This window comes from Bos indicus x Bos taurus, chromosome 1 (genome assembly GCF_003369695.1).
Source record: "Bos indicus x Bos taurus breed Angus x Brahman F1 hybrid chromosome 1, Bos_hybrid_MaternalHap_v2.0, whole genome shotgun sequence".
In the NCBI taxonomy this organism is placed as follows: domain Eukaryota; kingdom Metazoa; phylum Chordata; class Mammalia; order Artiodactyla; family Bovidae; genus Bos; species Bos indicus x Bos taurus.
This window is the reverse complement of record NC_040076.1, coordinates 22,592,787-22,736,965: the sequence shown is the minus strand read 5'-3', so window position 1 is coordinate 22,736,965 and position 144,179 is coordinate 22,592,787. Positions and strand designations below refer to the sequence as shown.

Sequence of the window (144,179 nt, the reverse complement as noted above, 5' to 3'; positions counted from 1 at the left end):
CACTGTTTCCATTGTTTCCCCCATCTATTTGCCATGAAGTGGTGAGTCTGGACAGACATAGAGAACAGACTTATAGACAGTGGAGGAAGGAGAGGGTGGGATGAATGAAGAGAGTAGCATGGAAACATACATTAGCATATGTAAAATAGTGGTAATTTTCTCTGTGACACAGGAACTGAAACAGGTGTTCTGTGACAACCTAGAGGGGTGGGATAGGGTGGGATGTGGGAGAAGTTCAAGAGGGAGGGGATATAGGTATGCTTACAGCTGATTCATGTTGATATATGACAGACACCAATGCAATATTGTAAAGCAATTATCAATTAAAATTTAAAATACAAAAAAAATTCAAAATACAATTAAAAATTTTAAAAACCAATTTAAAAAATCAAGATGAATGAAGCACCTCATTCAGTTTTATAGGTGACTCACAACAAAGTTTGTTCAAGTGAACAGCAGTCCAGTGAGAATCTCAAATGCACTGGTCTCTGAGGCCAATTCAAACAACAGATATATAGAACCCATGCCTGTATATTCTGTCTACCCTATGATTCTCATTCTTATCAAAAACACTTATAGACAGCACAATACAAAACAATAACACAAAAGACAAGGATAAATGGACACAATGACTATCTCTGGAAAAGTGAAGGTGTTAGGTACACAGTCATGTTCAAATCTTTGTCTAGAGGAACTAAAAAGCCTCTTGATGAAAGTGAAAGAGGAGAGTGAAAAAGTTGGCTTAAAGCTCAACATTCAGAAAACAAAGATCATGGCATTTTGTCCCATCAGTTCATGGGAAATAGAAGGGGAAACAGTGGAAACAGTGTCAGACTTTATTTTGGGGGGCTCCAAAATTACTACAGCCATGGTGCAGCAGGTTTCATGGTGACTGCAGCCATGAAATGAAAAAGATGCTTACTCCTTGGAAGGAAAGTTATGACCAACCTAGATAGCATACTGAGAAGCAGAGACATTACTTTGCCAACAAAGGTTCATCTAGTCAAGGCTATGGTTTTTCCTGTGGTCATGTATGGATGTGAGAGTTGGACTGTGAAGAAAGCTGAGCACCGAAGAATTGATGTTTTTAAACTGTGGTGTTGGAGAAGACTCTTGAGAGTCCCTTGGACTTCAAGGAGATCCAACCAGTCCACTCTAAAGGAGATTAGTCCTGGGTGTTCTTTGGAAGGAATGATGCTAAAGCTGAAACTCCAGTACTTTGGCCACCTCATGAGAAGAGTTGACTCATTGGAAAAGACTCTGATGCTGGGAGGGATTGGGGGCAAGAGGAGAAGGGGATGACAGAGGATGAGATGGCTGGATGGCATCACTGACTCGATGGACGTGAGTCTGAGTGAATTCCAGGAGTTGATGATGGACAGGGAGGCCTGGTGTGCTGCGATTCATGGGGTTGCAAAGAGTCGGACACGACTGAGCGACTGAACTGAACTGAACTGAGGCTCTTTTTAGTGATGGATTTTCCAGGCAAGAGTACTGGAGTGGGTCACCATTCCCTTCTGCAGAGAATCTTCCTGAATAAGGGTTCAAACCTGGGTCTCCTACATTGCAGGTAGATTCTTTACCATCTGATCCACCAGGAAAATCTGTTACCTCTGGGAAGGACTAATTTAAACCAAGAATCACAATACCTAGAGAACTAGTTCTAACCCAAAATTTTTTCTTGTATATCTAAACTATGAGTGTTTCCATTTTTAAAAAGGGAAATTTCTTATCACCCTCATTTAATTGAACATGTGGCAGAGACCCAAGACTCAGACTGGTAAGAAAGTTGACTTTTTCTGGCATTGTTGCAGGTTTCAAAATCACTGCACCCTCCAGAGTGAGTGGGGAGCCCTGAATACCCCATCCTCATTATCAAAACTCTTGGGAGGAAAACTTTTCCTCAATCAACTTGTATCCAAGTGGCTGGAGACCTGTGAACTAATTAACAACATGCAGATCAACAAGATGTATTAGAGTTCTCTGGAGAAGCAGAAGCAACAAAATTGGTTGACTAATTAATAGATTGATTGTCAGGAATTTTCTCACATGATACGGAGACTGACAAGATCTGCAGTAAGCAAGCTGGAAACCCAGGGGATCCAGGGATGCAGTTCCAGTCCATCTCTGAATGCCTGAGAATCAGGAGAGTCAGGGGTATGTTTCCAGTCTGAAGGACATTCAAAACCCAGTGTCCCAACTTGAAAGCAACCACGCAGGAAAGTTTCCACTTCTCCAGGGGGAAGTCAACCTTCTGTTCCACTCAGGACTGTGGTCCTCAGATTGCTTGAGGATAACCAACATTAGGGAAAGCAGTCTGCTTTACTGAGGAGTCATCGATTTAAGTATCAGACTAATCCAGAAATACCCAGAAGAATGTTTGACAAGATGTCTGGGCACTCTGCAGTCCAGTCGAGTTGACATAAAATTAACCATCACATAGGAGAATAATCCACATGCATGTGAGAAGGAAGGGCTCCCCAGATTGCTAAAGACCATGGTTTCGAGATGTGCTTAACAAAAGGAGGAGCAGTTGGAGCTTCAGTGGGAAGTATAGAAGGTTCTATCAGGTTTGTTTACACAACTGTCCATCCAGGTGCTAGGGATGGTGCTCTTCTGGGATGGTTGCTGGTTGTTCAGTCACTAATTGTGTCTGAATCTTTGCAACCCCATGAACGGCAGCATGCCAGGTTTCCCTGTCCTTCACCATCTCCTGGAGTTTGTTCAGACTCATGTCCTTTGAGTCAGTGATGCCAACCAACCATCTCATCCTCCGTCACTTTTCTCCCGCCCTCAGTTTTTCCCAGTCTTTTCCAACGTGATAGAAAGTTCCCCTAAAGGACAGTTTAAGGCAGCTGAACTCTCACATCCCAGGACTAAGAATCAGTCTCCTCCTGGACAGAAAACTCCATCCAGGGGGTTATTACAGCTCTTAAATCAGTAAAGGAAGTTGAGGTAAGGTTTCTTTCCAAGGCTGCTGTTCATTCAGATGTTTTTTTTTGTTTGTTTGTTTGTTTTTTTGGAATTCTCAAATTAAACTTTATTAGTAATAAAATTTTAATATATTTTAAAATAAAAAATATGTTCATATATCAATAAACAGCATATGCATATGCATAATTTCATTAATTCTTCACAGTAACCTTATGAAGTAATACTATCACCTTGTAGAAATAAAATTGGGAGTACTGTATGCTTAATTTCTCTAAAGTTAGAGTTCAAATGTTTAAATAAGTGGCAATCCCAAAGTTTTAAGCCAAAAATGTTTGACTAAAGCCACATGTTTTCATACAATCAGTCATGTGACTTCTTTTTTTTTTGATTTTATTTTATTTTTTTAAACTTTACATAATTGTATTAGTTTTGCCAAATATCAAAATGAATCCACCACAGGTATACATGTGTTCCCCATCCTGAACCCTCGCCCCTCCTCCCTCCCCATACCATCCCTCTGGGTCGTCCCAGTGCACTAGCCCCAAGCATCCAGTATCGTGCATCGAACCTGGAAACGAGATGCCAGTCATTCAGATGTTTTTAAAGTAATCCTTTTATCATTCTGGTGGGTGATTGGTCCCTTCAATAGAAAATTCACTTGTCTGTTTATATTCAGGTAAGGAACCTGATGCTAAAATTTGAAAAAAAAATTAGTCTTTATTAAGTGGTAAAATTCAGTAACACTTCAATTCTGTTTATTATGAGCTAAGGCATATTGAGTTCAACTAACATAAGCCTCTCTATGAATGGCCAGGCATTTTTTTTTAATTGAGTGTCTCTGCAACACCTGGTCATTTTTATTTAATCAGAGATTCTTAAGTGAGTGATTATATTGCTTTAAAATTCACATAAAATTGCCTAAACTTAAAACATCATCCCTCAGTAGTAGCACAGCTCAGGCCCCAAAGCCAGATTTTGGATGGCAGATCAGATCAGCCATCAACCCAACTTGCCCTAACTCAAGAATATGAGCACAAAAATAGAATCTGATTAAAATAAACATCATACTCAAAAAACAAGAAGATAAGAAGCTCCAAATGTCAACCTGTGGGTTGTATGTGAAAATTGGAGAGAGGCAGTTACAAGTCATTACTTTGATGAAAATCTCACGTCTATCTTTATCACAAATTGGTACCACCCCCACATTCTGCCCACAGATTATCCAGCTGCCCATAAGGCAGCTTCTTTCCTCCCTGTCCCCCATCAAAGAAGGACTGAGATAATCATTCTGATCCACTGTACCCCAGAAGTACTTGGGAACTTCATGAAAGAATTGTGCAGTTTACCATAATGTACTTTTCTGAAGAACACTGAAGATGAATTCACTGAACTGCTTCAAAGAATTAAATCTTCTGGCAATAGCAGAAGAAAATATTAATCAGATGTCCTTTGTTTACTGTAGAAGATGTCCTTACTTGATTTGGAGAGTAGGAATGAATGAATGGATGGACAAATTGGTGAAGAAATAAGGGACTGAAGCTTTAAGAGGCTAATAACCCAAATAACTATTACTTATTCAGGCAGCTGCATGCCACACATTTGTCATGAGAAACACACCCTATAAATGAGGAAACTGAAGTTTAATTGCCCAAAACTACACATCTTTCAGCAGAGAAAACCTCGGTTAAAAGTGTCCTGAGACCTGTTTCAGTGCTCTAAATATACTACCACACTGTTGATACTAAAGATTTGCTTGCAGGATCTGTAATAAATGGATGGTGCTTTTATGGAAATTTGTTAACAGCTAGCATAATTACCTCGCGTCCTTGGTGTCTCAGCTGGTAAGGATCCGCCTGCAATTCAGGAGACCTCGGCTATATCCCTGGGTTGGGAAGATCCCCTGGAGAAGGGAATGGCTACCCACTACAGTATTCTGGCCTGGATAACTCCGTGGATTGCAGAGAGTTGGACACGACTGAGAGACTTTCACTCACTCGGGGTTGATTTCATCGTCACTTTTCCTAGACATAAACCTGTGCCTTATGGTCAGTATGACTAAAAATGAGGTTCTGGGTAAAGACTGTGCCTAAACTTAGTACAAATTTCAAATTTATTAAGGTTACTTTGGGTAAACTCAGTTCAGTTCAGTTCAGTCGCTCAGTCATGTCCAGCTCCTTGCAACCCCAGGGACTGTAGCATGCCAGGCGTCCCTGTCCATCACCAACTCCTGGAGTTTGCTAAAACCCGTGTCCATTGAGTCACTGATGCCATCCAACCATCTCATCCTCTGTTGTCCCCTTCTCCTCCCGCCTTCAATCTTTCCTAGCATCACAGTCTTTTCAAATGAGTCACTTCTTCACAACAGTTGACCAAAAAATTGGAGTTTGAGCTTCAGAATGAGTCCTTCCAATGAATATTCAGGACTGATCTCCTTTAGAATTGACTGGTTGGATATCTCCTTGCAGTCCAAGGAACTCTCAACAGTCTTCTCCAACATCACAGTTCTAAAACATCAATTCTTTGGCGCTCAGCTTTCTTTACAGTCCAACTCTCACAACCATACATGACTATTGGAAAAACCATAGCTTGACTAGATGGACCTTTGTTGGCAAAGTAATGTCTGCTTTTTAATATGCTGTCTAGGATAGTCATAACTTTTCTTCCAAGGAACAAGTGTCTTTTAATGTCATGGCTGCAGTTACCATCTGCAGTGATTTTGGAGCCCCAGAAAATAAAGTTTCTCATTGTTTCCATTGTTTCCCCATCTATTTTCCAGGAAGTGATGGGACCAGAAGCCATGATCTTAGATTTCTGAATGTTGAGTTTTAAGCCAGCTTTCTCTCCTCTTTCACTTTCATCAAGAGGCTCTTTAGTTCTTCTTGGCTTTCTGTCCTAAGGGTGGTGTCATCTGCATATCTAAGGTTATTGATATTTCTCCCAGAAATCTTGATTCCAGCTTGTGTTTCATCCAGCCCAGCATTTCTCATGATGTACTCTGAAAAAAAGTTAAATAAGCAGGGTGACAATATACAGCCTTAACGTACGACTTTCCCTATTTGGAACCAGTCTTTTGTTCCATGTCCAGTTCTAACTGTTGCTTCCTGACCTGCATACAGATTTCTCAGGAGACAGGTCAGGTGGTCTGGTATTCCCATCTCTTGAAGAATTTTCCACATTTTTGTTGTGATCAACACAGTCAAAGGCTTTGGCACAGTCAATAAAGCAGACGTAGATGTTTTTCTGGAACCCTCTTGCTTTTTTGATGATCCAATGGATGTTGACAATTTAATCTTTGGTTCCTCTGCCTTTTCTAAAACCAGCTTGGACATCTGGAAGTTCACGGTTCACATAATGTTGAAGCCAGGCTTTGAGAATTTTGAGCATTACTTTATTAGCTTGTTAAATGAGTACAATTGTGTAGTAGTTTGAGCATTCTTTGGCATTGCCTTTCTTAGGGATTGGGATGAAAACTGACCTTTTCCAGTTCTGTGGCCATTGTTGAGTTTTCCAAATTTGCTGGCATATTGAGAGCAGCACTTTCATAGCATCATCTTTTAGGATTTGAAATAGCTCAACTGGAATTTCATCAGCTCCACTAGCTTTGTTCATAGTGATGTTTCCTAAGGCCCACTTGACTTCACTTTCTGGGATGTCTGGCTCTAGGTGAGTGATCACACCATCGTGATTATCTGGGTCATGAAGATCTTTTTTGAATAGTTCTTCTGTGTATTCGTGCCACCTCTTCTTAATATCTTCTGCTTCTATTAGTTCCATACCATTTCTGTCATTTATTGAACCCGTATTTGCATGAAATGTTCCCTTGGTATCTCTAATTTTCTTGAAAAGATCTCTAGTCTTTCCCATTCTATTGTTTTCCTCTATTTCTTTGCACTGATCACTGAGGAAGGCTTTCTTATCTCTCCTTGCTGTTCTTTGGAACTCTGCATTCAAATGGGTAAAGCTTTCCTTTTCTCCTTTGAATTTTTCTTTCTTCCTTTCACAGCTATTTGTCAGGACTCCTCAGTCAACCATTTTGCCTTTTTGCATTTCTTCTTCTTGGCGATGGTCTTGCTCCCTGTCTCCTGTACAATGTCATGAACCTCTGTCCATAGTTTTTCAGGCACTCTGTCAGATTGAATCCCTTGAGTCTATTTCTCACTTCCATTGTTTAATTGTAAGGGATTTGATTTAGGTCATGTCTGAATGGTCTACTGGTTTTCCCGACTTTCTTCAATTTAAGTATGAATTTGGCTATAAGGAGTTCATGATCTGACCATAGACATCTCCCGGTCTTGTTTTTGCTGACTGTATTGAGCTTCCCCGTCTTTGACTGCAAAGAATATAATCAATCTGATTTCGGTGTTTGCCACCTGGTGATGTCCATGTGTAGAGTCTTCTCTTGTGTTTTTGGAAGAGGGTGTTTGCTATGACCAGTGCATTCTCTTGGCAAAACTCCATTAGCCATTGCCCCGCTTCATTCTGCACTCCAAGGCCAAATTTGCCTGTTATTCCAGGTATTTATTGACTTCCTACTTTTGCATTTCAGTCGCCTATAAAGAAAAGGACAACTTTTTTGGGCATTAGTTCTAGAAGATCTTGTAGATCTTCATAGAACCATTCGACTTCAGCTTCTTAAGCATTACTGGTCAAGCATAGACTTGGATTACCATGATATTGACTGGTTTGGCTTGGAAATGAACAGAGATCATTCTGTTGTTTTTAAGGTTGCAGCCAAGTACTGCATTTCAGACTCTTTTGTTGACTATGATGGCTACTCCATTTCTTCTAAGGGATTCTTGCCCACAGTAGTAGATATAATGGTCATCTGAGTTAAATTCACCCATTCCAGTCCATTTTAGTTGGCTGATTCCTAAAATGTTGACGTTCACTCTTGCCATCTCCTGTTGGACCATTTCCAACTTGCCTTGATTCATAGACCTAACATTCCAGTTTCCTATACAATATTGCTGTTTACAGCACTGGACTTTGCTTCTATAACCAGTCACATCCACAGCTGGGTATTGTTTTTGCTTTGGCTCCATCCCTTCATTCTTTCTGGAGTTATTTCTCCACTGATCTCCAGTAGCATATTGGGCGCCTAGACAGCATCTTTCAGTGTCCTATATTTTTTCCTTTTCATGCTTTCCTGGGTTTCTCAAGGCCAGAATACTAGTTTGCCTTTCGCTTCTCCACTGGACCATGTTTTGTCAGAATTCTCCACCATGACCCATCTATTTTGGGTGGCCCTGCATGGCATGGCTCATAGTTTCATTGGGTTAGACAAGGCTGTGGTTCATGTGATCACACTGGCATGACCCCATCTTGTCCTAATTACTTCCCAAATGTCCCATGTCCTAATACCGTGACACTGGGGATAAGGTTTCAACATATGAACTCGAAGGGAACCAAGCCTTCATCCATAACAATATAAGATAGCTAGATAGCTCATTTCCCAACAATCTTAGCCTCATAGATATTTAATTTCTTTTAAGATTGCCAATCACTAATGTAATAAGCCAAGGTATGTGATTTTGTTGTTTTTGTTGTTCAGTGGCTAAGTTGTGTCCTACTCTTTGTGACCCCATGGACTGCAGCATGCCAGGGAAAAGAAGGTGAGTATTTTACTTTAATTATTCATCATTTCCTGCTCTATGTAAGTTAAGTTCTTTGTCCATTTTTTTCCTTGGGGACTCACAATTTTTTAATCATTTTTAAGTCCTTATACGAAAGGAATACAAACCATTGCATACACAGTTGCTGCAAATGTACTTTCCCTACTTGTCAAGTTTTGCTTGGGGATCTTTGAAATGAAAAACTTGCAGTTTGTACTCAAGACTGTCATCTTCTCCTTTGTGGTGCCTCTTTTGGGTGGCATTCTTCAGAAGGCCTTTTCATCATTAAACTATATGAATTTTTCCAGCTTTCCCTTTGGCATGTTATTTCATATTAAGCATTCAAATATATAATCAATATAGAACTAATATTATTGCATGGTGTAAGTTAAAGATCTAACCTTATTTATTCTTCAAATGGTTAATTAAAATGATTTCTCTGTTATATAATAAATTCTTACTTATTTGTGTTTTCATGCTTTTTATTACACTCCACTGAAGTATCTGGCTTTACAAAAATACTGCATTGTTTTAATATACAACAAAGAACATAAGAATATATGATGCTATTTCTTGCATCTCCGTAAAACATTTAAATCAGCACAATTTTATTTCAGTTAAATTGGTTTTTCTGCTTATTTTATTTTATTGATGTAAATAGTTTAAATTCAAGAACTACTTACCAATAATTAAATAAAGAACCTGGCAAAAAAAATCACCTTGAAGGGCTAATTTTGCTTAGGATACGTTTTACTTCTTTTCTAATGTGTCAAAATATCTAGAATTTTTGAAGTTCTGGCAATTTATTTCAAAAATATATATATGAGAACCCTGTCCTCTTGTGTCAGTGTAATTTACATTCTATCAATCATTCCAGTTTTAAGTAGTCCTTAATCAGGGTGTAAAGGATAAAATAAAATCAAAGTTTTTGAACATTTATATGAATGTGTCATTAGAAATAAATAGTAAGGGAAAGTGAACACTCTACTATTGCTCTCTTTTTTCTTTTGACTCTTGTCTTATTTGTTCAATTGGTAGCTCTTGTAACATGAAAGTTATTTTCCTTCAAATTATTTTCTAGTTATAAAAATGTGTTGACTTTTTTTCCAGTGATCTTTGCACATAACACCTTAAAAGGACTAAACATCCCCTATTGCCTGCATATATCTATGTTATATCTATTTTAGACAAGTATTTCCTTATGGAAGTTCACGGTTCATGTATTGCTGAAGCCTGGACTGGAAGAAGCACAAGCTGGAATCTAGATTGCCGGGAGAAATATCAATAACCTCAGATATGCAGATGACACCACCCTTACGGCAGAAAGTGAAGAGGAACTAAAAAGCCTCTTGATGAAAGTGAAAGTGGAGAGTGAAAAAGTTGGCTTAAAGCTCAACATTCAGAAAACGAAGATCATGGCATCCTGTTCCATCACTTCATGGGAAACAGATGAAGAAACAGTGGAAACAGTGTCAGACTTTATTTTTTGGGGCTCCAAAATCACTATAGATGTTGACTGCAGCCATGACATTAAAAGACGCTTACTCCTTGGAACGAAAGTTATGACCAACCTAGATAGCATATTGAAAAGCAGAGACATTACTTTGCCAACAAAGGTCCGTCTAGTCAAGGATATGGTTTTTCCTGTGGTCATGTATGGATATGAGAGTTGGACTGTGAAGAAAGCTGAGCACCGAAGAATTGATGCTTTTGAACTGTGGTGTTGGAGAAGACTCTTGAGAGTCCCTTGGACTGCAAGGAGATGCAACCAGTCCATTCTGAAGGAGATCAGCCCTGGGGTTTCTTTGGAAGGAATGATGCTAAAGCTGAAACTCCAGTACTTTGGCCACCTCATGCGAAGAGTTGACTCATTGGAAAAGACTCTGATGCTGGGAGGGATTAGGGGCAGGAGGAGAAGGGGACGACAGAGGATGAGATGGCTGGATGGCATCACTGACTCGATGGACTTGAGTCTGAGTGAACTCTGGGAGTTGGTGATGGACAGGGAGGCCTGGTGTGCTGCGATTCATGTGGTCTCAAAGATTCAGACATGACTGAGTGACTGAACTGAACTGAACTTCCTTATGGAGAGACTTTCAGTGGTATGGCCCTTTAGCATCCAGAAACCAGGAAGAGTCTAATCTGGAATTCATGTAACCTGACCTCCAGTTTAAGAGCAGGAAGCACTGGTGTTATTGGAAATAATCAGGATGGTTAGAGCTATTATAGGTGGGCATGCAAACATTAACTGTCTTAAATGAACATGTACATGAATGTTATGGAATTCAGAAGTGGAGGAGATGCTGACAGAGTTATCTATTCTTTCTGGGCAGTTAGTTACATGGACACCAGAAACATCAACAGCAGCTTCAGCTGGGAAACCTACGGAGGACGTTTTCTCCAGCTGAAACAAATGTGAAAGCAGGAAGATTTTGTGGGTCTAAGCAGGTCTACAGCTGAAAGGTGAAAACAACAGGGCTAAAAATACCTTCCCACAGGTGGAGCCCACGTTAACTGACAAAGCTCTGCTTTAACCAGCAGTGAAGAGTCAGGAAGTGAAAACGAAGAGGATTTTCCAGATTTCAAAGAAAAGCTTCCAAATTTGTGAACATCCACACTTTTCTAAGACATTAACAATGTTTTGATTGCCACTTCAGAAGAAAAAAAAGTATATCTTTGTGGATTTTTCCCAGAAATATGGTAAATACTTGTATCAAAATAATCCTCCTACAGGAATGAGTTGAACTTTACAATTTATGTATCTATACCATGAGCATTGACTATCTGGTATTAAATGGATAGCACTAGTATTCGGTCAGAGCTGAAACCAGAATATCTTATCCATCATTGCATCCACCGAACACTGTACTCATTTAAAACTAAGTCTCTTGCAACAGACTTTGGCAATGCTAAATACCGAGTTCCAGAATAATAGCCCTGATGGCTAGGAAATGGCTTTTTTTTTTCTAAATTTGCTGAGGGTTGGGATATTTATAAGTTTCCTATTAACTCTTGAACTCTTTAAAAGTTGAGGTACCTCAGACTCTTGAGAAAATGGACTCACCTCAAAGGACTTATTTCCATTTTCAGTGAATTTGCAGAGTAGCAATTTAGCTGAACTGGAACTACATTTCCCAGAATTCTTATCTCTGTAATTTCAGGTCAGAGTAGGCATAGTGAAAATCATATTTGGAAGGAAACATGGAAGCAGCAACAGCTAGCCTTTGCAGGTGCATGAAGGACGTCAGAAGCTGTTGCAGTTCACTGCCACATGGTGACTGATCTGCAGGCTCCTGTACAGGGCAACGTTCAAGCCCACCGCCCTTCCTTATCCCTGGAATCTTCTTGTTCAGTTTTTGTGAGTCCTGGGGCAGGCATGTGCATAGTTCTGTGTGAAGGAATCAGCTGCTTCTGCAGTCACCCACATCATCCTCATTGGAGATTCTGAGAAACAGACATGGTTCCAGTTTGTCCTTGATCACCCACTTTTCTTTTCTCTGCTTCTCACCATAATGGCCTGTAGCAACTTCAGGCTGGCTACTGGATGCAGAGATAACACTCTTCCAAGAGTTGTGCACCAGGTTCCACGACTGTGCAAGGTTTAATGCTTAACATAAAGCCCCATCCCTTATCACTCATAGTACTTCTTCCTGGGCTGCATCCTACAAAATTTGGTGCCTGGAATCAAGGTGCTGTCATAACAAAAACCTAAATCAGTTGACATTGGTTTGAGTACAGCATGGCAGGAAGAAGATAGAAGGCAGAGACTGGAAGGGTCTGATTAAAGTTGATGAAATCACAGAAGACAGTGAAAATTTGAAAAACAGTGAGAAAATTGTTATTGGAAAGTTTGGTAACATAGCTCTTAGTCATAACGTAGAAAATAAATAAGGTATTTAATGAACTTGTTGAATAAATTTATAGACAGAATGTGGAAAATTCCTACAGGCTTCTTCCTATGATTAAATGCAAAATGCAAAAAAAAAAAAAAAAAAGGTAGGAAATGAAAGAGAAACAAAAGAAAGAATTGTACCATTTTCACTTAGCCTTTAAAAATTTAGAGAAAATACAAAGGATCCAGGGATTGTTGGGCTTGAAAACTGTTTTTCTTACCTAATCACTCTCCAAAAATTCTCGAAGAAAGAAATAGCCTTAACAAATATAAAATCCGACGCACCTAAAAGAAACTCACAGTAAAGATTGTAAATGTGTGGCTGGTATATATCCCCTTGTTGAGACCTCAACAAATGTAAGACTTTGACTCCTAAGGCTCTAAAGGATCCTATAGATGCTTCCCCGTAGCATCATTACTCTTAGCCCTAGGTAGAAAGGGCCTATCTGGTTAAAAAAGAAAGAAAGGAAGAAAGACAGAAAAAGATAAAAGGAAAGTTGTGACCTATCCTGCTCAAACTCTTCCAGAAAATTGCAGAGGAAGGTAAACTTCCAAACTCATTCTATGAGGCCACCATCACCCTAATAGCAAAACCTGACAAAGATCCCACAAAAAAAGAAAACTACAGGCCAATATCACTGATGAACATAGATGCAAAAATCCTTAACAAAATTCTAGCAATCAGAATCCAACAACACATTAAAAAGATCATACACCATGACCAAGTGGGTTTTATCCCAGGGATGCAAGGATTCTTCAATATCCGCAAATCAATCAATGTAATACACCACATTAACAAATTGAAAAATAAAAACCATATGATTACCTCAATAGATGCAGAGAAAGCCTTTGACAAAATTCAACACCCATTTATGATAAAAACTCTCCAGAAAGCAGGAATAGAAGGAACATACCTCAACATAATAAAAGCTATATATGACAAACCCACAGCAAACATTATCCTCAATGGTGAAAAATTGAAAGCATTTCCTCTAAAGTCAGGAACAAGACAAGGGTGCCCACTTTCACCATTACTATTCAACATAGTTTTGGAAGTTTTGGCCACAGCAATCAGAGCAGAAAAAGAAATAAAAGGAATCCAAATTGGAAAAGAAGAAGTAAAACTCTCACTATTTGCAGATGACATGATCCTCTACATAGAAAACCCTAAAGACTCCACTAGAAAATTACTAGAACTAATCAATGACTATAGTAAAGTTGCAGGATATAAAATCAACACGCAGAAATCCCTTGCATTCCTATACACTAATAATGAGAAAACAGAAAGAGAAATTAAGGAAACAATTCCATTCACCATTACAATGGAAAGAATAAAATACTTAGGAATATATCTACCTAAAGAGACTAAAGACCTATATATAGAAAACTATAAAACACTGGTGAAAGAAATCAAAGAGGACACTAATAGATGGAGAAATATACCATGTTTATGGATTGGAAGAATCAATATAGTGAAAATGAGTATACTACCCAAAGCAATTTATAGATTCAATGCAATCCCTATCAAGCTACCAACAGTATTCTTCACAGAGCTAGAACAAATAATTTCACAATTTGTATGGAAAGACAAAAAACCTCGAATAGCCAAAGTGATCTTGAGAAAGAAGAATGGAACTGGAGGAATCAACCTACCTGACTTCAGGCTCTACTACAAAGCCACAGTTATCAAGACAGTATGGTACTGGCACAAAGACAGAAATATTGATCAATGGAACAAAATAGAAAGCCCAGAGATAAATCCACGCACATACGGACACCTTATCTTTGACAAAGGAGGCAAGAATATACAATGGATTAAAGACAATCTCTTTAACAAGTGGTGCTGGGAAATCTGGTCAACCACTTGTAAAAGAATGAAACTAGAACACTTACTAACACCATACACAAAAATAAACTCAAAATGGATTAAAGATCTCAACGTAAGACCAGAAACTATAAAACTCCTAGAGGAGAACATAGGCAAAACACTCTCCAACATACATCACAGCAGGATCCTCTATGACCCATCTCCCAGAATATTGGAAATAAAAGCAAAAATAAACAAATGGGACCTAATTAACCTTAAAAGCTTCTGCACAACAAAGGAAACTATTAGCAAGGTGAAAAGGCAGCCTTCAGAATGGGAGAAAATAATAGCAAATGAAGCAACTGACAAACAACTAATCTCAAAAATATATAAGCAACTCCTATAGCTCAACTCCAGAAAAATAAATAACCCAATCAAAAAATGGGCCAAAGAACTAAATAGACATTTCTCCAAAGAAGACATACAGATGGCTAACAAACATATGAAAAGATGCTCAACATCACTCATTATCAGAGAAATGCAAATCAAAACCACTATGAGGTACCATTTCATGCCAGTCAGAATGGCTGCGATCCAAAAGTCTACAAGCAATAAATTCTGGAGAGGGTGTGGAGAAAAGGGAACCCTCTTACACTGTTGGTGGGAATGCAAACTAGTACAGCCACTATGGAGAACAGTGTGGAGAATCCTTAAAAAACTGGAAATAGTACTGCCTTATGATCCAGCAATCCCACTGCTGGGCATACACACTGAGGAAACCAGAAGGGAAAGAGACACGTGTACCCCAATGTTCATCGCAGCACTGTTTATAATAGCCAGGACATGGAAGCAACCTAGATGTCCATCAGCAGATGAATGGATAAGAAAGCTGTGGTACATATACACAATGGTGTATTACTCAGCCATTAAAAAGAAAACATTTGAATTAGTTCTAATGAGGTGGATGAAACTGGATCCTATTATACAGAGTGAAGTAAGCCAGAAGGAAAACCACCAATACAGTATACTAATGCATATATATGGAATTTAGAAAGATGGTAACAATAACCCTGTGTACGAGACAGCAAAAGAGACACTGATGTATAGAACAGTCTTATGGACTCTGTGGGAGAGGGAGAGGGTGGGAAGATTTGGGAGAATGGCATTGAAACATGTAAAATATCATGTATGAAACGAGATGCCAGTCCAGGTTCGATGCACGATATTGGATGCTTGGGGCTAGTGCACTGGGACGACCCAGAGGGATGGTATGGGGAGGCAGGAGGGAGGAGGGTTCAGGATGGGGACACATGTATACCTGTGGTGGATTCATTTTGATATTTGGCAAGACTAATACAATTATGTAAAGTTTAAAAATAAAATTAAAAAAAAAAGAAAAGAGAAAAAAAAGATAAAAGGAAAGTTGTGAATGGTTTATGCTAATGGAATGGATTTTAAAAGTACAAAATACAAAGAAGTCTTTGGACCGCTCTAACCCACTGTGGGCAGGAAGCAGGCTATTGAGGTCACCTTGTTGTAAAAAAAAAAAAAAAAAAATCCATCAGTAAATATAAAGAAGGATCTAAAAAGCAGAACCAAGAGCTAGAAAGCAATGCCAAGAGTAGAGGGGAATCATTCCAAGGGAATAAAATTATCCCCAATCCCTGATTTCAATGGGCTTCCCCAGTATCTCAGACGATAAAGAATCTGCCTGCAATGCAAAAGACCTGGGTTCGATCCCTGGGTCCGATCCCTGGGTCGGGAAGATCCCCTGGAGAAGGGAATGGCAACCCACTCCAGTATTCTTGCCTGGAGAATCCCAGAGAAACCGATGGACAGAGAAGCCTGGCGGACTACAGTCCATGGGCTCATAAAGAGTCAGACACGACTGAGCAACTAACACTTTCATACTTTCTAGATTTTAAGAAACACTCTGCCTCTAATTCCCTCCTTATTCAAACTGGATTTTCTACCACTCTTATTTTGTCTCAGCACTGTGTGGTAGTGGAAAAACTTGTGTCTTTAGTTCATAGCTTATCAGATAGAAATCAAGCCCCAGAAGTGAAGGCGCCTCATTCACACCTGGTACCTGGCCTGAGTGTGGTGCTGTGGTGCGAGGAAAACGCAGGAGTCGTGGGAGGGGCTGAATGTATCTTCTGGGAAGTCAGAGGACAGGCAAACTATAACACAGTAAAAATGACATAAATTCCTTGGCAGTCCTCTCATGGACTTATGGAGTGTCTGTGCCCGTTTCCCACCCCCAGCCCTGCTGTTTGAATCTGAGGGCCCTTTGACTGCTTTGAAAATAGGATGTGACGAAAATGATGAGGTGCCAGATTCTGCGGCCAAGTCTTCAGTCAGTCAGTTAGTTCAGTCGCTCAGTTGTGTCCAACTCTTTGCGACCCCATGAATCGCAGCACACCAGGCCTCCCTGTCCATCACCAACTCCCGAGGTCACTCAGACTCACGTCCATCGAGTCAGTGATGCCATCCAGCCATCTCATCCTCTTTCGTCCCCTTCTCCTCCTGCCCCTAATCCCTCCCAGCATCAGAGTCTTTTCCAATGAGTCAACTCTTCGCATGAGGTGGCCAAAGTACTGGAGTTTCAGCTTTAACATCATTCCTTCCGAAGAAACCCCAGGGCTGATCTCCTTCAGAATGGACTGGTTGGATCTCCTTGCAGTCCAAGGGACTCTCGAGTCTTCTCCAACACCAAAGTTTAAAAGCATCAATTCTTAAGAGACTAATATTTCTATTTCCTGAATCTTAAATACTCACCTTTAGAGTCTTGAGTCTCCATGTAAGAAGTTCAGCTGGTGGAAACATGTGGGGAAGTCATGAGACTACGTGGAGAGGGAGAAGAAAACAGTTGAACCTAACTTTCCAGCAGTCTCTGCTGAGGCAAATGAATCCCTTTTGTATTTCTCAGTCAGCCCATCAGCCGAATGTCCCCAAATGACCCCAATCAATACCACATGGAACAGAAGAATTTACAGCTGAACCCTGTTTGGATTTCTGACCCACAGAATCATAAAATATAATAAAACATTTTATTTTTAGCCACTTAATTTGGGGGCAATGTATTACACTACCATGGATAACAGGAAAGACATTTCAGTGTGAGACATCTCGTATGCAACTGCTGGGATATAGAAAAAAAATTCCCATCATTTTAAAATGGAAACAAAGAAGTGCTGCTCTTTCACTTTTTCTTAGCTGTGAGTTGGCCTCAAGGTGTATTAACTCTCTGTTTCTCATATCATAGATGATATCATCACAATCCTCAGTAAATTTTGAATGTTGGACTTCAATAATTGGAGACCATTTGAATCTGTTATGCTGCTACATATTTCCCCCACAAGCTTTATTAATAAAAATTGCTATGTTTTGACCTCCATCTGCCAGTCCTTTATTTTCACATGTCTTTGGAATTCAGGCAGAGATGTAGGGGGATATCTTCTCATTCCTCTTTGAGGTATTTCTGCCAAACCCAACTTTCAGAATTTTAATGCAATCAGATTGGTTTTATTTTCTTTTAAATACCAGTGAGATGAAAAAGAAAGAACTTCATTTTTTGTGCTGTTCCATTAACCAATGCAAATAACTTTCCATATGCTCACTGAACAATTTAAATGCATTTCTGCAAGTCAATCTGCCTTTTAATCTTTTTGCAATATATCTCTTAACTGGAAAGTTTAGGTCTACTGGAAAGTTTATATCTACTCTCCCTCCTTATGGTTAGAGATGAGTAAAATTATAGAGATTTAATCCTGAGAGTTACTCTATAAAATTTTTTACTGCTCATTTAATTTTAACCATAAAAAATCCCATTTAATCATATGCTATATCCATAAACAGATATGTTTAAAACCTGGTCTTAAAAAGTATTGGGAAATAACTTGCATTAAAACTATCCTAAGAATTTGCATATTCTGCTTATTTTTGGCTTTTAGTTTCCTTTCTGAGCTGGCCAACTATGTAGCTATCTCTTGGACTTCCTTTGTCACATCTGAACTCTGGCTACCACAAAGCCACATAACCTAGAAAACTTCAAACCCACTTTAACTTCAGGTCAAGTAGATTACAAAAGTGCTATTTATCTAACTAAATACCTTTCGTTTCTTTACATTTCATTCAAGGAGACAAAATGGTCTCTTCTTATTTTCTTTCCAAATCCACCCTGTTTCGTCACAGTGATTCTCATGCAGATCCACCCTTGTCATTCTCAGGCTTCCTAACTCCAAACATTAAAGTGTTAATTTAGCCTTCCTCCACAATATTTTCTAAAACATTGTAGTTCATTCACTAAGTCGTGTCCAACTCTCTGGGACCTCGTGGACTGCAGCACACCAGGCTTCCCTGACCTTCACTACTTCCCGGAGTTTGCTCAGATTCATATCCACTGAGTTGGTGATACCATCCAACCATCTCAACATTAGTTGAGAGTGGCTATCTCTGCTCAGAGGAGTTATGGTGAATATTGAGAGATGCAAGAGACTTATTTTTTTCTTTATACCTCTATATTGTTTGAGTTTTAAAATAAGAACCAACATTTAAGGTCAGTTATGAAACTGAAATCTTAGTTTTAAAAATAGTAAATAATATTAACTGTTGTTGTTGTTCAGTCATTAAGTCATGTCTGACTCTCTGTGTCCCCAGGGACTGTAGCCCTCTAGGCCCCCTTGTCCATGTGGTTTTTCAGGCAAGAATACTGGAGTGGGTTGCCATTTCTTTCTTCACAGGATCTTCTTGGGCCAGGAATTGAACCCAGGTCTCCTGCATTGGCAGGCAAATTGTTTCCCACTGAGGGACCAGGGAAGCCCAAATAATGTTAACTATTGGAGAAGGAAATGGCACCCACTCCAGTGTTCTTGCCTGGAGAATCCCAGGGACAGGGGAGCCTGGTGGGCTGCCGTCTATGGGGTCGCACAGAGTCGGACATGACTGAAGCGACTTAGCAGCAGTTGCAGCAGCAGTGATTCACAAAAGAAGAAAAGCAAATTGCCAATGAGTACGTGAAAAAAATATTCCAAAGGTAAATGCTGAGACTAGTATGAATATCATGTCATAGCATCATGAGAATTTCCGGGCTGGATGAAGCACAAGCTGGAATCCAGATTGCCGGAAGAAATATCAATAACCTCAGATATGCAGACGACACCACCCTATGGCAGAAAGCAAAGAAAAACGAGCCTCCTGTTGAAAGTGAAAGAGGAGAGTGAAAAAGTTGCTTTAAAGCTTAACATTCAGAAAACTAAGATCGTGGCATCTGGTCCCATTACTTCATGGCAAATAGATGGGAAACAGTTGCAACAGTGAGAGACTTTATTTTGGGGGCCTCCAAAATCACTGCAGATGGTGACTGCAGCCATGAAATTAAAAGGCACTTTCTTCTTGGAAGAAAAGTTGTGACCAAATTAGATGGCATATTAAAAAGCAGAGACATTACTAGCCAAAAAAGGTCCATCTGGTCAAAGCTATGGTTTTTCCAGTAGTCATATATGGATGTGAGAGTTGGACTATAAAAAAAACTGACCACAGAAGAATTGATGCTTTTGGAGAAGACTCTTGAGAGTTCCTTGAACTGCAAGGAGATCCAACCAGTCCATCCTAAAGGCAATCAGTCCTGAATATTCATTGGAAGGACTGATGTTAAAACTGAAATTCCAATACTTTGGCCACCTGATGTGAAGAGCTGACTCATCTGAAAAGACCCTGATGCTGGGGAAGATTGAAGGTGGGAGGAGAAGGAGACAACACAGGATGAGATGGTTGGGTGGCAGCAACAACTCAATGGACATGCGTTTGAGTAAACTCTAGGAGTTGGTGATGGACAGGGAGGCCTGGCGTGCTGCAGTCCATGGGGTTGCAAAGAGTCAGACATGACTGAGTGACTGAACTGAACTGAACTGAGTATGAATATTCTTTTATTCTTGTAAGCAACTTGGTTATTCAGCCTTGATACTTGTGGGATTTTTCTCTTTACCATTCTGTTTTTTTTTTTTTTTTAATTTGAATGTATATTCAAGGTGTTAATTTCTTTTCATTCACAGGATATTTAAAGGTGTGAATTTATTATCATAGACTTTACCTGGAATGCTGTACTCTCCTTCCAGTTTGGCATTTTTCCTTTAAGGAATACATAAAGTCTTTATTTTCCTCACCCATTTCCTTTTTATCATATCTATTCACCTTCATCAGAGAAGGCAATGGCAACCCGCTCCAGTATTCTTGCCTGGAAAATCCCATGGACGGAGGAGCCTGGTAGGCTGCAGTCCATGGGGTCGCTAAGAGTGACTTCACTTTCACTTTTCACTTTCATGCATTGGAGAAGGAAATGGCAACCCACTCCAGTGTTCTTGTCTGGAGAATCCCAGGGACGGGGGAGCCTGGTGGGCTGCCGTCTGTGGGGTCGCACAGAGTCGGACACGACTGAAGCGACATAGTAGTAGTAGTATTCACCCAACCTGCTCTTTCTTTGTGGTCTTCTGCAATTCGTAATTAACATGGAAACACCTTGTGTCCTGAGGAGAATTAACATACTCATCATTATATTTCTTTAAATAACTTTTGAAGTCTTCTCGTTCCCTGAAATTTCACAGACTTCTTTGCTGTTGCTTTATCATGTATTTTAATCTATCATACATTTTAATTTCCCTCTTTAAAAATTGTGTGTGTGTGCGCTCAGTCTTGTCTGACTCTTTGTGACCCCATGGACTGTAGCCCGCCAAGCTCCTCTGTCCATGAGATTTCCCAAGCAAGAATACTGGAGTGGGTTGCCATTTCCTACTCCAGGGGATCAAACCCAGGTCTCCCACATTGCAGGCAGATTCTTTACCATTTGAACCACCAGGGAAGCTCATTTCTAAATAAGGAGAACTCTCCCCAGACACAGTGATTACTACATTACAAGGACCAAGGAATAGATTTGTGTTGATTGTGAGCCAACCTGGATGCAAGTCCTAATCTTTCATGGGGATTTAAGCCAGAACAATGTTTCAGAAGCATTTACTGAATTCATATGCTCTTTCATTAATTAAAATGTTTTAATCTATGTGGGTCCTGTAAGAATGAGATGTGCCCTTTCTATATTCACCACCTGGGTTTTTAATGTTTGAAATGAATGCTGTACATGGACTTGTAGAATGTTCTCTGTGTACCATGACTGGACGGCTTCCTGACCCCATCTTTCTTTCTAATGATTTATTTGTGCATATTACATCTTGCTTAAGATAGTAAGCTGCCACTATCTGTCTCAATTATATGTGGGCCCTGGTCCTATCCCACTAATATTACAAAAGTTTTGGGGTTTCTAATTAGATGTAGAAAATTTGAGTTGGGTTGTAGATGTTAACATCACAAAGTAGCATCTAAGAAGTAGAAGCATGGCTGTCAATTTTTCTATTTTATTAAAGTGTTCAGGTTCTGAAACTGGAAGAAAATGGCAGAGGATGGAGACAGAATGGCTTATTTCTCATCACTGAATGTATTGACTTCTCCCCTCTATCATCCTGGCGTTTTGTAGAACATGTTTCCTGATGCCCTTAAGTTTACCACCATGGCTGTTGAGAGTTTTTATTTTCTTCTGTGTCTAGAATCGTTTATGTGAGTCAAGTCAGATGCTGAGCGAAGCAAATTCATTACAGCCATTTTCTCAAAAGACAAGAGATCATTAACTAGAAGTTTTCTTTTTTTTTAATTCATGAGATATAAAAAGGAAACCAAAGCAAAGTCGGGAAAACACTGTATAAAATATTGATTTTGTTTCCAAATTATCCAGAAAGAAAATTTCTGGATAGTTTCTGTTGTTTATCTTCTACTAAGAAAAGCTTTTAAATCCATGCTAGGGGCACTATTAACTTAAACAGGAAGAGTAAATATCATTTAAAAAATCACATTAGTCCTGATTACTTCTCTAAAAGGCAGTCATATCATGAAACCAAGTTTATCTGTTCTTTCATCATAATTTCTGAAGGAGTAATTAGTACCTTTAAATCAAGTGGACTGTGCATTGATTCTTCTTAGTGCTCATCTGAAGATATCATTGTTTACTAGTCTTAATACTCAAGCCGAAGTGCAATGAAAAATAGTTTCATTGCTGGAAAATACTTATTTAAATGACATACTGTTATTTTAGAACATTTTCCTCGATTACCATATTCTAGTTGTCCTAAGTTCTCTAAAGAGAAGATCATTTTTTTCCAGAAATTGGATACCTGAAATGCATACCCAATCCAGATCAAATATAGAAACATGCACCAACAAAACTTTGTACAATTTCTATTCTCAGTTTATTCATGCACGAAGTGGTGAATGATGATCTTTTCCACTTGTTAAGGATAAAGCAACCAAGAATGTCCTAGATACCTGATACGTGTTTAATATACATTATTTTTCCTCTGGACCACAAAAATTCTAAAATGCCACACTCAATTTAAGAATTCAGCTTGTAACCATGAGAAGGTGCATGGAAATGGACTAATGTTTTCTCAGTCCTTAAAAGCAAAAGCAAACTTCTATTGTGCAACAATGAGAAAACACTCAACACAGCAGCACAGTTTCGTAACTTTCTTATTTTTAAGTTTGTTTTTTTTAATGGACCATTTTGAAAGTCTTTATTGAATTTGCTACAATATTGCTTCTATTTTATGTTTTGGGTTTTGGACATGAGTCACGTGGGATCTTAGCTCCCCAACCAGAGATCGAATGCACAGCCCCTGCATTGGAGGGGGAAGTCTTAGCAACAAGATCACTAGGGAAGTTCCTAGTAGTTTTGAATATTAATTCAAAGATATACTATAACTGGGACTTCCCCAGTGGTTCATGCCTTTCCCTGGAGGAGGGCATGGCAAACCACTCCAGTATTCTTGCCTGGAGAATCCCATGGATAGAGGAGCCTGGAGGGCTACAGTCCATGTGGTTGCAGAGAGTTGGACAGGATTGTAGTGACTGAGCACTCATGCATACTATAACTGGGCTTCCCTGGTGGCTCAGAAGGTAAAGAATCTGCCTGCAATGCAGGAAACCTGGGTTCGATCCCTGGGTCGAGAAGATCCGCTGGAGAAGGGAGTGGTAACCCACTACAGTATGCTTGCCTGAGAAATCCCATGGACAGTAAAGCCTGGCAGGCTAGAGTCTATGGGATCACAAAGAGTTGGACATGACTGAGGGACTAACACTTAACTATAACAATGTTCAGTTTTCCATATTTCTCTGTCTGTGCTTTTCCACTGAGACAGGTCATTGATTACAGTTTCCAAATTCAAGTATCTGTGCAAGGATAAATTTCAGTATTTTTCATCATAAAAGACATGATCAGGAGAAATGTATCTCATTTCCTTAAATTGTTTGCCCATTATCTAACTAGCATATTCAGATTGTTGCAATGTGACACAGCAAGAATAGTAAAGTAAAATTCTTTTTAGCATAATCTAAAGCAACCATCTGGATATCCCAGAGTGCCACGATGATATAGGAACATGCCTAGATCATTCAAGCATTTAAGAGTCCCACTAACTTTATTCTCTAATTTTCTCTATGAAAGGAAAACATTAATGTTTTGATTCATCAACCTCTTTACTACCATGGATATAACATCATCTAAAATCACTCACAAAATTTATTTTTTTGAATGAGAAATAGAAAAGAGAAAAATCACAATTTACACAATTTAAGACTTGTAATATAATCATATAGCTTCCTAAAAAGATAGATAACAGCCATGAATATAGAATCATTGTACAGAATCACAGATTTTCACAGCAGATGTCAAAGGAAGGTTAAGAAAATCATATCAGTCCTAGGAATAAGGGCAAACTAAAAACTACTTTCAGAGAATAGGATTCCTCATCTTGTGTTCTCACCATTGCCACATCCTTGGGGTTCTGTAAATAAACCTAAAGACAGAGTTTGACTATTAATCCCACTAATCCTGTGTGGAGGATTTTTTTTTTTTTAAGCCTGAATTATCAAATCCAGTAAAGCACAGCAAGTAGTCAACTAAACATTAGGCAAAATCAAAGTTCACTCCAAGAGCCTCAACCTAAGAAGTTTTTAAACATTAAGCTTTTAGCAAAAGACCCAGAGTCAAGCGCACTCAATATACCTTGTATGCGTGCTCAGTTGCTCAGCCATGTCTGACTCTTTCGACTTTATGGACTGTAGCCCACCAGGCTCCTCTGTCCATGGGATTCTCCGGGAAAGAATACTGGGGTGGGTTGCCAATGCCCTCTTCCAGGAGATCTTCCCAACCAGGAATCGAACCTGCATCTCTTATGTTTCCTGCATTGGCAGACATGCTCTTTACCATTAGCACCACCTAGAAAGACCCAATAGTGAAAATGTTAGTCACTCAGCTGTGTCTGACTCTTTGTGACCCCATGGACTGTAGCCCATCAGGCTCCTCTGTCCATGGAATTCTCCAGGCAAAAATACTGGAGGGGGTAGCCATTCCCTTTTTCAGAGTATCTTCCTGTCCCAAAGATCCAATCCAGGTCTCCTGCATTGCAGGCAGATTCTTTATTGTCTGAGCCATCAGGGAAGTCCCAGTAAACCTTAGGACTGATCAGTAACTCTCCTTGACCATTTGCTCTTCTCTCACTATTCCCTTTGTCAAAAATATCTCATCCATGCTCTCTGTGACTCAAACCTGAGTTCATATCCCATCTCTGAGCTCATGTCTGAAAACTGATCTCTTGTTCACAAGTGCCTACAATGTGCCTTAACTGCAGATACATGACATAACTCATTGACAACCAGACTGAGAAAAGTTGATGTTATAGCTCTGCTCCAAGAAATAAGGAGTCCTCTCCACCTTCTCTCTCAGACAGGAAGCCCTCCTGAGTTGTATCGGAAGACAGTGAACAATGTGACAAGGGATGGCTTTCTTTGAAAAGATACTTTTAATCACACAAGTGTCTATATAGATATTTGACTGAAAAAAAAAAGATATTTGACTGAGATCTGATCATTGAGAATAAATCATATTATTTTGGCCCATGGAATTTTATGAATGGGTAGTAAAATCCAGTTGCCACTATCATTAAACAAAACAACAAAAACATCAATATAGTTCATTTAAACCTTCTAATTTTCATTATTTCTTCTGTTACACAAAATAACATGAAGTACTATGAAATGCGGCCAAGTGAATCACCCTATTAGAATGTCTTTGTTATTTTTCATGGCAGATCATTTGTTTTCAGAGATGCCATGTTTTTGCAATACATGTGGAAGTATACTTAATGTTTTCTTAATTATTACTCAATACTCTAAATGAATCACAAAATAAAATTATATAAAGATTGTGCTGAACACCGATTTAGTCTAGTGCAAGTGAAATGTTTTAAAATGAGTTGATCTGAACAGCTGACACCTGAGTTCTTTTTAGGTGGGTCTGTGTTTAGGAACGGAGAAGGCAATGGCACCCCACTCCAGTACTCTTGCCTGGCAAATCCCATGGAGGGAGGAGCCTGGTAGGCTTCAGTCCATGGGGTCGCGAAGAGTCGGACACGACTGAGCAACTTCACTTTCTCTTTTCACTTTCATGCATTGGAGAAGGAAATGGCAACCCACTCCAGTGTTCTTGCCTGGAGAATCCCAGGGACGGGGGAGCCTGGTGGCCTGCCATCTATGGGGTCACACAGAGTCGGACACGACTGAAGCGACTTAGCAGCACAGCAGCAGCAGTGTTTAGGAAAATACCTTGAGAAGCCACTAGAGGGCAGTGGGAAATTGGGAAAATGTGTCAGAACTGTGTTAATGTAAAACAAAATATACAATAAAAAATACAATATAAAATGTATCAGAATACAATGGTGTGAAAATGAGCTGATTAAAATTCTAAGCCAGGACCCTCTTTTGGTGGAAAACACTATGAAATAGTGTTTAATGTTCAATTTCAAATTATTAATTTGCAGCCTAGGTTAACCTAGGTCATCTGTCCAGAACATCGGTAAAGTCAGTTATGCCAGAAAAGGCCTTCAGTAAAGTGTGTGTATATTGTGCGTGTGTGTCGAAAAGAAGGAAAATTCTTTCTGTTTTGTAAGTTCCTTTGTGTTGTTTATTTATAGATTCCACTTATAAGGAATGTCATGCAATATTTCTCCTTCTCTGTCTGACTTACTTCACTCAATATGACACTCACAAGACAGAAAGAGACTCACAGACTTAGAGAATGAACTTATGGTTGCTGAGGGAAAGAATGGAGGGAAGAGGTTAGAGAGTTTGGGATAGACAGGTTCACAGTGCTATATTTAAAATGGATAACCAACAAGGACCTATTGTATAGCAAAGAGAACTCTGCTCGGTGTCATGTGACAGCCTGGATGGGAGGGAAGTTTGGGGGAGAATGGATACAAGTATATGTATGGCTGAGTCCCTCTGCCATTCACCTGAAATTATCACATTATTTGTTAATCAGCTATACCCCAACACAAAATAAAAATTTAAAAAAAAAAAAGAAGAAAAGAAAGAAAACTCTGAGTTCACTAAGTTAACAGGATGTGGAGCAGTGGCAATAAATTATTTGCTGTAATTTAGTGGAAGCAGGAGTTTGAGAGTAAAGATGACTGTGACTAAAGAATAGGCTTGATATTCCCAGAAACCTTGGGGAACCCCTTGAATATTTCATTAATTCATGGATATGGGATTTGAATCGATCTTATGATCTTAAGTAGCAGGATGAGTTTAGTTATCACAGAAGACTTTAAATTAACATTCATACACAGAGAGACATGTACACACACCACCATTATTAAGAAAAATATTAGCACAGGGTTTTTAAGGGTTATTGGTTCATGGTGGGAGATAAAACAGTCACAGCATCAAAATAGACTCTCCTAGTTACTAGAAATGTATTTCTATCTCTATCATGTCTATCTCTATTCCTAACTCTATTTGTATCTATCTATCAAAAATAAGCAGGGATATATATTTATCTCATGTATATATCACATTATGTGATAGTCAGATCCAACCTCACACAACCCCTTATAGCCCACCAGGGTCCTCTGCACATGGAATTCTCCAGGCAAGAGTACGGGAGTGGGTAACCATTCGCTTCTCCAGAGGATATTCTTGACTTAGGGATTGAACCCAGTCACCTGCTTGGCAGGTGAATTCTTTATACTGAGCCACCTGGGAAGTCATATATACATCAGGGATTGGTAAACTATGAAGCACAGGCCACATTCAGCTTTCTGTTTATGTAAGTTTTTATTGTATTAATGGTAATACAGCCATGCCATTGTCTGCGGCTGCTTTCACACTTCAGAGGCAAAGTTGAGTAGTTGTCAGAAACTTTAGGGACCTCAGGATTTGTGGTTCTGCTAGTTTAGTCATCTTCATTCCCAAGGGAGGAATTCTTCCACCATGAGACCCAGTAATATAGTTCCATTAAACTAAAAGTTGAGCCTATCACCTGGCCACTTGGAGCTCCTCATGCCAGTAAATCAACAGGCAAAGATGGAGGTGAGTGTCCTGCCTGGGTAATTAATTCTGAGTAGGTAGAAGAAATGGATTGCTACTACACCGGGGCATAAACATAAACACTGTATTGTACATCTGAAATTCAGGTGATTCTCTGGTACATTGTTCTCAAATTGGTTGTTATTTAAAGTGTCCAGCAGATGGTGCTCAAGCAACATATTAATGCATGGTTGACTTAGAGGCTCCCATTGGCTCACGATTTGCTCCTGGCCAGCCATCCTTCGCCTGAGAAAGGTAAAGGATGGATTTGTAATTGCTAATGCTAGAGCTGGACAGCCCCCTGATTCTATATAGGAGCTGAATGTAACTGCTTATTTAACTTTTCCTGTAGAAAGAATAAAGGTCAAACCAGTACCTTACAGCTTTTATAGACCTTTACTGATACAGTTTTGTATGGAATCATAAAATCGTCTTGAAATTAAATCAGAAAGTGTTATGGGCATAAGGGCAATACTTTATAATCATATGTATATACTTTAAATTTAAAATCATATACTTTTAATTGAAAAGTCATATTTGAAAGGTGTCCTCTAATTTTAATTCATGCTTTGCACACTGTTTCGTTGTACGATTAGACTTTAATCCTGAACAAGAACACTCAGTAAAGCTTGTTTGATTTTTTCTAAGACTCCCTCGTCAGGTGAGATAGTCAAAATATTGTAGAGAATGTCAGCTAAAATGTACAGTTCTATAGATAATCAAAAGCAATTGCTAGGCAAAGTTGAAAAAAGTTAGACGATATAAAAGATTTAATTGTTCTGGTCAAAATGCTTGAAAGCACGGGTTCTGGAGAACAGCTTGGGTTCAAACGCTCTGTATAAGTTGGAGAAAACTTCTTAGATTTTCTGTGCCTCAGCTTCCTCACCAATACAATTTCTTTCTAATTTCTTTCTAATTAGAATTTCAGTCTAATTTCTTTCTCACAGGTTTACTTTGAAATCATATGAGTACAAAGAAAGCACTTTTAGGACATGTTTGGCATGTGGGAAGTACTAAATAAATTCAAATATTATTGTCATTATTACTTAATAAACAAATTTAAATTTTTAAAATAGATGTCTGAATTATTAAAATATTATTGTATAATTTGGGCCATTCATTTAAGGTAAGTTTGTCCTTTTTTCTTTTTTAAATGTTTCATGCAAATCACCTTTCTTTATAAAATGCAATGTTATCTTCCACTTAAATAGCATGACATTTGGGGTATATGTAATTAACTTGAAATGGATTTCAATTTTAAATCAGGATTGTATTCATTAGTCAGAATTAAGTTCCTTAGAGTTTTTTATGAATGACACATTCTGTTTCAATATACCAATATTTATATGCTTGATAATTAAAATATAGTTGTGAATTTTATGCTTAACTGGAATAAGTAGTTTAGAATGCACATCCTATGTATTTTAAAAAGGTGCTCAATTTAATATATTTCAGTTAATTCTGTAGATACAACCACCTATGGGTTTTCTTCTAGTGAAAAAGTTTGCTAAAGCTGACTGACTTTAGTAGGAACACTGGAGGGCTCCTCTCTCCCCAGAGGTCTCATTTATGGAGACCGCTGCACCTGTTTACATTGAGCAACCATCCATGAAGTCCTAACAGTGTGACTTTGATTATATTGAAAACTTATCAGTACTCCTGAAGTTAATGAATGCATTTAATAAAACCCTATCACATACACTTATTTTGCAACTTAAGAAAATAATTCTAAATTTTTCTGATAAAAATGAATCTGCCAAACTGTTAAATAGTGTTTTGAAACAAATGGAACAATGAGAACCATGAGCTCTCATAGCAAAGCATAGCCTACTTAAGAATAAAACATACTTGGATGCAATAATCACTAAAGTATTATCATGGTGGCATGAAAATATACCAGTGAAAAAGAACAGAAAGTTCAAAAACATAAATTGTATATGATAACTTAAATATAAGGAAGTATATATCACTAAGTATTGGCAAAAGGGGTCAGTCAGTTCAGTTCAGTTCAGTCGCTCAGTCGTGTCCGACTCTTTGCGACCCCATGAATCGCAGCACGCCAGGCCTCCCTGTCCATCACCAACTCCTGGAGTTCACTCAGACTCATGTCCATCGAGTCGGTGATGCCATCCAGCCATCTCATCCTCTGTCGTCCCCTTTTCCTCCTGCCCCCAATCCCTCCCAGCATCAGAGTCTTTTCCAATGAGTCAACTCTTTGCATGAGGTGGCCAAAGTGGATAACATTTAATAAACAATGTTATGGTAAATTAACCATTTAGAAAAATAGATACATATATTATAACATGTTAAGAAATAAATTCCAATCAGTTTAAAGGGTTAAATAAAAAAAAAAAATCAAGTCCTAAGAAAAGCCAATCCTCTCAAAAATCCTGCAAGATTTTTGATATTATTTGCATAGTGTGACTGGAAAAGCTTATCTCAAAGACGTTAAGTAACCTACCCAAGGTCACTGTGCTAATTAGTGAAAGAGTAAGTAGTCAAATGCAAGTCTATTTTTTAATAATTGTATTTATTTCAGTGGCTTCTTTTGTTGCTTGTTGCAGAGCAACAGGCTCTAGGGCTTCAGTAGGTGTGACTGTCGGGCTCTACAGCACAGGCTCAGTAATTGTAGTGCATGGAACTTAGCTGCTCCACAGCCTGTGGGGTCTTCCCAGACAGGGATTGAACATGTGTCCCTTGCATTGGCAGGTGGGTTCTTACCACTGAGCCACCAGGGAAGCACATGCAAGTCTATTTAAATACAAAATCTATACTATTCCGTTACAATTCTATACTAAGTGCTTGGAATAGTGCCTGACGTGTTTTGAACTAAACAAATTTATCATTGTTAGTTGTGTTTACATCATAACAATCACTATTATCCATAGAATTACAGGAGAGTTGAAAAATTGATGAAATAAATAAACCAGTTTAGAAATAAATATGACCTGGAAAAAGGTAAATTAGTAGTATATCTTTACATGATGTTGTCCAAAGTTACCAAGAGCCACTCAAAGTTTTAAACCTCCTGTTTTAGTGATTCTCAGTAATTTGTTTCAAGGAAGTAGCAAAAAAGTGGATAAGAATATTTTCTGCACAAAGGAAAAGCTTCTCTGTGACAGTAAAAATTTGAAAATCATCTAAAACTTGAAGAATTGACATTACTTCATTAATTAAATTTGCTGCATTAGCACAATAGAATAGAAGGTTAATTATTTTAAGTGATAATTAAGTGATAATGCAGCAAAAGGAAGGACATAAATGTAATCTTGGTAAAATGTAATTAATTGCAATAACGATGCTTACAGAGAAAATCACACAGAGTTACCATCCCAAGGATAAGGAGTTTCAGTGATTCTTTGCTTTTTTAAAAAAATATTTTTTATGTTTGTTCAATTAATAAAACTGGGAGATAATATATTTAGGTAATTTGCTTAATATATTCATAAATATAATGATCATTTCCAAAGACACATAGTATATTTGACATTTAAATTCAAATTAATGTGCTCTAATTATATTGTTTCAGCTCATTACAAAGGGATTAATTTAACATACTAAGTAATATATTTTCATTTTTTTCCAAATTTGAATAAAAATAATTTTTTGTTTAATCCTTGTATTTAATCTCTTTAATCCTTAAATTAATTCCAAACTAATAATTAATCACTGGAGGAGGGTGAGAAACCATGTCTAAATTTTAGTAAGAATTTACTATGATTAAGGATAATCACTTCCATAGTCTTTGAAGAATCTAGAACTTTTCTGATTTCTCTCTGTTCATTAATGTGCCATTTTTAAACCTAATTAATAAAACTCTTCCTCCTATATCTCATCCTTGTCCCATAAATTCATCTTGTTAATGTTAATGGGAAGATAATGACTGCATTCTTGTTTCATAAAAACCACCTTTTCTTTAATAGATAAAGATTAATAGTGATTCTAAGTAGGAGAATATTGGCCCAGGAGGGGATAGGCAAAGAAGCAGAAATTGTACACAACCTGTTGTGACTTCTTTTTCAAGCTTTCAAATACGCACGATTTTATTGTCTCTATTCCAGGTACTTGAACAATATTAACATTATTTTGAAATGATGTGTTTTTTAATAAACAAACCAAAAACTACCAGTGTAACTATGAACCAGTGTTCTCTTATCTATCTTATCTTATCTAATGTGTTATTTTATACTTCTTTAGAGAGTTCCTTAACCCACTCCCGTACTCTTGCCTGGAAAATCCCATGGATGGAGGAACCTTGTAGGCTACAGTCCAAGGGGTCGCAAAGAGTCAGACACGACTGAGCGACTTCACTTCACTTCACTTCATTTAGAGAGTTCCTTTAGATTTAGACAGAGGTGTTATTGTATCACTGTTGTGCCTACTTAAAAAAGATAAATAGAATCAAACCAAATCAATTAATATATTCCTTTAAAAATTTTAAAATCTTTTTTCTACTTTCTTTATTTTTTAATTGGAAGAAAATTGCCTTACAATGTGTTGGTTTCTGCCATACAACAACTCGAATCAGCCGTAATAGTACATATATCACCTCCCTCTTGAGCTCCCCTCCTTTCCCCCCGTGCCATCCCCTGGTTATCACAGAGCGCGCCAGGCTGGTCTCCCTATCAGCTTCACACTAGCTATCTGTTTTACACATGATAGTTTGTTTATGTCAATGCTACTTTCTCCATCCGTTCCACTCTTTCCTTACCCTACTGTGTCCACGAGTCCTTTCTCTGTATCTGCATCTCCATTCCTTCCCTGCAAATAGATTCATCAATCGTTTTTCTAGATTTGTGTGTTTGTGTGCGTGTGTTAACATATTTGTTTTTCTCTTTCTGACTTGCTTCACTCTGTATAACAGGCTCAAAGTTCATCCATTTATGTTGATGAACCAATTAATAATATATTTCTAAACGTCTTTAGACTCAGATCCAACTTTAAGAAGTCTTTTCTTTGAATTAGAGTAGTTTGGTCTTCTTGTCCACACAGTATCATCCACTGTGCCTCACCAAGAACTGCGGTGAGGTGGATACTCTGAAAATTGCCCCACTGTTATCCCAGCTTTCTTCCAAAATGTTGCTAGTTTTCATGTCAAGATTTCCTTGAATATTACCAAATTCTACCACATTCCTTCCTCTTCTTTTATCTTAGGTATTTCCCTGAAAGACCTTTTTTCATTAGTGTCTTTTGCTGATCACCATAAATAAATTGCAACAAAACCATCCATATTCCTTTCCCTCTTCCCCTCATTATTTTTTCCCATGTCATTTATTCTCCCTGACATCAAAACATTTCCTCAATTTATGTATTTATTTTCTGTTCCCCAAACATGCTAAATTGTAAGTTTATGAAGCAAGATTTTAGTTCCCTTTCCACCTTCCCTTTTTTTTTAACCCAAAAGCTATCACAGTGCCTATCCCATAATAGATATGTGATGAATAACTGATGAATGACTCAGTGACTATCCACCTCAACTATGGAAAATTCATGCAAGTATTCCTAGTTCACCAGAATCAGAATGAAAAGGTTTGCACAGTGAGAAAGTGTACTTCTCCAGGAACACTCCTCTACGATAACAACCCTATCCCTTTTTGCTCACATCATCCTTCCTAGTTGTGTTAATATGAATGTGCACACAAGCCACCACAGCTCTGGAGTTTAGGGTACACTCTTTCCCTCCATTCTGAATACCTTGATTATAAAACTGTTTCTGGTCAACTCTTGGCTTAGAGACTATATGTCTCTTTTCAAGTTATATGTTTCCACAAAAATTCACAGGTTTGGTTGTATGAACTTAATTAGATACTGAATGTGAACTGAACTGAACTGAATGTGAATATTTTACTATGCAACTGATGCATAATAAATACACTCTAAATATGAGCTATTATTAAGTTTTAAGGTCCCCTGGGCTCTGTTCTAGCATCTTACATGAGTTTGACAAAAGTATTCAAATCTATTTGAAGTGCTTTATGTATGGAATGTCCAGAAAGAATCCCAGACAGATATGTGGAATAAGATTCAGTCGGTGTGCATGTAAATGTGGTAAATGTGGACTTTATCTCACGTCTGCCTCCTTAGAAACCAAATAATGTTTCAGATGATGGCAGGGAGAGGAAAGCAGAGAAATCAAGAACACAATACTGCAGGTATAGCAAACTTTAGGAAGAATTTATAAGTAATTTGCATCATAAAAGGGACTTCCCCAGTGGCTCAGTGGTAAAGAATCTGCCTGCAATGTAGGATCCGCAAGAGACATGGATTTGACCCCTGGGTCCAGAAGACCCCCTGGAGGATGGCACAGTGACCCACTGCAGTATTCTTGCCTGGAGAATCCCATGGCAGAGGAGCCTGGCAAGCTGTAGTCCAAAGGATTGCAGAGTAAGACAGGATTGAGGCAACTTAGCACACATGCACGCACATCATAAAAAGTATGAAAAACAGAGATGGATTCAGTTTTCTGCACTTATTATTCTGTCCAGTGTGTTCATCACATTAAACCTGTGAGGCTTCACTAGCTAATTTGGAAAGGGGTGCCAACCCTGGTTGATTATTCTCTAGTATTGCATCCTGTTCACTTACTTCATTGCACTATACATTTTGCAGTTATTTATTTATTCTTGGTGTACTTGTTTTGCTTGTTTTTTTCCCACTAGTGTATAATTTGACGAGGACAGGAATGATTCATTATATTTCTGGCACCTGCCAGAATGCCTAGTACATGGAGGTACTAAATTAATGCTTGTTAAAAAAAATTAAGTGAGGAGGAACATTCAGGAAAATATAGTGGAGTTCTAAAGAAAAATTTTGTGAAATATTTGGAAATTCCTTTCTTGCTAACTTGTATGGCTACGAGTTGGGATGGCAACAAAAATGATCACAAGCCCAGGATCTTCTATCCATGGGATTCTCCAGGCAAGAATACTGGAGTGGGTTGCCATGCTCTCCTCCAGGGATCTTCCTGATCCAGGGATCAAACCCACGTCTCCGTCTCCCATGTCTCCAGCATTGCAGATGGATCCTTTACCACTGTGCAAAAGGGGAAGCCCCCCAAATGGGCAGACTTTTCAGCTTTTCTCTCAAGTTTGCAAATTAGTAGCAATGTGAGGCACAGTAGAAGGGTATTAGATTGGTATAGTGGGGACAAAAAAGCACAAAGAATCCTGGATTCAAGGAAATTTGATATTTCCCCCCAGTTTTCCTTATGACTGTAATGTTGGGAAAGTTATCAGACTTTTTCCAGACCTGGTCACCTCCTCTGTGACATGGGGGGGCTTGGGATATATCCTGAGAACCCTGTAATCTTTGTTTTAATTTCCAGCATTTAAAAAACATCTAATGGGTTTATTATTGTTTTTTAAATTAATTTTTTACATTTACAGTTTTAATTTCTAATGTGACAAATATCAATAGAGCTATCACACACACAAAAATGTTACTTGTATACGCAATAATTTTCAAAAATTTAAAGAGTCCTGAGTCCAAAAAAAAAAAATTGAGAACACTTGATCTAAGAAAAATGCAATATCAGTCCTCAGAAAGTCCTCCAAACAATGACCATGAGGCAGAGTTAGAGTTAGCCTATACATTGTTCACTAGGTGACTAGCTAGGTAATAATCATCACAATAATTTATGCAGTATTCAGCACGTGCGCTTGCTGTTCTAAGTAATTTACTTGTAACATGATTGAATCACACAGTCCTTACAGCAAACCTATGAGAAAGGCACTACTTTTCTAGTTTACAAATGAGCCAGGAGGTGTTAATGATTTGCTGGTAAATAGTGGTGCCAGGCCTGCGTCTGCAGTTTTCCTTTAGAGTCTGTGTACTCAGTCACATTCTGAGTTCCTGTAAGTGTGGTGTGTGCATGGAACAGAATATCATGCAGCAGCCAGGAGCAATGAGTGGAATATTACATAGCCTCACACAGGTAGATGCTGCACTAATCACATTAAATTAAAAAATACAGGGGAATAGAGGGAATAATAAAAAGTTATTATTGTCCAATAACTTTATAGGAAAATACCATTTGTCTACATATTTGAAACAGATAAAACAGCACCATAGTGCTTTTAAGTATAAAGAAGTGTCTCAATACATATGCAGAAGTTGAATTGAAAAGATACTTATTTGTAACTCCAAATCAGTGACTTATGATGGGGAAAACAGTATAAATCAAAATAAAATAAAAATGGTACTTCACAAAATAATGATGCTATGCCATGAACTGAATAGTTTCATGAATTCGATTTTTAATACCAAGGTTAATGAGCGCAAAAAAAACCCATCTCTTCCACCCCCCACCTCCGCTGTGAAGACATAATCTGCAGTCAGGAAAGATGAGTGACTTCTCACCCAGGATGACAAACATATCCCCAGAGAATTATAGGAAACAGGCAGATGATTCCTTTCAGTTTTACTTTTAATCAGCCTCAGAGATGCTTTTTCTTTTTTTTAAAGATTTTGTTGTTGTAGACCACTTCTTTTTTAAAGTCTTTACTGAATTTGTTACAATATTGGCTCTGTTTTTAATGTTTTGTTTTACTGGCCCTGAGGCTTGTGGGGTCTTAGTTCCATGACCAGAGATCAAACCGGCATCCCTTGCATTGGAAGGTGAAGGCTTAACCACTGGACCACCAGGGAAGTCCCAACCTCAGAGGTTCTGACCCTGATCTATGATGCTTTCTACAATAAGAATGGGTGAGGTACAGTGCCTGCAGAAGGTAGGAAGTAGAGCAAAATCCCTGGAAGGATAAGAACTCTAATAATGAATCTTTCTGGCAACCTAAAAAAATTGAATTTTGTGATGTTAAAATATGCCGCCCTCATTACTAAATCCCTAAACCCTTATATTCTCCTTCTCTCTAGTCTTCTTTTTGCTGGAAAAGGAAATGTTTATTTCCCAATTCAGCTAGCATGAGAATGCAGTGAATCAGAATGCTAATTTTGTGGGAAGGTTTTATTTATGCCAGGGCCATTTTATTTAACATTTTCTGTTCCTTAGACAAATTAGAATGTTTCATTGAGTTTTCCTTAATTAAACATTGAAGCAATAAAAACTGTAATTAAAACAAAAACAAACAAAAAACCCCATGCCTTCCCTTTAATTATCACCATCTTATCTTGTATCTCCTCCTGCAGAAACTTGACATTAAAATGTAATATTGTGGGGCACCCAGAGATGTTTCCCTCAATCCCTTTTGGTAGGGGCTCCAGCACTCCAGTTCTCCAACACACCTTAAAGCCCTTTCTAACTTTACCTATTCCACTACCTTAGGGATTCCTCTTTCCCCACTAATCCAGGAGCTGGGTCACTTTAAAGAGCTGAGTATTCATGGAAATCTGTCTGTTTCCCATTGTTAGAACTACCCTTTCCTGAAGGAATTAATTCCAACGGGAGGGAAGAAAATGTTGAGCCTGAAGCCTGATCTAGTTCTAGGCCTTGCTTTTCTTGTCTTCCCCCTCTGTGGTACAGGTTCAAGTTCCTTCTTTCCTTGTAGCTAAAAACCAGGAGCTATCTCTTTAAGAAGAGGGTGATTTTTCTGATTAGAATCCAAAGAATAAAAAGTTTAAAAGTGTAGATGGGGAAAGGGTCCCTCAGGCTGAGGCTGATGAGTAAAAGATGTCCCCAAAGTGATAGGTGAATTTGTTGAAAAGTCCTGGAAGATGTGAAACAAGATTTCTAAATCCTGAACTTTGACTTCAGTTCTTCACAGACACATTTACAGTGAAATCTACAACTTCCTCTTTGCATGGGGTGTGACAAATACAGTCTGAAGACAGGAAGAAAGCCACAAAAATGGTGTTCTAAACATTCCCCAGCACTGTAACTCCATGAGGTATCATTTGGTCTATGTCTTACGTAGACACTGTTGTAGATTCACTCTGTGGGCAGGCTAAAACTCCCCCTACATAACATCTTTGAACCACTTTTTCCAGGATGCTGTTTTTTGTTTTTTCTTTTCTTTCTCTAAATACTCAATTCTTTCTTCTACTTCTAACATTAATTTCAAGAATCAGACAGAATATTTCTTGGTTCGGAAACATAATACCCACTCTTGTAAAATTATCACATTTCCTTATCCTTATCTCCATTATACAGAATTCTTAAGTTAGTCCCTCTTCTGTTATTTCAAGCTCCAAGTTAATCGAAACAAAATATTTCATTAGACCAATGACACATCTCATGGAAAGGGATTTGTTGCATAAACTAATACTTCTTTACACAAGGTTCATGATCCATGAGTATTTATTAAATGTCAAAATGCTATCCTTAATTTTCATATCCCCCTTTATATGTCATGTATCATATTTCACTTAGTTCTTTGCTAACCTTAGTTACTACGAAGTTACTCCATTTATTACATAGCCTTATGATTAATTTGAAAAGTAAAATTAAGATTCTCTATACTGTCATTGTTTCTTAATACTATGAGAAGTATTTCATTAGTTTATTTTTTTTTTTTTTAATTTTCTAATCTTAAAGCCCTTGCAGTTAAATTCTCTCTGTAAAATTCTACTGACACCTGTTCTCCTTAACAGTTTTCTATACGGGACAGATATTAACATTCTGCTTGCAAACACATAAATGTCACCCCAGGGAGGAAAGAGCATTGAGTTTCTATTATAAAGGGACACATTTTCTAACAGTGCAACCCTGGAAACTGAGGAGTGAGAATTACTGAGTGCAGTACAAGTCCCCCAAAAGGCAGAGTTATTTGGATTCTAAGGAAGGTCCCACTTCCCACCGGGCCCCTCCCTCTTTCCAGCCGCCTCCCAGGCGCGGGGGCGGGAAGGGCTGGGGAAGGGCTGGGCGACTGCCGACACGCCCGGGCAGGGCGCTCGCGTCCTTCCACCTCACAGACGCCGATTGACAGTCCCCCCAGAAACAGAGCTGACAGCCCGGACCTCTCTCCGCTTCCCGTCGTCGGGAGTCCGCGTGGACCATGTTTTCCATCCTGGGGAGATGGGGCGCGAGCGGCTTCTACCAGCGGGTCACCGAGGCGCAGGTAAAGCTCTTTGGTGGAGGTGGGAGAGGCGGGGCGGTTTTCCGGCCAATCTGGGGACGAAGGGAAGTGGGGAGAGCTGACTGTGCAGACCCTGAAACATGAACTGATGTCTTAGATGCCTGTATACGTAGTAGTCAAACATACACACACACACACACACACACACACACGCACAGTCTTAAGAGCTAAGATCTGTCCATGGGATGGTGTGAAACTTCACCGAGCAAGATCTCAGTCAAGGTGGCTGCTGGAGGAGAGAAAGAGGCATCTTTGCAGGGATAAGTGGCCCCCCCTGTAAACAGAAACAAGCATTTGAGAAAAGAATGAATGGACTTGGCTTCCGCTGCAGGAGTAGAGGGTGGGATGGAATTCTACAACCAGTGGTAGAGCCCAATAAAACCCCAGGAAGAGACCCGGGATAAATAAACTCCGTCAACTGACATGATATTGAGAACCCGAGGCCTGGAGCAAACCCAGAAACTGCGGACATTTGACTGTGCCTTGCTCCCCCGGGCACCCTATCCCTACCCCCACGCTGTGGTAACGCGTGCTTCTTCTACAGTGGAAGTCATGTGCCATGAACTCTGCTGTTGTATGCCGGCATGTGTACTAAGCCGCTTCAGCCGTGTCCTCTGACTCTTTGAGACCCCATAGACTGTAACCTGCAAGGCTCCTCTGTCCATGGAATTCTCCAGGCAAGAATACTGGAGTGGGTTGCCATTTCCTTCTCCAAGGGAGCTTCCCGACCCAGGGATGGAACCCACCTCTCTTGCATCTCCTACATTGGCAGGCTGGTTCTTTACCACTAGCCCCACCTGGGAAGTCCGATTTCCTAAAAATATCTTACTTGTTTTACTTCTCATCACTACACAAGATAGGTCTTAGAAATAGGCCTAACACACTTAGATCTGTAGTACTTAAAAAGGAAGAAAAAAATTTCAGATTCAGAGGATCTTGTTCTCATCCTGGCTTTTGTTAGTAACTTAAAGTGTCAAATAAATAAGAGTCTATTAATTACATATGAAACTATAAGTTTCTTTAAAAGTAGGACAAATTATATGTACTCTTTTTAAATCTATAAAGTATAGGAATTGAATAAGTCCCTTAAAATGTGCAAGAGCTCCACTAGGACAATATACCTTTCAGTTTGTTTGTTTGTTTGTTTAACTTGAGACATGTCAGGCTTAGTCAGGCAAACTGGTTTAACATCATGAGTCTAACCTCAAAGGTGGCCAAAGGCAGTGAACTACAAACAGGTGTGGTGGGAAATTATAAACTCAAACAATTTCTTCACTCCAAATTCAAGTGGACTCTTCCTTTAAGATTCCAACTATGTTTATTTCCTTGGCTATTCAGTTCAGTTCAGTCGCTCAGTCATGTCTGACTCTTTGCAACCCCATGGACTGCAGCACGCCAGGCCCCCCTGTCTATCACCAACTCCCAGAGTTTACCCAAACTCATGTCTATTGAGTCAGTGATGCCATCTAACCATCTCATCCTCTGTCATCCCCTTCTCCTCCTGCCTTCAATCTTTCCCAACATCAGGATCTTTTCAAATGAGTCAGGTCTTTGCATCAGGTGTTACTCAACATCAATAGCTTTCTGGACCAAGAATCCATTTAGAAAAGGTTGAAAATACTAATTTAAATAGCATTTTCTGTTTGTTACTTCTATGACACCAAGTTTTTTTGTTTTTTTAAGTTGATGGCTTTCAGGCATGTTGAAAACCTTGTATGGTTGTATTTTACTACTTAGACTATATTTTTGGCATAGTAGAGCTCAGATAAAAATCCCAGCCTTACCTATAAGCCAAGAACATGACTTTCTGATTGAGTTTCTAGGACTGGCATAGTGACGTATAAATAGAAAACCTCTTAAAAATTGTATTGGTGGTGATTAGCATTAATTCATTCACATATTTATTCATGTAAAACATTTTATGAGCTGGACCCTGGAAATATTAAAGAGCAGAGACATTACTTTGCTAACAAAGGTCCATCTAGTCACAGCTATGGTTTTTCAAGTAGTCATGTATGGATGTGAGAGTTGGACTATAAAGAAAGCTGAGCACCGAAGAATTGATGTTTTTAAACTGTGGTGTTGGAAAAGACTCTTGAGAGTCCCTTGGACTGCAAGGAGATCCAACCAGTCCATCCTAAAGGAAATCAGCCCTGAACATTCATTGGAAGGACTGATGTTGAAGCTGAAACTCCAGTACTTCGGCCACCTGATGTGAAGAACTGACTCATTGGAAAAGACCCTGATGCTGGGAAAGATTGAAGGTGGGAAGAGAAGGGGATGACAGAGGATGAGATGATTGGATGGCATCACCGACACAATGAACATGAGTTTGAGTAAACTCCGGGAACTGATGATGGACAGGGAGGCCTGGCGTGCTGCAGTCCATGGGGTTGCAAAGAGTCAGACATGACTGAGCGACTGAACTGAACTGAACTGAAGCATAGTATTTTCTATCCATGGGTTTGCAAAGAGTCAGACATGACTGAGCGACTGAACTGAACTGAACTGAAGCATAGTATTTTCTACCCTCCAGAGAAGATAGGTTTGGAAGGAAAAAGTACCTGTAGGCAAATTATTGGATAGTCAGGTAAGAGTGAGGGTAAGTTCAAGGAGGACAAGTCTGAAGAGCCTTTACATCTCACGTAAGGAATTTGTTGAGTTTGCCTTGGTAACTCAGAACAAGAAATTGAGACTTGGAGGTAGGGATGAGAGGAGAGGAATCACTAATGGTAATACATCCTCCAGATGATTCAAGCACAAGTAAGATTTAACCAGAAGTGAAGTACAAGGAAGTGGACAAGAAGAAAGGGGTTTCTAAGTAGCAGCAGACAGTAACAGCATGTAACGGGTAGAGCTGAGGGTGTAGAATTATGACCTGAAAATAGAATGAACTTACTGGGTTCAGTTCAATGTCTTATGCTTCTCAGTTGGAGGACCTTGGCCAAGTTTATTTTTTAAACTCTGGGCCTTTGTTTTCTCTTCTGTAAAATTGGGTTGACAAAAATATTCCCACCACTAAGACACATTATATTTAATAATACATATATTTACAATAGAATCTGACACATAATAAGCGATTGAAAAGCCTAAGTTCTAAAAAGCATAAATCCCTTTTGCTTTCTAGATGGTTTTCCTTCTCTGTAAGACTTCCTGTATAGGCATTTTTCCATATCTTCCTTCACTCTTCCCAGGATCATTCTCTAATACCCACAAAGGAAGTTCCTGAAGTTAGGGGTTATTAGATATTATTAACAGTAGCAGTCACACAAACCACATCCTCAGGAGGCTACATCTAAATGTTGAACCCAAAGAAGATCGCCAGCAACATGTTTCATTAAATCCTGGACCCAGGTTATGCTGTGGGCTAACCTTCCTGCTCCTCCATCACAATACAAAAATAATAGGATCACCATCCAAATGAAAATTGCCCATAAGACCTCCTGGAGGAGGGAATGGCAACCCACTCCAGTATTCTTGCCTGGAGAATCTCATGGACAGAGGAGCCTGGTGGGCTACAGTCAATGGGGTGGCACAGAGTCAGACGTGACTTAAGTGACTTAGCACTGCCAGCAGCACGGCATTAATATTAAGGCACGTTTACAGGATGCCTAGTATATACCCAGTGCTAGATAAGTACAAAGATAATAAAAGGAAAACAGGCTTTTTAGAAAACAAAAGCCTTTAATAGGCTTGGGAAGATAAAAGAAATGAGAAATCATTTGATATCAGGTCTGCAGAGGAAGTGGTGTCAGCGAGAACAGGTGAGTTGCAAGGACTACAGAATGTCCAGTGGAGAGGATGGGAGTGAATTCAAACACTGAAGGAAACTCACAGAATTGTCATATCCTTGTTTTCAACACAGATGTTTCTTTCAGCAATATGTTGATAATATACTCAGTGAGACCCATGCTATGAATTCAGTAATTATTTACTGAGAAGCTATGTGTACATTCTTGGTACTTCAGTACAGTTCAGTTCAGTTCAGTCGCTCAGTCGTGTCCGACTCTTTGCGACCCCATGAATCACAGCACGCCAGGCCTCCTTGTCCATCACTAACTCCCAGAGTTCATTCAGACTCACATCCATCGAGTCAGTGATGCCATCCAGCCGTCTCATCCTCTGTCGTCCCCTTCTCCTCCTGCCCCCAATCCCTCCCAGCCTGGTACTTGTTAAGATTTAATTACCTCTACTAGATATTTTGCCTGCCTGATATTTCTTCTGGAAGGTAAATATGCTTGGAATTCACTGTAATAACTTCAGTATAAGATGCCTGGCCTTCATCTAATGAGGCTGTTTATTTACCAGAGTACTCAAAGAACCTTGTATAAGATGCTTTCACATGAAAAGTGGACCTAGAGCAGATGTCAAATACCCAGTCCTTGGCCTGCTAAAGTAACCTTGTCTACTAGCTCTGCAAGACTTTGGCCCTGAAATTTTTTTATTTAGCTGATGATTCCCTGGCCCAGCTGGATCATGACCTCAATTGGGTTAGCTTGGCCAATCTCTGCTGAGCTCTTTCAGACATGTACTGTCAGCTGGAGAGTTGGCTGGTGGCTGGATAATGTAAGACCAATGTCCTCGTATGTTGGGCAGTCTTCAAGCTATTGGTCAGGATGATGGGCTCTCAGATGAGAACGTCATTTCTACTCCATGTAGCCTCCCTCTGGGAGGCTAACTTGGGCTCAGTCACATGGTGCACTCAGGGTTGCAAGCATAGCAAGCCTTTTGAAGTTTAGAGTTGGAGTTCTCTTAACATCACTCCTGTTGCATTCTCATAATCAAAAGAAGAAACAATGCTAGCCCAGATTCAAGGAGTGGGAAATAGAATCAGTCTCTGGATGGGAAAAGCTGCAAAGTATTTGCAGCCATTTGCATTTGGGCACAGAAATATGTGTATTTTTGATGTGAATATGATCTTCACATTGGTGGCCAATTATCAAATTGGCAACTCCCTATAAAATAAAATGTGACCACTGAGTTAATCAGAGAGTTTTCACACATTCTCCTCACTGATATATGTACTAATTTTCCAAATAACGTGTTTGATAGCAAGATTTATGACAACATCATCGTTCACTTCTTGGCATGGTTGTTTTGGGCCACCGTGTGATAAATGTTTTACATTTGTCATAGCATTTATTTCTTGAAACAACAGTGTAAGGATATATAGCAATTTGTTAAAATATAGTTGACCCTTGAATAACAGAGGTTAAAGGTGCCAAATCTCCTCAAACTAAAAAATCTGCATGTAATTTATAGTCAGCCTTTCACGTATGTGGGATTCCCAGGTGTCTCAGTGGTAAAGAATTCGTCTGTCAGTGCAAGAGACACAGGAGATGCAGGTTTGGTCCCTGGGTCAGGAAGTTCCCCTGGATAAAGAAATGTCAACCCACTTCAGTATTCTTGCCAGGGAAGTCCCATGGACAGAGGAGCCTAGAGGGCTACAGTCCATGGGGTTGCAAAGAACCAGACACGACTGAGCACACACACGTGCTCATTCCATATATGTGGTTCCTCCATATCTAAAGTTCCTCATCCATAGGTTCAACCAATCCATGATTGTGTGGTAAGAAAAAAAAGTCCAAATATAAGTGGACCCATGCAGTTCAAACCATGTTCTTCAAGGGTCAACTCTATATATATATATATAGTTGTTGTTTAGTCGATAAGTTGTATCTGACTCTTTGCGATCCCATGGATTATAACCTGCCAGGCTCCTCTGTCCATGGGATTTTCCAAGCAAGAATGCTGGAGTGGGTTGCCATTTCCTTCTTCATATATATATGTATATATATATATACACACACACACATATATATGCAATGATTTATAGTGTATCATTTGCTATAACTCAGAGAACAGATTTGGAGTGAGTGCTTTCTTATCTTGAATCAGGATATTTTGCTGTGAAAAATGAAAATCTCTCAGTTGTCTCCCACATTTTGCAACCCCATTGACTGTGGCCTGCCAGGTTCCTCTGTCCATGGAATTCTCCAGGCAAGAATACTGGAGTGGGTAGCTGTTCCCTTCTCCAGGGGATCTGTCAAACCCAAGGATCGGATCCAGGTCTCCAACATTGCAGATGGATTCTTTACTGTCTGAGCCAACAGGGAAGTCCAAGAATACTGGAGTGAGTAGCCTATCTCTTCTCCAGTGGATCTTCCTACCCCAGGAATCAATCTGGGGTCTCCTGCATTGCAGACGGATTCTTTAGTCACGAAGTCTTCTCTGACTTTTTGTGACCCCATGGACTGTAGCCCACCAAGCTCCTCTGTCCATGGGATTTCCCAGGCAAGGATACTGGAGTAGGTTGCCATTTCCTACTCCAAGAATATTTTGCTGTTCAGGATGAAATATTGTTTCATTCTTCTAGAATAAGAATTTTTTTTTAATGCGGTAAACAGTTTGTAAATATGAAATCAGAACTGGATTCGAGAGGATTAATGCAAAATTGTTAAATATGGGACAGTTTCTAACAATGAAATTTAATTTTGTGGTTAGTGTAACTTTGTAAAAATAGAGATTGATGCTGACCTTAAAAAAATGTAAGAATATTGCCTTTGAGACCTTCTCTTTTAAACCCCTCTTCTTTTGGTCAAATTTATCAGGTCAATGGAAAGAGAATTATGGAAATACTATAATCTTCCCAAATAATATATAATTGTGATAATATATAATTATGTATGTATATATGCATTTATACAAATTATGTAATTAAGCATTTACACAGAAGTGAGTAAACCAAATGCCTATTATAGGCTATTGTTTTCCTATTTATCAGAAGAAAGATAAAACTGTTTTTCACTTAGCAAATAATATTTTAAATTTAGCTTTTATTGTGCATATATGTAAGCTAAATTATGTATTTATATATGCATGTATATACATACATATATACACAGTCATTTTAGTTTGAGAGGCTATATATATATACATGTGTGGTTATTCATATATAGAGAGGCACAGAGAGAAAAAGAAGAAATAATAGGAAATTTAGGAATAATTTTCCTTTTCTACATGGTTTCTTGCTATGTAAAAGCCATAATATTAGAAGAAATCTTAATTTTCCTCTAATGCATTGTCCAAGGATATCTTAATTGTATTAATTAAAGATTATGTTATCAACATAGCTGAAATATAAATTATTTCATGTTTACTTTCCACTTGCTGACAAAGATATTTCAAATGTAAAATAAAGGCATTTTCTTCATACACTAGCTGTTATTTATTTATTTATTTTAGAGATGCAGTCCAGAGAAAAGTGCTTCATTCTTCAGTAAGATGACCTATTCCTGGTTTAGTAGGTAAGAATTTTACTAATTTATCTGTAGTGTAACACATTGAGGAAAATTCTGAGTGAAATGACACTTACATGTTATTCCTTTAATCTAAGCATGTATATTTTTACAAAATAACTTTGCAAAGGTTTTCTTCTCATGTGATTTATTCCAAAAATATCACAAATAGTAACATACAAATTAGGTCCACAGATACGACTGTTAATACTCCTGCAATATGGCTGCCCATTTATACTGTTTCTATCCCTGTTAGCACTAGGAAGTGCAAATGAACATATACATATACATCTGCTAAGTCGCTTTAGTCGTGTCCGACTCTGTGCGACCCCATAGACGGCAGCCCACCAGGCTCCCCCGTCCCTGGGATTCTCCAGGCAAGAACACTGGAGTGGGTTGCCATTTCCTTCTCCAATGCATGAAAGTGAAAAGTGAAAGTGAAGTTGCTCAGTCGTGTCCAACTCTTAGTGACTCCATGGACTGCAGCCCACCAGGCTCCTCCGTCCATGGGATTTTCCAGGCAAGAGTATTGGAGTGGGGTGCCATTGCCTTCTCCAACATATACATATACATATACATATTTTATACATATGCATATATATGTACATATACATGGGGCTTCCCTGGTGGCTCAGTGGTATAGAATCTGCCTGCAGTGCAAGAGACCTGGGTTCAATCCCTGAGTTGGGAAGATCTCCTGGAGGAGGGCATAGCAACCCACTCTAGTACTCTTGACTGGAGAATTGCATGGACAGAGGAGCCATGCAGGAGCTCCCACCAGGCTCCAGTCCATGGGGTCACACACAATTGGACAGGTCTGAAGCGACTAAGCAGCAGCAGCAGACGTGTATATACACATATATGTTTAATCATCATGTATCTGCTATTTACTTTTACCCATTTTATATATTTTATTTCATGTAATTTTCCCCTATGAGATAGGCATTTACAGAGAGGACATTTGAGGCTCAAGGAGAGGGAAGCCAGGTAGGTTTGATATCCAAGTAGGAGGTACCTAGGTAGGAGGAGCAGACTGACCTGATGTTAGAGGTGAGTTTGAGTTCACATTTCAAGCTTTCTTTGTTCTGTTTTGTTATTTTACTTTTTACTGGAAATGCTCTCATTTATACTTATCTATGTAGTGCAGCATTAGTCACTCAGTCGTGTGTGACTCTTGCGACCCCATGGACTGTATCTCACCAGGTTCCTCTATCCATAGAATTCTCCAGGCAAGAATACCAGTGGTGGTGGTTTAGTCTCTAAGTCATGTCCAACTCTTGTGATCCCATGGACTGAGAACCTACCAGGCTCCTCTGTCCATGGGATTCTCCAGGCAAGAATACTGGAATGGGTTGCCATTTCCTTCTCCAGGGAATCTTCCTGACCCAGGACTCAAACCAAGGTCTCCTGCATTGCAGCCAGATTCTTTATTGACTGAGCTACAAGGGAAACTCAAGAATACTGCAGTGGGTTGCTCAGATGGTAAGGAATCGGCCTGCAACGCAGGAGACCTGGATTTGATCCCTGAATCAGGAAATCCTCTGGAGAAGGAAATAGCAAGAATATTGGAGTGGGTTGCCATTTCCTTCTTCAGAGGATTTCCTGACCCAGGGATCAAACCCAGGTCTCTGGCCTTGCAGGCAGATTCCTTACCATCTGAGCCACCTATTGTGCTTTTTGCTGAAAAGTTTCCCATTTATACTTATTTATACTCCTATTAAAACACACAGACATCATTTTGTAAGGCATATAATGTGGTTTATCTTACAGAATAATTTATAATATGTGATGAGGGCTTTAACACAAGAATTAAATCATATTGAATGAGAAGAGTTCATTTTTTCTAATTTTATACATTCAACAACTTTATGTTTTCTCCTATAACAGAAAGTTTATGATAATGTGAAACTAAATGTATCATTCTAACTTAATGCCCCTTGCTCTATAGTTGGTAGAAACAAAATTGCCCAATTTGATCTACAAATATTAGGTTAGGCAAAAAGTTCATTTGGATTTTTCTGTAAGATAGTATGGAAAATTCCGAATTAACTTTTTGGCTAACTCAGTGTGTTTTTAAGAGTAGATGAATGCTTTAAAAAAAAAGTTTTTTGCATGCTAGGTGTCCTACATTATGCTAACCTTTAAAAATGCAGAGATAAATGATCTAGATCTTGTCTTCCAGGAATTCATAATAGAATTAAAAAGATTAAAAAGTACACTATCAATTACACAAAAAGGCAGTCTAAGCATGATGGAGAAACACAATTTTCAGAAATGTCATTTAACCAAGTCTGCACAATTGGGAATGTTTCACAAGTGATTAATGCCTTAACCCAACATTTAAAAAGTATAGGGGTGAGCCAAAGTGGCATTCCCAGTTGAGCAAACACCATATACAAATCATGGAGGTAGGGGAGAACTGACCCTTCCACATTGGTATGTCAAGAGATCAGGTTGAAAGGACAGATCAGTAAGAGTTCTCTAGGATATCCTGAAGATAGTGAGAAGCCCCTGAAGGATTTTATTTATTTATTTATTTATTTTTTTAAATCTTCTTTTCGGCGCCGGGGCCTGCCTGCAGCTCTCTGCTCCTCGGGCTCTAAGGGCTGAGGCCGAGCCACTCGGCCTGCTGCTGCGGGTACCTCTTCATTGTGCAAAGGCTCTTGGGCAGCTGCTGCCGCCCGGCCCCGGCCGCGAGTCAGGAACAGAATAAGCCCGACAAGCAGAGCCGCCACCACCAAGTACACCACGGGGGACACCATGATGTTGACTTCCAGGTGGAACCTGCGCGTTCACCCAGACACCCGGGCTCTCCCAGGCTCCCCCCCTGAAGGATTTTAAACAGAGAGTGACATATGATTTGCACTTCAGAAAATCACCTGTTCAATTCTGTGGATACATGTAAGAGATGAAAATGGAGAGAGACTGGTTAGGAGGCTCTTTGGATATCTTGGTAGATTTATGATTACCATCTGAACCATAGTAATGATAAAGATGATGAACAGGAAGGAATACATTTAAGAGAAAGGGTTGATTGGAAGAGGAGATTGAAAAACTGGGGAAAGCGTTGAATAACGTTGGGTTTCTGGGTCAGATAACTGAGAGTTTCAGATATTGTGAAAATTTGTGAATTCAGTTTAGCAAAGTTTCAATTTCTGGTGCCTGACTCATCCCCATTAAAAAAAAAACTTACACGTGTTGGAGATGTAGATCTTAGGCTTACAGTTGTGGATTTGAGACTCAATGACTATAGATCTGTAGTCATGAATGTCATTGAAATCAAGCAGGAGAATCTATTTAACAAGCAGTGTATTGGGAATCCTCAGTATTTAAACAGTAAGAGGAGGGAGAGTCTACAAAGGAAGCTAAGTATTCAGAATGTAACAGACAAACCAAAGAAACAGCGTGATTGGAAGCTAGGGAAACTGTCAAAAAAGGAAAAAAAGTTAAGTGACCAATAGGACCAAATACTGAAAATTAAAGTAAGAAATGAACACTCTCCATTGAATTTGGCAATGTAAAAATTATTGGTGATCTTTATAAAAGTTGTTGAAGTAGAAAACTGATATACTTGATAAGCAAATAATTGGGCAGATGTTGAATTATGATAAAAATTCTAAGTTATACAAATCTATGAATCACTTAAAGAGGATTGCAGAAATTTTATGACAATATGCTATATTAAATTATGCACTAGAAAAAATAAAGTTTAAGTGGAAACTATGTAAATGTGGACTATTTACAGTTCATGATTTTGGTTTTTCAAATTTGTGTATGTTTAGATATGTTTTTCAAACCTGAGTTCTGTCTCATCCATGAATTGAGAATAAGAGTGATGTCTACACTGGCTTTAAAATTTTCAGACTGTCATTTTTAAGTCACAAGCTAACAGAATTTAAATGATGCAAATAATTTTAAGTAAATGTACTTTAAAAACTTTTATTATCAAACTATATGCATTTTGAAAATGAAAACAATAGGCATTTATGTTAAATATTACAAACACAATTTTAGGAAGCATGGAGTATGAAGCTGAAATTAAATTTAATATCAAATAAAACAGCAGAATTTAAAATATAGCAACTCAATATCTTGAAGTCTATATTTTAGATCAAACAACCAATAAGCTATACTTTTTGAATATCTCATTTATTTTCTGTTTAACTCTCACATGTCAGAACTAGATAGGAAATATTTTCATGGCATGCATTATCTGAAGCTATCATTGGCATTAAACTAATGTGGTTGCTTATCTGGTGCTGAAACAATTGCAGCTGAATCATAGCTATTGTTAAGAGAATGTCTCTTTCAAGACACTGGTTAATTGTGTTCTCAGATCTGTTCTTTGAGTTACAGAATGAAGTCAGAAATTATTTCCTAGGCCAAATTCAAGCTCCCCTAATTATATGAATAATTTGATTAAAATGTGCTCAGATGATGCAAATGATTAGGAAATTATATGCTTATGAGCCTTAATTCCTAAGGCAGTAGCTGTCTAAATCATGTTGATGATTAATAATTATGAAGGTTTTATTAGCAAATATAATCTGTCATCAGTGTATAATAATCATGGTCATAGAATGATCCCCTTGACATACATGGAAAAATCTAGTTAAAATTTTTATAGTTCACAATTGAATTATTTTAACTGGGGATACACTATTCAATCTGTCCTACCTTTTCCTCATGTATTAGTAAAATTTGTACATTACCTGACTTTGTCTCATACTAAGATTTTTGTACCAACTGACACCTTGCCTTTTCCCATTACATAATCACCCCTTTCCAAAAATGTTTAAACAGATGATTAGCAATAATAAGGGCTTCCCTGGTGGCTCAGATGGTAAAGAATCTGCCTGCAATATGGGAGACCCAGGTTCAATCCCTGGGTCAGAAAGTTATCCCCTGGAGAAGGGAATGGCTACCCATTCCAGTATTCTTGCCTGCAGACTCTCCTGGACAGAGCAGCCTGGTGGGCTGCAGTCCATAGGGTCGCAAAAAAGACACGACTGAAGTGACTTAGCACACACAGCACAGCAATAATGAAATTGACGGTGCTGCCATATATCTATACTTTCCAAGTATTTCGATTATTACTCATCTGCAAAATGTATATTTCATCTCACCCTGTTAGCCAACTGCCACTGGTCTACTACCATTACTATCAGTTGGATAAGATATTATGCACACTTGTTAATGTTAAATACACTCAAGATTCTCTCTAACATAACAAAAATGAATATACAGTGGAAATATTACATTTAATGACATTGTATGCCTTTGGGTAAGTAAGTACTGGTGTATATCACATTTAAAAACCTGTGACCAGTCCCTAGAGTTCCTGCTGTTTAACAGCCAGTAAAAATGATTGCTCTATATGCTTTAGAGAGTTGTCCTTTGAAAAAAGTATATCAGTCTATAAAAAACCAAGATGCTTGTATGTACCTTTATTATTGCGTAAGGACTAAAGTCCACAAGTTTGTAGGATCTGGTGCATTTCATTGTTGGGAGGGTCAACTATTGGTCCAAGAAGCTTCCCCAAAGCTGCTTTATGAATTGATTTAAAGAAGCACCACTTCCTCTTCTCCTGGATTCATATGTGTAAAAGTTAGACACAGAAGAGAGCAAAAGAGGTGGAAGAAGCACACACCTGGTAAAAGGAAGTCACAGCTGAGCCCAAGTACACCACAGTCAATTCGGCTTAAGTGTCACTTTTAGATGGTTCTTTATTTGGAGACTCAGCATGAAAGCCAGGGGTCACTTATCCCCATGAACCAAAACTGCTGAGTTTTGCATAGTTCTACCTCAAAATGCTGAGGCAGTAAATGTTATTAAAAATGCTTTTGTGAAAATCAATGCAATCTTAGTTTGAAAACGAATATTTATTTTGTGGAATGGGATAGAAGAAGTTAATATGACATTGAAGTAGTTTATTGCTTAATATGTTTTTAAAAGTGCACTGCAGAAAAATGTCCAGCATATTGAGCCAACAGAAACATGATTACAAAAGGTCCTTTCTTAGTACATTTAAACTTTTTTGTTAAATATGAATTGTAATATGATATTAGGTAGTGTGTAATAAAAGTGAAATTGAATCCCAGGGAGACTGGTTACCACGGGATTTAAATCCATTCCGGGGTCAATCAATTCAGATTGTTCAGTAACAATGACAATGAAAGCAGTTCCAGTTTGGGGCAGTGTAATACTTTGTTATGGTCACTTGGACTAATATACTTTATAATGAAAAGAACTGAATCTATAGAGTCAGAAGGCCTGGGTTTAAATGGAAGTTTAATTTCTCACTGAACAAGTCATGTCATCAGGCTCAAAACGGAGTGTATCTCAAGTATATGACTCAGGAGTGCTTCACATAACGGAATACTCAAATAATAATAGCTTAAACAGACAGATTAAAAAAAATTTTTTTTATGTTATTGGGTAATACACCAGCCTTGATCCTGCATCTTCTATCCAGGCTTCTTCTACCTTTCCACTCCATCCTTAGTATTTGGCTATTCACCCTTGGTGGCAAAGATGGCTTCTCCATTTCAGACCATCATGTCTTCAGTACAGGGAGGAAGGAGGAAAGCTCAGGAAAAGGGAGGCAAACATTTTTCTCCTTTTGAAGTTTTGTGTCTCCTTTTCTTTTTACTTTTAAAATTTTTTGTGAGGCTGGTGGGAATCTCAGTTCCCCCATCAGGGGTTGAACCTGGTCACAGTAGTGAAAGCCTGGAATCTTAACCACTAGGACATCAGGGGACTCCCTGTTTTGTGTCGTCTTTTGAAATAGAGAGGTCTCTTCAGTAGATTTTTTTAATAGATATTTTAGCTTTGAAGTGAAAATATTAGTTACGCAGTCATGTCCGACTCTTTACGACCCCATGGATTGTAGCCTCTGTTCATGGAATTCTCCAGGCAAGAATACTGGAGTGGGTAGCCATTCCCTTTTCTAGGGGATCTTCCCAACCCAGGGATTGAACCCAGGTCTCCCACATTGCAGGCAGATTCTTCAGTCTGAGCCACAGCCTTAACTGACTTATTAATGTCAAGCAAATAGTAATGAGATTACAGTGACACCTTACTTTGCTAACAAAGGTCCGTCCAGTCAAAGCTATGGTTTTTCCAGTAGTCATGTATGGATGTGAGAGTTGGAGTGTAAAGAAAGCTGAGCGCTGAAGAATTGATGTTTTTGAACATCAATTGGAGAAGAACTTCAATTGGTATTGCAGAAGACTCTTGAGAGTCCCTTGTAAGGAGATCCAGCCAGTCCATCCTAAAGGAAATCAGTCCTGAATATTCATTGAAAGGACTGATGTTGAAGCTGAAACTCTAATACTTTGGCCACCTAATGCCAAGAACTGACTCATTGGAAAAGACCCTGATGCTGGGAAAGATTGAAAGCAGGAAGAGAAGGGGATGACAGAGGATGAGATGGTTGGATGGCATCACCAACTCAATGAACATGAGCTTGAGTAAATGCTGGGAGTTGGTGATGGACAGGGAGGCCTGGCATGCTGTAGTCCAGGGGTCGAAAAGAGTCGGACATGACTGAGCAACTGAACTGAACTACAGGGACTGATTTAGACCAATCTTAGTTCATAACTCTATGGTTGGAATACGGACTTACTCTGAGTTCAAGAGATTTTCAACTGAATAAATATCAAATTCTAGTCATTAGGAAGATGATGAGGCAGAAGGAAGGGATGTAAGGTAAATATAAATCACTGTCTGCAACAATAACATCTGTGGTATAACTAGACCATGCACTTTAGTTCTCCTGGGACAAGCCCAGTTTAGACCTATTGTTCTTGCATAATTACTCACAATGTACTCTGGAGCAAGCTCTTTGAGTGAAGAAATGTGGAAGTACTAAGAGGCTGACAGTATCTTAAGGCTTCAGCTCCAAAACGGCTCTGTGATAATGACTCATGTTCTATTGGTCAAGTAAGTCATATGTGACCAAGACCCAAGTTTATGCAGCAGATACAGGTCCTCCACTTGGACACTCTGTGAAGTCAAGTGTCAGAGGGTCTATATAGTCCCAGCAGAGGACAGATTCATTTCTATTTTCACACAAGCTTAAAAATCAAATGTGGGTTTTGGCGTGAATATCTTACTGTGAATATTAGCTATTTAAGTTCCAGTAAGGGAGGTAAGTGGAGAAGGAAATGGCAACCCATTCCAGTGTTCTTGCCTGGAGAATCCCAGGGACAGGAGAGCCTGGTGGGCTGCCATCTATGGGGTCACACAGAGTCGAACACGACTGAAGCAACGCAGCAGCAGGAGCAGCAGCAAGGGAGCTAAGAGTGGGTTTTGCTGGTGGCTCAGTGGTAAAGACAATGGCACCCCACTCCAGTACTCTTGCCTGGAAAATCCCACGGATGGAGGAGCCTGGTGGGCTGCAGTTCATGGGGTCACTAAGAGTCGGACACGACTGAGCGACTTCACTTTCACTTTTCACTTTCATGCATTGGAGAAGGAAATGGCAACCCACTGCAGTGTTCTTGCCTGGAGAATCCCAGGGACGGGGGAGCCTGGTGGGCTGCCATCTATGGAGTAGCAGAGAGTTGGACATGACTGAAGCAACTTAGCAGCAGCAGCAGCAGCAGCAGTGGTAAAGAATCAGCCTGCCAATGCAGGAGATGCCGTTCAGTCCCTGGGTCTGAAGAATTCCCTGGAGAAGGAAATGGAAACCCACTTCAGGATTCTGGCCTGGGAAATTCCATGGACAGAGGAGCCTGATGAGCTACAGTCCATGGGGTTGCAAACGAGTTGGACATGACTGAAGCAACTAAACAACAGTAAAGGGAAATAGAGTAGGTGGGTGTCTCCAATATGAGGTGAGTAAATGCAATTAGTGTTTTCACTGAATAATTGGATATCTAAACAGCCCTTTTAAAAGCTACAAAGGATTATTATATATTGTTGAACTTCAGGATAGAGTTGTGTGATTTTTCAAACACACATTCTAGTGAGCCCAACCTGATCAATAAAATAAATCAAGAAGTGAAACGAATGTATGCAGTTTAGTTTTAACGATTGTTGGTTTTGATGAATTGTTTTCCTTGCTCTTTCATTTTTAGAATAATTATTTTAGGCTATAAGAAACCTTTGGAAAGAGAGGATCTTTTTGAACTTAATGAAGGCGATTCCTCCTATATTGTGTGTCCCATCTTTGAGAAACAGTGGAGGAAGGAAGTTTTAAGGACTCAAGAGAGGCAAAAAGTAAAGGTAACTATTAAATCCTTAGTACTTAACTGCATAACTTGTTCCAAATATGAGATATTATTATTAATATGGAAAATCCCTTAAATATGTTATAAAACATGTCATTTCCCTTAACAATACTAGCTGTTATTAAAGCTAATTTCTGTCATCAAATTATTCAGCATCTCTTTAAAGCTCAGGAGCAAGTGTGTTATATGTATATAATTTGGGGCTTCTCACCAGTATCCTTCCTCATCCATTGTAGCAAAGATAGTTTCCATATCTCAGAGCATCATATCTATTGGTCAAAGTAAGTCATATAGTGGCCAAGGCTAAGACTTATAGGGGGCAAGAGTGGGCTCTTCAGATGTAGCATCATGCACACACACATACATACACACATGAATATATATATACAATGTATGTATATAGTCTTTAGACTTCTCAAAAAGAAAATATAATTTGAAGATAAAAACTGTATTAGTGAAACAGTTTCAAAACCCACAACAGTGATTTAAAAAATGGTTTCCTTTCCTGTTTATGCCACATGGTATGAATAACACCATGTGGTTTGGTACCATTCTATACCAATAACAGGGACCTTGTTTTCAAGTTTAATTGAACTTATTCCTTTCATGTTGCTTTATCATCTTTGGAGTACATTACTAATTTTATGATTATGTATATTTTATGGATTAGTTCTGTTCTCTTTTCTCATTGTCTTTGTTTTCTTTAATTATGTAGTCATCTTTTCATAAAGAGGCACACACCAGGAAGCCATCTCTACTCCGGGCATTGTGGAACACTTTTAAGTTTGCCCTGATTCAGGTTGCGTTATTCAAAGTATTGGCTGATGTTTTGTCCTTCACTAGCCCACTCATAATGAAGTAAGTTGAAGTTGTTTTTTTTTTTCCCTTTCCCACAAGTACTTGATAAGGAAGTTTACTGTTTCACTTTAAAAATGTACTAAAAAAGAGTGGGGTGGGTTCATATTACAGATTTTATTTAGATACAAGCATTCCATTAAGTTTGCTTGTGATATGAATGTGAATTATGATAATATAGTAATTATTGAAACAACCATGTATTAAGCACTATTCTAAAATCTTTATATTAATTATCTAATCTAATCTTTACAACAATCCTACAATGTAGGAAGTAATATTGTACTCATTAGCACAATGTAGAAACAAAGAAATCTCTGTAATTTGCCTAAGACCATACAACTAGAAAATACAAGAGTCACAACACAAATCTGGGAAATCTGGCTTGAGTTTATATGTTTAGGAAATGAAATGACACATACCTTTACTATTTTTCTTTGCTGTGACCTTTTTGGAATTGAACTTTATCAGCCAAGGTAATACTATATAAATATATATATGCATGTATTTATGTGTGGGCTTCCTTGGTGGCTCAGCTGGTAAAGAATCCACCCGCAGAACAGGAGACCTGTATTGAGTTCAATTCCTGGGTTGGGAAGATCTCTTGGAGAAGGGAACGGCTATCCACTCCAGTATTCTGGCCTGAAGAATTCCATAGACTTTATAGTCCACGGGGTTGCAAAGAGTTGGACACAACTGAGTGACTTTTTGGAATTGAACTTTATCAGCCAAGCAAATAATAATACATAATAATGCACAATGGCACCCCACTTCAGTACTCTTGCCTGGAAAATCCCATGGACGGAGGAGCCTGGTAGGCTGCAGTCCATGGGGTCGCTAAGAGTCGTACACGACTGAGGGACTTCACTTTCAATTTTCACTTTCATGCTTTGGAGAAGGAAATGGCAACCCACTCCAGTGTTCTTGCCTGGAGAATCCCAGGGACTGGGGAACCTGGTGGGCTGCCATCTCTGGGGTTGCACAGAGTCCAACACGACTGAAGCAACTTAGCAGCAGCAGCATAGAGAAACTATCTAAGTAATTTCCATTTCTAATAGTGGCCATATGCAAGGATTCATGAGCAGACAGTAAAACTGAGTCTTTGATTGTATGCCTCCAAGGGTACAAGGAAAGATTTTTTATTAACCAATTATTATATATTTTTTGTTTTGAATATGTTTTCAAGTTGGAGTTTTTAAGAACAATTTAATTCATGAAAATAAAATTAATTCTGAGTTGCCAGATCCCAAATCACATCCAGGCACATATTTCGCCCATATTTATTAAGCACCTACTATATGCCAAACTGTTCTAAGTAGACCATGGGGACTGACCAAAAATCAAAAAGTCCCTGCTCTGATGACACCTAGAAGGGAGAGATAAACAATAAATGAATAAGTATAAATTTTATTAAGAGGTAATTACTGCTAAGGAAAACAGTATGGTGAGGTAGTGGGGCACAGCATACTGGTCTGAGGGACTGGAAGTTGCTGTTTTCTGTGAGGTGATTAGGGAAGACATTGGTTATAATGGTGAAACTTGCACACAGTTCTGAATGAAGTTAGGGAGGAAGCCGAGATATATCTGTTGCAAATAGGAAGAACAAAGAGGGCTAAAGCCATGAGGCAGCAGCGTATTTGGTATTTTTGAAGACTCATAGGAGGCAAGTGAGTGGAGCAGGGAAGCTGAGAGGAAAAGTGGTAAGACTGAGGTCAGATATACATACTACCCTGTGTAACATGTGTGGCTTCCCTGGTGGCTCAGAGGTTAAAGCGTCTGCCTGCAATGCCGGAGACCTGGGTTCGATCCCTGGGTTGGGAAGATCCCCTGGAGAAGGAAATGGCAACCCACTCCAGTATTCTTGCCTGGAGAATCCCGTGGATGGAGGAGCCTGGTGGGCTACAGTCCATGGGGTCGCAGAGAGTCGGACTCGATTGAGTGACTTAACTTTCACTTTCACCTTCATATGTAACATAGACAGCTAGTGCAAAGCCGCTGTTTAGCACAGGGAGCTCAGCTCTGTGATGAGCTAGAGGGATGGGATTGGGCGCTGGGAGGGAAGCTCAAGAGGGAGGTTAATAAATGTGTACTTATAGCTGATTTGTGTTGCTGCAAAGCATAAACCAACACAACCTTGTAAAGCAAGTATATTCCAATTAAAAAAAAAATAGAGACATTGTGGGGATGGGGAGACAAAAAGGTTGAGGTCAGAAAGTTTGGGCAGCTAAAAAGATTTTTAGCTGGGCCTTACAGAATGTGAGGGGAGCTTCCCCAGTGGTTCAGCAATAAAGAATCTGTCTGTAATACAGGAGATGCAGGAAACTCGGGTTCAATTCCTGGGTCAAGAAGATCCCCTGGAATAGGAATTGGCAATCCACTTCAGTATTCTTTCCTGGAGAATTCCATAGACAGAGGAGCCTGGCAGGCTGCAGTCCATGGGACTTCAAAGAGCTGGACACAGCTGAGACATTCAGCACACACGCAGAGAATGTGATGATACAGGCTTTCATTTCATGTTAGAAAGGAAACCTTTGGAAGATTGTGAGCATAGAATGATATGATTAGACTGCAGTTTCATAGGAATCACTCTAGTAGCTATGTAGAAAATGAAGTAAAGAGGAGCAAGAGTGGAAGAAGCAGCAGCTACTAGCCAACTATGATAATCCAGGCAAAAGTCAATAGCAGCTTCAAGATTGTGGCAATGAAGGTGATAAGCGGTCAGATTTTGGCTTTATTTTAAAAGTAGAGTCAACATTATACCTTGATAGTTGAATGTAGGTTGAGAGAAGAAAAAAGGAGTCATGGTGCCTTCAGAGTTTTTGTTTGTCACAAGATGAATGAGTTACCATTTACTGACATACAGAAGGCTCAGAAAAGAGTAAGGCGTGCAATTTGCTAAATTTGAAATATGCATTAGATTTTCTGCAGAATTAAATTAACAGACCTGACTGCCATCCTTTGGAAAGACTGTTTATATGGCTGGCCTCAGGCTGGCAATTAGAACTTGAATTTCAGGAGGGTTCTCACTTACCCTAGCTGATAAGAGTGGTTCGATATGGCCAGACTGTTTTATACATGATGTTTTATACATGATCCCTGCTGAATTCCTCCTTTTTTTCTGAGAGTTTGGAATTTCAGCCTGTGTTAGAAAGAGGGTACCCTGGATGCTGAGTCTTTAAGGGGCTTCCTTGTTTTTGTTCAGTCACTAAGTCATGTCTGAATCTTTGCAAACCCATGAACCGCAGCATGCAAGTCTTCCTTGTCTTTCACTATCTCCTGGAATTTGCTCAGACTTGGTGATGCCATCCAACCATCTCATCTTCTGTCACCCACTTCTCGCCCTGCCCTCAATCCTTCCGAGCATCCGGGTCTTTTCCAGTGAGGTGGCTTTAGGGAAGTGACCACACTATCATGGATATCTGGGTCATTAAGTCTTTTTTCGTAGAGTTCTTCTGTGTATTCTTGCCACCTCTTCTTAATATCTTCTGCTTCTGTTATGTCCATACCATTTCTGTCCTTTATTGTGCCCATCTTTGCATGAAATATTCCCTTGGTATCTCCAGTTTTCTTGAAGAGATCTTTAACCTTTCTCATTCTATTGTTTTCCTCTATTTCTTGGCACTATTCACTTAAGAAGGCTTTCTTATCTCTCCACGCTATTCTCTGGGACTCTGTGTTCAGGTGGATATATCTTTCCTTTTCTCCTTTGCCTTTTGCTTCTCTTCTTTTCTCAGCTATTTGTAAGTTCTCTTCATACAACCACTTCGCTTTCTGGAATTTCTTTGTCTTTGGGATGGTTTTGGTCATTGCCTCCTGTACAATATTGATGAGATTACTGTAGGAAAACTAGAAAATACCTTTCTACCCAGAAGCCTGAGAAACTAAGTGTTGACTGTGTGTGAGTGTGTGCTCAGTCATTCAGTCGTGTCCGATTCTTTTGTGACCCCATGGATTGTAGCCTGCCAGGCTCGTCTGTGAATAGGATTTGCCAGGCAAGTATACTGGAGTGGGTTGCCATTTCCTCCTAGAACAGAACTCAGGTCTCCTGCATCTGGCCTTATTTATATAAAGCTTGAGTAAAAATAGAGAGAGAATGCAAAATTGGGCAAGTGGATAAAAAGAGCAGGCAAGAATGTGTGTGTGTATGTGTGTGTGTGTAACATTTTGACAGTACTTAGTTCACACTTGTATTTTATTACTTTGGATGTTTAACACTTCTTCCCTTTTCTCGATTTGTATATGACCTTCAGGCAAATGATCCTTTTCTGTGAACAACGCCCGGATTTTGGCTGGAGTGGTTATGGCTATGCTTTGGCGCTTTTTGTTGTAGTCTTTTTGCAAACCCTGATCCTTCAGCAATACCAGCGTTTTAAAATGCTCACTTCAGCAAAAATTAAGACAGCTGTAATTGGACTGATCTACAAAAAGGTAAAAGATTTAAAAAATTCCAAGTTTCTAAATGGACTCTGTCCAGTGCGTGCTTTAAAATAAGGGATCTGGAAAAATAGAAGTAGTATTTAAAAAATTTCTATTATGCACTTTGAATATACATGTATTTTGCTGAAAAATAACTTTGACTCATCAATATTAGTTACATCAATTTCTTTACAGGGTCCTCTCTCTATATTTCTTGAAACTTCTAGTCAACCCTAATGCCTGAAACTAAATGATGTTCTTTGTCCACTCTTAATGTCACTTAACTCCTCCTCAGAAAATGAATGGAATTGACTATTTCATGGTTGTCCCTATTTATGTATCAATAAATTAATTTCCATGGTCATTTTCCTTCTACATAATACCTTTTACTTCTTCCTCTGCTCACTCTACTTTTTCATAAAACAAAGCCATACTTCTTTATAGAGTTGTTATCTATTTCTGTTTGAGTCTAAGCCCCTTCCTATCCACCCGAAGAGCTGGTTGACCCTTATACCTAGCATAACTCTAAAGTTTAATTTGTCCTTTCTTGAAAATGCAGTTTTAAACATCACCTCTTTACCATTCAGAGCCTATTTACATCATAATTACAAACAATTAAAAACCTTCCTCTCTTCTGTTGTTATTACTGAGTTATTCAGTCAAAAGTATATTTTGCCTTCTTATTCTGTAGTCCTCTGTCAATCTGTGTTCTTCAGATTTGGAATAGGAACTTAACTTACCTATTATACCTTTATCATCTAAGACAGTGGCTTTCACATATTTTTATAAAAGTTGGAAGACTGAGTAAATGAATAAATGAGCCATTACCTTCAAAACTAGGAAACTATTAAGCATACATAATAAATGTGTGAAACTATCAATAAATGCAGATGTTTTAAGATTCAGATGAGCAGGAAATGTACAATATTTGAAGGCAGTTGAGGAAGGTTTCTGGAGAAGGCAATGGCACCCCACTCCAGTACTCTTGCCTGGAAAATCCTATGGACGGAGGAGCCTGGTGGGCTGCAGTCCATGGGGTCGCTGAGGGTCGGACACGACTGAGTGACTTCACTTTCACTTTTCACTTTCCTGCATTGGAGAAGGAAATGGCAACCCACTCCAGTGTTCTTGCCTGGAGAATCCCAGGACGGTGAGCTGCTGTCTATGGGGTTGCACAGAGTCGGACACGACTGAAGCGACTTAGCAGCAGCAGCAGCAGAGGAAGGTTTCACATAGAAAGGAGCCTTGAAATAATCTTTGGGAGAAGTGTAGGATTTGTTGACCTGGATATGAAATGTCACAGACCATTTGGCCATATTAGGCCAAAATGGAGGCAGCAAGTGATTTTAGAGATTCTAGAATGCTCCAAGCCCAGCTGAGCCAGAATATAACTAAACTTGCAGTAAACCTAGCTCTGTGTGAAACTCAAAGTGTTAGTTGCTCAGTTGTGTTCACCTCTTTGCGACCCTTTGGACTGTAGCCTGCCAGGCTCCTCCATCCATGGAATTTTCCAGGCAAAAATACTGGAGTGTGTTGCCATTTCCTTCTCCAGTAGATCTTCCCAACCTAGGCATTGAACCTGGGTCTCCCGCATTGCAGGCAGATTCTTTACCACCTGATCCACCAGGGAAGTCCTGTATAACTAGCTCTGTGTAACACACCCCAGATACAGGGTCAGATAGGCTGTTTGTAATTTTACAGGTTGTAACTTCTGAGAAATACAAATATGGAGAAAAGATATGAAATACAAATATTAAAGAGTCTAGGAATCACTTTAAATGCTAACATTTTTTTTCCCATATATGGCCCATATGGAACAGGTCTTCATTCATTGATTAAAGCACTGGAGTTTAGGTATAGGATTTGGGTAGATTTATAAAAGCTGGTTTTAGAAAAGGCAGAGGAACCAGAGATCAAATTGCCAACATCTGCTGGAAAAAGCAAAAGAGTTCCAGAAAAACATCTATTTCTGCTTTATTCACTATTCCAAAGCCTTTGACTGTGTGGATCACAATAAACTGTGGGAAATTCTGAAAGCGATGGGAATACCAGACCACCTGACCTGCCTCTTGAGAAACCTGTATGCAGATCAGGAAGCAACAGTTAGAACTGGACATGGAACAACAGACTGGTTCCAAATAGGAAAAGGAGTATGTCAAGGCTGTATATTGTCACCCTGCTTATTTAACTTATATGCAGAGTACATCATGAGAAATGCTGGGCTGGAAGAAGCATAAGCTGGAATCAAGATTGCTGGGATAAATATCAATAACCTCAGATATGCAGATGACACCACCCTATGGCAGAAAGTGAAGAGGAACTAAAAAGCTTCTTGATGAAAGTGAAAGAGGAGAGTGAAAACGTTGGCTTAAAGCTCAACATTCAGAAAATGAAGATCATGGCATCCGGTCCCATCACTTCATGGGAAATAGGTGGGGAAACAGTGGAAACAGTGTCAGACTTTATTTTGGGGGGCTCCCAAATCACTACAGATGGTGATTGCAGCCATGAAATTAAAAGATGCTTACTCCTTGGAAGGAAAGTTATGACCAACCTAGATAGCATATTGAAAAGCAGAGACATTACTTTGCCAACGAAGGTCTGTCTAGTCCAGGCTATGGTTTTTCCTGTGGTCATGTATGGATGTGAGAGTTGGACTGTGAAGAAAGCTGAGCACCGAAGAATTGATGCTTTTGAACTGTGGTGTTGGAGAAGACTCTTGAGAGTCCCTTGGACTGCAAGGAGATTCAACCAGTCCATTCTAAAGCAGATCAGTCCTGGGTGTTCTTTGGAAGGACTGATGCTAAAGCTGAAACTCCAGTACTTTGGCCACCTCATGCCAAGAGTTGACTCATTGGAAAAGACTCTGATGCTGGGTTGGATTGGGGCAGGAGGAGAAGGGGACAACAGAGGATGGGATGGCTGGATGGCATCACTGACTCGATGGACAAGAGTTTGGGTGAACTCCGGGAGATAGTGATGGACAGGGAGGCCTGGCGTGCTGTGATTCATGGGGTCGCAAAGAGTTGGACACGACTGAGCAACTGAACTGAACTGAACTGATAAGCATAAAAGAATAGATAGCAGTAGAAATTGAAGCAAACCATCAGAAATAAAAAGGAAAGTCAAGTCTCGTGGGTGAGTACATTACAACAAGGGCAAAGAGACCCTGGAGATAATGTAAGAGGGAACAGCATCTACAGGAGTGAGACTATGTGGGTCCTTAGAGGTTATTTAACAACAGAGAGCATTCTAAGATCAGAGGGGTTCAGTGGGTCCTGCAGTATGGATTAAGCTTTAATTCTTAGTCCATCAGACAAGCAGCAGAAGACATTACTTAGTGACCTGTAGTGTTCAGATGCCCTCGGTAGCCTATGCAGGTGACACTAATATAAGGCAGTCTTTCTTCTGAATCTCTTATCCTATATCTGCTTTCCAAAGGGACTAATTGTGGTTATTAGATCTCTTGTCTCCTTTACAGATTTTAGGATTCTGATGTTTATCATGTTTTGATAACCTCAGCTCTCATAGATGACCAGATAACTCATATTCATCTGACACTGGTACTCCTTCATCAGGAATTCATTACTAGACTTGGGTAAAGCTAGTCTCACATCCTTTTCCTGGTGAGGAGGGGATGTGTTAGAAAGCTCTTTATCTCTACCCGATCGCATGACTGTTGCTACTCTAGTAAAGTTCAAGAGACTTCATTTTTAAGGTTTGTGGGGAAGAACATGGACCTCTTTCTACTTGACCACTTCATGAGTCTTTGGGTCTTAAAACTCAGTTTTGTTATCCCTTCGCTCCCAATTACAGGCTCCATGAGAGTTTTTGAGGACTAATAATAAGATATGTTTCAAAAGCAGCATCAGTTAGTCCTGTGCTTAATGTGGGCAGCCTGTGGGCATTCTGTCAAATGCCATCCAGTAGAAGTTTTTGTGATTTTTAAATTATTCTGTATCCACATTATGCAGTATGGTAGCTACTAATCACATATGACTGTTGAAACTGAAAACTTGGCAAGTAAGAGCAAGGAAGTAAATTTTTAATTTTAATTAAATTTAATATCCATATCTAGACTGTCTACATTTGCGCCTGAAGGATATTCTTTCCTTAATTGTGGGAAGAATGCAGTATAAAGAAAATTGATAAAATTATTTTTCCTTTCTTTAAAATAGAGATACTTAAATGTAATTAGAAGGAGAAGAGAGAAAGAGAATCCTGGCATACTTTTTTGCATCCAAAGAGCTAAAGAAAATGATTTCTCTTAGATTTATGAGGATTCACCTTTACATACAACCATGACTCATTAGAAGTATGGTAACCGCTGAGAATCACTGGGATAAAAATGTTTGGGATTCTTCCAGCTCTAAATTATATAATGTCTATGACTCAAAGCTAGGGTGGTCAGGAAAAATAGTTCAAGAAATAAATATATGGACCAGGGCTGTGGCAAAAAAAAATCAGCAAAGAACAAATATTTGAAGGAGAATGTGAAATCGCAAAGCAAATTTCATAATCATATGTCAAAATGAACAATTACTGAATTGAGGTCAGTAATAAACAAGATATTTCCAGTCTGTAAAAAGGATTCTTGAGGCTGGGAGCCATATATGATTTATCTGGGTCTTTTTATGGCTTCCCTGGTGGCTCAGATGGTAAAGAATCTTCCTGCAGGAGACACAAGAGACTCAGGTTCAGTCCCTGGGTCAGGAAGATCTCCTGGAGAAGGAAATGGTTACCCATTCCAGTATTCTTGCCCAGATAATTCCATGGACAGAGGAGCCTGGCGGGCTATGGTCCGTGTTTTCACAAAGTCGAACATGATTGAGCAACTAACACTTTTTTTAGAGCAAATGTAATCAATGAAATGAACGAAGTTTCAAAACTTAAGGAGTCACAAGGTTGTGTTACCTGTTTTCCTGAGTGGGGCTCCAACAAGGGTCCTTCAGCCCAGTGCCCTTCGAGCATCTGAGTTCTGGTCAGAAGCAAGGAAGGTTTTATTCTTTGATCAGATAACGAAGAGGTGTGGGCCTGTTTTCTTGAGCACCCACTCTCCCAATGGGCAGTAGGTAGGGCTGCTTTAGAAGGATCTCTCAAAGTGAGGTTCTTGTGGAGTTGGAGCAGGGGCAGCTGGGCTGCTTAGGCTCCAGACGGCAGTTCCTGGAGCAGCGTCTCTGCACGCAGCCTGCAGCTACCATCTTGGATTTTGTGTCACGCACGGCTTCTGCACGTGGACGCCCAGCTGAGGTGTAGGCTCAGCCGTTTCCTTTCACAGGAGGAACCCTGGTCTGAAGGGCCAGATACAAGGCTCTGCACATGGCCTCCCTGTGAGCAAATGAGAATAGACTAAGTGCTAGGGAAAAGGGGCGGGGCGGGGGGGGGTGGAAACAAGGTAAGACTTTATTTTATTATGGAATTCCCTGAGAATTGTTAATGGCCTTTGCTAGTGACAGTTGTGCTTTGTGTGTTTTCCTAAAGGAGGGGCATTGATTTGATTCCTTGGGTAATTTGATTTTGAACTACCCAGTCTTTTAGTTTTTACATAAGTCAGTTTATATTTTCCTTCTAGAAAAGTAGGATAACATGTTTGTATTTGTTTATAATAGTATGTTGGAGGTGGATGCTATTAGAGATCAATGGATCTCACTTAAAAAATGGTGTAGTCTTAATGAAATGAGAACAACTGTTCTTGGATTTCCATTGTTTTTCTTGAGCACATTAAATGGTCAGTAACTTATTAGGGGAGATTAAAAAGCTGCCTTTGGAGGAGACATGGCTAGAAGCTTAACTATCGTAGTGTATTTTTTTCCTTTTTTATTTACTCTTATGGGAGCAGTATTTATTCTGTCGTATCATCAGCACCGTACCTTGGAAGGAAGGAGCAGAAAATTAAAGGATTTAGCATTACAGCAGCCATCAAGCTTAGGAGGATCCTGATCCCTTGTGAACCTCTGAGGGTTGTGCCTTTCCTCTGCTGGCCCCATAGACTGCCATATGCACTGAGCCCGTGGGTTTTAAGCTAGGGAATGTTAGAAGTGTCCCACTGAAGGCCCTGCCTACTCATTTTCCAGAGGGGCTTTTTCTCTGGGCTTTCTATTAGTCATTTATTGAGTGAAGAGAACTTGAGTGTCCCCTGTATCCTATTTATCATTGTTAGATCTAGTTCTCAATCCTGTCTCTCTTTAAATCAGTGTGGTAGGAGTTCCTTAAAACTTTTGGCATATGGTGGGACTTTCACCTAATTTCTGGTATAAATATCAATTTCCTGCTTATTTTACAGTTATTTATGCATTTTTCTGGGCTTTCTGGGCTTCCCTTGTGGTTCAGCTGGTAAAGAATCTGCCGGCAATGTGGGAGACCTGGGTTCAATCCCCACTGGAAAGATCCCCTGGGAAAGGACATGGCAACCCACTCCAGTACTCTTGCCTGGGGAATTCCACAGAGAGAAGAGCAGGACAGGCTGCAGCCATGGAATCACAAAGAGTTGGAGACGACTCTGCAGCTAACTTTCGCTTTCACTTTCATGCACTTTTATGGGAATTTTAAATGAGTGGGAAATTAAATAAATGAATTTCTAATATTAGCCTTAGTAAGAAATTACCAATACTTAACCTTCAGTTCAGTTCAGTTCAGTTTAGTCGCTCAGTCGTGTCCGACTCTTTGCGACCCCATGAATCGCAGCACTCCAGGCCTCCCTGTCCATCACCAACTCCCGGGGTTCACTCAGACGCACGTCCATTGAGTCGGTGATGCCATCCAGCCATCTCATCGTCTGTCATCACCTTCTCCTCCTGCCCCCAATCCCTCCCAGCATCAGAGTCTTTTCCAATGAGTCAACTCTTCGCATGAGGTGGCCAAAGTACTGCAGTTTCAGCTTTAGCATCAGTCCTTCCAAAGAACACCCAGGACTGATCTCCTTTAGAATGGACTGGTTGGATCCTCTTGCAGTCCAAGGGACTCTCAAGAGTCTTCTCCAACACCACAGTTCAAAAGCATCAATTCTTTGGTATATTGAATTCAATATACAAATATTAAATGACATATACAGAAGGAAAGGGAGAATTAGGCCTTGGAAGAACAGAGAAGATGGAACAATACTCTTACCTCTGTAAATACCCATGGCCCTTCTTAGCTACTGTTAGACTTGTGTGTGTGTGTGTGTGTGTTAGTCCCTCAGTTGTGTCTAACTCTTTGCGACCCCATGGGCTGTTGCTGGCCAGGCTCCTCTGTCCATGAATTCCCCAGGCAGGAATACTGGAGTGGGTAGCCATTTCCTTTTCCAGGGGATCTTCCCAACCCAGGGATTAAACCCTGGTCTCCTGCATTGCAGGCAGATTCTTTACTATTTGAGTCCTTGGAAGCCCTTATAATTAGCCTGTGTGTAGGATGTGTGTGTAGTAGGGGAGTGTACTCCACTACTAGACTGAAATCTCTTTAAGATTGAAACTATATCATTAATAAAATACTTTCATTAGATTTTCATTGATTCGCCTGTGTACTCTGTATTGATGAACTTTAGATGATTTAGTAGGGGTGCAAAAGAACAGAAAGGAAGCTCAGTGCTAGAAAACTTTTTATTTATAGTTAAAAGTTGTCATTGTTTGACTTTAAAATCCTGCATGATCTACAGAACTGTAAATATTCTGCTTCTCTTTTCCCAGGCCCTGCTTCTATCTAATGTTTCTAGAAAACAGTTTTCTACCGGGGAAATTATTAACTTGATGGCAACAGATACCCAGCAGCTCATGGACTTGATGACAAACATCAATCTTCTTTGGTCAGCTCCTTTTCAAATCCTGATGGCCGTATCACTCCTTTGGCAAGAGCTGGGTCCAGCCGTGTTAGCAGGGGTGGCAGTCCTTGTGTTTGTTATACCAATGAATGCTTTAGTTGCAAATAGAATGAAAAAGCTGAAGGTAAGAAAATAATTGCCTCATGTTACCTGTGTCAAACAGAAGCTGAGTTTCCAGACTTGATACTAAACACCTAGCTAATTCTCTGAATATAGAAAATAGAGGCTTAAAATGGATACAATATGAATTAATCATTTATTGAACCAGTATTGATTGAGCATCTATCCTGTCAGTCACTGTGCCAGGCACATAAAGTATAGCAGTGAAGAGAATTGACAAGTTCCAGATCTCCTTGGGTTATTGGGGAAGAAAGGCAACAAACAAATAAATAAAATAGGTAGATAGCATAATGCCTGGTGTTAATTTGTGTATGAAGAGAGATAATTAGGATAAAGTGATAGAGTAACAAAGCATTTCATTTCACAAACAAAGTCTGGAACATCCTGAGGAAAGATATGATGTATCAGCTGAGTAAGGCACCAATCCATGTGGATGTCTAAGAAAAAGATATCAAGCAAACGGAATGGTGTGTGCACAGCCGAGAGGTGGGGATATGCTAGGTCTGCCTTAAGTAGCAAGAAGGCTAGTGAGCTAAAATGTGCAAGGAGTGGCTGCATGCAGCCAGTGGACAGTAAATGCCTAACTGAATTAATTTTAATATTCTTCTTCTACATTCCGTCAGTCATCTTACTATCAATATATTTTTGACATCTGCTATTTCCAAAACAGTGTGTACTATGCTGTACTGTAGGAATGGGGGAACAGGACCAAGACAGAGTTCACTTCTCTGAAGGAGATCACACTGTAATGGGAGAAATAGATGGTTTCCCATGTTAAAGTAACAAAGATAGATGCAGATGTGTTGCTTAGGACAATTATTTTATTTTTTTAAATGAATAAAGGGTAAACAACATCTTATGTATGGACATGGAAATGAATCAATCACTATTAGGAAAACATAAACTAGAGAAACACACACACACACACACATATATATGTATAAAGAATCTGCCTGCCGATGCATGAGATGCAGGAGACGCAGGTTCGATCCCTGGATTGGGAAGATGTCCTGGAGAAGGAAATGGCAACCCTCTCTAGTATTCTTGCCTGGGAAATCTCATGGACAGAAGAGCCTGGTGGGCTACAGTCAGTGGGGTTGAAAAAGTGTTGGAAACGACTTAGTGACTAAACAACAAAAATGTGTAATATGTATGCCATGAATTTATATGGTGTGTATATATGTGTATATATGTGTGTGTGTATATATATATATATATATATATATATATATGTATAATGATCCAGTTTTTAAAATGTGAATATACCTTGCACACGGATATGATAAAAATATATATAAAGTGATATATTTATATCACTATGTAGTGATAAAGATATCTAAATATAGGTTTTAATGTATTTGTGTGAACATAGAAATAACCTAGAGATAAAACACTAGTCTTTTAAGAGTAGTTACCTGTAAAGTGAAATTAAATGGAAGGAGGGAAGATTTTTTTACTTATTACTTTAATACATTTAGAAGCTAAGAATTTATACCTTCTTTTACTTTTTTCTGAATTTTTCAAATAATTACCCAAAAGCCTAGTTTTTGAAGATAAGAACTAGGAAATAACATATAATTATAAAATAATTATGAATTATTAAACATATGGGTATTTAGAATAACAGATTTTTAAATGAATAATTTTAAAATATGTTTTTTAATATTCTGGATATTAAATAATTGTAAGTTAAATTTTTAGGAATGGAATTACATTATCGGGAATTTATCTAGAGCCCTAAAACATCCAAGAGACTCCAATATTAGGTACAAGTATTCTAAATAAAAGATATGCTTTAATCACACAAACGATATAAAGGATGTTAGCTTGTAAATGTGTACTTTGTTAGATATACAAGTACCTATTATTGCATATAACATAATTGTGGCAATATTATTGGAGAAAATCCTTAAGACCAAATGACCAAATGATAATAAGTATTATAAATAAAGTTTTACATTATAAATAGTAAGTTGTATAATACATAATATTTGCAAAAAAAGCTGGTATGTATATATATATATATGTGTGTGTGTATATATATATTTGTGATAATAGAAGTACCACAGGAATAAAGATTTACATACATATAATTGATAGAGTTTGGGGAATTTTTCCCATTTTGATTGAGTATAGATACTTTTATTCCATTTATAACAAAATTTTTCTGAATAAATATTATATTTTCTACTCTTTTGGAAAGTGTACAACTTGTTTTTATTTTACTGCTGGCTACTTTTAAGTTTTAAAGTATTTATAACTGTTATCCAACATTAACAGAATAATGTATAGATGTTATAATATAGTTTTTATCAACTAAATATTATATAAAATAGAGGAAGTAGATTGCATTTTTAAAAATAGTTATGTAAATTAAAGTATTAGCAACTTTTATCAAATATACTGTCATTTTCTTTCCATTATATAGAAAAATCAAAGGAAGAACAAAGACAAACAGATAAAACTGCTCAATGAAATCTTACATGGAATTAAGGTAATAAAAAAAGGACATGCATTTAATTTATCTATTTAGAATACAGCAATAAGTTAACCAATAAATGAATCTTTTAGCATTCTCAATATCAAAATAATGAAATATGTATAATTTTGAGAGAGTAATTTAGATTTCAGATGTATAAGATTTCTTACATTGAAATAGCATTTAAATAAAGCCAAATAAAATGTAAGGTGTTTTTTTGTTGTTCTCAACCAACAACTAAACACAAATATCTCAAAAGACACAAAATATTACTCGTTTTTAAAACAGAAAGTTTGGAATGAATCAGGGAAGAGTGGCAGGAACACTGTCATCAGTGTGGAGGTAGACGCATGGGGAAAGTGATGAGAGGCCATTCGGTTTCTTTTATACAGAAGAGAAGCCGTCATACAAGTGTATTTTATGAAAAAGAGTGAAAGCGTTCATCGCTCAGTCATGTCCAACGCTTTGTCACCCCATGGACTAGAGCCCGCAAGGTGCCTCTGTTCATGGAATTTTCTGGGCAAGAATACTGGAGTGGGTTACCATTCCCTTCACCAGGGGATCTTCCCGACCAAGGGATGGAACCCAGGTCTCCTGCATTGCAGGCGGATTCTTTACTGTCTGAGCCACTTATCTCGCTATTCTATAAAAAGTACGTTACCGATTATTTGTTTCCTATAAAAACTACCTCCACTCCACACCACTGACATTTTCTCTGTGATAAAACGAGTGAAGCTTTATAAATTTTGCATAAAGATACTCCTCAATTTTGGAGAAGGAAATGACAATCCATCCAGTGTTCATGCCTGGGAAATCCCATGGACAGAGGAGCCTGACAGGCTACAGTCCATGAGGTTGCAAGAGGAGGACTCAACTTAAGACTAAACCACCACCACATTCCTCAATTTACAATGGCTTTGTATCCTGATATACCCATCATAAGCTGAAAATATTGTTGTCGAAAATGCATTGAATATACCTAACATACTTATTACCATAGTTTAACATATATTTACATCACTTACATTAGACTACAGTTGGGCAAAATTATCTGACACAGAGCCTATTTTATAATAAAAATGAAAGTGAAGTTGCTCAGTTGTGTCTGACTCTTTGCAACCCCATGAACTGTAGACTACCAGAGTCCTCTGTCTGTGGGATTTTCCAGGCCAGAATACTGGAGTGGGTTGTCATTTCCTTCTCGAAGGGATCTTCCCAACCCAGGGATTGAACCCGGGTCTCCTGCATTGCGGGCAGACACTTTACCATCTGAGCCACCAGGGAAAGCATTGAAAAGTTCACTAATTTATTGAATACTGTACTGAAAGTGAAAAACAGACTGGTAATATGGTTGCAGAATGGTTGGTAGTATATTGGTCATTTATCCTCTAGATTGTCTGGTTGCCCAGCACCATGGCAGAGTATTATATCACATAGAAGTAACCTGGGAAAAACATCAAAATTTGAAATTGGAAGTGCAATTTCTACTGAATGAATATTGCTTTCACACCGTCCTAAAGCTGAAAAATCCTAAATTGAATCACTGTATATCAGAGATCATCTGTGTATAATTTCAAATCCTATTGCACTTGGATTATAGCTCATCAGATTTTTCTAAAGCACAAAATTTGCAAAGTTCACATCAAATTTCCTTCTGACATTTAAAACTCCATCGGACATTTCCATCCACCTGCAATGCGGGAGACCTGGGTTTGATCCCTGGGTTGGGAAGATCCCCTGGAGGAGGGCATGGCAACTGACTCCAGTATTCTTTCCTGGAGAATCCCCATGGACAGAGGAGCCTAGCAGGCTGTAGTCCATGGGGTCACAAAGAGATGGACACAACTGAGCAACTAACTACAGTGCAGTTCAGTCTCTCAGTCATGTCCTACTCTCTGCAATCCCATTGGACTGCCTCACTCCAAGCTTCCCTGTCTGTCACCAACTCCTGGAGCTTGCTTAAACTCATGTCCACTGAGTTGCTGATGGCATCTAACCATCTTATCCTCTATCGTCCCCTTCTCCTCTGCCCTCTATCTTTCCCAGCATCACGGTCTTTTCACATGAGTCAGTTCTTTGCATCCGGTGGCCTAAGTATTGGATTTCAGCTTCAGTGTCAGTCCTTCCAATGAATATTCAGGAGTGATTTCCTTTACCATTGACTGGTTTGACCTCCTTGCAGTCCAGTCTCAAGAGTCTTTTCCAACACCACAGTTCAAAAGCATCAATTCTTCAGCACTCAGCTTTCTTTATACACAAATAAATTATTTGTGTATTTGTGTATAAATAAATTGTGTATAAATAAATCCACAGAATAAACCCATTGTATGTACATACTGATTCACCTTAGAATCAGTAAATGATATGCTGCATTGTGCTGTATAACATTTTTATAAAAATATAAATTACTGACGTGAAAGACTGTTAAATTGAAGATACCTTGAAAGGAGACTGATATCCATGAATAGCAATAAGATTGCTGGGAGAAATATCAATAACCTTAGATATGCAGACGACACCACCCTTATGGCAGAAAGTGAAGAGGAACTAAAAAGCCTTTTGATGAAAGTGAAAGAGGAGAGAGAAAAAGTTGGCTTAAAGCTCAGCATTCAGAAAACGAAGATCATGGCATCTGGTCCCATCACTTCATGGGAAATAGATGGGGAAACAGTGGAAACAGTGTCAGACTTTATTTTGGGGGGCTCCAAAATCACTGCAGATGGTGACTGCAGCCATGAAATTTTTTTTTTTTTTTCATGTGCAATTTTGGCATTTCGTCTGATGGGGAGTTTGTGTACTGTGAAGGACTCAAGGGAAAACCTGTAGATGAATTTGAAACACAGGTTAGGATAGCTAACATCCAGACCTTGGAAATAGGATTCTCTGTAAAACAGGTCTTAAAGAGTAATTTAGAATTTCTACCGAAACTTATTTCACAATTGTCATTAAAGCTACCCTGCAACCTTTTTAAAATTTTACTTTTTATTGAGGTAAGAGTTGACTCATTGGAAAAGACTCCGACGCTGGGAGGGATTGGGGGCAGGAGGAGAAGGGGACGACAGAAGACGAGATGGCTGGATGGCACCACCGACTTGATGCCATGATGGACTCGATGGACGTGAGTCTGAGCGACCTCCAGTAGCCGGTGATGGACAGGGAGGCCCGGCATGCTGCGACCCATGGGGTCCCAAAGAGTCGGACACGACTGAGCGACTGAACCGAACTGAACTGAACTTTAGTTTATAACACTTTTTATGTTTCGTGTGTATGACATATCCCTGCCTTGTATGCACTACAGCATGCTCACCAACAGAAATTTTGTTTCCATCCATCACCCTACAGTTGATCTCCTTTACCCTCTTCACCCTCCCCCAGCCTCTTCCCCTCTGGTAATCTATATCAACATATTGGTTTGGTTTGGTTCATTTATTTTATGTTTTGGTTTGTCTGTTTTTTTTTTTTATTCCACATATAAGTGAAATTATACAAAATTTGTCTTCATCTTACTTAGCGTAATACCCTCAAGGTCTAACCATGTTATTGCAAGTGGCAGGATTTCTTTTTTTGTGTGACTGAGTAATATTTCAGTGTGTGTGTGTGTGTGTGTGTGTGTATTACATCTTTACCCATTCATCCATTGATGGGCACTTATTTTGTTTCCCTATCTTGGCTATTGTGAACAATGCTGTGGTGAAAATAGAGGTGTGTATATATATATATGTGTGTGTGTGTATATATATATATATATATATATATATTCAAATTAGTGTTTTCATATTCTTTGGATAATTACCCAGAAGTGGAATAGCGGGATCATATGATGTTCTATTTTTATGTTTTTGAGGGATCCTAATGTGTTCCACAGTGGTTTCACCAGTTTACATTCCCACCAACAGGGCACAAGGTTTCCCTTTTCTCCACATCCTTATCAACACTCATTATTTCTTGACTTTTTGATGATACCCATTACAATAAGGATGCTGAACATCTTTGCATGAGCCTATTGACCATATTTATGTCTTCTTTGTAAAATATCTATTCATCTCTCTGTCTTTTTAAAAAGAGTTTTGCTGTTGTCATTGTTGAATTGTGTAAGTTCTTTGTATATTTTGGATATTAACCCCTTATCAGATATATGATTTGCAAATACCATCTCTCATTCGGAAGATTATCTTTTTTTTTTTTTTTTCATACATGACATTTCACATGTTTCAATGCCATTCTCCCAAATCTTCCCACCCTCTCCCTCTCCCACAGAGTCCATAAGCCTGTTCTATACATCAGTGTCTCTTTTGCTGTCTCGTATACAGGGTTATCATTACCATCTTTCTAAATTCCATATATATGCGTTAGTATACTGTATTGGTGTTTGTCCTTCTGGCTTACTTCACTCTGTATAATAGGCTCCAGTTTCATCCACCTCATTAGAACTGATTCAAATGTATTCTTTTTAATGGCTGAGTAATACTCCATTGTGTATATGTACCACTGCTTTCTTATCCATTCATCTGCTGATGGACATCTAGGTTGTTTCCATGTCCTGGCTATTATAAACAGTGATGCGATGAACATTGGGGTACACGTGTCTCTGTCCCTTCTGGTTTCCTCAGTGTGTATGCCCAGCAGTGGGATTGCTGGATCATAAGGCAGTTCTATTTCCAGTTTTTAAAGGAATCTCCACACTGTTCTCCATAGTGGCTGTAGTAGTTTGCATTCCCACCAACAGTGTAAGAGGGTTCCCTTTTCTCCACACCCTCTCCAGCATTTATTATTTGTAGACTTTTGGATCGCAGCCATTCTGACTGGTGTGAAATGGTATCTCATAGTGGTTTTGATTTGCATTTCTCTGATAATGAGTGATGTTGAGCATCTTTTCATGTGTTTGTTAGCCATCTGTATGTCTTCTTTGGAGAAATGTCTATTTAGTTCTTTGGCCCATTTTTTGATTGGGTCATTTATTTTTCTAGAGTTGAGCTGTAGGAGTTGCTTGTATATTTTTGAGATTAGTTGTTTGTCGGTTGCTTCATTTGCTATTATTTTCTCCCATTCTGAAGGCTGTCTTTTCACCTTGCTAATAGTTTCCTTTGTTGTGCAGAAGCTTTTAAGTTTAATTAGGTCCCATTTGTTTATTTTTGCTTTTATTTCCAATATTCTGGGAGGTGGGTCATAGAGGATCCTGCTGTGATGTATGTCAGAGAGTGTTTTGCCTATGTTCTCCTCTAGGAGTTTTATAGTTTCTGGTCTTACGTTGAGATCTTTAATCCATTTTGAGTTTATTTTTGTGTATGGTGTTAGAAAGTGTTCTAGTTTCATTCTTTTACAAGTGGTTGACCAGTTTTCCCAGCACCACTTGTTAAAGAGATTGTCTTTAATCCATTGTATATTCTTGCTTCCTTTGTCAAAGATAAGGTGTCCATATGTGCATGGATTTATCTCTGGGCTTTCTATTTTGTTCCATTGATCTATATTTCTGTCTTTGTGCCAGTACCATACTGTCTTGATAACTGTGGCTTTGTAGTAGAGCCTGAAGTCAGGTAGGTTGATTCCTCCAGTTCCATTCTTCTTTCTCAAGATCGCTTTGGCTATTTTTTGGCTAGGTTTTTTGTCTTTCCATACAAATTGTGAAATTATTTGTTCTAGCTCTGTGAAGAATACTGTTGGTAGCTTGATAGGGATTGCATTGAATCTATAAATTGCTTTGGGTAGTATACTCATTTTCACTATATTGATTCTTCCAATCCATGAACATGGTATATTTCTCCATCTATTAGTGTCCTCTTTGATTTCTTTCACCAGTGTTTTATAGTTTTCTATATATAGGTCTTTAGTTTCTTTAGGTAGATATATTCCTAAGTATTTTATTCTTTTCGTTGCAATGGTGAATGGAATTGTTTCCTTAATTTCTCTTTCTGTTTTCTCATTATTAGTGTATAGGAATGCAAGGGATTTCTGTGTGTTGATTTTATATCCTGCAACTTTACTATAATCATTGATTAGTTCTAGTACAGCCATGAAATTAAAAGATGCTTACTCCTTGGAAGGAAAGTTATGACCAACCTAGATAGCATATTGAAAAGCAGAGACATTACTTTGCCAACAAAGGTCCGTCTAGTCAAGGCTATGGTTTTTCTAGTGGTCGTGTATGGATGTGAGAGTTGGACTGTGAAGAAAGCTGAGGGCCGAAGAATTGATGTTTTGAACTGTGGTGCTGGAGAAGACTCTTTTTTTTTTTTTCCCATCATTTCCCCTTTATTTTTTTTTAATTTAAATTTATTTTAATTGGAGGCTTTGTATAGAACAGTCTTTTGGAGAAGACTCTTGAGAGTCCCTTGGCCTGCAAGGAGATCTAAGCAGTCCATCCTAAAGGAGACCAGTGCTGGGTGTTCATTAGAGGGACTGATGCTGAGGCTGAAACTCCCATACTTTGGCCACCTCATGCGAAGAGTTGACTCATTGGAAAAGACCCTGATGCTGGGAGGGATTGGGGGCAGGAGGAGAAGGGGATGACAGAGGATGAGATGGCTGGATGGCATCACTGACTCAATGGACTTGAGTTTGGGTGAACTCCGGGAGTTGGTGATGGACAGGGAGGCCTGGCGTGCTGGGATTCATGGGACCTCAAAGAGTCGGACACGACTGAGTAACTGAACTGAACTGAAATTTAACTCAGATTATTCTGTAAAGTCACACATCCTCAAAGTATATGATCCAGATGCACCTTGCACCTCTTTGTGGGTTAACTGAGACCCCCAGCATCCATTAGAAAACAGTGATGTATGTTTATGTGCTGTTAAGTATTGATATTGATAAAATGAAATTTGTTTTATCAGTAGGACTAAGACAATGTAGATAAAAGAAATTTTCTCAAGATCTAAGCAAAGTTCAAGATTTAAAATAGCAGTCCCAGCAGTAAATACACTAGAATATTGGAAGAGGTCCAAATGGAAATCAGTTAGGATAGTTTAAAAGTCGGGGCAGTTTGCATCCATGGTGTTTGAAAACAGGTGTCATAAAGCCTCTCTCTAACAATGGTAATGGCTTAGCATTTATCAAACATTTTCTGTATGTCACACACTGTACTTATCACTATATCTGTTTCCTCATATAATTCTTATAAACCTAAAGAAAAAGATTTCTCATCTTCGTTTTACAAATAAGGAAACAAAGTGAGCAGTTGAGGGTCATGCCTGACTTCACAGAGCTGGTAAGAGATTATTAGAGATTTCCAGAGGATTCATAGACATATAGATAGATAGATTAATAGATAAACAAAGATTTATTTTAAGCAACTGGCTTATGAGTATAGGCAGTGACATGTCTAAAATCTGTTGAGCAGGCTGGAAATTCCTGCAGGACTTAATGCAACAGCCTTGAGTCTGGAGGCAAAACCCCTTCCATCTCAGAGAACCTTAGTTTTTTCTCTTGAGGGCTTCAACTGATTAGATTGGGCTCACCCATCTAAGGGGCTTCCCAGGTGGCTTTAGTGGTAAGGAACTTGTCTGTCAATGCCAATGCAAGACACATAAGAGATGCAGGTTGATTCCTAGGTCAGGAAGATCCCCTGGAAAAGCAAATGGCAACCCACTGCAGTATTCTTGCCTGGAAAATCCCTTAGACAGAGGAGCCTGACAGGCTGCAGTCCATAGGGTCACAAACAGTTGAATACAACTTAAGCAACATAGCTTGTTACCACCCATTTAATGGAGAGAAATCTTCTTTATTTAAAGTTTAATGGTTAAAAGGTGAATCAGATCTAAAAATTACCTTCACAGTAACATCTACTGGTATTTGATAAAATAACTGGGCAACATAACCTAGCCAAATTTACACATAAAACTAACTATCACAAAAAACTAAGATCATGGCATCCAGTCCAATCAGTTTATGGCAAATAGATGGGAAAACAATGGAAACAGTGACAGATTTTATTTTCTTGGGCTCCAGAATCACTGTGGTCAATGACTGCAGCCAGGAAATTAAAAGATGCTTGTTCCTTGGAAAGAAAACTATGATAAATCTAGACAGCATATTAAAAAGTAGAGACATCATTTTACTGGCAAAGGTCCACATAATCAAAGGTATGGTTTTTATAGTAGTCATGTGTGGATGTGAGAGTTGGACCATAAAGAAAGCTGAGTACTGAAGAATTAATGCTTTTGAACTGTGATGTTGGAGAAGACTCTTGAGAGTTCCTTGGAAAGCAAGGAGATCAAACCAGTCAATCCTAAAGGAAATCAACCCTGAATATTCATTGGAAGGACTGATGCTGAAGCTGAAGCTCCAATACTTTGGCCACCTGATGAGAAGAACTGACTCATCTGAAAAGATCCTGATGCTAGGAAAGATTGAAGACTGGAGGAGAAGGGGATGACAGGATGAAATGGTTGGATTGCTTTATCAAGTCAATGGATAAAAGCTTGAGCAAACTCCAGGAGACAGTGAAGGCCTGGTGTGCTACTATCCATGGGGTCACAAAGAGTTGGACGTGATTGAGCGAATGAACAACTGAGACCTGGAGATTGAACAACAAAAGAGACCTGGAATTTGAATGCTGGTCTGTCTATCTCTAAAAAGTATGTGGTAAGCCACTGCATGATTCTCCATCTCAGAAAATAGTTTGCAATCTCAAAACACCTGTAACCTTTCAGAAAATGGCTTGACATCCCAAGACATAAGTTTTCAAGAAATTGGGAGGCCGGGGGAGAAGCTTAACTATTAAAAGATGTGAAAAGAATAGAATTGAGAGTTGGACCAGTGGAAAAATTGTCAGGATTAAACTAGACAGAGGGCTTCCCTGGTGGCTCAGACATGTCCATAATGCATCCATGGACAAACAGTCAAACATACCTGAGCGACTCTCACTTTCACTTTCAAGCTAGACAGAAACTGCTTTGGAGCTCATGCCAGGAGCTGGGATGTTGTCAAAGTCTGGCTCAGGAATAAGCTAGTAGTGGGTAAGAGAGACATGAGTAGGGAAATGGTGATTTCCTCCTCCCACTCACCCTAGAAAAACACCACAGGAAATATTTTGACTCAGTTGAAAACAGGAGTAATTTACTTCATGGGTACCGTTTTCACCTTCACAGTTACGAGTGTGTGTGTTACAGTGTGTGTATTTGTACGTGTGCCTGTTTTTTTATTCATTCTATGATATTGATTGTCATCATCTGACTTCTTTACAGATTCTCAAACTTTATGCATGGGAACCCTCCTATAAAAAGAAGATTATTGAAATTCGAGAACAGGAATTGGAAGTTCAAAAATCAGCTGGGTATCTTGCTGTATTTTCCATGCTAACTTTAACTTGTATTCCATTCTTGGTGAGTGTGTATATTATTTCCTGTTTTGATTTTCAAATTTGATTTGCATATTTGCCTTCAAATTCCCTGGAATTAAGGTTTCCAAAGTGAAGTCTTCTATATCTAAATTTAAATTTTTCAATCTTAAAAAATATAACCTATATTTCAGAGTTCCTTTTCAGCTCGATTATTTTTCTTGATTAACCCCTTTTAAGCAAGACTGAAAGGCACACTATGTAGAGTTGGAAAGGGACGTTACATTTATTAAGTGTTTCTACCGTGTATCAGACAAGTTATATGCATTTTATTTCTTTCTTGCAATAATAAGATATTACTTTTCTCATTTCACAAGAGGAAATGGAAATAGTTTGGAAATATCCTCAAAGTTATAGAACTAGTATTTGTAGGTGAATTGATACAAATTGAAGTCTCTTTCTTTCTGTCACTTCATGCAAATATTGGGAATCTCATGCTATTTAAAGAGTATAAATTGCCTTGAGATATTGAAGCAGTGGCTGGAAGCCAAAGAATAAGAAAACTATGTATAACTGAAGGATCAATTTTAGCCACTCTCAGTAGTGATGGGATCAGGAAACATTCTATATGTCTCCCCTGTTGTTAATTTAAAATATTATTATTTTTTATTTAAACAAACATGTGGATATTATGAAAGTAAAACAATATTTACATTTGGAATACTTTAGTAAAAATAGCCAGGAAGCATTTGCTTAAGACAGTCTTATGTACATGATAAATAGTCAATACAGTCTCATGCATAAATGAATTTTTCTGCCTTTTCTAAATGAAACTTATGCAAGTAAATATAAATCTTACTAAGCATGATTTATTTATACCTTCTTCAGTTAATATTAAGACACAGAGAAAGTAAAATTTCTGCATATGAGACAATAGGTATGCATGCATCACTGGAAAAAATTTACATAAAACTCCATTTTGAAGGAAAAAATGAACTGCTGTATGTTTTAAATGGTGATAATTACTTCAGTGAAAATGTGCCATGTCAAAGAAGGGCACTGGACCACATGTTCGTAGGATGTCATTATCTAAGATACTTAATTGTATGATCTGTACTAAACATTTATTTCATATTCTTCAGCAATAGTACTAAATAGTACCAAATTTTGGTAAACAACAACAATAAAGGTTATTGAAGATTTCTTTCCTAATTTTGAGTCTGTATTAATAATTGCACATTGGAGAAAATTACATGTCTGCTTTTAAGGTGTCCCTGGCAACATTTGGTGTCTATTTCTTACTGGATGAAGAAAACATTTTAACAGCCACTAAAGTGTTCACGTCTATGTCTTTGTTTAATATCTTGAGGCTTCCTCTGTTTGATTTACCGATGGTGATCTCAGCTGTGGTCCAGGTACATCCAAATTATCCTTAAACTGAGAATCATTCCTCTACTGAAATCTTTAGTTTTGCATATTTCATTTCTTAATTTTTTTTAATATTGTTTTTTGTAGTTGTTTTATGCTGCTTTCAAAATTTCCCTAAATTAATGAGCAATAGAGAATATAATCGGAGAAGGCAATGGCACCCCACTCCAGTACTCTTGCCTGGAAAATCCCAGGGATGGAGGATCCTGGTAGGCTGCAGTCCATGGGGTCGCTAAGAGTCAGACATGACTGAGAGATTTCACTTTCACTTTTCACTTTCGTGCATTGGAGAAGGAAATGGCAACCCACTCCAGTGTTCTTGCCTGGAGAATCCCAGGGACGGGGGAGCCTGGTGGGCTGCCGCCTATGGGGTCACACAGAGTCAGACATGACTGAAGTGACTTAGCAGCAGCAGCAGCAGAGAATATGATAGAATGAAAAGAATCATGTCTTCTCTGCCTGTGCTTTTCATCTATAAAAATGACTTTTAAGCATTTCAACATGTGACATTGTTTTCTTTGCTAAGTGTTAGTTCTCTTGTTTAGCTTTTTAAAATTTGGTGTTTGACACTATGCCACCAAAGGGTTTATTTTCTGTTTTCAATTGAAAAATTTTAAGTAAGTAATTTGTACAGTACTAGGTCTGAATTTTCCCAGGGTTCAGCAAAACTTCATCTGTGCTGAAAGAATAAACTAGGGAGAAAAGTGCACTGATAATGTCAGTCTGCCAACCAACCTTGTATGAGGTATCTGGTTTAGCCTGCTTTTATTGTAATCTCCAATGACTGAAGCCTCTTTAGATGCTATGATGAGTAGAAGGCAGCTAAAACCATAGGAAATCCAAAGAAGTGAGTTCTTTTATCCCTTTACCCCTGCTGCTGCTGCTAAGTCACTTCAGTTGTGTCTGACTCTGAGCGACCCCATAGACGGCAGCCCACCAGGCCCTACTGTCCCTGGGATTCTCCAGGCAAGAACACTGGAGTGGGTTTCCATTTCCTTCTCCAATGCACGAAAGTGCAAAGTGAAAGTGAAGTCGCTCAGTCGTGTCTGACTCTTAGCGACCCCATGGACTGCAGCCTATCAGGCTCCTCTGTCCATGGGATTTTCTAGGCAAAGTACTGGAGTGGGGTGCCATTGCCTTTACCCCTAGATTTTCTCAATTAAAAATTTTCAATATCAAGTTTGGATATTCACCCATCAAAACTTTTTCAAGTCTGGTTTCATAAACAAAGTGAATTTTTGCTTACTGGAACTAGCTCTTTGATCTAAGAACTTTTCCTTTTAATTTATATAAATTGAGATATAGAAATTATATCTGAAGAGTAACATAATTCTATAATAAATAGCACTTAAGCTATTTTTGTTCCATAATACTGTTTTTATATTCTTTTGCTAATAATCACCAGCAGAGGGCATAGAAGTACTATTGATGCTTTTAACACATTTCACAGCACACTTCTCTTAAAAAAAAATTCTTAGAAAAATAGTTCTGTTTTGCTTTTGAAATTATATTCTAGCTAAAGGTCTGGTATCCCAGAGTGTTTTCCAGTTCCTAGTGGTATGCTACTACTGTCACTAAACAGATGAGAACAATTGTCAAAAAAGAAAAGAAAAGAAAACAACCTTGCATACTGATATGACACACTTGGTAAACAAAATCACAGCTTTTAATTATATCTTATCCATTAACAGTAGACACATCCTAACAGAAAGTGAATAAAAACGTACTAGAGGTTTCATGCAAGTGAGTGTCAGGAGAAAAATGATTCTATTTATCCTATCTGTAGCAAAACATTCATAGCTATTCTATTAGTTAAATGTTACCATTGCCAAAACTGCTATTTTGTTTATGCTCACAAGCAGATTTCATTCAACCAACCTGAGGTTGCTCTTAAAAACTAATTATTCTATGATTATTAATTAATCAGTTATCATGTTTTTGCTAGAATGTTAAGGAGAATTTTTGGTTTCTAACTTCTCGTGTTTTCCTGCATACATATATTTGTTGTGATTTTTGATTCTTGAAACTTCTTTTTCTTTATCGATGGACTTATTTATAAACATTCAAACAATGCAAATCATGCTTGCTGAATATTTATATCAATATCTCCAGTTTACATCAAAAACTTTAAGATGTTTTTTAGTTTAACTTCTTCTTGAAACCCAAAAATTCCATCTGCGTTTATTTTGATAGACAAGAATATCACTGGTTCATTTGGAAGACTTTCTCAACACTGAGGAACTTCTTCCACATAGTATTGAAGCAAACTACATAGGAGGTTAGCAGTTCTTTTTTGTGTTTAATATTTATTTGACTTCTGGGCTGAAGACAATTGATTCTAAAATACATTTCTGTATTTATTTTTCTTCCTAGATCATGCCATTGGTTTTATAAATGCTTCCTTTTCCTGGGATAAAACAGGGATTCCAGTATTAAAAGAGTAAGTCATGATTTGGGGAAAATTAAAAACAAAACAAAAAAATTAGCATAGATTCTATCATACTTCATGTGTTTATTTTTTAGAGGTTTTAAGCAGAAGATGAATCTATTGGAATTTGTAAGATTTTTTTAAAAACCTCTCACTGCATCTTTCATCTTTATGATTGTTTTACAATCTTTTTACCCCCTGTTCATTTCCTCTATTTTCTTTGCAGCATTTACTGCTTGCATTTTGAAAGGTTGGGTGTTTGTAGAATAATGTAGGACAATGTAAATAGCAGCAATTTCAAGGATGATGCCCTGTATATAGTGACTTGTGATACAGTGACTTTTCTGGGAATATACATTAAAAACAATTATAACAGAACTTCCTATATCATCTCTTTCTTTATTTGTTGTGCAGCTTGAACATAAAGATTCCAGAAGGAGCTTTAGTGGCTGTTGTAGGGCAAGTTGGGTCTGGAAAATCATCTGTGCTTTCTGCAATTCTGGGGGAAATGGAGAAACTAAAAGGAATAGTCCAAAGAAAGGTAAAGTCAACAATGCATTCTTTGCACATCTCCTAGTGTAATGGACTGCAGCCAGCACATCGTTAGTGTCAATAAGAATTTATCAAGTTGAATTGAAGAACGAAGTATTTAATGAGCATTTCTAGTTTGTAACAAACATTTAAATTTCCACAGAAATTGATTAGCTATGGATGGATTAGTCAGAGCATTCTGTCATCCATATACTTCAGCAAATCATTTAGGAATGCTTATGGTAATTGTTTGATGATATTAACTAAATTGCAACCAATTATGGAGAAACGAATGTAGTTTATAATATAATTTGATTAGGTTTCTAATTATCATTCATTGCAATGTTTCCTAAGTAATTACGGCCATTCCATTTCTAAGAAATGGTGTAGTTGCTCACAAGAAGGATCTCTGACCTAGGAAAACCTCAGGAAAATAATAATTATGAATAGCTTACATTTAAATTTCAGCTTTTGGACTATGGAGAGGTCTACTTCCAGCCATTTGTTCTATTCTTAAAGGTCAATAGGAATAAGAATTCAACAAGTTCTTCATCAGCTATTTCTTTTTTGAAGTACTAGGCTACCAATGAATTTTTCCTTAGACCTAACTATCTAAGAAGGTAAAATATTACCTAATCACTCCTTCTCACTTCTGACAAGATGGAGAGGCTCTATGGATATGAAACTAGTGTCTTCACAGTTTTTTATTTTTTTTCTCTAGGAAAAATCAACTCCAGATCTTTTTATTTTTGTTCATGATATATCATTTCCTTGTGTCTATATTTATTCTCCTCTGGAGAAGGAAACCTCAGCCCCCTCCAGTATTCTCGCCTTGAAAATCCCATGGACAGAGGAACCTGGTGGGCTATATTCCATGGGGTCGCAAAGAGTCATTCTAGGTCTTTAGTGATTAATTGGTAAAGAATCCATTTACATTGCAGGAGTTGTATTTGGGTTCCATCCCTGAGTTGGGAAGATCTGCTAGAGAAGGGAATGGCAACCTGCTCCAGTATTCTGGCCTGGAGAATTCCATGGGCTTTGTAGTCAGACACAACTGAGCGACTTCCAAGTTCAAGTTCAATTTCATGTCTTTATATCTTTCCTGATTCCAGGTTTTTAGTGATTAATTTTTTATTTATTTTTCTCTCATCGATACAGTTTCTTAGTTTGGAATCAAGCATACTTTCAAGGACTTTTTCTTTGACAAGATTACACTTAATAAATACCACTACTTTTAACTTAAAATATACTATCTTTTCTCCTTATGTTCTCTTTAATGACAACAATCAGCCATTTCTCTGGTGATCAAGATGGCTATACATTTTCCTAGCCCATATCAGTTCAGTTCAGTCACTCAGTCGTGTCCAACTCTTTGCGACCCCATGAACCACAGCATGCCAGGCCTCCCTGTTCATCACCAACTCCCAGAGTCCACCCAAATCCATGTCCATCGAGTCGGTGATGCCATCCAACCATCTCATCCTCTGTCATCCCCTTCTTCTCTGGCCCTCAAACTTTCCCAGCATCAGGATCTTTTCCAATGAGTCAGCTCTTTGCACCAGGTGGCCAAAGTATTGGAATTTCAGCTTCAACAAAGTCCTTCCAATGAACACCCAGGACTGATCTCCTTTAGGATAGACTGGGCGGATCTCCTTGCAGTCCAAGGGACTCTCAAGAGTCTTCTCCAACACCACAGTTCAAAAGCATCAATTCTTCAGCGCTCAGCTTTCTTTATAGTCCAACACTCAACATGACAACTGGAAAAACCATAGCCTTGACTAGACGGACCTTTGTTGGCAAAGTAATGTCTCTGCTCTTTAATATGCTGTCTAGGTTGGGCATAACTTTCCTTCCAAGGAGTAAGTGTCTTTTAATTTCATGGCTGCAGTCACCATCTACAGTGATTTTGGAGCCCAAAAAAATAAAGTCTGTCACTCTTTCCCCATCTGTTTGCCATGAAGTGATGGGCCCAGATGCCATGATCTTCGTTTTCTGAATGTTGAGCTTTAAACCAACTTTTTCACTCTCCTCTTTCCCTTTCATCAAGAGGGTCTTTAGTTCTTTTTCACTTTCTGCCATAAGGGTGGTGTCATCTGCATGTCTGAGGTTATTGATATTTTTCCCAGCAATCTTGATTCCAGCTTGTGCTTCCTCCAGCCCAGCATTTTCCATGATGAACTCTGCGTATAAGTTAAATAAGCAGTGTGACAATATACAGCCTTGATGTACTCCTTTTCCTATTTGGAACCAGTCTGTTGTTCCATGTCCAGTTCTAACTGTTGCTTCCTGACCTGCATACAAATTTCTCAAGAGGCAGATCAGGTGGTCTGGTATTCCCATCTCTTTCAGAATTTTCCACAGTTTATTGTGATCCACACAGTCAAAGGCTTTGGCATAGTCAATAAAGCAAAAATAGATGTTTTTCTGGAACTCTCTTTCTTTTTCCATGATCCAGCAGATGTTGGCAATTTGATCTCTGGTTCCTCTGCCTTTTCTAAAACCAGCTTGAACATCTGGAAGTTCACGGTTCACGTATTGCTGAAGCCTGGCTTGGAGAATTTTAAGCATTACTTTACTAGCATGCGAGATGAGTGCAATTGTGCAGTAGTTTGAGCATTCTTTGGCATTGCCTTTCTTAGGGACTGGAATGCAAACTGCCCTTTTCCAGTCCTGTGGCCACTGCTGAATTTTCCAAATGTTCTGGTATATTGAGTGCAGCACTTTCACAGAATCATTTTTCAGGATTTGAAATAGCTCAACTTGAATTCCATCACCTCCACTAGCTTTGTTCATAGTGATGCTTCCTAAGGCCCACTTGACTTCACATCCCAGGATGTCTGGCTCTAGGTGAGTGATCACACCATCATGATTATATGGGTTGTGAAGATCTTTTTTGTACAGTTCTTCTGTGTATTCTTGCCACCTCTTCTTAATAGCCTCTGCTTCTGTTAGGTCCCTACTATTTCTGTCCTTTATTGAGCCCATCTTTGCATGAAATATTCCCTTGGTATCTCTAATTTTCTTGAAGAGACCTCTTGTCTTTCCCATTTTGTTGTTTCTCTCTATTTCTTTGCATTGATTGCTGAGGAAGGATTTCTTATCTCTCCTTGCTATTCTTTGGAACTCTGTGTTCAAATGGGCATATCTTTCCTTTTCTCCTTTGCTTTTTGCTTCCCTTCTTTCCACAGCTATTTGTAAGGCCTCCTCAGATAGCCATGTTTTGTTTTTTTTTTTGCATTTCTTTTTCTTGGGGATGGTCTTGATTCGTGTCTCCTGTACAATGTCCACGAACCTCCATCCATAGTTCATCAGGCACTCTGTCTATCAGATCTAGTCCCTTAAATCTATTTCTCACTTCCACTGTATCGTCATAGGGGATTTGATTTATGTCATACCTGAATGGTGTAGTGATTTTCTCCACTTTCTTCAATTTCAGAATGAATTTGGCAATAAGGAGTTCATGATCTGAATCACAGTCACCTACCAGTCTTGTTTTTGCTGACTGTATAAAGCATCTCCATCTTTGGCTGCAAAGAATATAATCAATCTGGTATCAGTGTTGACCATCTGGTGATGTCCATGTGTAGAGTCTTCTCTTGTGTTATTGGAAGAGGGTGTTTGCTATGACCAGTGTGTTCTCTTGGCAGAACTCTATTAGCCTTTGCCCTGCTTCATCCCGTACTCCAAGGCCAAATTTGCCTGTTACTCCAGGTGTTTCTTGACTTCCTACTTTTGCATTCCAATCCCCTATAATGAAAAGGACATCTTTTTTGGGTGTTAATTCTAGAAGGTCTTTAGGTCTTCATAGAACCACTCAACTTCAGCTTCTTCAGTGTTACTGTTCGGGGTATAGACTTGGATTACTGTGATATTGAATGATTTGCCTTGGAAACGAATAGAGATCATTCTGTCATTTTTGAGATTGCATCCAAGGACTGCATTTCGGACTCTTTTGTTGACCATGATGGCTACTCCATTTCTTCTGAGGGATTCCTGTCCACAGTAGTAGATATAATGGTCATCTAAGTTAAATTCACCCATTTCAATCCATCTTAGTTCACTGATTCCTAGAATATCGATGTTTACTCTTGCCATCTCCTGTTTGACCACTTCCAATTTGCCTTGATTCATGGACCTAACATTCCAGGTTCCTATGCAATATTGCTCTTTACAGCATCAAACCCTGCTTCCATCACCAGTCCCATTCACAACTGGGTGTTGTTTTTGCTTTGGCTCCATCCCTTCATTCTTTCTGGAGTTATTTCTCCACTGATCTCCAGTAGCATATTGGGCACCTACTGACCTGGGGAGTTCCTCTTTCAGTGTCCTATCTTTTTGCCTTTTCATACTGTTCATGGGGTTCTCAAGGCAAGAATACTGAAGTGGTTTGCCATTCCCTTCTCCAGTGGACCACATTCTGTCAAATCTCTCCACCATGACCCACCCATCTTGGGTGGCCCCACATGGCCAGTAAGTATCCTTTAAAAATATAATAGTGGGATATATGATTTTATTGACATATTGATTTTATTTTCATTCAGTTTCTTTAATTTTCACAAAGCAACAATTGAGCATATACTATGCGCCTGGCATAGTACCAAGGAAATAAACATGAATAGGATATGCTACTTTTATTAAAGAGTTCATAGTCAAGTGAGGGAGATACTAAGATCATTTACAATAAATATTTTGATTTTTGAAATGAAACAGTATAAAAAGCAACAAATTCTGCTTTTAAGAGTTAAAAAAATAATCAAAATAGGTAGCCTTTTATTTAATCTTGAAAAATGATTAGGAGTTGATCAAGATGAAACCAATATCAATTTTAAGTTTCACATGATACATACATGATAATAATAAACTTAAATTTTAAGGATCAGATTGAATAAGATAATGTGCGAAGACCTAGACTAGTTCTTGGCACAGAGTCAGCTGGCTCCCTGAGAGTTTTTATGGTTATTGTTATCTTCATTATGATTGTTGAGGGGCTCGTGGTAAGACTTAAAGATTATTTCTGATACTTTTGAGGATTCATAGTTAGGAAAGTGTTCATGGTGATAATAGAAACAATAACACTGCTATTACTAATCATAAAGTAGAGAGGACTCACTTTGTTTATATTAAGCTAGGGATGTGAAAGAGAGACAATATTATCTGTCTATATAACTGGCCACTTTGTTCTTTAGGAAGCTTATTAGTCTGGATCAGTGGCAAGATTTTAATTATTTAACATTCTGAATTATTCCACATTCCATACTCTCAGTTATTTCCTAAAACATGTCTAATCCTAAATTTATATTATCTGATTATCTCTAATTTAATAGTAATGGGCTTCCCTGGTGGCTCTGATGGTTAAAAAAAAAGTCTGCCAGCAATGTGGGAAACCCAGATTCAATCCATGTGTTAGGAAGATCTCCTGGAGAAGGGAATGGCAACCTACTCCAGAATTCTTCCATGGAGAATTCCATGAACAGAGGAGGCTGGAGGGCTACAGTCCATGGATGGGGTCACAAAAAGACAGACACCACTGAGTGACTGATGCTTTCACTTTCAATCATAATAATGGCATGGCCAACCTAACATTTAGTATTTATAAGGTGCTTTTGTTTACATCTTTCTGTTTCTCAAGGTTTCACATTCTCAATTGTTTGATGCATATCATTACAGTGTTCAAATTCTAAGATCCCCTATTCCCAGTATCAAAGGTTTATATCAGACATCATTCATGCAGCATATCCAGTATTCAGTGTTCTTTGATGGAACATCAGAGATTTAGAGTCCATTTTTGAATTAACCAAACTTCTATTGTAGTTATATTATTAAGAATGAAATGAAACAAATACACATTTTCATTTGTATGTGAGATGTAATGATAATACATGGAAAGTTTTACATCTCTGTGAAAATTTATCAACTCTTTTTCAGCTCCTGTTACACCAATACCTCAAGTCCATATTTCTCAATGTAGTATTTAGTTCCTATTTTATATTATACACCGTTTCCCCCTGTTCTGCATTCTTCTTTCCTGTGTTCTTCACCCTCTGTTCTCCTTATCTTGCCTGATGTATATCAAGTATTCAGAATCTCCATCACCTGAGGACTGATTTATTATGCTATCCTAATCAAGGTTATTCACTAAGCGAGGTAGTTCAAGAGCAATTACTTTTGTGTTCAAGATCAAGTCAGATCGAATTATATTATTTTGGCTCAAAATCCATTCTGTGTCTTACTTGCTCAACAAAGAAGAATTAAAAGTTAATCTTTGTTCTTGAAAGCAGTTGGTAGAAATCAAAAGACTGGTAGTTATTTACAGGTCTATGTCAGAAAGTACTTTAAATGTGCAGTATTGTTAGAGTGAGGAATAATCAGAATACTCAAGTTGGTGTTTGGTTAGAGTCCATGGGGTAGATTGAAACGTGAGTCTCTAGTTCAAATACTGGGAGTCCTTTAGAAGACAAAGGTTAGTTAAAAGAATATTTCATGCATCAGAGATATTCAGGAATAATGTCAAGACATCAGATTATCAGAAAATGAATTTAAGAGCAGTGAGTTCATGGAAGACAAAGGAATGTGGTGTCCAGAGCCCCCTTCTAGGGGGCTTGCCACCAGCTTTGGGAGTACATCAAACACATTAGCACCTTCGTGATGGCCTGCTGGGCTCCAACCTTAAAGGCCAGGCCAGTTCAGCCTAACAACAGAATCCCTCTGCTGGGTAATACATTTCCACAGCTCTCTGGAAGATTGACCAAATCTTTCTTGGATCTGGGTCACCATGTGACCTACCCCTCTATCCAATCCTGCTTCTCCATTTCCTTTCCATAAGAAGTCCACAGGAATTCATCCCTCCAAAACAACTTGCACCCCAACTTCAGTGTTATGGGCCGAATTGTCTTCTCCCCATATTCATATGTCAAAGTTCTAACCCCCAATACCTAAGAATGTGATTGTATTTGGAGACAGGGTCTTCAAGGGGGCCATAAGTTAAAATAAGGTTAATAGGGTGGGCCCTTTGGCTGATATCTTAGGAGAAGAAATTAAGACACATACACAAAGGAAAGACCATGTGAAGACTGGGGAGAAGACAGCCATCTTCAAGCTAAGGAGATAGGTCTTAGGAGAAACCAACCATGCTGTCCTGGTCATGATGCCAGTTGTCTTACCATTCACATTGTGCACACTGTTCGTTGAACCCAGGGTAGGCAAGGTGCAAGCTAAGAGGCTGGAAGAAGATGCAAAGAGCTGTAGGAACTGCAGACATGTTTATTCTCTCCTGGCTGCCACAGCAGCCATGGCAGTAGACACTCTATTTTCTCTCCTCTCATGGCTGACCCAACAGACACAGCCGTGACACAGCAGTAATGCCACCACTTTCTAGGTGGAGCTCACATATCCCTACAGCACAAACAGCTTGTGACCAATCAAGTACCTCATGATGCGCATGTGCAGTGCTATAAATGATCTCAGCTGTTACATAGTCATTATTTACAAAATGTGGGGTGAGAGAGTCTGAACACACCATCTTGGCTAATTTACTCTCTCCTCACATGTGCCAACACCTTGATCTCAGAATTGTGAGAAAAAAAAAAAAATTCTATTGTTTAAGCCACTCAGTTCATGGTACCTTGTGAGGTAGGAAGAGCTGACTAGTAAACTCGGTGTCTGCCAAAAATCTCACAGGGACCTTTGATAGAAAGGAAATGGGTTGCCTTTTCTTTCTCCAGGGGATCTTCCCGACCCAGGGATCGAACCTGGGTCTCCTGCATCGTAGGCAGATGCTTTTACTGTCTGAGCCACCAGGGAAGTCTTGGTAGAAGCTACTTGAAAGGAAATAAAAAACACAAAGTAATTCATTTGAAGGGGCCTCTAATAAAAATACATAAGATTAAAATAGGACATAAGATTAAAATATATATGGAATATATTTACATTTAAGAAATAATCTATTTTTTTTTTAAATTCAATTTAAGGGGAGCAAAACCACAGACAAATATGTTCCCTTTATCTGGCACATGCAAGTTCTCCTTTTCCCCTGTTAAGAGTATTTCTTTTATTTATTTCTTTTTTAGGGCTCCGTGGCTTATGTTTCCCAGCAGGCCTGGATTCAGAATTGCATTTTGCAAGAAAACATTCTCTTCGGCTCTGTCATGCAGAAGCAGCTTTATGAGAGAGTTTTGGAAGCCTGTGCTCTCCTTCCTGATTTGGAGCAGTTACCAAATGGAGATCAAACTGAGATTGGAGAAAAAGTAAGGAAAATATATTTTATCCTATGTAGGAATAACATTCCAGTCAGCTACACTAATAAAACATCTATAGCCCTTTTCCTGAGGTCTTGAAGAGCTACACAACCATAATTTTTAAAAGTTATTGTAGAAGTCCTATGAAAGAGATGGCAGTATTAAAGATGAATAATTATTTTTTATTGACTACTTGGAAAGCAGATTAAAAATCAGCAGGAAATTCTGTTGTTAGTGTCTATACAGGGAGTGAAAGCCCACCAAGTGGATCATCAACGCTTTGCTTGGTTTCTGGTGTAATGCTGTTCACTGTCTAATGAGGGAGTAGTAGTTTTGTTTCTTGTGAATCTCTTGTGCACGAAGTCAAGCCTAGGAGAGTAGCAGCAGAGCCCCCGTCTCCAGTGGCGGCACCAAGACCAGGTTCCAACAACACTCTGAGACCATGCTGTCATCATGTACCTGTTCCATGCTCACACATGCTTCCTTAGGAGGAGCTTGTTTCCCAGAGGTCATATTCTTTGTTCTATTTATTTTCATCGAGTTAATGAATAGGTATCATGCTACCCAGTGTATTGTAGTTAAAAACAAAACAAAATAATATATCACAAGTCAAATAATGAACCCCGAGAGATTATCCCCAACCCTTGACTAAAATCTCCATTAATTAAACATGAATGCAAAAGCAGCCTCTGCCTACGATTCATATGTACTATGAAGATAAGTAAATAATCCTTAGTGTTTTGAATTTCTGAGAAGAGAGTTAGCATAACGTTGTTAAGCGTTTTTACCCTGGCCTCCTATTATTTGTCTTGTTATATAAATTGAAAACTATAAACGAAATTGTAGAAAGCGACAGTATTTAAAATCTAGGATGTACACTTTGCTGTACATCTGAAACTAACACAATGTTGTAAATCATCTATATTTCAATAAAATATAAAATCTAGGACAAGGTAGATCTTACCTTTTAACTAGACTTACATTGTTTTTATTCATAACCTGTTATTCTGCGGGGGTATGTTTTCAAAGTGTTAAGTAGATTTAATTTTTTGCAACCTCTGTGTTTTTTCTGGCATCTTCACTATCCCTCTAGGCAATAGCACCATAGCTAAAATTATACAGAAATGCGACTTCTTCAAACTTGTTAATGCATGTTGAGCGTTTTGCTGATAAAGCCAATCTTTAATAATATGAAATAGCTAACGCATGCGTGCGTGCTCAGTTGCTTCAGTCGTGTCTGACTCTTTGCGACCCTACTGTAGCCCACCAGGCTCCTCTGTCCGTGGGATTCTCCAGGCAACAATACTGGAGTATGTTGCCATGCCCTTCTCTGCGGGATCTTCCCTATCCAGGGATCAAACCAGCATCATTTATGTCTCTTACATTGGCAGGCAGGTTCTTTACCACTAATGCCACCTGTGAAGATGGAAATAGCTAATCGTATGTAACTAAAAAATTAAAGTGGAAAATTCAAAATGTGAAATATAGATTTAATATAGTCCTTAAGTGTTATTATCACCTATAAATCCTGATTTTTATATTTTATAATTAAATTTCTCCCAATCTAATGATGTACCTTACAAATGTAATTGAGTATTTCAGAAGGAAATCTGTTTACAGCTGTTTATGGTCCATGAGTTCGCAAAGAGTCAGACTCAACTACCAACTAAAACAATGAGATGACAAAGATAATGAATGTAGGATTTTCTTCACCTTTATTATCTTTTTCTTTGACATAATTCAGTTGAACACAAATATTTATTAATCTGTTATTTGCCCGTTTTCTACAATGGAGTACATAAGGGTGAGCAAGAAAGCTATCACTTTGTCTTCAAGGGATTGGAATCAACTGGATCTCTGCCAGTGATGTTATCAATTGCCTTTACCAGTATTTATTTGGACACTATGTGCTGGGAGTGCAAGAATAAACTAGGTAGGAGTGGGTAGGAGAATGAGATGCTGACATGAGTATTGCTATTTCTAGCAATGGATGAGTAAACAGAAAACTATAAGACAAGAAGGGAGGGAAGGAATTGCTTTACCTGAAACTCTGGGTAGAAGATTGATTTCAAAGAGTACTTGCAGTGTGTAGCTTTTGAATTGCAAAGGGAGGGCGTGGGTACCCAAGCAGAGTGAACACTCTCTGTGTAGATAGGAAAAGGCAGGCTAGTCTGATTGTCAGTCAGTCACTTGAGGGCAGCATTGGGAGAGTGGTTGAAAGATGAGTTAATGCCAAAATCTAAGTGTCTTGGATTTCTATTAAGGAATTTGCTGTTGCTCATGAATAATGAGAAGAGAAAGATGTGGCTATCCAAGATTTCTAAGCAAGATGACATAATTGCTGGATACACGATGACAGGTCAGAGGATGGATTAGAGAGAGAAGTGATTGAGTGACGATAGCCAATGTGTGTTATATCTGTACTCAGTATTGGATTCATCCTAGATATTTTAAGCTCATTAAATGCTCATGACAAACCCATGAGTTGGAGACTGTTACAATCACACATACTCACAGATATATGTATCATATTACTTTGTTGTATTTATGTATTATATTACTTTGTATATATTTTTTTTGCTCTTGGCTCCTTTGCTAAAATATGACCTCCCCATGACAGAGGCTCAGTTTCATTTATCATTAAATCCCAAGTGCTAGCATAGCTCTCCACCCGGAGAAGGAATGGCAACATACTTCAGTATTCTTTCTGGGGAATTCCACGGAGGGAAGCAGGCTACAGTCCGTGGGGTCGCAAAGAGTCGGACATGACTGAGAGACTAGCACTTTCATATTCTTTAACAGCTCTCAGAATATATGGAGAAGGCGATGGCACCCCACTCCAGTACTCTTGCCTGGAAAATCCCATGGATGGAGGAGCCTGGAAGGCTGCAGTCCATGGGGTCACTGAGGGTCAGACACGATTGAGCAACTTCATTTTCACTTTTCACTTTCATGCATTGGAGAAGGAAATGGCAACCCACTCCAGTGTTCTTGCCTGGAGAATCCCAGGGACGGGGGAGCCTGGTGGGCTGCTATCTATGGGGTCGCACAAGGTCGGACACGACTGAAGCAACTTAGCAGCAGCAGCAGCAGCAGCAGAATATAGGAGATATTTGTTGAGCAGAGGGAAGATGAGAAAGGCAAAGAAGCAAAGGCATTTTACAATTATAGGGCACTGGTTAAGTTCTGTGCTGCATGGAGAGCTTTTAAACCAGATCTGTAAATACTAAATATAAAATAAATCAAGTAAATTGGGCCTGGCCACATAATTCTCCATACATGGCTGTACATGTCGATTCTAATTCTCACATAGAGTGATGTATATTCCTTATTCTTGCTTCTTAGAGTTGTACTTTTGCCAACAAGACTTGTAGTAATCTTTCTACAGAAGAAAATAAGACATGTTGATTACTGCTTTGATAATTTAGCTATTATTCTCAATTTCCTATATGTCAATTTAAAAATAATCAGCAGTGTCAGTATACAAATGACAGCCAAAAGTTTCCTTTAATATTCCAGAGGCACAACCTTTCAGAGGTAAGGAATTGGACATTTTTTTCCTCCATAACTGTTAGTATCTACTTTTTAAAAGCAAGCAATTAAGAGAAAGCAGATATATCTGTTAATTTACACAAATTAATGGCACTAGGAAATAGAGGCTTTTGGAATTTCAGGATAAAGAAAGGTTGAAATGTCAATCCTGAGTTATTACCTTTCCCTGCTACAGAAGAGAATTTGGACATAACTAATGTGTTCTTTGGGGCCTCCCAGTTGGCTCCATGGTAAAGAACCTACTTGCCAATGGAGGAGACCTGGGTTAGATCCCTGGGTCAGAACGGTCCCCTATAGAAGGGAATGGCTACCCACTCCAGTATCCTTGCCTGGAGAATCCCATGGACAGAGGAGCCTGGTAGGCAATAGTCTTTAGTGTCGCAGAGTCAGACATGACTGGAGCGACTGAGCACACACTCATGCATGCGTATGTTCTTTGACATTTACACATTTTCCTTATTTTTTTTTCTCCTGCTTCATTTTCAGGGTGTGAATATAAGTGGTGGACAGAAGCATCGAGTGTGTCTGGCCAGAGCTGTCTACAGTGGGGCTGACATCTACCTCCTAGATGATCCCTTGTCTGCAGTTGATGTTCATGTTGCAAAGCAACTTTTTGAAAAAGTGATCGGGTCCTCTGGCATGTTAAGGAACAAGGTGGCCACAGCATCACATACGCTTTTGTGAGGGACGGGGAGAATAATCTACGTAGCACTGGGCCCCAGATTCTAATACTTTATTTGTTGATGCAGAGTAGTCAAATTTCACATAAAGAATGGGATGGTGTATTGCTCTCTCACAGACTTTAATGAACATTTTAAAATCTTTACAAGTTTACTCTACTTCTGTGATTATTACCTCATTGACTCATACTGTGTTCAAAGGTGATTTACACATCAAAATGAGTGTTTTAAGTTTAGCTGACCATTTTTTTGGAAAAATGGAATTTTGTTGTATAGCACTTTTATGGAAAATAGTATTTATTATTTTTTACTTAAAATTAGATATTTTAAATATAACCTTAATAACAATCCAATTGTTCTGTGAAGGAACAAAGGAAAAAGGAATTAATATTTACCAAATGCATATCATATTTGACATAGTTAAATATGACTAATTTGACACTAAATTAGTTCATTTAGTTCTTATAGCAAGTCTGAGATAAGCGTTATCAATACTCCTGTTTTATATATGAAGAAACTTGGAACTCATAATGACTTGATATAGCTTGCCCAATTTAAGAACCACAGAAATTTTTTTTTTTGGCTGTGCTGGGTCTTCACTGCTGTGCAGGCTTTCTCTAGTGGTGGAGAGCAGGGTCTACTCTCTAGCTGCAGTGCACGGACCTCTCATTACGGTGGTTTCTCTTATTGCAGAGCAAAGGCTCTGTGGCAGAGTTTCCGTAGTTACAGCACATGAGCTAATGGTTGTGGTTCTCAGCTCTAGGGCACAGGCTCAGTAGCTGTGGTACGCACAGGCTTAGCTGCTCCACAGCATGTGGGGTCTTCCCGAATTAGGGATGCAACCCATGTCTCCTGCATTGGCAGGTGGATTGTTTACCACTGAGCTGCCAGGGAAACCCCAAGAACCGCAGAGATTTTTAAAAGTCTCTCTGACTGCAGAGCCATATGCATGTATTCACATTGTGTGCTTATAGATTTATTTATACAGAGAATTCTGGAAAAAGTAAATGTATAAGATGGCAAAATAAATATTTATAATTTATAATAAATATAAACATATATTATACATTAATATACATTCTATATAAATATAATTTATAATAAGTATAAACAAATGTCTTTACTTATTGAAATGAACCCAAGATAAATCTTCTCATTCAATTTAATGTATATTATATAATAATATGGAAAGATTTAAAAATAAAGACTATGTGTTATAACTTAAACATGTTTTTGTAACACTGCATGCATGCTAAGTTGCTTCAGTTGTGTCCAACTCTTTGCCATGCCATGGACTGTAGCCTGCCAGGCTTCTCTGTTCTTGGGATTCTCCAGGCAAGAGAACCCACTAGAGTGGGTTGCCATGCCCTTCTCCAAGGGATCTTCCCAGGGCTTGAACCCAGGTCTGTTGCATCTCCTGCATTGGTAGGCCAGTTCTTCACCAGTAGCAACACCTGGGAAGCCCCTTGTAACAGTACAGGACCTTCAGAAAAGGACGCAAGAATGACAGTTATAAGACTGTTGTTAATTTGTCATAAATTTGATTCATTCTTAATGAATGAAGAATACCTGAACTAATGGGGTAAAACATTTGCTGACTTTTTTTGTTTCTGTCAAGTAGTGTATCATCATTCACTGTGAGATATTTATGTGCTATTTTAAATGGGTGCCTCCCAAGAAGTATACTCTAAAATAGTAAAGACAAAAAATAATGATTGCAGCTCTCTTTTTTTAAATTGTATTTATTTTTAGTTGTGCTAGGCCTTCATCGCTGTGCGGTCTTTTCTCTAGCTGCAGTGCACGGGCCTTCTTACTGTGGTGGCCTCTCTTGTGGAGCACAGACTCTAGGGTGATCGGGCTTTAGTAGTCGCGGCGTGTGAGCACAATAGTTGTGGTCCCCAGCTCTAGATCACAGGCTCAGTAGTTACGGCACATGGGCTTAGTTGCTCTTCCCCGACCAGGGATCGAACCCGTGCCCTACACGGTCAGGTGGATTCTTTACCACTGAGCCACCAGAGACGCCCTGAAGCTCTCTTTAAAATAGTCATTTTGACCATCCTTTGTAACCCAAGGAATAAAATACTCTTTTTCAGACTCGAATTTTAGTGACACACAACCTCACACTTCTACCACAGATGGATCTCATTGTTGTAATGGAAAGTGGCAGAGTAGCACAAATGGGAACATACCAGGAAATTCTGGCTAAAACCAAAAATCTCACGAATTTGCTTCAGGCCTTCAGTGAACAAGAAACAGGTGAGGACACAATTAAAAATAAGCCTAAGATACAGTGTGCTAACCCATTCTGAAAGCCCATTGATTGTCTGATTTCTTACTCTGCATTTTTATTCATTCATGATTATTAAGTCAGGAGCTGAACATCTTCCTTTCTCTAGAAAAGAAACAAATACTTTGGGACACATCAGCTAAAAATCAACCTCACATACGATTTTTAAGCAAAATGTTATTCCCCAGGATCAGTTTGTTCATCTATGAAATAAGAGATTAGATAATTTATAAACTCTACTGCAAGTTTAGAATATAATGAATCTAAACATTCTGCTTTCTTTTAAATTAGATTCATATCAAATAAATAATAAATCTTTAAAATGTATTATTGCATGTTGTGGGAGAGAGACAAACGAAAAGAAAATCTGAAGAATGACAAAGGGGAATAATTGTTGTCTAACTTTTACAAAACAACAACTGAGTTTATTTACTACTAATTTTTATTTCTATAGTGTTAGTATTTTAAATTAAGATCCAAAGATGTTTGTATAAATGAAGCTGTTTGATCTTTATGTAATTAGGACACAAGGATGTTTGAAATCTAGCATTAGTTTAATTCTAGAGATCGATCATTCTCTCACTCTGAAAACTGGATGTGCCATCATCTCTCTTCCCAGCTATGGATGGTTTCTCATATAGACCACCATCGGGATCCTTGTGCTATCCCTTTCTGGAACACCACTGAGAAATGACTATAAAATCAGTGGACTATTTCAAAATTCCAGGCTAAAAAGAAACATAGAGTTATGTCTTAGTATTTTCTGCATGAACTGTTATCTATTAATTCACTTTACATTTTACCTGGATGTAAACGTCAGAAAGATATGAAACCAGTTCATAATAGGATCAGTGCAATTTAGTATTTGATTGTCATGAAATTAAAAAAAAAAGCCATTTTGCTGATGTTTTTTTCTATGCTAATACATTAGGTATGCACTACTTTTTTTTATTCCTTGTTTACACTCCTTTCTCAAATTGAAATGTTCTACATGTAGATGCATTCAGAAATATCTGATGCATCATCAGATGGCTGTGGTCATTCTTAGTAAGAGAGGCACCTTATCTTTTCTTAAGGGCTAGCAATTTTGGAAATGAGCCCTTGCCTACTTGGTCAGGGGCTAGAATGAGGATGCAGTCTGTCACTGTCTCTGTCCCTAGCACTTAGGTAGCCTCATGCTAGGCACGCCATAACTGTTAAACAGATGAATCTGCCTCCATTGCTTCTACCAAAAGTATGTCTCTTCAGAGTTAATGGAATGATTTGTAATGAGCCAGTATTGCTATTTATTGCTATGAGCCAGTATTGCTATTTATTTTAAAGATCACATGAAATATAAGTTACATTACCTTGGGAAATATAGCTTTAAAAGCAGGTAATATGTAAGTTTTAAGTTCAATATTTAATTTACCATAAAATATGGAACACACTTTTGAAAGCTGTGGCTCTTGTTTAAGTCTCCAGTTTTGGAAAAAAACATCATTCCTTCCCAGCACTGATAAAACTTAAGTACACCAGTCCTCTGCGGTAACAAGTGGAAAATTTTCTTGAAGCTGGGCTGACATTAATAGATGTTACAATTTCACCATCAGAAATATGCCATAATTAGAAAAATGTAAATGGAACTGTTTTCTAATTACTTCAGTATCGTGTCTTCTCTGTTACAATTCAGAAAGGTGGTGAGTAGAGATCATTTTTATACTGGCAATAGAATATGTTTTCTAAAGTGAATATTTCTGGGATTTTGATTTTTTGGATGCTGAGTAAAAAATATATGAAAGCTTTTAAAAAGCAGGCAAAATATTACTCATGATAATGCTAGATAGATATATGTAAAAGGTCAGCCATATATATTGTCATTTTATTACTGATTACACAGAACAGGGCAAAAAATAGATTAACTGATATAAAATTGATAATAAAACATCCCACCAAACAACTTCAAATCTAGTTACAGTTAGTGTCACATTCCTGCAGTTATTTCCCTTGGACTTGGGCCAGCTGTGTCCAGTCCTGTACTATGTCTCTGCTCTGCCTTTCCTCCCTGCTGATGACTCACACACTTGTTCTTCTTTTCCTATCATTCACCCTCTCACTACCAGAGCTGATGACAGATAAGTAGAATCTATGGGCTTCCCTCATAGCTCAGCTGGTGGAAGAATCTGCCTGCAATGCAGGAGACCCCAGTTCAATCCTGAGTCAAGAAGATCCACTGGAGAAGGGATAGGCTACCCACTCCAATATTCTTGGACTTCCCTTGTGAATCAGCTGGTAAAGAAACTGCCTGCAATGTGGGAGACCTGGGTTCAATCCCTGGGTTGGGAAGATCCCCTAGAGAAGGGAAAGGCTACCCACTCCAGTATTCTGGCCTGGAGAATTCCATAGACTGTATAGTCCATGGGGTCACAAAGAGTTGGACACAACTGAGCGACTTTCACTTTCTTTCAAGTAGAATTTATATTATTATTTGGCTTGGATACATCAGATCTCTAAAAATCCATCCAGCTCTGAAAAATCTACAAGCATCACCTCATGGGAATATTATAAAACAGAATCAATCAAGAGTTAGAGAAGACTTTATCAAAAAAGATGTGAAATACAAAGGTGAATTTACATATTTATATTTAGAAGTTTAGGCTCTTATCCATACTAATAATACTTATGATAGCTAGGATATCTTGGGTATTAATTTTGTCAGTATATTCACAAATGTTTTGCTTAAATCTCTCCCAAAACCTCCTGAGGCTGCATGGTCCTGATTTTACAAAAATAATATGTATCTTCCACAAGTTAAGACAGGTGATAAATTGCAGAATTTAAATCCTTCGCTGCCTCTGTTTCATGCCAGAGGCCAATCAAGCTCTTATACATTATATCAAATTTGTAGGAACAAGCCCACTGACTTAGAATGAAAGACAGGAAGGAGTGTGTCAATCTTTCTCTCTCTCTCTCTCTCTCTCTCTCTCTCTCTCTCTCTCCCCCTCCCTCTTTGTCTCTTTGACAACTTTGGGCTTTAGGCAAGTCACTTGTCCTGAATTTTACTTTTCCCTGAAAAATATGGATAAGCTTACCTATTTTATTCTCTTTATCTTATCAGGTCATTCTGATGCTCAAATTGTACAATGTATGTGAACATATTCTGTAAATTGTAAATACATAAATGTAAATGTTTATCATTATCAGCTATGAAGATGAAAATGTGCCCTAGGCAGAAGAGGCTACAATATCCCCAAATTTTCATTCTGTGAGACATGGAATCCTGTGTTTCACAGAGACACTTGATGCAAATCAGATGCTTCCTTTAAGGGCCAAATGTTTACTTCTAGAAACAAAAAGCATAGAACGCATGTAGAGAGCTCAGAAATCTCCAATTCCTTCCTTTTAAAAATAAGAAGTCTGAAATTCAAGTATTATACTGTGAAAAAAAAGACAAAAATCTGCCGAACTCTGAGATGTTTCCCATGGAATTCACTAACAGAAGTTTGAACCTCAGGGCTTCTTCAGTGGCTCAGCTCATAAAAAACCTGCCTGGAGTTTAGGAGATGCAAGAGACAAGGGACAGATACCTGGGTTAGGATTATCCTCTAGAGAAGGAAGGGGCAACTCCCTCCAGTATTACTGCCTGGGAAATCCCATGGACAGAGGAGCCTGGCAAGCTACAGCCCATTGAGTGTCAAAGAGTTGGACACGATTGAGTGCACGTTCATACACACACAACTTGAACCTTATTCTTGTAGTTCTAGATGTGTGGCTTTGATTTGTGTAACCTGCTTTGATTTGTGTAACCTGCTTTCTCTGTACTTTTTATCTGTAAAATAAGGATAGTGTAGGATCTTCCTCATGGTTATTTTGAAACATTAGAGTTAAAATATGTAAAACATTTAGAATATTGCTGACAGATAGGAAGCTGTTGTTAATATTGAAATTAGTAAGAACAAGACAGAGATTTGGGGAATTTACATTGTATTTTCTTAACAATTTTCACCATAATAGCATTTTACAATAATAAGACTTGATGATATTCCATGTTTCTTTTAAATAAAGAAAATCATTCCACTTTGGCAAATATTAAACCCTTCTGTGGAAGATCCAAAACAACTTAGCACTCTCTCTAATGTCTAAAAAAGAATTTTCTGTAGGCTTTTTCATTATAGAATTTTAGTTTTATCAAGACATTACAGGACATTTTAGATGAGGGGGAAATACTGGGGGAAATGGAAGGGCTCCCAGTATACCTGCGAATCCAAAACACAAAGAATGATTTGTATAATCTTTCATGATATTTCTATTTTGTGCATTGGTTGCCTTTATGGATATAAAAGCACTCACCATCTTCTTCCCAGCTCATGCTTTAAAGCAAGTCAGTGTAATCAACTCCAGAACTGTACTGAAAGACCAAATCCTGGTGCAAAATGATAGGTGAGTATTAGGACGATACTCGACTCTTGGGGATTACAGACTAATTAATTACATTTTTAGCATTTAAAATGTATCCCATAAAAAAGGATCTATATGTTATGATGGATATAAAATGTACTTAGTGGTTTCCAAATTTTGAACTATAAGTTATATGGTTGTGTCGAAGTTTTTAAGTGAGGTGTATGTGACTTAGTTTGGGAAACATAGTAAGTCTTAGTAATTTCTAGTCAAATTCTACCAGAAGAAATCTACTCTGATTTGTGTGTGTAAGTGCTAAACATATCCCCCAAATGAATCTATTTAGAAAAACGAGAGGAAGGAAGGGAGAGACGGAAGGAGAGAGGAAAGAATATGAGAAAGTGAAAGAGACAAAAAAATAATAAAACTCTGACTCTGAATTGTTATATTATACTTATTTTTCCTTTTTATAAGTAACTAAAATGAACAGTGATTAAAGAAAATTAACCTAATCTACCCCCAACAGTTGCAAAGAGGAGATTGAAAGAAAGAAAGAAATAATAGTAATGAGTCATTTAAAAATAAGCAGCTAGAATTACTGAAAGCTGCCTTGTGTCCAAGTTGCTAATGTTGAGAGCTGGAATGAACTACAGAGACATGAATACTTTAGAATCTAATAGCTCAGGATTTTGTAGTTTCAACCTTGAATTATTTTAAAGGATTGATAGTCCTATGAATGTGTGTATGATACAGATGCTGCAGATTGGAGCTTTGTGTGTATACCAGGTTTAGATGAGTAGGTAAACTAAATTATTCCTCTTTGATCCTAAAGATCTTGGACTGCTTCTTTTTTTTTTTTTTGGCTAGGTATTGTCATCCAGTCTCTTGACTTTAGTTACCTTTACTCCAAGTTTATATCTCCAGCCCAACTTGTCCTCTGAACCCCAGAGGTGGACCCTCCTCTTTGACATCTAATCTCAGCTCATGGCAACACTGTTCTTCCAGTTACTTAGATAAAAATATCTTGCAATCACCCTTGACCTCTCTCTTTTTCCACATCCAATTCATCATCAAATCCCCATTGGCTCTATCTTCAAAATATATCAAATAACCCAGAATTCAAACACTACTCATCAATTTCACAGCTGCCCTTTGTCCAAATCACAAAATTGTCTTCTTATGAGTCTTCCTGCCAACAGCCTGTCCCTGTACTGTCTGTTCACAACATACATCAAGTTGTTTGTTTCACAGATATGAGTCAGATCATATCAGTCTTATGTCCCAAATCTCCAAAGGTTCACATCTCAGAGTGAAATCCCAAGTCTTTACAAGGGCCTGTTAAGGGCTTCCCAGGTGGTGCTAGTGGTAAATAAGCCACCTGCCAATGCAGGTAGATTAAGAGATGTGGGTTCCCTCCTGGGTCAGAAAGATCCCCTGGAGGAGAGCATGGCAACCCACGCCAGTATTCTTGCCTGGAGAATCCCACAGACAGAGGAGCTTGGCAAGCTACAGTCCACGGGGTCACGAAGAGTCAGACACAACTGAAGCAGTTTAGCACGCACATATGCTTAAAGCCTTGGAGGACCTGAACCTGTTTATCTTTTTAATCTCAGAACCTCCTAAAGCTCATTTCACTATTCTATTCCAGCAGCCCTGACTCTGCTATTCCTGGGCAATCAGACATGCTCCTTCCCTGGGATCCCGCTAGTTAGGGCATTTTTCTCCCAGATATCCATATGGCTTATGTTCTCCCAACTTCTGCAAGTCTTTCCTCAAGTGTCACCTCATCAATGAAGACTTGTTCAACCACCCTATTTTATATCACAATATCCCTTCTGTGCTTTTCTCCCCATAATTTTTATTAATTACCTGCATAGTAGAAAATGTATTGGCTTGTATTTTGTCTTTCTCTTACCTCTAGGTTTTAAGCTTTATAAGAGCAGGAATTTTTGTCTTTTTGTTCTCTGTTACTGCCATCTAAATAACACATTTCAACTAAACACTCAATAGCTTGTAACCTAGTGTTCAATAAGCATTGTTAATGGATGAATAAATAACTAGAGACTGAAAGAACACCCAGGGAACTTTAAACTATCATTTTATTTTTTCTTACCATTATAACAGTGTTTCATTTATATGAGTGCAATTTTTAAGGGTATACAAGAAAAGCAAATCCACTGAAGCAGAAACACTGAAGCAGACTTTGAAATTTGTGTGCTGTGGCATTTGTACACATCTCTGAATCATAGTTTTCATTTGTATATAGTCTGACCATACACTCAATGAGTAGCTTGCTTTAAAGCTTAAAAGTGAAAAAGTAATAATTATTGTTGTAAACATAACCATACCCTCTCCTTTATAATAAATAGTTTTCCTTGTTTAAAAGTCATCTTTAGTTATATCTAAATGGAACCTCTCAAAGTTTCGGGTGGACCACTTTTGCAAAATTTTTCCTTAAAAAAAGAACCCTAGTCCTTATGGAGGTTTGTTTACAGATCTGGTTTCTAAACATTTATCAAGTTATGGAGGCTCAAACAGAAACCAGCTTGCCGAAAGTTACTTCTTCAGTAAAGATCACATCAAAAAGATTACCTCATTCTACTATGGTACATTCATGTCAACACAGTCTGGCCTCAAACTTACTTTTTAATTACTAAAAGTAATTAAAAGTGATCAAAGTGTTATTGGAGGTCCCTGAATCCTCCATACCATTTTTATGTTGTCTATGAAAAATCAGAGACTTATTTTCATTTCTCCAAAATATGTGCATTTCTTTACATACGTCCATGTATTTCCTACTTTATGACTTTCTATATGATCACTAGTCTAGCTTTTGTTTTTTTAATCTGCTTTACTTTTTGGTAAGACAACATTATATGGAGAAAATTTTCCTGACTTTCAACCTAACTTGTATTTCTTAAACATACTCAATTTTTTCCAATTTGTGCAGAATTAAGATAGACTAGAGATTGGAAGATACAAGGAAGTAATCGCGACAACACATACTCTCTACAGGGGGATATACTGAGATAGAACAATGAATCTTCCTTGTGGAAGGATTCTCAGGAAAACTGACTACCCATCAAGAGAAAAGGTGGAAAAGAATATGGACCAAATAATGTTTGAGAGTCTCTCCCTTTGAAATTTAAGAATTAGAATTACTTCAGATCAGATCAGATCAGTTGCTCAGTCATGTCCGACTCTTTGCGACCCCATGAATCGCAGCACGCCAGGCCTCCCTGTTCATCACCAACTCCCGGAGTTCACCCAGATTCACGTCCATCGAGTCAGTGATGCCATCCAGCCATCTCATCCTCTGTTGATCCCTTCTCCTCCTGCCACCAATCCCTCCCAGCAGCAGAGTCTTTTCTATTGAGTCAACTCTTCGCATGAGGTGGCCAAAGTACTGGAGTTTAAGCTTTAGCATCATTCCTTCCAAAGAAATCCCAGGCTGATCTCCTTCAGAATGGACTCGTTGTATCTCCTTGCAGTCCAAGGGACTCTCAAGAGTTTTCTCCAACACCACAGTTCAAAAGCATCAATTCTTCAGCGCTCAGCCTTCTTCACAGTCCAACTCTCACATCCATATATGACCACAGGAAAAACCATAGCCTTGACTAGACAGACCTTTGTTGGCAAAGTAATGTCTCTGCTTTTGAATATGCTATCTAGGTTGATCGTAACTTTCCTGTCAAGGAGTAAGCGTCTTTTAATTTCATGGCTGCAATCACCATCTGCAGTGATTTTGGAGCCCAGAAAAATAAAGTCTGACACTGTTTCCACTGTTTCCCCATCTATTTCCCATGAAGTGATGGGACTGGATGCCATGATCTTCGTTTTCTGAATGTTGAGTTTTAAGCCAACTTTTTCACTCTCCACTTTCACTTTCATCAAGAGGCTTTTTAGTTCTTCTTCACTTTCTGCCATAAGGGTGGTGTCATCTGCATATCTGAGGTGATTGATATTTCTCCTGGCAATCTTGATTCCAGCTTGTGTTTCTTCCAGTCCAACGTTTCTCATGATGTACTCTGCATATAAGTTAAATAAACAGGGTGACAATATACAGCCTTGCTGCTGCTGCTGCTAAGTCACGTCAGTCGTGTCCGATTCTGTGCGACCCCATAGAAGGCAGCCCGCCAGGCTCCGCCATCCCTGGGATTCTCCAGGCAAGAATACTGGAGTGGGGTGCCATTTCTTTCTCCAATGCATGAAAGTGAAAAGTCAAAGTGAAGTCGCTCAGTCGTGTCCGACTCTTAGCTACCTCATGGACTGCAGCCCACCAGGCTCCTCCAGGCAAGCCCACCAGGCAAGAGTCCTGGAGTGGGGAGCCATTGCCTTCTCCGATACAGCCTTGACATACTCCTTTTCCTATCTGGAACCAGTCTGTTGTTCCATGTCCAGTTCTAACTGTTGCTTCCTGACCTGCATACAAATTTCTCAAGAGGCAGGTCAGGTGGTCTTGTATTCCCATCTCTTGAAGAATTTTCCACAGTTTATTGTGATCCACACAGTCAAAGGCTTTGGCATAGTCATTAAAGCAGAAATAGATGTTTTTCTGGAACTCTCTTGCTTTTTCCATGATCCAGCGGATGTTGGCAATTTGATCTCTGGTTCCTCTGCCTTTTCTAAAACCAGCTTGAACATCAGGAAGTTCACGGTTCACATATTGCTGAAGCCTGGCTTGGAGAATCTTGAGCATTACTTTACTAGTGTTAGTTTTGTTTTCAAATAGGGACTAAAATAATTGGAACTGTTTCAACATTTTATTCTTCATTTTGTGGTTTAATTTTGTATGGTATATATTAATTATTTTATTTCCTTAAAATCCTTATTTCTATCTTCCTTGAATAAAATAAACTGAAAATGCCATTTTAGCATCTAGACTGCCCCCTTCTGGCTTTCATGTCAGGCTCTATTAATCACTTTAATCCTCCCATACATACTCCATACTTTACAACTGTATGATCAGATCAGGGATAATGGTTTCAGTATGTTAATTTTATATATTTTATACAAAAATATGCAGACAGGTATCGTGCCAACTTTCCCAAGGGTTTCTGAAGGACAGAACAAGACTCATTTTTAAAACTTCTCTACCAGCACAAAATAATTTGCTCTTTTAAAATTCAAATAAAACCTGTTATTCACAACAAAATGCCCAGGATCACATGCAGTATTTTTGTGGAAAAAGAATAATTAACATTGTAGTTTGGAAAAACTGAAACTTTTTGTGTAGTGTTCATTAAATTATTGGTCTTTGTTAGTTATGTCTAATTAGGATGCTTTAATTCCCTTTTAACAGTTGGGTTTCATAGCAGTTTATATCCCACTACATTAAGAATTAATTTTTTGGCTTGACACCAATGCTAAATTTGCTTATCCAAACAGAAGCCATGCCAAGGGCTTGAAGGATGATGACAGTAATTAACCCAAATCATATACCAGGAGCTATTCCAATGAAAGTGTCTGTTAAATAGTGTATCTTTTTTTTTGATGGTGAAACTGATCCGGCAAAGGGCATGTACCAAGACCTCCCACAGAATGTTTCCTGACAGAAATGCCAAAGATGGGCAGGGAACAACTACTGAACTGATCAAATAGCCATTTCTTATTCTGATAAACAGAATGGGAAGCATGGAGAAATGGGGGCATGCATGTACCTCAGCTAAGAATTTCTAGAGGTCAGTTTGATATTTCATATATCAAATGACTTAAAATTTAGCGTGTCTCAAGTTCCTATGTCCCTACAAGGGACCATGAGAGATGTATAAACAGAATGAGCATTGTAACAATAATAAAGTAGGAAAAATCTGCAACAGGCATAACTTTTGATTTTGTTGAACAAGTCTTAATTTAGTAAAAAGATAAAATCTTATGTTGCCATATGACAGAATAAAATGTTATTATAGAATGATATTTGAGGTTGATTATATTTGTTGTTGTTCAGTCACTCACTCGTGTCCAACTTTTTGCAACGCCATGGACTATAGCATGCCAGGCTTCCCTGTCCTTCACCATCTCCCAGAACTTGATTAAACTCATTTCCACTGAGTCGGTGATGCCATCCAATCATCTCATCCTCTGTCATCCCCTTCTACTCCTGCCTTCAATCTTTCCCAGCATCCAGGTCTTTTCTAATGAGTCAGCTCTTCACATAGGTGGCCAAAGTATGGGAGCTTCAGCTTCAGCATCAGTGCTTCCAATGAATATTCAGGGTTGATTTCCTTTAGGATTGACTGGTTTGATCTTCTTGCTGTCCAAAGGACTCTCAAGAGTCTTCTCCAATACCACAGTTCAAAAACATCAATATTTTGGCCCTCAGCCTTCTTTATGGTCCAACTTTCACATTCATACATGACTACTGGAAAAACCATAGCTTTGACTGTACAGACCTTTGTTGGCAAAGGTCTGTACCTTTGTACAAATGTCTCTGCATTTTATATTGAGTTGCAAAGACCATGTGTACATTAAAAAAAAAAAGTAAGACTGGTTATGGAGCAACATTTGAATTATGACACCACACATATTGGAGAAGGAAATAGAAACCCACTCCAGTGTTCTTTTCTGGAGAACCTCATGGACAGAGGAGCCTGGCAGGCTACAGTCCATGGGGTCACAAAGAGTTGGACATGACTGAGAGACTCATACACACACACCACACATATAAAGACTCTAGCAGTACTCACAAACACCTTAGCACCAGATATCTCTGGAATATTAGCATTATGAGTATTTTTCTTCAGCTTCTATTCCTCCTCTGTTTTCTTTCTTCTCTCTCCTCCTTTGTCCTTGTTCTTCTTTGTGCTATTCGGTATTTTCCAAATATTTCTTCAGCAATACAATTCCAGAAGAGTTGACAGCTCCATGGTGATGGTTGGAAATGTGTCAAGATTGAGACAGAGGAAGTGTTTTGGCCAGAGTAAGCTTTAGAAGAGGTAAGAAATAACTGGTTCAGTGCAGGGTGATTGAGATAAACAAGTAGAGATGAAGCAGATGGCAAGTAGGCTTTTTACTGTGTGTATCTGGAGCTCAGAAAAGAGGTTTGGACTTGAGAAATCCATTTGAGAGTCACCAACAGAGAAGAAGTTTGTTGAAACTGAGGGTGGAGGAGATTGCTCAGAAAAGGAGCATACGAAAGGAATAATGACTAGAGCTGAGTGTCATGAAATATACATGTTAAAAGAAGACAAAGAAACTAATGGAAACCCAGACAGGTGGAAGAAAACACAAAGGTATGATGGTAAGGAAGTAAAAGGAAACATGTCTTAAACAAGGGGATGATCAATGATGTTAATTTCTATGAAGAGTTTAGGTGAGATAATCTTCAAAGTATCCCAAGAATACAGTAGTAAGTATTGTACTTTCTTTATCAAGGCCCCACTGTTGGAAACCCTTTCAGCCAGGTGTTGGAAAGTTCAAGGAGAGAAAAAAGGTGGTTTGGCAGAAAAATATTTGGCTACAGAAGGAAGGCAGGAAGTAAGAGGATAACTGAACACCGGAATGAGGGTGAAATCATTTTTGTGGTGATGGTATTAATTATAAGATGAGAAAAATGTGTAGTTCTCTGTGGGCTGATGGGAAAGAGATGCTTGAAAGGAAGATGAAGATTAAAAAAGAGAGAACAATTGAGGATCTTAAAATTTGCCTTACGATAAAATGATCCCTTGCATCATTCCTTTAAAGATAGGTTTCCAGACGGGAATCTTACAATCTGCATTTTTATCAAGCACTGTTAAATGACTCATCAGCAGGAAAGTATGGAAACAATTATAGTTAATAAATGTATTTTGAGGCAATGGGCAGAATGTGATTCGGATCATAAGGTTATCCTTGGATCTGAGGAGAGAACTATCTTTGCTTTTTATAGGAGAGAGTCAGAAAAGGCAGAGTGGAGATGCAGGAATGTGGAAGTGTGGCAACTGACTTCCCTGTCTGTGTTGACTTTCTCCATCAGATAGGATGTCAAGGCCCCTTCTGAGAGATGCAAGAATTTCTAGGCACTATGAAAACCCACATGGAAGGAAGATACTAATTTATGGTGGAGCCAGTTTGCAGGGCTTTATGATCTTTTGAAGTAGCACTCCACAGATAGGGAGCAAGTATGATCAGGACTGACTTGTGAGTTCTAATGTTGAAGCTTAATAGGAGGAAAAGGAAAACTATTAAAGTTTAGAATATCACCACCATTTGGGCGAAATGTAATCATGGAGTACAGGCTGAATAATGAAAAGATTCAAGACAGGACAAAGATGTGCTTAGTCCTGAGAGTTTTCCTGAACGTGGGACCATTGATTCTAAAACCAGGAAGATCCCAGGTAAACCAGGATCATTGATCATCCTAGGGAGCATGGATGATAGAAAGTTGCATTTTTAAACTGAGAGTCTCGATAGAATAAGAACCAAATATAGTGAGACTAACTGAATGTACGATTTAGAAATAGAAGAGGTTACATTATGGCCAGAGGCTGGAATAATTAGAGTTGGGTTTTCAAAGGTGGATTAGTTCCAGGTAATAAGATTCATGGTTTATGGTCATGAAAGCTGATGGCCAATGTAGCATGCAGCTGACAGACTCTAAAAGTATGAAGGTCATGAAGTTGAGAAGAGATTGAGTTTAATACAGTTGTCCTTGTCAGCTATGCCATCCCCCAGAATGGTGGCAGACTGAGGTGGCGTGAATTAGCTTGATGCTAGTCTTCTGGTAGGACAGGAGGCAAAGACCTGAGGAGGCACAGATTATGGTCCAGCCAGATGGAATAGCTTAAACAATCTAGGAGTTCAGCTCAAGTTTGAAGGGTAATTTTCTAGAAGAAACGGTGAAAAAATCAGGCAGTATGCCCTGGCTCTAAAATATGTGGGGTATGGAAGAATAAACAATTTCCCTTCCAGAAGATTAAAGAAACAAAGTTATTGTCAAGGCAAGTCAGGTTGCTGTTAATAAAGCAGACGAATATCCAAAAAAAGGGATTGAGCATGTATAACTTTTAAAAAATGTTTGGTTGATCTAAAAATCTAAAGGAAAAAAAGGATGTTGTCTTGCTTTATCAGGCCCTTATTGGATCAAAGGAAACAGTTCTCAGTGAGAAAAGAAAAGATTCCTGTTGGTGGGGTGAGTACCAGAATAACTAGTGTTATTTGTTACTAACCACTCCCATGTAAGTATTATTAACAAATACCATCTATTTTTTAATGAATTTGAAGGGAGTTGCTATATAATATTTTGAAGAAATTAAAGCAAATGAGCTATCGGACATTAGAGTGATGTTTAATTATTTAGCTATGTGTATTTAGCTGCGTATACTCTTATTTACTAAAGATATTTAGCTGTGTGTATTTCACTATGTATATTCTTGTTAATGATAGTAACTAACATTATTTGAGCACTTATTTTAAAGCCCTCAGGACTGTGCATGTACTTTGCTTGTACTTATAAGGTGGCTACTATTATTATTCCAATTTATAAATGAGTAATCTGAGGATTAGAGGAGTTGGTAACTTGAATCAAGGTCATAAAGCTTAGAATATATCACAGTAGGTTTAAATCTAGCTTTTAGTGTGACTTTTAATTACAGTAATTTATCATTTTTTAAAAACAATTTTGCTTTTAGGTGAAGTTTTCGGTCATTCTTAAGTATCTTCACGCCTTCGGCTGGCTCTGGGTGTGGCTGAATGTGGCCACTTGCCTGGGGCAGAATTTGGTGGGAACTGGACAGAATCTCTGGCTTAGTACCTGGGCAAAAGAAGCAAAACACATGAATGATTTCACAGAATGGAAGCAAATAAGAAGCAAGAAATTAAGCATCTATGGATTACTGGGATTAATGCAAGGTTAAAAAAAAGTCTAGCTGTTTTTTTTTTCAGTTGCTTTTCTTTTCTTTTTCTAACCTAACTGATCTGGATGCAAACATAAGGCATTTTTTTTAATCTATGTCATAATATTCATGTATTTTGATAATTCAAATACATATATTTTTAATTCACCATATTTGAGAGAATAAACAGAAACTTGTATGTGTCAACTACACGACCCATACTAAAAAATTTGTCTCATTTAATCTTAGCAATAAGTATTTAGAAAGGTATCATTATCCCCATTTTACAGCTGAGAAAATGGAGGTTTATCTGTTAAGTCATTCAGGACTCAAAGTCTTGACGACATGGCTAGTCACCCTATGTGGGAGGCTTGTGACTGATGTGAAGATCAGTGAGTGAGTCTGTTAAAAACTGCATTGTAAGTAAAGTTTAATACTACATGGCAAGCAATATTTGTATAATAGTAAAAGACGACACTGGGAGGATTTAGAGCAGGGGAAAGCTATATTTGGTTGAGAGATTAAGATAATTCCCAAGGCATAGTTGGCATTTGAGGCGACACTTGAAAAGATGGATTGAGTTTTGTCAGAGATCACAGAGAAGGGAAGGTGAGAGATGCAGAGAAAGATGTTCATAAAGATGGATAGGAAAGTTGAGGGGGCTCTAGGCATAGCTGAGGATGCCAATCTGAGTTATCTTCAGGTAACTGATGGGGCAGGAGGGGAACTGGAGGTAGAAAGGTAGTTTGGAAATGTGTTAAAGATGATGGTTGGAAAGGCAAGTGGAAAACTTTGAGAATTGGGGGGGGAAAGAAATGACAGAATTTGTAGTTATTTTTCAGAATATGAATAAACTTGGTGTGATGAAAAAACAGATGGATTTTTATTGGAGGGACTAAAGTCAGAGACCAGGGAGAAGTTGGGATTGGTAGGGATAAAAATAACCAAGTAAAAAAGATATCTGATCCATCTCCTTGTCACCCAAAGCATCTAGTCCAGTGCTAACCAATGGGCAGTGAATGGAATAAGGCTGAATAAAGTACGAATGGAGGCAGGGTCAGAGAACTGCAGTGGGGTTGCAGAAAAGGGATGGATAGGAAAGACATTGCAGTGAAAAGATATATAAAATTTGTTGTGGGTGAGAAGAGAGCATCACTTGAGATTTTGAAGTTCGAGTAATTGGGAAAACAATGAAGACAAAAATAAAGAAACCAGTGGGGAAGAGTCTTAAGTGATAGAACAGAGAAATTATGAATTCAGTTTGGAACACATTTAGTGGGAAGTGTGGATATATTTTGCTGTTGTTTTTCCCCCCAGTAAGCAAAGTAGATTCACACTGTCCTTCAAAGAAGTTAAGTGATTTGAAAGAGTAAGAAGAAAGATTCTCAAAAGTACAGTACTCAAAAGTACAGAACCATTAAAGGAAAGGTCTTTTAAATTAGAGACAATCTTTGTGTATTTATAAGGAGAAAAGATAACGTGAAGGAGAGTGATAAAGTTAAATAAGAAAACAAATCAGCTACATGGAAGTCTTGCTTCCCTTGCACATCTAAGGATGTGCATAAGGGAAAACAGAAAGAATACATACTTATGGTAACAGAAAATGAGGATAACATTTAAAAGTATGTGACTCAAGGCCTTGCTTTGTTTTCTCCTCTCCCATCTTATCTTTTATTATGTCACCATCAGTTCAGTTCAGTCGTTCAGTTGTGTCCGACTCTTTGCGACTTCATGAATCTCAGCATGCCAGGCCTCCTTGTCCGTCACCAACTCCCGGAGTCCACCCAAAACCATGTCCATCGAGTCAGTGATGCCATCCAGCCATCTCATCTTCTGTCGTCCCCTTCTCCTCCTGCCCCCAAATCCCTCCCAGCATCAGGGTCTTTTTCAGTGAGTCAACTCTTCGCATGAGGTGGCCAAAGTATTGGGAGTTTCAGCTTTAGCACCAGTCCTTGCAATGAACACCCAGGACTGATCTCCTTTAGGATGGACTGGTTGGACCACCTTAGTACTACCTATAAGTATGTCCATCAGAAAGTAAACAAATATTTTGAGGCAAATTTATGCTTGTTTTGTCATTCTGTTACACTCATTGGGGAAAGAGTTTTTATGTTAATAACTAAAATGAGATTCAGGAACTTAGAATGTGCTTGGTTCTAAACCAGTGAGTCAAGTTTATTGGCTTGTGGTTTGAAACTCAATGAGGTGAAGGTAGATTTAGAGATATATCGATAGAATGCTGAGCAGCAAAAGAAATATCCCATATACATCTCTATACCAGTGTCTATCATCATATATAGGAGAGTTAAACTCTTACCAACCTAGTGAGCTCATGTTGCAGTTTTAAGGGAGATTCAGTATCCTTTGGAGAATATTTTAAGTGACCAAATACTGTTATTTTCCTATACTAGGCAAGGTATGCAAGTTTAGTATTCAAAATTTTACTCGTTTACTTTAACTAACTGTCAGGAGGTATAAAAAGTATTTTGTAATGAAAGTAACAGATTATATACAATTTAATCAAAAAGATTTTTTCATGACTGGATTTTTATTTTTTACATTTAAAAATTTAAAGTTTTGACTTATTATTAAATGTAATTATGTTATAAATTTTAAATTATTTCATAAGAAATGAAACTCTATAATTTCTGGTTGTATTAGTGGTCCACAGCTGCATCCTCTGGAACCTGATCCAATCAAAAGCAGGCTGTATTCACTGATATCATAAAAGCTTACATTAATTTTTGAGCTTTAAAGCATAAATAGCACTTTCACATGTTAATACCAGAGGCCTGCTATGAATAATATAGAAGGCTGACATTCAAACAAAACTGGAGAACTGAAGCAGAAAATACTGCATCTATATTTTATAACAATAATAACGATCCTACCTTATCTTCTGAAAAAGAAATAGCCCTAAACATTTTATTTCTGGTTCTCAGCTATGTGCTGAATCTCTGGAACACTCTGGACATCCCTAATCTGTTGTGTTTTATGCCTCCTTGTTAGAAACTTCCTTTTCCAACCCAGTGTGTAAAATATAGACACCTTATTTTCAACGTGTGGTGTTTAAGGAGTACACTTCTACTCCCTGTTTGAGATGAATGAGTGGATCATTTACTTTACTTACCTCACAAAATTCCACTGAAATGACAGTGAACAAATCCAAAAGTAAAGGGTTCAGGGAATTTCACAGTGATGAATTTCTGCATAAGTGATTATAGTGATAATCAAGGGTAGAAGAACCTGTAACAAATACTAGATGAAGCTGTAAAAGCATAGTAAGTGGTCCAGTCTATCCACTGGAGAAACACAAGTACAGGGAGTAAGATTAAGTAGCACAGAATTAATCAAAGTGGCTCACTAGAGTTTTGTCCTGGCCTGTCAGCCTCTCCTACAAGCTCAGCCCCATCCCCAGCACTAGCTATGTATTATTATATACCAACTGGCACAGTAATAATACAATGAAAACTAGGAGCTGATGCTTAAAAAGAGAATGAAGGTTACTAGTGTGTGTGACATATATTAAAGATGGCCTCCTTGTGTGGCTTTTGAAGAAGTTCCAGCCTGCATATAAATCACCATATAAGACTTGCAGGGTCACACCCACTTACGTGGAACTTCCATTCAGAGGAGAGAAATGTTGGGGGAAATTAATGTATACACTGGCAGAAGAAGGGCACACCAAGTACCTCTTGATTAACCATATCTTTATCTCGCATGTTTAAATTGGTCATGATGGATGGTCATGCGTTTTAATTAAGTGAACAGTATAAATAAGAGCTAACAAACAGAACAGTGGAACCAAGAAGTAAAATACTCATACTTGGTATATAAGAGAAGCTTAAAATATCTAATTAGTATCTTTAGATATTCAAATGTCAGAAGCAAAGCAAGTGCAGAATGTGCTGAAATAAGGTCAGTCTAAGAGCAAGAAAGTTCTTAAAAAAATTTAAAGAGATTGTACAAGTTTGAAGAGATAAATTGGAGGAGAGAGTCCCAGATGTACAACACCAGAAACAGATGGCAAATGATAAATAAGGAAAAATTACAGTAACAATCCAGGATGCTCACCGTCCCTATAGTAAGACTTTCAGTAAATGCAGATAGAAATTATCAACTATATAATATTTAACAACATTTTCTGTAATTGAAGAAAATTGAAGTCTGTCCCCACAAATGTTCCAGTTTAGAGCAGAAATACAAGGGGTTCCAAGATAGTAGTTTGTGTTGCAAGAGGAGGGGGCAAAAGAGGATAAAAGAAATAATAGAATATCTGAAGAGTTCAAATATATTCAAAAGAATTTTTCTGACTACTGAATTGTTTGGCAATAGATGAGTTCTTATGGCATAGAAAAATAGTGGTACAAGCATTGTAAATGTAGTGAACTTCATGAATATTATGTTTAGTAGTAATGTAAACACTGAATATTTGAGGGAAAAATGGGCAACAACCTATTTTTAGAAGGGCTAGAAGAAAGTAAGGGGGACTGAGGTAGGAAAATAATAATAAATATTTAAGAGTAAGACATTATTAAACAGTCGTGTGTGATATTATTTAAAATAGAACTAGCTAAAATAATTTGAAGTGGTCAGGGTCAACTATTTTTGTTTTGCTTTGTTTTACACATTATACCTACAAGAATCATGTTGCCAACACACTTTTATTAACAATTTTATGTAGCAGAGATCAACAAAGTAATTGTGTATCCCAGAAGACTCAAAAGCAAATGTCTCAGATAACATGAAAGTTGGTGGGCTGCCGTCTATGGGGTCGCACAGAGTCGGACACGACTGAAGCAATTTAGCAGCAGCAGCAAATGGAGAAGTCCAGGCACAAGTCTTTAAACTCAGTTGATCGAGGGGGCTCAAACCAAGTATCCACTACTCTTTATTTATCAGTTCTACTCGTTTTCCTCATTGGCTTAATCCTTAAGCTTCACATGGTGATGGAAATGTTATCTTTCAAAGAATTTCCCTCCATAGAAACCCAGGAAATTACTCTCCTTGAAACAACTTACTTATCCATCTTTGAATCAATCATTATAACCAAACATTCTCTTTTTCCAACCTTATAAGTTCCCCAAGTTGGCGATTCTTTGTGCTTTCATTTCTTCTTGCACACCTGGATAGCTCTTTTCTGAGCTTGCCTCTTTCTTGTTATATTCAGTATTTTGTCAAACACAGCTCACAGTTGTCAATAGATGCTGTTAACAGTTTTTTAACCTTTTCCACTAAAGCGACATGTTGATTATGTTTTCTGACTTTTTAGTTCGTCAAGAACAACCCTTCCACCAACCACATCTCTGCAGCTTGACAGACCAAAAAAGTTTATTCCTCACTCACACCACTTGTGCATTGTTGATTGGGAAGGGGATTTTTCTGATTCTAGAGCCCAAGTTGAAAAAGCAACTCAACTTTTTTTTTTTTTTTAAACTTTGGCAGGCACTGTGCAAAGGGAGTAGGAGCTTTAGCAGATCTGACACCAACAATTAAATGCTCTAATCTGGAAGTGTCCTGTGTTGTTTCTCCCTCAATAGTTCAGAACTATTTCTTTGTTCTCTCCAATCACAAAGGGGCCAGTACAATTCTACCATGGACCTAGAAGCTAGGAGAACTGAAACTGTTTGCCTAGTACCACCAGTGACTACCATTGTCCCTCAGGATGTTATAAAGTTAATAGGTTGCTAACATTCTATCCACCTGGTTGATCTGTTATCTTCAGAGCGTTTCTGTAGAAGCTATGCTCAAAAATAAGAGAGCCTTGCTCTGATACCCCATCAGAGCATCTGTATTTATTTTCAGTGTGCCATGTATGTTTATACTTAGTTTGGTCCAGAGTTACACATTCTGAAATTTGATACTTGAGTTTTCCATTAAAAGTAAGTTCTATTATATGCAATTTCTTGAGTGTTAAAATTTGAAGTTTAAGCTGTTAACATGTCCCTGATAGCAGTTTGTGTTTAGGTCTCTTTGTGTGCTCTGGAGCTTATGTAGTCACCAGGGGATCCTTGGCTGCCTCTCGAGTTTTGCATGCTCAGCTGTTGGACAATGTGCTGCATCTCCCGCTCCAGTTTTTTGAAACCAATCCCATAGGCCAGGTCATCAATAGGTTCACCAAGGTAAGGAAACCCTATCTTATTAGAGGGCATACGTAAATAAATGATGATCCACATTTAGTACTTTATAATCTCTACCTATAGGGTTTTACCCATCGTATTTACAGCTAAGTACTTTTAATTGTATTGTCCAGTAAACTATTATGCAAACCACATAGGTAATTTAAAATTTTCTAGTAGCAACAACAGAAAATTAAAAAGAAACAGTTGAAATTGTTATTTATAATAATATATCTTAATGTGTAGAGTATCTGACACAGAATATCTGAATATCTGAAACATTAAAGTGTAATAAATGTAAAAATATTAATTGCATATTTTGATTTTTTATTCTTACAAAATCTCCAGAATCTGATTTGTGTTATAGACTTGGGTTATATCTCAATTTGCAGTAGCCACATTTCAAGTACTCAATAGCCATATATTTGCTAGTGGCTCCTGTATTAGACTGTGCATAGCCATAACCTTAAAATACGGCAGCCAAGTGTCATGTAGTTGTGATTGGGAAATGCAGATTGCTTGATCATTGACATCTTGGGACTATAAAACCCTCTCAATTGTTATAACTGAAAAATATGTGGGGGTGAGTTGAGGAGGGCAAAAATCATTTAAGATTCATATTGTCACTTCTGGGTAAGTGTTTTTATTTTTGCACTGACTGATATATGTCTTCCTCCCCTCATTTTAAACCATAAAAAGTTAAAAATAAAGTGATCTGATGTCAAATTTTTCAGGACATGTTTATAATTGATATGCGTTTCCATTACTACATACGGACCTGGGTGAATTGTACACTGGATGTTATTGGAACAGTTTTGGTCATTGTGGGAGCTTTACCACTCTTCATTCTTGGGCTTATTCCCTTGGTTTTCCTCTATTTCACTATACAGGTAAGTTTATGGATTTTTATGTTTTAATAACTTCCAAGTTCATAGTCAAATACTAGTTGGGCTTCCCTAATGGCTCAGATGGTTAGGAGTCTGAGGAAGAAGGGAAACGAAGAGGATTGGGTAGGAAGTCCCGGACTGCAGAACAGTTTCATAAGAGGTTTGGTTGAATGAATGGAAAATCCACAACCAATACTGCCCATTGATACTCCCACGTGACCTCTGAATGAGTCTGTTTTAACACCCCTTCCCTGCTGAGTCATTTCCTGGGAGCCACCTGAGGGAAAAGTGGCCTCCATTCTAAAATAGGAGTGGATTTGGAAAGGCAGCAGCCTCGCTGTCAGTCAGCGATGTGCCCTGCAACAAGAGAACTGAGTTGTGCATTTTCATGGCCACCACAAAACCTGGGTGTTATTTACATTTTAGCAAAAAGTCAATTTTCCTGAAGATTCAAGAGAGAAACGAATATTCCCTTTTGCCCTGTTACCCTGCTATCAAGAAACTATTGCTAGAAGTATTAAACAGATCTCTCATGATAGGTGTACACGTTTATATTCTAATTAAAATGTAGTCAGCCAATTTGAATTCCAAGATAATGTCACTGGGAGGCTCTAGTGTAAAAACAAAATTTCTTAACTCTTGTTTAAATTAAATATAACAGTGTTTTTGAGGTTCTTTATATGAAAGGATGCAGTTCTTGTAATTTAATGTTTTCTCGTAATTTAATGTTTTCTCAAAATCCTAATTTTAAAATTCTTATTGGAGTTAGATTTTTCCAAGTTCAGTTCAGTTCAGTCACTCAGTTGTGTCCGACTCTTTGCGACCCCATGAACCACAGCATGCCAGGCCTCCCTGTCCATCACCAACTCCCGGAATTCACTCAGACTCACATCCATCGAGTCAGTGATGCCATCCAGCCATCTCATCTTCTGTCATCCCCTTCTCCTCCTGCCCCCAATCCCTCCCAGCATCAGAGTCTTTTCCAATGAGTCAACTCTTCGCATGAGGTGACCAAAGTACTGGAGTTTCAGCTTGAGCATCATTCCTTCCAAAGAAATCCCAGGGCTGATCTCCTTCAGAATGGACTGGTTGGATCTCCTTGCAGTCCAAAGGACTCTCAAGAGTCTTCTCCAACACTACAGTTCAAAAGCATCAATTCTTCGGCGCTCAGCCTTCTTCACAGTCCAACTCTCACATCCATACATAACTACTGGAAAAACCAAAGCCTTGACTAGATGGACCTTTGTTGGCAAAGTAACGTCTCTGCTTTTGAATATGCTATCTAGGTTGGACATAACTTTCCTTCCAAGGAGTAAGCATCTTTTAATTTCATGGCTGCAATCACCATCTGCAGTGACTTTGGAGCCCCCCAAAATAAAGTCTGACACTGTTTCCACTGTTCCCCATCTATTTCCCATGAAGTGATGGGACCAGATGCCATGATCTTCGTTTTCTAAATGTTGAGCTTTAAGCCAACTTTTTCACTCTCCTCTTTCCCTTTCATCAAGAGTCTCTTTAGTTCCTCTTCACTTTCTGCCATAAGGGTGGTGTCATCTGCATGTCTGAGATGATTGATATCTCTCCCAGCAATCTTGATTCCAGCTTGATTCCTCCAGCCCAGTGTTTTTCATGAGGTACTCTGCATATAAGTTAAATAAGCAGGTGACAATATACAGCCTTGATGTACTCCTTTTCCTATTTGGAACCAGTCTGCTGTTCCATGTCCAGTTCTAACTGTTGCTTCCTGACCTGCATACAGGTTTCTCAAGAGGCAAGTCAAGTGATCTGGTATTTCCATCTCTTTGAGAATTTTCCACAGTTTATTGTGATCCACACAGTCAAAGGCTTTGGCATAGTCAATAAAGCAGAAATAGATATTTTTCTGGAACTCTCTTGCTTTTTCGATGATCCAGTGGATATTGGCAATTTCATCTCTGGTGCCTCTGCCTTTTTTAAAACCAGCTTGAGCATATGGAAGTTCACAGTTCACGTATCGCTGAAGCCTGGCTTGGAGAATTTTGAGCATTACTTTACTAGCGTGTGAGATGAGTGCAATTGTGCGGTAGTTTGAGCATTCTTTGGCATTGCCTTTCTTTGGGATTGGAATGAAAACTGACCTTTTCCAGTCCTGTGGCCACTGCTGAGTTTTCCAAATTTGCTGGCAATTTGAGTCCAGCACTTTCACAGCATCATCTTTCAGGATTTGGAATAGCTCAACTGGAATTCCATCAGCTCCACCAGCTTTGTTTGTAGTGATGCTTTCTAAGGCCCACTTGACTTCACATTCCAGGATGTCTGGCTTTAGGTGAGTGATCACACCATCGTGATTATCTGGGTCATGAAGATCTTTTTTGTACAGTTCTTCCGTGTATTCTTGCCACCAATTTGTCCAAACCAAGCTATTAATCATTTGCTCATTTCTACATGTCTACTATCATTATTGTTCTTATTTCTTATGATGCCCCTCTTCTCTCAGCCACCTGGAAATTACCCTTTATGCATAGGTTATATTCTACTTTCTGTGTGAAGGATTCTCTACCAAAATAGTGCAAAGATATAACTTATGAAGGTATTATGGACTTATTATACTATATTATTACAGTATATTATTATATTATGCTATATTATTTTGTAGGCTGTTTTGTTGTTGTTTTATTTTTTAGTGGACCTAAAATTGTCTCCTCAATAAGATTGTAAGTTCTCTGGGACAGATGCTATGTCTTGTAGTTTAAAAGAATAACCAAAAAAATTGATGAATGATGTTGAGAATCAATTTTATCTGCTAAAAAAAAACAAAAACAACAAAATGTATCACAAGTGAAAATTTTGTGGTTGGTGCACTATAATAGGGTGACTAGGAATGGAAAAGAGTCTAGAAACCATGTTTTGTGAAGGGGAACTTAATAGGCTGAACCCAGGACATAGATTCAGGAGCCTCAAATTCTAGTCACTTTCTTGACTCCTGTGCTTGGTACATCACTTCCCTTTCCAACCTTCATTTCTTTTACCTGTAAGATAAGAAGTTTGCTTTAGATCAGTGCTACTCAAAGTGTGGTCCCTGGACCCATGGACCTATTGAATCAGAATTTCCAATTGTACCTCTCCTTTTAAAAATATCATATTTTGCAAGTAAATATGTATAATTTTTATTTATCATACCCTAATAGAATCTCTCAGGTTGGGGCCCAGAAATCTGTGTTTTTATAATCCTTTGGTAATATTTGCTGAAGAATGAGAAGCATTAATCTAGATCAAAGGTTCTTAAGCTCAGAGCTCTGTATAATTTTAGGGAGAGACTCCAGGGCTTCAACAATTCATTGAACATTTATGAAACTTTCTTTGGGACAATCTCTTAAGTCCCCTGGCAGGCTCAGAATGTCATCATCCTTTGTATTCTCCAGAGCATTTAGCATAGACCAGAGCTTGTAAACTCCAAGACCACATGTGGCTTCAGATATGTTTTCACTTAGCTAGCTCAATGTTTTTTACCAAAATGAAGACTTTTTTAAAATCAGGAATTTTACATAAAAGATTTTCCTGAAAAAAAAAATTGCAAGATGTGGCAACTCTTTATTTTCATTTCCAGTTTATAGCAACTATTTGGGGCTGATGAATGATGGTCCAGTTAACTCAGGCTTACTCCTTCTAGCTCTCCACAGTCCACTCATCCCAATTGTCCAGAGGGGAAGCACCAATTATAATTGTGGCCATATTGAGATTTTTTAGTGGAAAAAAATTTCCATAATTATAGTTAGGTATAGGTGGCTCAGATGGCAAAGAATTTGCCTACAACGCAAGAGACCTGGGTTTGATCCCTGGCTCAGGAAGATCTCCTGGAGAAGCGAATGGCAACCTTCCTCAGTGTTGTTGCCTGGAAAACTCCATGGACAGAGGAGCCTGGTGGGCTACAGTCCATGGGATTGCAAACAGTTGGAAATGACTGAGCGACTGAACACATTCGTTATCATAATAATATTATTGTTTGTGCACTTGGTAGGCTTCCTTCATTTAATGGGTTAACCACCTGGCCACACTTTCAACTATTTAACTTAGAGCTTTTTCCACTAATGGTTGTTTGAGAGCGTCCCCAAGGTGAAATTTTGCCCAATATGTTTGAGTTGTGCTATCCAGAATTTGGGCTTTTTACTGTTACTAACACTTTCACTTTCACTGTTACAAAGGTACATTCCTTTCCTGGGGCTCCTATAACAAACTTGGTGGCTTAAAACAACAGAAATTGTATTCTTTCACAGTTCTAGAGGCCACAAGTGTAAAATCCAGGAGTAGGCCTCTGTCGCATGCTTCTGTCCTAGCTTCTGGTGACTGTCAGTGACCCCTGGCATTTTCCTTGGCTCCCGGGTACATCACTCCAATCTTGTCCTCCATGAGTTTCTCCCTATGTCTGTGTCTTATCCTTTTCTATTTTTTATAACAACACTCAGACTGGATTTCAGGCCAACCCTAAGGATCTCATCTCAAGACATTAATGACATCTGCTAATATCCTCTTTCCAAATAAGGTCATATAAACAGGCGATGGAGATTAGAACTTGAACTTAAATTTTGGGAGCTGCTCATTAGCCCACTACACACGAATCTTGCCAGTTTCAAACTGCTGAAGAAATTTTGCCTATATCTGCAAGACCACCTCTTTCTGTTTTCCTGTTAGAGATACTACATGGCGAGCTCTCGGCAGATTCGACGATTGGCAGGAGCATCTCACTCTCCAGTCATTTCCCATTTTTGTGAGACTCTGCTGGGAGTGTCCACTATCAGGGCATTTGGACATGAACAGAGGTTCATCCAGCAAAACAAAGAGGTGGTGAATGAGAACTTGGTCTGTTTCTACAACAACGTGATTTCAAACAGGTAAGTCATATCCACATACCTAATTCAGGACTAGTCCCTTCCTGGATGTTTTGTTTATTGACCTCTAAATAGAGTATTTTTAGTAACATTTCATCAAAAATATTAAAACCTTCAATATTTCTAGTATTTAATACACATTTAAGTTAAAGTACATCTATTTATATCCATATGAACAGTCCATGCTATTCATGTAAATATAAGATCCTACGTTTTTTTTAAGTTACATAGGATGCTATTAGAATTACTAAAGATATGACTCTATGTTGTATTTATGTATGTGAACATAAATTTTATTTGCATACAACAATTTATAGTATTTTGAATTTGAAGCTATACATTTCACCCAGTAGCGGGGGGGATGTTAAATAGTACTTGGGCACATTTTAACTTTTAGAGATTAATTTTATTGTATAAAATGTGCATGTAATCAGGAAGGTAAGTGATTTTCCAATGAGATTTTAAAATAAATGCATCATTTCAGCTAGTGTTCTTTCCTTTTTCTTTTTAATTCTGATTAAGTTTACTCCTTGGAAGGAAAGTTATGACCAACCTGGACAGCACATTAAAAAGCAAAGACATTACTTTGCCAACAAAGGTCCATCTAGTCAAGGCTATGGTTTTTCCAGTGGTCATGTATGGATGTGAGAGTTGGACTGTGAAGAAAGCTCAGCGCAGAAGAATTGATGCTTTTGAACTATGGTGTGGAGAAGACTCTTTCGAGTCCCTTGGACTGCAAGGAGATCCAACCAGTCCATCCTAAGGGAGATCAGTCCTGGGTGTTTATTGGAGGGACTGATGTTGAAGCTGAAACTCCAATACTTTGGCCACCTGATGCAAAGAGCTGACTCATTTGGAAAGACCCTGATGCTGGGAAAGATGGAGGGAAGGAGGAGAAGGGGACGACAGAGGATGAGATGGCTGGATGGCATCACCAACTCAATGGACATGGGTTTGGGTGGACTCCGGGAGTTGTTGATGGACAAGGAGGCCTGGCATGCTGCGGTTCATGGGGTTGCAAAGAGTCGGACATGACTGAGAGACTGAACTGAACTGAAGTTTAAAAGCAAAGTTCTTCAAAAGTAAAGCATGTTTTTATGCAGATAAATTCTTTATTGTCATTGCAACCATCCTATGTTTGATTGAGTTCTAACTAAGTGAGAAAAAAGTAGAAAGCAGCTATTGATGTTTATGTCTTCATTTCCCAGAGGAGAGTTCATATTGAGTGCACCAAAGCTTTTGCATCTTATTTCAGGAATATTTTCCATTATTTCAGGTGGCTGTCTGTTAGACTTGAATTTCTTGGCAACTTAATGGTGTTCTTCACTGCAGTGCTTACTGTGCTGGCTGGCAATTCTATAGATTCAGCAATAGTTGGTTTGTCTATATCCTATGCCCTAAATGTAAGTAATAACGATTGTGTGGTATATGACATGTTTATAATCCAATTAATTAAGCTCTCTTCTTTTCCTGTCTGAATAAGAGATGGTAGTAACTAAGTAATGAGAGACAAATCTGGATTACCCTGGAGGCGCATTTCTTTTTCTCTTTTGCTACTAGCAAAATAGCTGGCTCAGCCGTTCTAAGGTAGTTCACAGAAAGAAAGCCGATCCCCAAGGCTCAGTGCTAGAGGACCAGGATCCTAGTGTTGCATCATCACCCAGACATTTCATCCTCTCCTATCCTTACAGATTATAAAGTGTAATAAGGGTAGGGGCTTCCCAGGTGGTGCTGGTGTAAAGAAACCGCCTGCCAACACAGGGTAGACGTTAGAGATACAGGTTCAATCCATGGGTCAGGAAGATCCCCTGGTGGTATGGCAACCCACTCCAGTGTTCTTGCCTGGAGAATCTCATGGAGAGAGGAGCCTGGAGGGCTACAGTTCATAGGGTCACAAAGAGTCGGACAAGACTGAAGCAGCTTAGCATGCATGCACACAACAAGGGTAGGGCCTTTCTCTACCATGTCCTGTCCATCTGTTATGTTGGGGCAAATGTAACTGTGGTCTCAGACCATGAATTTTAAATCTTTGTAACTAGGCTCTAACACATGTTTATTAATCAAAATAGGAACCTTTACAATCCATGCATTTTTGCCAATGGGAAATAAGTTTGTGTATTCCTGTTGGATAAAACTCCATGCTTCAGGACTGATGAACTCTTGGAGTGCATTTGCTGCCTCCCGCTGGTTGTGGAAGCATTTTCCCAGCAAAAAGTTTTGGAGATGCTTGAAGAAGTGGTAGTCGACAGGTGAGAGAGCAGGTGAATAAAGCAGATGAGGCATACATACATGCTTCCCAGGTGTGGCACTAGTAGCAAAGCACCTGCTGGCCAATGCAGGAGACATGAGACATGGGTTCGATCCATGGATCGGGAAGATCCCCTGCTGAGGGCATGACAATCCACTCCAGTATTCTTGCCTGGAGAATCCCATGGGTAAAGGAACCTGGCGGGCTACATTCCATACAGTTGCAAAGAGCTGGACATGACTGAAGAAACTTGGCATGCACACATGCATATATATAGTATATGGAGTGCCTGGGCAGAACTCTGTAATCAAACTATTTGTTCTGCAGTGAAACATGTGAATGTGTAGCATGAGTCAATTAAATCAACACTTTAAAGAGGCCCACTTTAGTTCAAGTCAGGTTGGCCATCAAATCTTTTAACAACAAACTCAAGAAAAATTTGAATTGTGAGGGCTTTTTGACTTTCAGAACTACATTTGAGGTTATAACCATGGAGAACGTGTATTTTGAGGAAAGGTGAGTGTGAAGAACGTAAAATTTGGGGGAAAAAAAGGAGACACTTGTAGTCAGAAAATTAGAAGAATCCTTCTTCTAGTGGAAAATGGTAAAGTGTGGCAAAGGTAATATGCACAAATTTTTCCCCACTTAGGATGTACATTTCTTAGGGCCTATCCCATCAGTCTTGGTTTTCATCTTTCCTTACACCAAGTATGGGCACCTTTAATATGTAGTGAACAGTCTATCTTCTGCCAAATAACCATTATTTATGGCATTAATGAATTTAACAAACCTAAAACAGCACATATGTGTGTCTATAGATAAAAATACTTACTTTGAATTAAGTTTAAATAATTCAAAGGGATAAAATATACTAAAACTCTGGGAAAAAAGCTTTGTAAAGTATTATTAACGTTGTGTAAAAGACTGATACTTATTCATTAAGCTCTTGGTTTTTCACTCCCAGATTACTCAAACCCTGAATTTTTGGGTAAGGAAAGCATGTGAAATTGAAGCCAATGCAGTTTCCATTGAAAGAGTTTGTGAATATGAAACTATGGATAAAGAGGTAAGTACTCATGAATAACCAATAAGCAGATACAGAATTTAAGATATTGCAGTACACCTTGAATGGACATTCTGAAAATCAATTCTGAACAAAACCTGTATTTGTTATAAAAATGAAACATGATCACCTGTTTTTAAGAGGCACAGTGATTTGTCCCCTACCAATGTAGAGTAAAATATGCAACCTCTGATTACAACTTTGTAAAGATTTTACATTGAGAAGTATCTTAATATAGTCAGCTCTTAATTATTTACAGTCTGATTGTATAATTTAAAAATTAAGTACGCCTTTATTGTTTATACCTTCTGTTCCATTTACTCATCATTAGCATCTCTGTGGATGGGAAGGAGGAGGAGAATAAATCAGTCTGCTTTTTTCCCTTTAATTAAGTATAATTTGAGGGACAGAAGAATTAGACTATTGACAGAGTATAATGGTTGCATTATCTGCATATTTTGTTAATTTCAGTTACTTCTGTCTCCCAGTTCCATGAATTAATAGGGCAGATGATAAAGGTTATATGTTGAATTTCTATATCTTCTTCAATCTGACTATAAAGATATCTAAATCTTCATGAAAAATTCCTCCTTTGCTTATAACTCAGGAAGGTGTATTCCTCCTCCAAATAAAAACCTACAGATTTCCAGTTGTATTTTTGGTAGCATCTCTTCATGTCTTTTCTCAGACCTTGTTCCATTAACCATCTTCTCTAAGTCGTAATTTCAGCACCCTAACCCCTTGGCTCCTTTCAGCCTACAAATATGCTAAAATATTTTCTGCATACTCCAACTTCTACCTAAATGTTGATTCTTCCTCCAGATTCTTCCCTGAGTCTTACCTTCATTTTTCCCAAAACTTTCTTGAAAGATTAGTCTACCTTCACAAAAACAATCATAATTATCAACATTTAGTTTGTTCAGCCTACTGCTATGTAAGGACTATATAAAAATTTTATCATTCTCAGGACTTCCCTAGTAGTCCAGTGGTTAAGATTCCACACTTCCAATTCAGGGAATGCGGTTTTGATCCTTGGTCTAGAAACCAAGATCCCACATGCCACGTGCCATGGACAAAATAAAGGAAAAATAAGTTGTTTTCTGTATTTTCTAAACCTTCTGCTATTAATATATATTTTTTTATTTTGCAAAAAAAAAGAATAAAATGTGTGTGTGCACACACATTTTTAAAAATTACCTTTATATAATTTGATGCCTTATAAGGTGAGAGATACCATTACAAAAACTCTTGATGTGGAAAAAAGTAAATACGTCCAAATAACCATGTTTACTCTAAAATAGCCCCATTTCTCTGCTCCTCTTTACAGCAAAATTCTTGGGAATAGTTCCTGTACTTGCTCTAACTCCTTTTCTCCTTCTTTTTTGGAACCTCCTCACACAGGCTCTAACTCCCCTCTGCACCGCGCCTGCCCTGGTCAGCATCACCAGTGGCAGCCTCCCAGTCTTCACTCTACCTAGCCTATCATCTGGTGCTTGTGATCACTTCCCTTCATGAAAACACTTCCCCTCACTGGCCGGGCACCACACTCTTCTTTGTATTCCAGCTCCTGTTCTTCCTCCAGTGTCTCAGGTCCTCAGATTATGCACCTAGCTTCTTTTACCTGGAAAGCCCTTCCTCTGATATCCAAATGGCTTGTTTCCCAATCAGGTCCATCAAGACTTTCTTAACCACCCTACTTAAAATTACACCAACACTGCCTATTTCCTGACCTTCAAAACTTTATCATCAACTGACATTCTGCACGGGCCTCCCTGGCGGCCAGTGGTAAAGAATCCACCCGCCACTGCAGGAAACACGGGTTTGATCCCGGGGTCAGAAAGATCCCCTGAAGGAGGAAACAGCAACCCACTCCAGTATTCTTGCCGGGATAATCCCATGGACAGAGGAGCCTGGTGACCTACGGTCCATGAGGTCACAAAAGAGTCGAATACAACTTAGCAACTGAGCAACAACAGCAACGATATTCTGCATAGACTGTATGATTCTTTCTGTCTCTCCTCACCAGCAAGTACTCTCCCGAAGGGAGAGTTTATGTTTATTATTTATTATGTTTTTCTCACTGCTAAATCTCCAACAACTAAAGCATTGACTGGTGCGGTAAACACTCAGTATGTGAGAAATAAATGACAAACTGTCCCCTGTCAATTAAAATTCTAGGTTACTTTCATATCCTTTATAAAGTTATAGAAAACTTCTATTGATAACTTAATAGAAGATGGGAAGCATTTTTATGAGTGAAAATTGATTTATAAAATCTTCTTATAACTAGATGAGAAGTTTTATGTTGGTATTATTTAAAACTATTTTCAGAAAAATCATAATATTTACAAATGTTGTCTTTCCTCATTTTTGTTTCATCACTTCTGTTTTTATGCCTGAGAATTATTTTCTTTTGGAGGGAAGGTATTTTTATTGTAATTGCAGTTTAAAAAGTTTTTATTTGTTTTAAGGCACCCTGGATAACGTGTAAGAGGCCTCCATCACAATGGCCCAGTAAAGGGATAGTGGAGTTTGTTGATTATCGAGCTCGATACCGAGATGATCTTGGTTTAGCATTACAAGATATCACTTTCCAGACTCATGGGGAAGAGAAGGTACCATAAATATTTCATAAGTTTCACTTTACCTTTTATCTGAATATATTTATTCTCAAGGCCAAAATATACTGTGGTATGGAGTATAAAATGGTCATTTGTTCAAATTTCATTTAAAAATAGTAAAGACGTTGTTGGTATGTAAAGAATAAATTTTTCCTCTACAAATAAAAATATATATTTTAAATTGTTCATAATCTATTATGAAACATGATTGTACTATTTTTACCTACATTGAGGTATAATTAACAAATGAAAATTGTATATATTTAGAGTGTACAGTATACATAGAGTATATAGCTTGATATGAATAAATTGTGAAATTATTATCATAATTTTAAGCACTTAAGATCTCTTAGCAAATTTCTGTGTTATTAACTATAGTCACCATGCTATGTCTTAGATATCTAGAATTTATGTGTCTTATAACTGAAAGTTTATATCCCATTTTCCCACTCAACCCCTGGTAAGCACTATCTACTTTCTGGTACTGTGAGTTTGACACTTTGCGATTACACATGTAAGTGAGATCATAAAATGTTTTCCTCTGTCTGGCTTCTTTTGCTCAGCATAATGTCCTACAGGTTCACCCATGTTACCACAAATGGTAGGATTTTCTACATTTTTTATGGCAGAATTATATATGTGTATGTATGTATATGTATATATATATACACTTTCTTTATCCATTCATCCATAGCACATATTTAGGTTGTTTTGATATTTTCTTGGCTACTGTAATATTGCAATGAACTTGGGAGTGAATATTTCTCTTCATCATACAAATTTCATTTCCTTTGGCTACACATACAGTATTATTAGTATATTTTATTTTTACTTCCTCTAGTAAGTGAAGTGCAACAATAAGGCAGTAAGATAATAGTTACTGTCCAGTAATACACAGGTGAGAATATTTGTATAGTCAGTGACATTATGTTTTCCAAGACTATCAGTGAAATGGGAAAATGCTTGAGATGTAATTTAGTTAATAAGAACAATATACAAATCTTTTGACAGTGTATCATTTTTGTGTTTTAAAAAAGCAAACAGATAGGCATATTACTAATAGCAAAAAGAATGGTTACAAAATATAAACGTGATTCTCTCCAGGTGTTGGGATTTTAGATGATTTTCACCTCTATATTTTTTCAAAATGTTTTATGAAAATATATTATTTCCCTGATCAGATTGATATTTTACAAATAAATAAAGATAAAAAAAATTTAATGAACAGCAGTATTCCACTTTCCCCTTTCCTGAGACTTGTTTCAGATAACCCCAAATTCTCCTTTTCTAACCCTCTAAACCAGGTCCACTGAGGTGGCCTCAAGGACAAATTAATTTTTGGAAATAATTGTGGAATTTTAATCATTCTATTTCATTCAGTGTATTCCTGGTTTTTCGGATGTAGTATGTCAGATTTAAGATTTAAGATCTTTAATTAGGGCAAACCAGGCACCAAATGTTCTCTCCATGCAGTGTTTCCATTAACACCAAGACACGAACCAACACCCAGAAGAGGTTGCTTCAGATCTCGTGGCCAAAGGAACACTGCAATCACTGGATGCTTATGACAAGCCGATTACTTTTGTCCAAAAGTCCAAAATCCCCAGACTTGATCTGTGACCACCCTTAGTAGTTTTGATGCAATAGTTGTTTTGCAGGCGTTCCTTTAGATTTTCTAGCCTATCTCAGCAAAGGGTTCCCATCTCCTTTGTTTGCTTGTTTGTTTTGGAGGAAGAATGGTAGAGAAGCCTCATTCAGAAAGTCTCATGGAATCAACCCCTTTATCAGTCTCTCTTTCAACCCCGCATTTAATGGCTGTTTCAGGGATGATTCAGGGATGATCTGCTCTGCCTGGGGCAGTTTTTGCTGGGTGATAACTAAACTATTCAAAAACCAGAGGAAACACACAAATTAGCCCAAGCCTTTCTAGTGAGTAAAGTGAAAGCGTTAGTTGCTCAGTTGGGTCCAACTCTTGGCAACTCAGGACCGTAGTCCACCAGGCTCCTCTGTCCATGGAATCCTCCAGCCAATAATACTTAAAAAAGTTGCCATTTCCTTCTCCAGGGATCTTCCCTATCCAGGGGTCAAACCCAGGTCTTCCGCACTGCAGGCAGGTTCTGTACCTCTGAGCCACCAGAGTAAGTGGTATCTAGATAAAGATGGATCCTTGAAAGTCACATTAAGTCTTCCACGATAGTCAAGTTTACTCTAGTTGGCAGTTAGATCCCATTTACCAGACACATAATGTATTTTTTGTCGGTACAAAGGTCTCCTTCCCTTACACAAAGTACGGTGTAAATTGTTTATGATACATTCATTATAGATTGGAATTGTGGGACGAACTGGAGCAGGCAAATCAACACTATCAAACTGCCTCTTTCGAATTGTAGAAAGATCAGGAGGTAAAATTATAATTGATGGAATTGACATATCTACTATTGGGCTTCATGACCTTCGTGGCAAACTCAATATTATTCCACAGGTAAAGACTGTTTTACTGCTAGTCTTTCTTAACTCCCTCTGGTAAACTTCTTCTTTTTTGTTGTTTTTTTAAGAATATATTCCTTTCAAGCCTATACATTTGGATTTGAGAGCCAAATTATTTTAAATATATTGTGAAAAATAACTATGCAATTAAATCCTATTAAATACTCTACCCTGATGCATTCTTTCTAAGTGCATTTATCTGTTTGAAAAACTAGTATGTTGCTTTGTAAGTTTCCTTCATAATAGTAAATACAAATAAAATTAAAATGAAGAAATCATACTGAAACTACCCTGATGCATTCTTTCTAAGTGCATTTATCTGTTTGAAAAAGTCACGTTAAGTCTTCCACGATTGTCAAGTTTACTCTAGTTGGCAGTTAGATCCCACTTACCAGAAATTTTAGAAGAAAAAAGCAATTAGTGAGGCTTTTGCTTAGTTGGTACTTTGTTGAATTTTGACTTTTTTGACTTTTTGACTTGAGGTTTAGAAGTATTTTTTAAAAAATGAAAGGAACCATAATTCAGTTAGATCTTTTTTTCCAACTCCTTTGATTTTTCCATCTGTGGCATCAGAGGAACTTGATCATTAACAAGTATGCAAATCGGCTCAATAATATGCTTCTACAGCCAAATATGACTCATTCAGTTGTGTTTGAAAGATTTGAGCTGAGAATTTATGAAGTATGTTTATGTTTGCTTCTAAAAATGCTATCATCTCTTTGTCATATTGTTTAAACATATACTGGCATTCATGAATTTACTTTGGAACAAATTTAAGTAAATTTTGGAAGGGAAAAAAATTGGTGGAGAAAATAAACTGTCATTCCTTTCTTATAAATCAAAACAGGTGTAGTAAAATGCAGTTTCACTAGATGTGTAAATGTATTGGAAAAAGCATGGACTTGTCTTTGAATTCTGCTTAAGCACTTACTTTCTGTGTGTCCTTGGACAGGAGCTTTTGAAACATCTAGTTCGCTATCTAACAAGAGTGTTTGCTTCCTTATTTCTGGTTGGTGGACTAATTGATAATGTTATATACATACTATAGATACATTTATTCTGTTCTTCTCTATATTATATATTACATTGTTGTTTAGTTGCTAGCTCATGTCTGACTCTTTTGCAACCCCTTGGGTTGTGGCTAACAAGGCTCCTCTGTCCATGGGATTCTCCAGGTAAGAATACTGGAATGGATTGCCATTTCCTTCTCCAGTGGATCTTCCCGACCCAGGGATCAAACCCCCATCTCTTGCATTGGCAGCTGGATTCTTTTACCACTGAGCCACCTGGGAAGCCCATATTATATTATATCTCTGACTAAATGGTGACTACTATCATCATTATTATTGTGGTTGGAAAGCTGTCTTCAACATTATGAACTAGAGAAAGAAGAAGTATCAGGAAGTTTATAATGATTTAATCAACACAGCTTATTCTGACCTTCAGCTTTTGGTTTCAATATAAAATGAATTTGATAACTATTTAGCTTTTCATCATTTTGCTTTTTCCTTATTTAAAGTATGCATGCCTCATGTGACAATAAGATTACCAGTGATTGTTCTATTCTCTAGGATCCTGTTCTATTTTCTGGAACCCTTCAAATGAACCTGGATCCCCTAGACAAGTATCCTGATCATGAGCTATGGGAGGTGCTGGAACTATGTCACTTAAAAGAGTTTGTGCAGTCCCTTCCCAAGAAGCTGCTGCATGAGATTTCAGAGGGTGGTGAAAACCTCAGGTAAGCTGCGAAGAACAGAGCTTGCCTGAGTTACTCATTCCAGGCTTTTTAGAAACCAGTTGGCCCCAGAGGGAAATCACTCCTGAGCCACCATGGATTTTGTTGTTCAAAGGACATCACTGGCTGATTCCTTCTAGAGAAGAGAGACAAGGAATAAATAAAATGGTAGCCACCAGCTGGAAAACTGCTGGTGAAGGAAAATGAAGGGGAAAGAAAGCAACAATGCAGTGTGGAAAGTCATTAGTTAACTGACTCCTCTTTAGTAAAGACTCCTACCCTAATAGCTTTCTTCCGGAAAGAAATGTTTGAGCAAACTCTGGGAGATAGGAAGGGAGGGAAGCTTGGCATGTTCCAGTCCGTGGGGTTGCAAAGAGTCAGACACGACTGAAAGACTGAACAACAACAAAGTTCTGCTTTATCTTCACCACTATTGTCTTAGGACAGTCCCTTTATGTGATCAGAAACCTGCTGCTGCTGCTAAGTCACTTCAGTCGTGTCCGACTCTGTGCGATCCCATAGACGGCAGCCCACCAGGCTCCTCTGTCCCTGGGATTCTCCAGGCAAGAATACTGGAGTGGGTTGCCATTTCCTTCTCCAGTGCATGAAAATGAAAAGTGAAAGTGAAGTTGCTCAGTCGTGTCCGACTCTTGGCGACCCCATGGACTGTAGGTAGGCTCCTCAGTCCATAGCATTTTCCAGGCAAGCGTACTGGAGTGGGTTACCATTTCCTTCTCTGACCAGAAACCTAAGGAAAAGCAATTACACCCTCTCTGCACCTAAGAGACACAGCCTGCATGACTCAGCTTCTTCTTTGCTTACTCCCCGCTCTCCCTCTCTCTGTTTCTGCCACCTTGGCCTCCTTGGCTTCTTACAGTTCCTTGAATATGCCAGGCCACTTCCTGCCTGCCTCAGGAATTTTACATCTGCCCATCACCTTGCCAGGAGCAAGTTCCCATTGGAAATCTGCAGGATTCACTTTTCATTTTCCTCAGGTCTTGAATTTAAAGGCGTCGTCTCTGAGGATTTCTTTGGCATGCTCCTCAAAAATGTCCACCCCATGCCCACATTTTATATCCTGCCTTTCTGTATATTCGAATTCTTCTTATGCCTTTTGCTCATTTATCTTGTTTATTTTTTGTCTCCCCGTGAAAACCCACAGACTTTTGTCTGTTTAATTCATTGTTCTATTTGCAGAACTTGGACCAGAGTCTGGTATAATCACTCAGGGGATACTTCTTAAAGAATGAATGAATGTGGCTTAGGAAGAGAATAACAATGTCATCAGAATTTTAGAATAGGAAGTGTGTGACCATAAAATCCATTGTTGAGACCATTTTACTATTTTTTATAACAGTGTTGGACAACGACAGCTAGTCTGTCTTGCTCGTGCTTTGCTGAGAAAAACAAAAATTCTCATCTTGGATGAGGCAACAGCCTCTATCGATTTTGAGACTGATAACTTGGTGCAGACCACAGTCAGGAAGGAGTTTTCTGATTGCACCATCCTGACAATTGCTCACAGACTGCATTCTATCATTGATTCAGACAGGTATGCTTTATTTGTTTTCAGAAATAAAACAATTTCTATAGAGATAGCGATTGCATGTCTGAAACACAGTAATTACTTGCCACTAATAATGGATTTTATCTGTGCTGAGAGATACAAAGTGTCCCCTAATAGTATGGAAGATACTTTACAAAATAATTAGAGGAAAGCGTTAATGCTAAGAGAATATTAGAAAACTTGATATATTTCCTGAGTCAAATTGTACTTTTATTTCGTACTGGCAGAACTTACCTAGTAATTTAAACTTTACAGTTGCAAGAACAAGAAAGATGAACTGAAATACTGATTATAGTTTACCTGACTGGATTCTTTTCACATTGCAGGGTACTTGTTCTAGACTCTGGAAGAATTACAGAATTTGAAACACCACAGAATTTGATACACAAGAGAGGACTTTTCTTTGACATGCTAACAGAAGCTGGAATAACACAAGACTTGGGGGCGAAAAATAAATAGTTATATATGGATTATACCAAATAAAAAAAATAGTATTTGAAAAAAATAAAGACCGGAGAGAAATGTCGAAAAGTAGGCCTATGTTGGCACAAATAGAGATAAGCACCATAGTTCTAACCATCCTGAGCTGTGCCCAACCTTCTTTCTTCCAGTCATGCCCTCCTGAATATCTGCCTTTTATTGATTCCCCAAAGTGCAAAATGCCACTTATCCTTTAAGTCTCAGACTTTGTTCAGGAGTTATCTTCTGCACAAAGTATCTCTTGGTTTCTCTCCTTGGTCCCCTGTCTTATCTAGATGCCCTTTTGATATGCTCTGACTGGCCTTATTTGCATACCTTTATCATGGCAGGGACCAAAATCTGTTTAAATTATTTTTAGTGTGCCTCCCCTTAAAGCTACTTGAAGGCAAGTGCCTAGTTTTATCATCTTTGTATGTTAGGTTGCTAGCATAGTGCTTTCAGATTGTTGATTCTCAACAAACATTTGTAGAATAAATCATTAGGCGTTTTAGAGTAATACTGTATAGGCACCTATATACATATGAACAAAGTTTTGAGTTACTGTACAGTATATAAATTTTTGGAGGAATCACAGAAAAAACTGAGTTATTCAGCTGCTTTTTTGAAAGAGAAAGTATATGTTAACTGAATTTTATGATGTGCTTTATTTAAAAATAATATTTTATAATATTTTTACTATTTGAGTAAAAAGCCAGTATTTTCTATAGAATGTCATTTTTGACTTGAAAAGCTCAGTGAGTTATGTATCAGATGGTATACATTCACAAGTAATTATTAATTTGTGGTACTAATTATATTTTGAATGGCTTTTTCATTTGGTAGTTTTAAGCAACATTATTTCTCTGAATTGCCCTTCAAATTTGAAGTTTCCAAACTTCAATTATATTTTCCTTTCAAGATTATTTTAATAAAATGCTTTAACCTGTTCAGACTCATCAGTCATTTCTTTTATCCTCTTTTTCTCCTTAACAACTTTGCATAACCTTGCTTCATCCCCTAAAGGTATTTATGAAAAGTTAACTTACATTGTAAAACCCTACATTATCTATAAAGTTTCCTTGCTTAAAACATTAGCTACTGAAAGTGTTGTCTTGTCTTTATAATTCCTGTAGTACTTACCACTATGCTTTGTGTTCAGTAGGCATTGAATAAATATTTGTTGAAATCTCTTAAGAAAGGAGTTGTATATTTCATTAACATCAGTTAAAGTTTGTGTCTTAGCTTCTTTACATCTGTAATAAGTCAGTCAGAGACACTGCATAATTTAACAGTCTAATGGTATGTCAACAGTCACCTGGATATATTGTGGTATCTTCACACCATGGAATTCTACACAGCTGTGAGAATGAATGGACAACCACTACAGACAATAACACCAGTGAATCTCACATGCATAAGGTGGAGTGACAGAAGTAAAGCACAAAGAATACTCTTATACGATCCACAATTCCATGGATACGAAAGTTTGTTTTTTAAAAAAGGAAAAGCCAATTATACTCCTAGAAGTTGGGATACTGGTTACTCTTGGTTGCCGGTGTTGTAACGTCACTCAGTCGTGTCTGTTCTTTGCGACCCCATGAACTGCAGCACACGAGGCTTCCCTGTCCTTCACTGTCTCCCAGAGTTTGCTCAAATTCATGTCCTTTGAGTCAAGGATGCCATCCAACCATCTCATCTTCTGTTGCCCCCTTCTCCTCCAGCCCTCAATCGTTCCCAGCATCAGAGTCTTTTCCAATGATGGGTAATGATTGAAAGGGTAAATAAGGTGGGCTTCTAGAAAATGGTTATATACTGTTTCTTGATCTGTGTCTGAATATTGGTTCAGGTTGTGAAAATCATCAGGCCATATACTTGGGGTTTGTACAATGTAGATAGATAGATTTATATATTTATCTCATGTATGGGCTTTCCAGGTGGTGCTAGTGGTAAAGAACCTACCTGCCAATCCAGGAGACATCAGAGATGCAGCTTCAATCCCTGTATTGGGAAGATCCTCTGGAAAGCATGGCAACTCACTCCAGTATTCTTGCCTGGAGAATCTCATGGACAGAAGAGCCTTTTGGGCTGCAGTCTATAGGATCACAGAGTTGGAGGTGACTGACGTGACATTAGTATGTATACATGCATATGGCACCCCACTCCAGTAGTCTTGCCTGGAAAATCCCATGGATGGAGGAGCCTGGCAGGCTGCAGTCCATGGGGTTGCTTAGAGTCAGACACGACTGAGCGACTTCACTTTCATGTATTGGAGAAGGAAATGGCAACCAACTCCAGAATTCTTGCCTGAATAATCCCAGGGACGGGGAGCCTGGTGGTCTGCTGTCTATGGGGTGGCACAGAGTCGGACATGACTGAAGTGACTTAGCAGCATGCATGTATAATATAGTTTATATATTTATATATAATATAAATATATAATATTTATATATTATTATATATTGATGTCATATATATTTATATAATACAGTTAAAGAATAAAAAAGTAAAATTTTAAATGACTAAGCCATTCAGTTCAGTTCAGTTCAGTCCCTCACTCGTGTCCGACTCTTTGTGACCCCATGAATCGCAGCACGCCAGGCCTCCCTGTCCATCACCAACTCCTGGAGTTCACTCAGACTCACATCCATCGAGTCGGTGATGCCATCCAGCCATCTCATCCTCTGTTGTCCCCTTCTCCTCCTGCCCCCAATCCCTCCCAGCATCAGAGTCTTTTCCAATGAGTCAACTCTTCGCATGAGGTGGCCAAAATACTGGAGTTTCAGCTTTAGCATCATTCCTTCCAAAGAAATCCCAGGGCTGATCTCCTTCAGAATGGACTGGTTGGATCTCCTTGCAATCCAAGGGACTCTCCAAGAGTCTTCTCCAACACCGCAGTTCAAAAGCATCAATTCTTCGGCACTCAGCTTTCTTCACAGTCCAACTCTCACATCCATACATGACCACAGGAAAAACCATAGCCTTGACTAGACGAACCTTTGTTGGCAAAGTAATGTCTCTGCTTTTGAATATGCTATCTAGGTTGGTCATAACTTTCCTTCCAAGGAGTAAGCGTCTTTGAATTTCATGGCTGCAGTCACCATCTGCAGTGATTTGGGAGCCCCCAAAAATAAAGTCTGACACCGTTTCCACTGTTTCCCCATCTATTTCCCATGAAGTGATGGGACCAGATGCCATGATCTTCGTTTTCTGAATGTTGAGCTTTAAGCCAAATTTTTCACTCTCCAGTTTCACTTTCAAGAGGCTTTTTTGTTCCTCTTCACTTTCTGCCATAAGGGTGGTGTCATCTGCATATCTGAGGTGATTGATATTTCTCCCGGCAATCTTGATTCCAGCTTGTGTTTCTTCCAGTCCAACGTTTCTCATGATGTACTCTGCATAGAACTTAAATAAGCAGGGTGACTATATACAGCCTTGACGTACTCCTTCTCCTATTTGGAACCAGTCTGTTGTTCCATGTCCAGTTCTAACCGTTGCTTCCTGACCTGCATACAGATTTCTCAAGAGGCAGGTCAGGTGATCTGGTATCCCCATCTCTTTCAGAATTTTCCACAGTTTATTGTGATCCACACAAAGACTTTGGCATAGTCAATAAAGCAGAAATAGATGTTTTTCTGGAACTCTCTTGCTTTTTCCATAATCCAGCGGATGTTGGCAATTTGATCTCTGGTTCCTCTGCCTTTTCTAAAACCAGCTTGAACATTAGGAAGTTCACAGTTCACATATTGCTGAAGTCTGGCTTGGAGAATGTTGAGCATTACTTTACTAGCATGTGAGATGAGTGCAATTGTGCGGTAGTTTGAGCATTCTTTGGCATTACCTTTCTTTGGGATTGGAATGAAAACTGACCTTGTCCAGTCCTGTGGCCACTGCTGAGTTTTCCAAATTTGCTGGCATATTGAGTGCAGCACTTTCACAGCATCATGTTTCAGGATTTGAAATAGCTCAACTGGAATTCCATCACCTCCACTAGCTTTGTTTGTAGTGATGCTTTCTAAGGCCCACTTGACTTCACATCCCAGGATGTCTGGCTCTAGGTGAGTGATCACACTATTGTGATTATCTTGGTCATGAAGATTTTTTTTGTACAGTTCTTCTATGTATTCTTGCCACCTCTTCTTAATATCTTCTGCTTCTATTAGGTCCATACCATTTCTGTCCTTTATCGAGCCCATCTTTGCATGAAATGTTCCCTTGGTGTCTCTAATTTTATTGAAGAGATCTCTAGTCTTTCCCATTCTGTTGTTTTCCTCTATTTCTTTGCATTGATCACTGAGGAAGGCTTATCTCTTCTAGCTATTATTACTCAATATATTGTGTTTTTTAAAAAATTAATATTTCATTCTTATTTCTGCTATGTCCATCAAGTTTGTCAAATTACTTAACTGGTCTTTGAAGCAAAATGAGAGAAATTTAAAAGACTGGATTATAGAGAAGTAGTAAATTTAAATTTTGCTCAGTCGTGTCTCATTCTATGTGATCCCATGGACTATAGTGCACCAGGTTCCTCTGTCCACAGAATTCTCCAGGCATGAATCCTGGAGTGGGTAGCCACTGCCTATTCCAGGGGATCTTCTTGACCCAGGGATCAAGTCTGGCTCTCCTGCATTGATTGAATGATTGATTTATTTCAATTTGTAACTTAAAAAATGGATTAAGAGAATAATTACCATTTTTGACATACAGTTCCTTCTTAGCTAACAGAAGGAAAATTCTAAGCAGCATTAAGTTGAATTATTTTAGGATAAGAATATTTATTACTGAAAGCCCACTATATGCCAAGTGATGTACAAAGCACTGGAATAATTTATTACTTTGAATTCTCACTGAAGAACATAAGGAAGGTATTACTACCCACCCTATTTTACCAAACATGATAAGATACCAAGAGGATCTTAGCCAACAAATTGTAAAATCCAGACCCAGGTGACTATAAAACTGTTGATGCTCTTTTCAGTTCTCTAATAATCTGTCTCATTTCTGGAAGAGCCACTTAAAGAGTCTATAATTAAAGAATGGGAGAGAAGAATTTTAAACCAATAGCTTTGAAATAGATAAATGGTATTTGTCTTGGGGTCAGGGTTCTTCTTCAAATATAATATTAGTTAAACCAAAATGAATTAGTTTTCATTGTAGGTAAAAAATGGTTGAATAAAGGCAATTTCATATAGTTTTCAATTTAACTTTGATATCTAAGTTAGTGTTAAGAGATGTAATGAAGTATTTTAATACACATGAAAATAACAAATAGTTCTAATTGATCTAGAGGGCTTTTATTCTGGGAAAAATAATCAACAAAATTAAAATAAGAAAATTTTATTGTAGTTAAAAGAGTTCAGAATCTAGAGACAGAATATGTATGTAAAATCTCAACTCCACAACTTTCTGGATGTGCAAACTTGGGCAAATTAACTTATTTCTTTGAACTTATTTGGGTGTAAGAATTTTATCTACCCCTTAAAAGTTTCTTTTTTGGAAATTAAATGAGATGACATAACATTAGGACAGATAGAACACTTTCTGGAATGTAGAAATATTTAATAACCACTTAAATATTAACATTCATAGTTTCTTGTAGTTATACATAGTCTCATGTTTACAAACAAGATCACATAGGACACAGTTTTAAACAAAAAGGGTGAGACCGCCAATATTTATGATAGTCTATTGTATACACAGCAACTTGGGGATAATTCAATATTTAAATAAGATACGGTCCTCAGTTGTGTACAATATGATCTTGGTGAGATCAAGCAACATTGAGAAGGCAGTAGCAGGGCAGATCTCTTTCTAGTCCTTCCAGTTATCCTAGCTCTTGCTTTTCTAGCTGTCATTTTCCAAGCAAGTAGACCATCTGTGGAATATAGAAATCAGGACTTCCAGCAATATTCTGAGCCATTTTTCTCTAAATCTTTTTCATGAAAATGGAAGACTACCTCGGTAGTTTGCATGGCAACTGCTACGCTATTGGGTTAATGGTGCCAAGGTAATGGGTAACAAACCTGGTTTTAAAGGCTGATTAGTTTTGTGACCAAAAGTGGGGTCTGGCTGCAGACCTCTCAAAAAGCCAATAAAGTGTCAAGGTTGGTGTAAAGGAAAGTTTGCTTTATTTTGTATGTGGACAACTGGGGGCAGGGGGAGGACAGACTCCTGTCCAAAGGCCAATTCCCCCCAGCTCCAACAATCAGGGAGCAAGAGCTTTTATAGATGGAGGGGGCTAAAGAACAGAAACAGCATAGCTAGCTCTGACAGTCACCTTGAAACTGGTCAGTGGTCTGACCAGCATCATCTTGATTGTTTTAAGTACAGTTAATCTTCAATTCCAGGGCCACTTTGTTTCCATTTCTTGAGGCCTGTTCTCAGAATTGCCAGCTTATGTCATGGCTAAAGCCGGATCGTCATGTAGTTAACTTCTCCACCTGGTGGGGTGGTTTAAGTATCTATAAAACAGCTCATAGGATGTGAGAAGAAACTAAACGTCCTTGGCTATGCTTAATGAATACATTTTATTATTTGGTCTCCTTTGACTGTTTTCCTTTGTATCTGTATGTTCTCACATCTCTGAT

The 144,179-nt window shown here is 38.4% G+C and overlaps 1 protein-coding gene across 3 annotated transcripts; it reads left to right on the top strand.

Annotated features, from left to right (window-relative positions):
- The first annotated feature begins 38,518 nt into the window (after positions 1-38,518).
- LOC113896243 (multidrug resistance-associated protein 1-like) lies at positions 38,519-138,781 on the top strand. Of its 3 annotated transcripts, XM_027548515.1 has the most exons (28): positions 38,519-38,724; positions 45,988-46,049; positions 55,124-55,271; positions 55,992-56,134; positions 60,382-60,559; positions 68,212-68,466; positions 70,891-70,956; positions 80,124-80,261; positions 81,484-81,630; positions 83,837-83,921; positions 84,017-84,083; positions 84,486-84,612; positions 92,669-92,845; positions 96,875-97,042; positions 99,162-99,324; positions 103,699-103,774; positions 112,781-112,841; positions 113,341-113,560; positions 119,512-119,666; positions 120,398-120,553; positions 125,219-125,418; positions 126,692-126,818; positions 128,628-128,729; positions 131,198-131,341; positions 133,671-133,829; positions 135,406-135,572; positions 136,927-137,121; positions 137,463-138,781. In XM_027548515.1, exons 1-28 carry the CDS (start codon positions 38,662-38,664, stop codon positions 137,593-137,595), a joined length of 3,882 nt encoding a protein of 1,293 aa, XP_027404316.1. In that variant the 5' UTR covers positions 38,519-38,661; the 3' UTR covers positions 137,596-138,781. The 3 variants fall into 3 exon arrangements, with proteins under 3 accessions (XP_027404316.1, XP_027404372.1, XP_027404415.1); XM_027548571.1 differs by lacking the exon at positions 81,484-81,630; XM_027548614.1 differs by lacking the exon at positions 96,875-97,042.
- Positions 138,782-144,179: the final 5,398 nt, after the last annotated feature.

Excerpts from the sequence above, each read along its gene's own strand:
- LOC113896243 (XM_027548515.1), top strand. The coding sequence starts at position 38,662 with ATGTTTTCCATCCTGGGGAGATGGGGCGCGAGCGGCTTCTACCAGCGG. Across the intron at positions 60,560-68,211 it reads TTGGACTGATCTACAAAAAG|GCCCTGCTTCTATCTAATGT; the intron begins GTAAAAGATTTA and ends CTCTTTTCCCAG. Across the intron at positions 135,573-136,926 it reads GAGGGTGGTGAAAACCTCAG|TGTTGGACAACGACAGCTAG; the intron begins GTAAGCTGCGAA and ends TTTTTATAACAG.